Genomic DNA, 144179 nt, shown 5'->3' with positions numbered 1-144179 from the left:
CTGTCTGCATTAAACTACCAACTTGCAATAAAACCTGTCTGGAATTACCTGTCTGCATCCTTCTGTTCTGTGACAAATATATTTTAAAATGTCAATTATTTCCGTGATAAAAGCAGAATTTTCAGCATCATTACTCCAGTCTTCAGAAATCATTTTAATATGCTGTAACACATTTTGAACCTTGACCTTAAAATCTATCTTGGAGTGGGAATGAAAAATGCTGATTGATAACAGGAAGTACATGTGTCCTAGTGTCCTCATCTATAATGTCATTCATAAAGATTTTTTTAAAGATTCCATCTTGTGACTTTTATTCTTTCCAGGTCTACTGACCTTTTATCAACAATCCTTTTTTGTTCAATTAAATTGTTTCTAGAATAAGAACATCATGAAAGCGCATTTGCTCCCCAAAAGCCCCTGCACACTGAGTTTTTCCAAACCCAACGAAAAGAATAAATCTCATTCTTTCAGATGCTGAACATCAGCTGAAAACTGTCTCTCACACTCACACTAAAAGCTGTCAGTATTGGCCTCCATACTGTGCTGTGCTGCATCTGTCTTGTGTCTGTAACTCAGAGGTGAGTGGTGAAGGGGTTTGGCTGCGGGGAGCCTGTGCATCTATTTCTACCATTAAACTGGATTCAGGTGCTAATTTGCTGTCTGTCAGAACCAGCAAGAGAAATGAAGCCTCTCAGTCTGTGTCCCTGTCCTTTTAATCAGGGGTCTAGAGAAACTCACACTCTAAAGACATCCTCTGCCCACTGTAATAACAGATATGTCCCTTCATACAGTGATTTACCTCATTTGCAGGAAACTGTTCCCAATGAGTTCCCATAACATATTGCTCATTTGATTAACATTTGATTACACACACACACACACACACTTATATATATATATATATATATATATATATATATATATATATATATATATATATATATATATATATATAGTACTTTTAATAGTAAAATAGTCAAATTACATACATGATTTTATTGACATCTAAAAAATAAAATAAAAAATAACTTTCCATTCATGGAAGTTCTTTTAATGCCTGTGGTGAAGAAGCAAATTTGTCAAATGCTTTTCATTAAACTTCTACTGCTAAATACTAATCATATGTCGTCATTAGAGATTTTTTGAAAGGTCAAATTGTAAGCCTATTACAGTGGTGAAACTATCCTTAAAATCAAAACCTGCTGGTCTGGTCAAAGATATCTTGGCTGGTGTGAGTGGATATATGTAATATCTGGTCCATTCTTGTCAGATGATTGCAGTACCCTGATCGCTCAGTGCAGCTGTAGTTGCTGGCTATCATTGACAGATTAATCGACATTGAATGTTATGTCTCTGAGATATGAGTTCTCTGACTCAGTGAGGGCAGTTATAACTCTAATTAATTGTGACTTGAGTAAAGACAGATGTCAGTGAGGAGAACTGAAATGCTGACAGCTCTTCAATCTCGTAGTTCTGCCATAATATTGGTCCTTACAATTTGGCGAGACATGATGCAATAGCCAAACCTGTCCATCTCATCATGTGCAGATCAACAATTAAAATATAGTGATGGAATACAATAATACAAAAACTTAAATTCTGTCTTGAAACCTTATATTTGATAAGTTCCTATATTGTAAATTATATGAAAAAATATCTTCTTTTGGAGTCTGTTCATGGCAAATATTAATATATGCAGTTAATTGCAATTAAAAGTGGTTATAACAGAAAATTAACTGTGCTCTAAAGATAAATGGATGCAGTGCCATATCAACGAAACCATAAAGAGCAAACCAGTGGGTAACGATCAGTAAAAGTGGTTTCTGTGTTTTACCATGATAACTGATGGGTTTCCCACATGCTGGGGTTGACAAAGGGCTGAGAGGAGGGTTTACAGTCTAAAACCAGCAACTTAAGGCTGATTTATACTTCTATGTGTCAGTCTTCATCAGAATCAGAATCAGAAAGAGCCAAGCACTGAAGCAACCGTGTGCGGCGCCATCGAGTATATTTCATTTATACTTCTGCGTCGTTGTCTGCGTCGACGTACAGTACACATGCAAACCGCTAGTCTGCAGTGTCCACTGCATGTTGCTGGTTTAACCTGCAGAAAAAAAAACACAATAAGGAATTTAAAAAAAATAAATGAAATACAAACAGGTAGGTAAGGAATCACAATGTACGAATTGACAATGTATGGCAGGTATATTACAATGAGTAGTTATCAGTGTTGTGGGTTACAAAGTAACGCGTTAGAGTACTCTAATTACTTTTTTCCTGAAATGTGTAACTTAACGCGTTAGTTTTGTGTGTAAGTAATCAGTAACTTCGTTATTTTTAAAAAAAAAAAGTAATCCGTTATTTTAAGGAAAGGAAAATCCCGACTGCAGCCTGCTTTTTGTCAGACAGTAGGCCTAGGTCTACTGTGCCACCTCTGGATGTATCAGCGGAGCCGAAGCTCTGTGATCGTAAAGTCAATGGCTGTGATGCGTCTGTGCCCTGCGCCTGACCCTGTGTGTGTGTGTGGGTTTTTTTTTTTTTCGAACTCCCGGCAAGATGGCAGAGAGGACAGCGTTTGGTTTATGGAAGTACGCACATTATTTTTAATTTGTCAACGAAAAAGAAAAGAACATAACGTAAAATGCACACTCTGCGTTGGTGAAAAGCTTCTGTCGACCGCCAAAAATTCTACCTCAAATTTAACGCTACGTTTTAATCACTACTTTGAAGAGTAAATGTAAGAGGATTGTGTTAAAGCGAATTTAGGCTTGTGACTGTGAGTGACACTTTACTAATAATTAGTTCGGCTATTAAGCGATTTGTCATTTGCCTGTGTGGCAGTGATTTAATTTGGTTTGTTTGGGGGGGGGGGGGGGGGGGGGGGTTGGCTGTGTCTGTCATGTGTGAGCCGCTGCAAACGGCTTTTCATTTTTGGTAACGCATGAGTACTCTAATGCGTTACTTTTATGAATAGGTAATGCTGTATCATAACTGATTACTTTTAATTGATGGTAACGTTGTAACCTAACTAACTACTTTCCAAAGTAACTATACCCAACACTGGTAGTTATGCATGTACAGGTATATTATGTGCAAAAAAATTAAGTGTACGCTAAGTATGTGTGTTAGATAAATAATTGTATGTGTATATAAAGATAAATAGTGTAGTGTGTTCCACAGTTATTATCAGCTGTTCATAAGATGGATTGCCTGAGGGAAGAAACTGATCTTGTGTCTGGTTGTTCTGGTGTACAGAGCTCTGTAGCGTTGACCAGATGGCAACAGTTCAAAGAGGGAGTGTGCTGGATGTGAGGGGTCCAGAGTGGGGGTTGAGGGAGGGTTGAGGGAGGGTTGTACTGATGATTCACTCAGCAGTCCGGACTACCCTCTGTAGTCTTCTGAGGTCAGATTTAGAAGCTGAGCTGAACCAGACAGTTACTGAAGTGCAGAGGATGGATTCAATGATGGTGGAGTAGAACTGTTTCACCAGCTCCTGTGACAGGTTAAACTTTCTCAGCTGGCGAAGGAAGTACAACCTCTGCTGGGCCTTTTTCACAATGGAGTCAATGTGAATGTCCCACTTCAGGTCCTGAGAGAGAGTGATGCCCAGGAACCTGAATGACTCCACTGCAGTCACAGGGCTGTTCATGATGGTGAGTGGGGGGAGTGCAGGGTGGTTTCTCCTGAAGTCCACGATCATCTCCACTCTTTTGAGCGTGTTAAGCTCCAGGTTGTTAAGAGTGCACCAGACAGCCAGCTCTTTAACCTTCTGTCTGTAAGCAGACTCGTCACCATCCTGAATGAGGCCAATGAGTGTGGTGTCATCTGCAAACTTCAGGAGTATGACAGATGGGTCCTTAGACGTGCAATCATTAGTGCAAAGGTAGAAGAGCAGTGGGGGCAGAACGCAGCCCTGGGGAGCTCCGGTGCTGATTGTACGGGTGCTTGATGTGTATTTTCCTGAGTTAGTTTGGGCAGGAGGAGATTTGGGAGCAAAGACCAAGCTGAAGTCCACAAACAGGATCCTCACATAAGTGCTCAGTCTATCTAGGTGTTGCAGAACATAATGCAGTCCAATGTTTACTGCATCGTCCACAGACCTGTTTTGCTCTGTAGGCAAACTGAAGAGGATCCAGCAAGGGCCCAGTGATGTCCTTCAGGTTGGCCAGCACAAGTTTTTCAAAAGACTTCATTACCACAGACGTTAGCGCCACAGGCCTGTAGTAATTTAGTCCTGTAATTTTGGATTTTTTTGGGATGCGGATGATGGTGGAGAGTTTAAAGCATGAAGGGACTTCGCACAGCTCCAGCTCTTCTTCTTCGGCTTTTGCCGTGGTACTGCAGGTTACAAAAGCAACATGCATCTGGACACTGCAGACCAGTGGTTAGAGTGTGTACTGTACGTCAATGTGGACAACGGTGCAGAAGTATAAATGAAAACTGACGCGTAGTCTACAGCGTAAAGGCTACATCATAGGTCCGACACAGAAGTTTAAATCAGCCTTTACTGTACCACTAACCTCAACTAATGGATGACCCTGAGGAGAAAGAGAGTGAGAAGGTGATGTTGCTTTGACATTATTGGTTTTAGGACAGACTAAAGTTTGCTTTTTCTTAATAGCATAAACTCGGGTTAGGTTTTTGTGAACCATAGTACTGTTCATTATGAAAGAGTTCACTCTGGACATAATTCAGTCTGCTGCATATACTTCAGCATTATCAAGTCAAGTCACCTTTATTTGTATAGCACTTTATAAAATACTGGTTGTGTCCTAGCAGCTTTACAAAGTCAAAAAGGAAAATAGATGGTCAATGTTGCAAGAAGACAATAACAGTGTAATTTTTGAGTGAGTGTCTTGTCTGGTTCCTCTGCTATTGTCTTGATGGTTGTCGAGGTGACAAGGTCTTCGAAAGGGATCTGTCTTTAGGGCTCATCTAGTTGACATGGCCTCGCTGACATTCAGGGCTGTAGAGGTCATCTCTAGGTGTTGATTCACCATCTGGAATGGATATGGACTGAATTATAGAAATGTGTTAGCATGTTATGTGTAAACCAGGTTAAAATAAGAGGGGATTTTAATCTAGATTTTAACTGACAGAGTGTGTCTGCCTCCCGAACAACACTAGGCAGACTGTTCTAGAGCTTGTTCCACTCCTGCTCTCTGATATCAGAAACACCACTCCATGTCTGATGTATTTCAGTATGTTTGAAATACCACAGGTAACACCAATATGTTTGAAATACCACAGCTAACACCATGTTTCTTGATGATATCTCTCAAGGGAAACATGTAAAGTGTGAAAAGCAATGGTCCTAGTACTGAGCCTTGTGGCACACCATACTTGAGATTGATATGATATCTTGTCATTTACTGCTACAAACTGATGACACTCACAGAAGTAAGATTTGAACCATGATGTTGTGGTCTACTCTTTAGTGTAAAATGCAGCACTAAGAACCAGTAGCACTAATAGGGAAATACAACCACAATCAGATGATAAGAGGAGGTCATTTGTAAGGCTGATGAGAGCAGTCTCAGTACAATGATATCTAAATCCTGACTAGAAATCCTCAGAGATACCGTTTATCTCCAAAAAGGAACATAGCTGAGAGGATACTACCTTTTCTAGTATTTTTTTACAGAAATTTGATATTTTTCACTTTTTTCACTTTCATATTTGAGATTTTTCTGTAAATTACTAATTATCTAGAATCAAGGTGTGTGTGTGTGTGTGTGTGTGTGTGTGTGTGTGTGTGTTTTAATTAATGGCTTCATAACAGCCATTTTGAAGGTTTTATGGACATATCTTAAAGACATTGGATTAATTAATACTATTCAGAAGAGGACCTATGACTTCTGTAAGCACCACTTTTAATAGCTTAGATTGAATAGGGTCTAACATACACGATGTAGGTTTTGATGATTTGACGAGTTTATAAAATTATTCCTGTCCTATAGCAGAAACTTAGTGGAAATGTTCCTCAGGGGATCTATAGTGAATTATCTGATGTAATACTGTGGCTGACGGGTGCATGGTTATAATTTTATATCTAATTGTATCGATCTTGGAAGTAAAGTAGTTCATAAAGTCATTACTGCTGTGCTGTTGGGAAAACTCGGCGTCTCTTGATGTTTATTTTTTTGTTAATTTATCCACTGTATTGAATACATGCCTGGGGTTGTGTTTGTTCTCTTCTAAGATAGATGAAAAGTAAGTAGATCTAGCCATTTTTAGAGCTTTTCTATAAGTAGAAGTTCTTTCCAGTCATGCAATACAAAATACCTCCAGTTTTGTTTTCTTCCAACAGCACGCCATTTTTCTTTAAGGCGCAAGTGTGCTAGTTATTCCAATGTGTTGAACTGTTTTCTTTAATCTTCTTTAAGCGTAAAGGAGCAGTCGTATCTAAAGTTCTATTAAAGATAGATTTAATAGTTTCTGTTACATAGTCAAGTTTTTCTGAGCTATTGGATATGTTGAGGAATTGAGAAGAAAAGAAGAAATTCAGGAAGATTACTTACAGTATTTTTGGTAGAAGTGATGGTTCTACCATATTTGTAACAAAGAGTTGAATGTGCACCTTTAGCTATATGGAGTACACACAAGACTAGATAATGATCCAAGATGTCATCACTCTGCTGCAAAATTGTAATGTCATTATCAATATCAATTCCATGTGACAATACTACATCTAAAGTATGATTCCGACAATGAGTAGGCCCTGACATGTGTTGTCTAAACCAAATGGAGTTCAGAATATCTATAAATACTGATGCCAGTGCATTCTTTTCATTATCAAGATGGGTATTAAAATCACCACCAATTAAAATCTGATCTGCAGCCAATACAAACTAAGATACAAATAAGCAAGTTATTTGATAAAGTCTGTATGGTGCCCTGTATACAATAGGCAGTACAAACATCACAGGGTATTTATAATTAACAATTGTTTCTCTGGGTAATGTTATTTGAATCACCATTATTTCAGGGTGAGGGTGGCGCCATTTTCAAATTCGAATCATAACGAGCGCGGGCTTTGACTGTGACGATCGCGGTTTCTGAGAATGAAGATGAAGAGCTATTGATAAAGGGCTGAATTTGGAAAGGTTCCTTGCAAACATCTGCATTCTAAAGATATGGAGTACAGCAAACAAATAAAAATGGATGTGATTTGTAATTTTATGCTGTGCTTGTGTCTCTATGGTTGTATTGCCAGTCATTGGATATGAGAAAAATATTACTAAATGGTTAAACATTACATTACATTACAAACATTGTATTCATTTTAAAGTTTCAAAGTGTAGTCTCATTTAACATTATGTAAAATTATGTACAAATTCCCACAGCAATATGTTCCTTCCTAGGGCTCACCAGCAATACTGCTTCCGGAGAGTAGACAGGTAAGGATTCTTCACAGTACAGAATTTAAAAACTTGATTTAAAAGCTTACTTGTGGCAGTGGCTCATGTAGGTGGTCTACAAACCGGAAGGTTGGTGGTTCAATCCCCAGCTCCACCTGACCAAGTGTCGAGGTGTAATTGAGCAAGACACCTAACCCCAGCTGCTCCCGACGAGCTGGATGGCGCCTTGAACGGCTGACAATGCAGTCGGTGTGTGAATGGGTGAATGTGAGGCAAATTGTAAAGCGCTTTGGATGGCCATGTGGTCTGTTGAAAGTGCTATATAAATGCAGTCCATTTACTATTACTTCTTCAGTGATGCTGCATACTTCCAGACTCAGACGGCAAGTAGGGGGGTAAGAAGTCTTCTCAGTACAGGATACTTGGTGTCAGTGCACATGAGTGAGACAGTGGCTTAAAAGGTTACTTCTTCAGCGATGCTGCATACTTCCAGACTCGCAAACCGAGAGAGTGGTTTAAGAGGAGATCTCAGCGAAGCAGTATAGTACTCAGCTCAGACAACCCAAGAGAGGATAGCGCAATATACATCACCAGCTCAGCTGTATCACTCTTGGATTCTAATGGAGACCAGGTATCATAACTTTTCACAAACATGTAAGCAAGGGGTTGGGACCGCTACTCAGCAAAAGCACACCACACTCATGTTTGCCACAAATCCAAAGCAATGAATCAATGTGTAACAATAAGGCAAACGCACTGCAATTCACTCACATGGTAAGGCTGATCAGAGGCCTCAATCCGTTCCTTACACTCCTATGGGGGATATTCAATCCTCAATTCCTCTTCAGCACACTCTGAAACACATAGCTTCCCCAACAGTCAGATTTACATTCATTGTATCCTCTTCAAGCTTTTCGAATGTTTGAAAGATGAAATCAATTCACTTATATTTCTCTCTCCCTTCCCAGCGCAGATCCAATCGATAAATCAGTCCAGCAAATTCCCACAAGCAAACTTTGTTCCAGCAGACTTCAATGGGCGGCCTTCACCCCAACGAGGCTTCACCACAGCCCAGTACACTCCTAATGCAGACATCTTCAATAGGGAACCCTTTCCCCGGAGACTTCATCAGGAAACCTGCACACCCCCATAACTTCCCCGAGCAAGCTTGTGCCTGACTCTACTCCAAAATAAAACACAACTCCCTGAAACTTCTCTGATTAGCCCTTTTATCTTTGGCTTGTAAAGCAGGAAGCCTATGTGAACGCTGCTCCTCTCTCTTGCACCTGCAGTGCATTAGCGCTAATCAGGCTGGAACGATGTCTCTGCCACACCTGGAACCGTAGTGGGATGTGTCGCACACAAATCGTTCCCTCAGGAAAGTCGTGACTAGTCATGAAGGTTCTTCTTCTTCTTCTTCTTCTTCTTCTTCTTCTTCTTCTTCTTCTTCTATTTTTACTGGCGGTTGACAACTTGTTGTTGTATTACGGCCACCTCTGGACTGGAGTATACCCACCACTTATAGTATCTCTAAACTTTTAAATTATTTTTAAAAGCCCTGTACTCTGTAAAAAAGAAAACAAAATTTGACACATCTTATCAGAACTTCTATCTAAAATATTTCTGTAATTAAATATAATTTCATTAGCTTCTACTTGCTCAATAAACCTTTCCCTCTCATTCTTATATTTCTGACAATAAAACAATACATGCTCTACCGTTTCTGAGTTATTTCCAAGACAATATACTCACAGATACCATCACCATGCTTTTTCATTAAAAATAATGTACTGTTAAGTCTGGTGTGCCCAATCCTCAACCTGGACAACACCCCTTCTTCATGTCTAGTTCTACCTGACCCTGCAAGTCATGAAGGTTCCGCTCGCTGAGCGTTTTTGTCACCCGTGACATATGCATCCACACTTTACGTTAGATTATTTAAGTTTTTTTAGCTGCTAACACGTAAGTATTTGTACGTTTTACTGCTAGAAATATGTCAAAAAAACATAAGTAAAAGTACGTGTGGTAGAACCACATTTAACGTAAAAATACACACGTATTCTCATGAGATCACGTTAGACAGGACAATGGCAAATGATTTGCAGCTCCTTAGCACCAATGACAAACATCTAATCTTGTCAAATGTGTGGTAAGTACGGCTGCTCCATAATATAGAGTCATTGAAATACTTACACAATGATATAATTGTAAGAAAAATTATTGAAATATGTATCGTTTTATCCTTCCATGTCTTAGGCTATTAATTCCCTTTGGGGTTTCGGTAGTACACTTTATTTCCTTTCCGAACATGGAACAGGGATGCAGAGGATTGTGGTAGAGGGGGTGGGATGGGGCAATCACAAAGTCCTCTTAACCCTTATGGATTGTTCAAATTCACTACCGAGTTGTTCGTGGATGAAAACATCCACTCAATTAAACTGCTGTAAAAATGTATCAGATTCATATTTTTTTTTCAAATTCTTTTGCATAAATCTGTTAATCAACTTCAGTCCTGATTAAAACTACCAAATGTTTAAAAAAAATCCAAGAATTTAACTCTTTAATTGCCAAGTTCATAAATGATGTCACTGATTTGGGGGGAAAAAACACACAAAATGACTTATTTTCAATATAAAAGTAATTGTGGCTGGATTTTTTTTTACTTTTTACAACAGTCTTGGGCATGTCAAAGATTAGTAGCAACATTGGCTTTGATGCATTGTTAGTTTTTGTGCAGCATTAGATTTAAAAAAATTCTCCCTAATTAGTTGTTGGTGGCTGTTTTTGCCCCATTGACTTCCATTATAACAAAATTTTTTGATTGCAAAGCCATGACACCATATAATCATCCATTCTTGATTGTTTGTGGTTTTCCCTTTTGGGAAGAGGTAAAAATATATATTTTTACAGTTGATCACTAGGTGGGACCATTAACCCTTTAGATAGGCCTGTGCAAAAAAAAGGCTTAGTTTCTGGCTTGTATATGGAGTTATAAGGAGTATAACAGCAAATTATAGTATTTGTGTGTGTGTGAGATTCTTGATTGTTGGTGGTTTTCCCTGTTGGGAAGAGGTAACATTTGTTATTTTTACAGTTGATCTCTAGGTGGGACCATTAACCCTTTGGATAGGCCTGTGCAAAAAAAGCTTAGTTTCTGACTTGTATATGAAGCTATATGGAGTATAACAGCATATAATATTGTATGTGTATGTGTGTGTGTTTGAGAAAGAGAGAGACAGAGTGTGTGAGAGAGACCTTTGCGCACTTACCTTGATGTATTTCAGAAAATCAAAATGTACACCTCAGCTCTCAGAACTACATGGAGTAAACAAAAGTGTATTTATGCACCTGCTGCCTTTTAATGGTGGTGAAAGTATTCGGTTTTTAAGTGATGACGTAAGAAGCGCTGTTTCCGGTTCAGGCCTCAACTTGCTTCACTTGAGAATATGACCTCAGCAGCCGTTTATGAGCATTGTTTATTCATTTTGATAATTTAAGCTAAACGCTTTCAAACTTATGATATACACTACAGTCTCCGTGCTCACAATGTCCCAAACACAAATAATTTTTATATATTTTTTTTTATATTTATATTTTCATTGTCTGGCTATCTGGTACTTCGGTATGGAGTTAAAGGTTAAGATTATAACTTTTTTGCTAGTATTCTATCACATTGTGAGTTTATATTAGCACCTTTTGTTGTTTTCTCGTGGTAACTGATAGAGCGTTTGGAGACGGAAGCACTGCCACGTGACATCAGACCTAACAAGTGAATAGACTGAACAAAAGCAAAGTACATGGATTTAAACACTTGCATGGCATCGTGCTGGTCATTTAATGGTGAGAAGAGCAGCAAGCAACTTGTACCAAAGTTTTAGAAATGATTATGTAGTGTGACCCCTCCAGCGAGCTGCAGCTTATTTGAAGTTGGTATTGCATTTTGGTTCATAATACATTATGTTCATAAATTTAATGCAAAGTAGATTTTTTTACAGGATCTTAAGGTTTTAAACTGGCTTTACCATCAAGAAAAGATGAGCATTTCACATATAGGCCATCTGTACTTTTCACCTTCAAAAGGCAGCATGTGCATAAACACACTTCTTTTTTTATTGTTTACTCCATGTAGGTGCATATTTGGATTTTTTCCGGTACTGTACATCAAGGTAAGGGCACTAAGGTCTCTCTCACACCCTCTCTTTCTCTCTCTCTCTCTCTCTCTCTCTCACACACACACACACACACACACACACACACACACACACTATAATTTGCTATTATACTCCATATAACTCCATATACAAGCCAGAAACTAAGCCTTTTTTTGCACAGGCCTATCTAAAGGGTAAATGGTCCCACCTATTGATCAACTGTAAAAAAATAACAAATGTTACCTCTTCCCAACAGGGAGAACCACCAACAATCAAGAATCTCTCACACACACAAACACTATAATTTGCTGTTATACTCCATATAACTCCAAATACAAGCCAGAATCTAAGCCTTTTTTTGCACAGGCCTATCTAAAGGGTTAATGGTCCAACCTAGTGATCAACTGTAAAAATATATATTTTTTTACCTCTTCCCAAAAGGGAAAACCACAAACAATCAATAATGCATGATTATATGGTGTCATGGCTTTGCAATCAAAAAATGTCGTTATAATGGAAGTCAATGGGGCAAAAACAGCCACCAACAACTAATTAGGGAGAAACAATTTAAATCTAATGCTGTACAAAAACTAACAATGCATCAAAGCCAATTTTGTTTCTAATCTTTGACATGCCCAAGACTGTGATAAAAGGTAAAAAAATATCCAGTCCACAATCACTTTTTATATTGAAAATATGTAATTGTGTGTGGTTTTCTTTTCCCAAATCAGTGACATCATTTATGAACTTGGTAATTAAAAAGTTAAAATCTTGGAATTTTTTCAAACACTTGGTAGTTTTGATTAGGACTGAGGTTGATTAATAGATTTATGCAAAAAAAAAAAATGAAAAAAAAAAAAAATTATCTGATACATTTTTACAGCAGTTTAATTTAGTGGATGTTTTCATCCACGAACAACTCGAAAGGGTAGTGAATTTGCCCAGAGTGTACCGTTGAGTTTTAAAAAAAAAAATTCAAAGCATTTTCCCAAAATATGGGTCAAAATAAGATTTGTCACCAAAAATCATTCCATTAGCTCAAACACAGAGAAAGTTGTGGCCAAAATAAGACTCAACTTTACCCCCTAGTGGACGAAAACGTCCCCAACAATGCACAAGGGTTAACATTGTGATGTCTGTCAGCCATCGGCGATGGATGATGGCATCGTCTATTGGCCAAACCCTAATAGTACGCTTCCTGTTGCCAGCTGGTGATGCTATGACTATAACTAAATTTTCGACTGTAGATGATTTCGGACTAGGACTGTAATCAAACCTGTGACATTTGGTGCAGACTGGATATTGAATGTTTGAGATACAACAACTTCCTGTTTCATGGTGGTATTAGCATAGACTGGCACTTAGCTAAGTGTTGCTAGCATGTTTTAGCATGTTTATTACTTACTGGCATATTTTAATATGTTGCTAGGAGTCTAGAAGTTCATCTCAGTGTAAAATATATCACTTCCTCTTGCCAATAGGTGGCACTATAACTGAATATTGTTATGTAGATTTGTTTACGCCTTTTTTTTTTGTCAGTTTATCTGTCAGGTCGCCACGCACAGGATCTTCACATTTTAACCCAATAAAGTCCTTTAAATTAGATAGACTAAATGTGATGTTGATTGGATTTAAATGCTAGAAAGAGTTTGTTAAAGTCTGTATAAAGCAATGTTAAATGTGTTGAGAATTTGTCACACCACAGAAAAATGTGTTAACCATGCCCACTCGTGGGAAAGCTGCTGTTTTGTAAAGTGTTTTTAGAAATACATTTCTAACATTTATAATGTTTTTAGAATCATTCTCTGATTTGCCTTTACACAGCCTGTACAATGCCTGAAAATGAAATAATTCTAAATAGATAAATTCCTACTGGGTTTAGGATTCTGCTACTTAATCTATGAATAATCCCCTAAAACTCTCAACATGGTCCATAAATACATCAAGTTTTAACATAAGCTCAGTTCTTTCTCTCTTTGTCAAGTCTGTTGAGTTGAATGATGTCTTATGCTTCTGATATTTCAGAGATTCTGCACATACTGTATACCAGAGCCATTCATTTAAAACCAAACCATGCTGAACCTTTAGGAAAAGAAGAAGACATTTTAAAATAATCTTCTGTAATGTATAATTTAAAATGATCTCTCTCTTTAGTTGTTTGGTGTTGTGATTCCCAGTCTCTGAAGTACATACTATTCTCAGTCATAACTAATTCTTTTTTTCAGCACTAAGCAGCTGTGCAGCACAGTTTTTTAACTGGATTCATAAAATGCTTGGTTTTCTTTTTTCTTTTTTTATGTACAGGGAAGGCGAGAGATGTTGTCCGAGTTCATTAGCCATGTTTTGCTGCTAATGTACAGTCACGTCTTGTTTTGATTAAAACCAGCAGAATTTAACTTTGTTCACAGCCCAAAATGGTTCAAGGCTAAGGATGAGAATCGCCTTTGATTCAGCAGTAAAACAGGTTGATTTATTGCCCTGAGAGCAGATAGCAGGGAGGGCCAAGGCTCATTCACTACATTTATGACACGGATTGCAAAAATAACATTCTTCCAGTGCTCAGCCACAACATGGGACATAATTCATGGAGGACACAGACTCTGGGCTCTTGATAAATTGTCGACTGATCAGCACAAATACTACACAGGATAAAAAGACATACAATAACTTTGCCAGTTAAAGGCGGTGTCCGAATATCCACTTTCCAAACTGTTATATGTAGGGTCACGGGGATGCTGGAACCTATCCCAGCAACTTGAGCCATAGGCAGAAAAAACAACCTCCAACCATCCTACCCTGTCTTTTGTCTTTCAAAAAACACCCAGAGGAAACACCAACACTGATCATTGATCTGAGCCTATGCACTTGCTTTTTGAGTAAAAACCTGCATTTTTTGTGGATAATTTTGGTAAAATTCACTTTAAAACTTAGGTGAATAAGTTAAGACCAGTGAGGCCTATGATCAGTCACTCAATCAAGAAATACAAAACTTGTGCTAATTGAAAGAAAACAAGTTGACAGAAAGATTAAATCCAATATTTGGTGACAATATAGTAAAATGAAAGAATAACAAGCATTTTTTTATTTTTAATTTTTGAACAGGAACACCAAATTAGGTAAAGGATTTTCAGCACAGCACATGAAAAGAAATCTGACCCTCTTTTGTCAAAGGAACGTCTCATTAAATGATCAAGAATGAAAGAGTGATAACTAACTAAACGATTTCATCTTCATCTTTCATCTTCTCTCTGATACTTTAGATTTTCCAATAGTTATGTAATTAAATAAAGAAATCATCTTGTATGCTGCCCTAAAACATGTCAACATCTTCCGTTAGTCATGAAACTACATATTTTTAAGGGGGCATTTTCACACCTTTCAACTAAAATCAAACCATTCATTTACATGACAACAGCATTTTGGGGACCTGAAAATATAACCTTTTGAAAACAGGTTTTAAATTGTGATAAAAAAAACAAAACAAACAAGGGCATAGTTTCACCTTGAATAAACAATACAGTATTTTAAGTTGTTTTCATGGACCCACGTGTACAGGGAACGTTTTGAAAGTGTTGCTTTCTGTACACACACACACACACACACACACACAACACAAAAAAAAAAAAAAAAATTCATTGCCGTGTTAACATACCCTCAAACAAATATTTTCCTTACCATAAACCCCAATCCAAACCTTAGAACCCATATAATTAGAAAGAAATTATAGTTTCAAAACATTTTGTTCATATTCATATAATGTGATCACAGTTTTTCCTTTCTCTTGTCCTTTTCCTTTCTCTTGAGTGTTACAAGCTCTTGGTGCATGAAGAAGATCTGTAAAGTTGGAAATACTAAAGTATTAAATCCAAAGAGATATTCTTTATAAAAGTTAAGACTCTGCCTCGCCGCCCTAAAATGGCTCATTCAAACACGCCCCCACATCTCTACATCACGATGTGGAAATATTTGCGTAATGCCGCCCAAATGTTCACGCAAATAAAGAAGGGTAACACTTTAGAATAAGGTTCCATTAGTTAATGTTAGTTAACTACTTTCGTTAACATGAACTAAGCAAGAACAATCCTTCTACAGCATTTATAACCTTAGTTCATGTTAATTTCAACATTTACTAATGCATTATTTAAATCAAATGTTGTGCTTGTTAACATTAGTTAATGCACTGTGAATTACCATGAACTAACAATGAATAACTGTATTTTCATTAACTAACATTAACAAAGATGAATAAATACAGTAATAAATGTATTATTCATTGTTTGCTCATGTTAATTAATACATTAACTAACATTAACTAATGGAACCTTATTCTAAAGTGTTACCGATAGAAGGTATGCTTTCAGTAACCGCAGTTAGTGTTGAACTAGCCATGTCAGGGAGATGCTGTGTGTATCAAGGAGAAAGCAAAAGCTCTTTATTTTGCCTTCTGAAAGATGAATTTAGTAATCTTTAAGATTACTTACAACAAAACAGCAACACATTTTATGGATGACCGATTCGTTAACCTTGGAAAGGAGGTCATTCTGGCTGTGCTACGACAATCTGGCCCTTCTGAATCAGCTACTGGAAGTATGTTTTGTTATTTGTTTAAGTATTTGCCTGTTTTGACTGTTAAAATGCGAAGTGTTGCGATTCATGTGAGTGTGTGTGTGTGTGTGTGTGTGTGAGAGAGAGAGAGGGAGAGAGAGAGAGAGAGAGAGACGGTCACACAGTGGAGTCAGTTGTCTTAACCGTCTATGACTTGTGTTCTGCAAACACATACAATCTTCATCACTGTGTCTGTCACGTGACTCTGTTGCTCTTTCAGACTTGAACTGATGGTAAAACTAAGGACTTTATTAACTGTCTTACATTTATTTTGAAAGATGAAGCTCACGATTATGGAAAGGGGCGTTACATTTCCGATGAGTGCTTGTGGTGTTCGGCCAATCACAATGCACTGGGTCAGCTGGCCAATCAGAGAAGACTGTGCTTGTCAGAAGAAGGGACTTTGTAGAAAATGAAGCATTTGAGGGAGACGGGGCATAAAGGACCTACAATAATGTACTGTACAGTATTTAATTTTTTTTTTTTTTTTTTTTTTATTAAAGCATGTCAACATATTCTGTTACACCAAATACACAAAATAATGATCTTTAAAAAAACATCATATGACCCCTTTAATACCTAACAGAGATGTTGATCTAGGACAGTGGTTTTCTACTTGTGTGGTATTGCAGGTGGGCCGCCAATTACTATTAAAAATAAATAATAATATTGGTAATATATGTAAAAATATCATAACATAATAACCTCATTTCATATGTATAATTAATTAACAAAAAATAAATATTATACTGCAACTATGCTTCCACTATTCAAGCTCGCTGATCGGTTTAAGAATAAACCACCAATTTTTATTTTTGCTGCATATGCTACAGAACAACAAATTCAAACATGCATAAATGCCTGTCAGCCAGGTCAACAAAATGGCTGTCAACATGTTTCCTCCTGACTGCTTGCTCCGTTGACTGTCTACCCGCTGCCAAGCTCTGCCTGGATCTGGTTTTACCATTATTTTATGTTCATTGCCAGTTCATTATAGGGATATGCGATTAATAGAAATTGTCATAAAATCACGATTTGAGCGTGCATGATTTCTAAATCGCTTTATAGCACGATTTCCCACGACCCTGACCTCCAGCAGTGTGCTATCTGATCTAATCAGACTGCAACGCGCCTAACGCGAGAACAGAACAGACTGGGCATATGCCTACTGTACGTAACTCAAGGTTCATACACTCAGTCTGTAATGCGTCTTTTTCCGAGCCCATGTTAATGGACCAGAGCGTTCACACTACACGCGGTAAAAGGCTAGAAATAAAAACGTGCGGACATAATTAATATCTAGCACATGAGCATATAGAGAGAGTTGTGAGTGCACAGGACGCAGTTTAAGTGAGAGACACTTTTAAGTGCACGCACTCTTTCCAAGCGAGGTCAGTGTGTATCTGAGCACACGCGTCTGGTTCTGTGACAAGGCAAAGGAAATTTGCATGCAAACAGAGAGATTCTCTTTTGCGCATTATTTTAATGCGCTTTCACGTTACATGAATGCGCTTTCGCTGCTGCTTCTGCTCCGCATACACATTCTGCATACGCACTGCAATCGGAGTACATGTGAACCTGTATAATGTATAACAAATCTATTTCAACACCTGAGGCACCGCTACAATTAATGAGCTTTATGAACAATGCATGGCAAAAAAAAAAAAAAAGTCCCTGGACACGGGATTTATTTATTTATATCTTTTTTAAAGTAATCTAGAAATGTTGTCACACCTTTACTAAAGTGATTATTTTGACTTATGTCTGTTCTAGAGACGTTACAACTTTTTGATAAAGCTCTAATTGGCTTTCTTTTGGAAATATGTTTCAAATTCATCCTGAATGCATTTATGACTGTAAAGCATGTCGGTGTGTGTCAAAATTGTGATTAAAATCGAAATCGCAAAATTGATTTAATTTTTTTCATATCGCACAGTCCTAGTTCTTTCAATGAAGACAGTTAACTTACATTTATTAACCCAACAATAGCAGGGTCAGTACATTTTTTATTTTTTTTTGCAGTGGGCCGCGCAAACATAAGTGTTTGGTTGTGTGGGCCGCGAGTTGAAAAAGCTTGGGAACCACTGATCTAGGAACATGTGCGATTTGGCAAATCATAATCACTGGACAGCCAAATCATGAACCCAGCTACTGCACAATGAATGTTCCTCTTGAAGGTAAATAAAGGACCAATGGAGAACAGTGTGTACAGAACAGAGTGTGTTTGTTATATACGGAGAGACAGGCAGAATGTGAATGTGTGGGGTTCATTTCCTCTAAAACAGACGCGGTACAACATTTCATCATGGTTGAGATGGTCAGGCTCGTGGGATTATTTTTTGTTGGTTATCGCATCATCAGCACCTGCAGCACAGTGCTGAACATGCAGAATTAACCAGGGCGAGTGCGAGAGAGACCCTGGCTTTGTGTTCACAAGCAGACAGTTAAAGCTGCCTTAAGCATATTTTTGGAATACCATGCATAAAATGCTCCTAGTGCCTGACATATATCACTAAAATAGGTGTCTTGAGAAATCACACCTGGTCCTGTGACAGCACTGTGCTTTGTAAAAAAAAAAAATTAACAAAAAATTTTATCTGAGCGCATCTCCCACAAGTTAGCTAATCTTGCTATTACCATTTACTGCCACTTATTTCACACATTCAGGTTCGCTTACACTGGATTATCTCAAAATGTCTTTGGAGGTTTTTGGAGAGAGGACGTGTGGTTGAAACGATGGAGGGTCTAGTTTAGTGGCTAAGTCTGGTGAAAAAGTTAGCATGATGGCTAATGTTTCATACTACTGCTCAGCAAACTACCAAGCATTAAAAAAAAATCAGGGATTAAAATGAACAGATACTGCACTCCAGGAATCACTAACATATTTAAGAAGTCACAGCTATAATTTAAGAGTTGTGCAGGACAATGTCTTGAATGGAAACAGGAAGGAAAAAGTGAACCAAAAAAAAAAAAAAACACCCGAAAACAAACATATCTACATGGACCATGAAATAAAAACCTTTCTCTCTAAGGACTCCCACTTTGAGCCATGTGTTGGACGTGAAACATTCCAGGAGCGTTAAATGATTCCTGGAGGAAATCCAATCCCCACGCTTCTAGCAGACCTGCAGCGTGTAGTTTAGCCCTCCATTCACTGCTTTTCTCTGGTTCAAAGGTGTTTACCATGAAAACCTCCTGTGCCTTTTCCCACATCCTTTCCTACGTTACAGGTAAATGTCCATAATCGTTTGCGTCTTGGCGTGTGGCAGCAGAAAATCTTTGATGAATGAAGAAACCCCCTGTAAAGGCGACCAGGAAGAAGTTCTGAGGGGCCTTGATAATTCATCAAAGACACATCGATAGACCCTTCAATTCTTCACAGAAGGTCTCACGCACTTAACACACGACTGAGAGTCTGAACTTTTGACACACTCTTGGAGCAAAGGATGCTGGGACAGCCTCTGTGGCAGTTTGATGTGGCTGGTTCCTGAGCCACAGGCCATAAGGAGATTTGATTCAGACCGTGAATATTTCAAAATTGTCTTGTGACACAGACTCTGAGTATTCTCTGAGCGGTTTTTCATCTTAGTTCCATCTGTTAGTAGATGACAGTGACTAAATAGATGTGTATGTGCACCCACAGTGAGTAGAAAAGGTTATGTTGTCAGAATCATGCTAGCAGCTTTACACTGGGAGCCTTTGAGATGACATGAACATGACTGGCAGATGCTTGCTGAAGGGACACTCATCAAAACACACCAATGTCAATCAACACACTCTATTAGTTTTTTCTTTCAGGACACATTTTGTGTTCTGAAACCTTCATGTCCTTTTAAAGATGATTAAGTTCATATGAGATAGCTAGTAAATATATTTAAACAAATGTGCAGCATTTTAGGATAATGTCGTCACAAACCAATTATCTTGTGAAGCAGGGAGTGGCCGTGCTTCCAAAAAAATAAAAATAAAACCTACCGGGACATGGTATGCCTTATCGGTACCTTTGACATAATACGCTACACCAAAGGTAAGTATACTTAGATCAAGGGCATACAATCCGGCTCATTGCAGATTATAGCTCGAAACAGCCCCAGCACACTTGGAAGTTTTTACTAAGTCTGAAAACCTTAGTTACTTCAGTTCAGGTGTGGGATCTAATCTCTGCAAGACAGTGGCCCTCCAGGAACAGGTTTGGACACCCCTGACTTACATACTACCCCCATATGTGCATGCCATTTGATACAGAGTTGGTCCTGAATAAAACATCATGCTCCATTGAGATGGTTTTTCTCTAGATCTGTTTTTCATCACCGTACCTGGAGACACAAAAACAGATCACACAACTCTTCCTTATATAATGAACCCAGAGGGTTAAACACACTCAATTCAACTCATCAGCTTGTTATTGGAGAATACAAACTCTGAAATGAATGGGTCATATAAGGAAGACATCCAAGATCTGTACTGTTGATGTGACTCCAGGAATGGGGTCAGGAAAACCAGCTCAAGATGTTGGTACTTGAATGCAGGGATTGGCTCCTCTTCAGACACGAGGGCATCAGACACTGTGGTTGGGTGATGGGAACTGGCTTGCAGCCATTATTCCAGTTTCACTGCTCCAAGTTGCTTAATAGTGGTTGAAGTCTGGGCTTTGTGCAGGCCAATCAAGTAAGTAAGACTCAGTAAACCATTTCTATGTGGACAGGGGTTTGACACTGTACTGTTATATGGAATGATAATCCTAATGTGTTTTAGGGTTAGATTTGGCCTAGGGTAAGATTTAGGAAGTACAATAAGAATGTTGTTCCAGAATAAATAAGCATCCTGTTTGACAAAGTCAATCCTAATACATTTTACTGTAGATAGTTTGCAAAATATGATCAGATTCCAACCCTGATCTACCACACATAATTAGCTGGTTAAATGTGTTCGACTGCAAAAGTCTAAAGGATGAATACTGAGAGGATTGAAGTTGATCAAATGGCTTGGTAACACTTTAATTTGATGAACCCCTTTAGACATTCTGCTGACTGTAAGTACCTTTGCAACTACAGCTAACAGTCATAAGAATATTGGGAGACTGTCTGTTTAATATCTGCTAACACTTAATTTTGATGCTCCCCTGAAATACATTCTGCTGATTATGAGTTACTTTGCAAGTACGTCAACTTACCAACACTAAATATAATCCTAACAGTTTGCTAAAAGAGTTAGTCAATGTTTTGTTTGTGAAATTACTTGCAATTAATAGAATGCCTAAGGGGACCATCAAATTAGGTGGAACTGACATGCACAGCTGACAAATTGTCTCTATATTGTAATCATTATGATCACACCTGTAATGTGGCCAAACGATTTTAAGAACACTGGGGAATGGTTTCAGTTATGTTTGCACTTGGTTCGCAAAATATTCATTGTATTCTAATTTATCTCTGTGCATTCTAAAACAGACTCATCTGTTGTCAACGCATTGAAATGCATTCAAATTAATTTTTAACGTCAGGTGCTCTCCAGATTTCCTGGTCTTATTCTGATTTGGGTGGAAATGGTGTCAGGATTGAGTGTTTTTACAGAATGTGTTAAGGTTTATATAGATTGTCTGGCACCCTCTGGCCTTGTCCCGCACACATCGCTAACACACACCACTCACTAACGTGCTCATGAATGCAAGTGTTTGTTTTTAATTGGCTAGTTAGCTGAGAGACATGTCTTACCTGACTGCTTACCGCTGATACGTATCTCATTGCGATGAAGAGCCGGTGCAGCCTGTCAGGACTCAGGGCCTGACACACACAATTTGATGTGACACTTTGTCAGCAATTAGCCTAGATTTAGTGTCTTCATGTAGGCGCCCTGATGGGATTGTTAGGAAATGTCACTGACCTCTATTTTTTTTGGGAGCAAGCCACTGGTTTTCATGCGGTTTCCAGTGGGTGGAGTTTACAAATCAGTTGATAATCAAAAGACATTCCTTTCCAAATATGGGAAGATGAGAAAGTAAAATGACATCACTGGAAAATGTTGACATAAGAGAGCTCTGTTCTTCTTAAATAGATAGCGAATTGATGTTTACCTAACCATCAGACTAACTTCATTTTGAGGTATATCCGTTATGCTTGTGGATATGGAGGTAAAAGTTTGTGTCATGGTCATGTTTTTTTTTTTTTTTTTTTTACATTCGGTATTGTATGGGATGTATCGTTGTTTGAGAATGAGGCAGAATCCAGTATCCAGTGTCATTTTGACGCTTTGGCCTGGCTCTTCTGTGACACATCATTTGCACAAAGAAGTACAGTGTGTTTTCCATTTTTATTTTTCCTCTGATATAAATCAGGTGACATTTCAAAGCCATATTGTTTTCATCAGCTCCTGAAAACCTTCTGTGTCTGAATAGAGAATTCATAAAGTACAGGATGTTTGTCTCTTTTATTTTTATAGATGCTGTGTTGGTGTAACTGTGACAGTGGAGTATATATATATATATATATATATATATATATATATATATATATATATATATATATATATATAATCAGTACTGTACTGTAATGATGTGTATCACTGTTTCTCTCACTTTTCTTGGGGTCTTTGTGGATTTTTTTTTTTTATTGGGATATTTCATATTTTGACTTCATACAAAAAAACACTATTTTTTTCAAAAACTTTAAAAATCTGACAAAAAGGTACAAGACTGTGTACTTCATGGCTTTTATGAGGGAAAGAGATCAAATCTTTTTAAGCTCCATATGACAGAACTAAATTAAAATAAATAAGATAAATGCAGAAATGTTAAGTTGTTGACCTTCATATTTTACATTTATTATTATACAGTACACCTGGATCAACACCTATATTGATACTAATTTCTGACAAAACAATTCTCTCACTTTCAGCTCAAGCCAATGAGTGATTGTGTCCTTCTCCTTTATAGAAAGGTTTGTTATATTTTACAGACCCCTCAAATGCTGTTCCCCGTGTGTTACTGCCATTCATAAAAACACATGAAATCACCCATTTATACATTTATAGACAGCACAAGCTCTTTTCCGCAGTCCAGTGACACTCATAAACACAGACTGTCCCTCACTTTTACACTTTAACAGTGCAACCCAATCACTCGCAGCAGGATGCCAAGAACCACCTCACTCACATCCCAAAGACTCTGACAAATGGATGACATTTATGGTTTGAGTCTGGATCCAGCCCTTTAGGCAATTTATAGTATTATATACGTTATTGTAAAAAGTGGATAGCTTTGACTATATATTTTAATTGGATAAGTCTATTGCAAATGTACCTTTGAGCACATTTTTCCTTATTGCCAAATTAAACATCTTGTCAACCGTAAACAGTTCCCGTTTGGCCATCAAATTGTATTACTTGACAAATTTTAACAAAATAGCATTTGTTGGATTACTTTATAGAGCATTACATCGACCCGTTGCCTAAAAATGTAACTGTATTACAATTTAGGTGATTTTTTATGTTAAAGAAAAAAGCTTCTCGTTACAGAAGGCTTGTTTTTTAAGGACACAACCTTAACCAAGTTCAGTTAAGCATGCGTGCCAGAGCCTCTGTCTCAGTTTCACTGCACCTTACATGGAAAACTCTCTTTCTGTCTTAATCCATCAGACCTTACACGGACCCTTTATTTCGCATGTTGAACATTAACACATACGCACGCTGCATCCCTGAAAAGGAATGAGAATCATGAAAAGGTTCACACTACGGTCTACAGCTTCTGAAAGAAATGTGTGAGGCAAAAGAATCTGATAGGCTTCACATTACTTCACATTTTATTGTTTGTTGTTGTAACATTGTTTTTGTTTTTTTAAAGTTCACTTAGAATTCCTTTTTTTTCCCCAAGGCAGTTACTACTGCTTTACTATTGCTAGAGCATTGCAGCTCAGGATCTGGAACAATGAACATGAGCTGGGAACTATTTTCTTAGTTCTGGTTTGGATGTGACTCATGTGCTATGCATTGAGCGTAGCCAGTTAGCAGAAATGAAAATGTGTTATAGGTTGACAGGGATAAACGGGGAGTTAGATGATCAGCAAATGAAGCAAGCTCATTTAAAAGGAATGCATGGTTGCTATATATATATAAAAAAAAAGAAGTACTAATTTAATGACTAATAATTTCCTACTGCTAAATGCTTTAATTATTGGACCAAAACCCTCAGCATGTAATAACCTAAAACACTGTCTAACACTCGATGGCTGCTCTGTCAATTGTTCGTTAGCAGTTAGAAATATAGATGTGTTTCTAGCATTTTAAAACCTAACTTTTCCATCTTAAAAATATATCTTAATTATGACTTGTGCTCTCAATGTCAAATGCAGAAACATTAATCCATGTGTTAATGACTTCAAGGTTAGATTATTGTAATGCTTTATCGGGTGGTTGTTCTGCACGCTTGGTAAACAAACTACAGCTAGTCCAAAATGCAGCAGCAAGAGTTCTTACTAGAACCAGGAAGTATGACCATATTAGCCCGGTCCTGTCAACTCTGCGTCCCAGAGACAGGTCCCCTGCGAACCTCGCTACCTCGACGGCCATTGGCACAAGACCACAAGAACATGTTTCTTTCTGGAGCATCAGTGAATGTTTGAACCTTTTTTAGTAGTTGTGTTTAAGTCCATCAATTGTCTTCAGTGTGAAAAGATGGATCTCAAAATCATACAGTCAATGTTTGAATGGGTTTAAATATGCAAAAGATGCTGGAAAACTGAAGAATCTGCAGGAAATGAAGGATTTTCTGAGGAACAGAGCTCAGTTTAACTGTTCAGAACAAACAAGGGACTCATGCACAACCATCACAGAAAAAAAAAAAATACCGGCCGTAGATCATCCAGGTAACCACATACAGTATTAAGAACCAAGCATTACCCAAACTTTTGAAGGGGGTTATAAATTCAGCTATTGTTTTGTCTTGTGGACTGTATCTAAACATATTTTTTGTAAAAAAAAAATATATATATATATATATATTCCATTTATGTATGTGGCACATCACCACAGTAACATCAGATATGATCTGTAAGTGTGTTTTATCTTCTTGGTTCGTTCAGCAGATATGGAATAAATTATTCACCCTGAACTGATGATAGGTAGAAGACAAGAATATGAGATATGATAGGGGCGCATGGCATGATGCTCAGGTTTCTGTGGGTGGAAATCCCCGTTTCAAATCAAGCTCAATTTGTTGATGGTGGACTTGAACAAAACGGTCTTTAATCTCACTGCCTAAGATGACATTCAACGTTTGCCAAGATGCAGTCACAGTGCATGTCTATGATATATGCTAAACTTTAAGTATTTTTAACCATTGTTTACACAAATGTGGTCATTTATTGTTAAATGGGCCACACTTGGACAAAATATATGTGTGTGGTTATATGCATGCAACTACTGATTATTACTAAGTATAACATTTTTGTTTTGTCTTTTTTTACTTTTTTATTTTTATTTTTTTTATTCTTCACTGCATCCTTTATCCTCACATTAAACTCAAAAAGCATTTGCAGTATATTCCCATCAACTATTTTCAGTACTTCAGTATATCAATATATACATTCAGTATATCTACAGTATATAAAATATTTACATAATAACTACAATAGTGTTCTGTTATTTACTCCCCCCCCCTTGTTGTCACTTTAAATTATTTATTTTGCAACATATGCATTCTATAAAGTTATGTGTGCTGTATAACAACCCATTCATATCTTTGTGTCTGGTCATTCACTTAGCTTAGCTTATTTTCTTCACACACACACACACACACTCACTCACTCACTCACACACACACACACACACACACACACACACACACATATATATATATATATATATATATATATATATATATATATATATATATATATATATATATATGTATGTATATTGCCAATGCACTGTATCTATTACAAAATTAATTCAAACTAAATAAGGCTCAAGTTCCGTTTAAGTCATTATATTTATATATTAAGGATAAAATAAAGAACAGGTTCTCTGAAGTTGTTGCAGATGCAATCAGGTGCTTAAAACCGCTTGATGACAAAACCTGACAGAAAAGGAATAAATAAATAAACAAATGAATAAAGTTATTCAATTTCTGATGTGGTTCACTTCAAAACACTCAGTAGTCCAGCTCACCTTAATACCTATCCATCACTACACACAATATTCAAACTGGCGAAATGCCTCTTGCACAGATTTCGATGTGATTACTGTTCCTTTGCAAATCAAACAGCATACGAAAAAAAATTAAATAAAAGAAAGAAACAGGCTTCACCACATTCCGGCAGCATGCCTCACTCCGAGCAAACTTCACACACCTTCCTTTCACTGTTTCCAAACTGTTCTCTCTTTCCACGGTCAGCGCTCATGGAGTCGCACATGAAAGACCTCGCACATGAAGTCTTTAAAAGAGAGCTAATCTCCCAGTTCTTAAAACACGCTATGTTTATTTTTACAATCAGCAGCTGCACTTCCCCAGCGCTGCCAATTACGTGTGCTTGCATGCATGTGCGTGTGTGTGTGTGTGGAAAGTGTTCTGGAGTTGAAATTGAGAAGAAATGTAAGAACACATGATGGAGAAAAGAGAAAAAGAGGAATTAGATTTTTACATTTTCTCAGGCCTTCACAAAATCTGCAGTTTAGATGCTAAAAAGAAAACTCGATGTGCAAAACCAAACCACTGAGCAACGTTTGCAGTGCTAATATTTGAAGACATATTTAGTTTTAAAGCAAAAAAAAACAGCTAAATGAAGTCTTTACTGGTCATACCACGGTATTAAAAAAAAAAAAAAAAATACAAAGCCTGAACGAGTGGTGGCAAATATGAAACATTTCTATCTTTTGAGTTACTGGGACAAATGAGAACACAAAAAATATATTTGTTGTAGTCTCCAGTTCACCACTATAGATGTTTAACCAACTATAACAATGACAATGAAAAATGTTCCAGTGCCTAAATCCCCTCTAAGCCAAAACAGACCAGCTAACCAAGTTGTGCAGGCTGTGAGATCAACTAACCACCATCAGGAAATCACTGAAAAACCTTGTGAATCAGGGTGATTGTTCCAACGCTAATTCTTACTTATTTTACGAGGTGGCTAATTCATACGAATTCATACGACCTCACTCGTACGATTCGTCTTGACCCCAGTGATGGGTGGGCTTAGGGGCGGGGTTAGGTGTATGTGAATTTGTAAGTCAAATACATACGAATTGTCGAACTCTTACGATGCGTACGATTAAGCACAAATCGTATGAATTTGTACGAATGAGGTCTTACAAATTCATACTAGCCACCTGAAAAACACTTATGATTTGCCGTGAGATCAGGCTGATTGTTCTACAAAGGTCAGGAATCATGGACTCATGTGTGGAGTGAGAGACAGGGTTGAACTCCATGCCTCGTATTATGAGGTCCCACCCTGAAATGCGGCCTGACCCTTAAACTCTTCTGGGTTGACACCTGCTCAGCCGTCTACTTAACCCTCTATGAGTTCAACAGGGTTTTCCTGGCCTGCGTTCAGGGACTCCTTGAAGAACATCTGCAAGAATATTAAAGTTCATTAGTTCATTACATTTAAAGTTCAATTGCTCTTGGTCTACCTCCTCTCCCAAAATGTCACCAGTACAATATACAAGAGAAAATCTTTAACAAAATATTAACCATTGTAGTCACACTTCTGCCATTCAAATTGGAAAGTTTTATTCAAATGGAGCGGAGATAAAAAGTCATAGATGTATCTATAAAAACTCAATATGTCTGCACTGGAACATGAATATCGTCCCATCAGGCCATACTAGTTTTAGGCTGTCTACACTGAACGAGTCAAAGTCAAAGTTTCTAATCCATTTGTCCTGTTGTCCGAAGTATGCACAAGCAAGCAACACAATCTCATGGCAATTCGTAACTATTTTACATTTTGACCATTTGGTAGAAAATACAAATTAATTTGTACAATGTCATTTGTACATTTTTGTATGATCTGTTAAAATTGTATTGATTGTTATGTATAGGGGCGAGGTAATGGGTGGACTGCCATGCTTATTTCTTATTTCATATGATTCATAGATGAACTCACCACCTTGTAAAAGAGTTGAGTTTGCCCGTGATGTCGGACTGGCAGAAACAGAGCATCAGTTTACTATGGGTGCTCTGTTGCGTTACACCACATCCAGTGTAGACAGTTTTACTGAGCTCCACTCTCGTCCAGTGTAAAAACAGCGTCTGACTTGTTTAACAAGATTCTCCTCAAACTGTGATTATGATGGAACATTTAAAAACAGAATAAGACAATTTAAGTTATTGTCTGATATGCTACATGGAGAATGCAGTTCATACTTGCCTACTTGAAACTCTACAGAACACAACAACATAAAATCAAACTCACATTGCTAGAAACACGTGTGTTCACATATTTGAATAGAATGTGTTTCAGGTCTTATCATCCGTAAGACAAGGGACACCCCTCCTTTTATCTGTCCTGAATTTGTTCTCCTGTAATATTTTCTCATTTTCTACTCCCACCATCTCCTTATTCTCTCATTCTAGTAATGTTTTTATTGCTCTGCGGAACAACAGATGTAGTTTGATTATCTGTGCATTTGCATGTGTACTCTACATGATTCAGTTTGTGATAGATTGTAGTGCGTGTATGCATGTGTGAAGGAATATGTTGAGGATGCATGGATGCACACACTATATGCTGGAATTGATGTGTGTGTGTGTGTGTGATTAATGTGTGTTGTCCAGTATGAAGTGTCTGGGCTCTTTTAGGAGGTCAGTGGGTCAGTTTGAGATTCCAGCACGTTTATGGTTCACCAAAACAGATAACACAATCATCACACTGTTGTCACGGTCAAAACATTCACACTCACACACACAAACACTTCACACCTCATACATCACCATTACTCACCATGCCTTGGCAATGGGACTGTGATTATGAGAGTCACCTGTGTAAGTAGCATACACACAGTTTGATATGTTTGTAGCCATGTGGTTGCTTAATATGTGTTCATGTGTGTGTTAAACCTAGCTGTGTCCTGCAGCCAAATGAGCTGAAAATTGTGCAGGTGGCAATACTTTGAAAAACAATGTGTGTGTATGCAGTTGTAAATGATACAATCTGCCGAAACCAGCTATAATCTTTAATTCAATTTGATCAAACTGAAAATAATCTCTTTCTTCTTCACTCAGCTCACCTCTCCGCTTTCTTGTTCAATGTACCATGCTGGGTAAATCATCCACTGAGATTCTGAGATTACCAGTAGGACCACACAAACACAGCCACGCACACACACACGCACACACACATGTTTGCAGTTTAAATAAGACCAATTAGAAAACAACAGGTCTTCATTGGTCTCCTTACAAAAAGTATAGTTCATGTTTATTTTATTAAACAAACTTAAGGTCTATAAGGTCCAAGTATACTTTATCTACTAGTATAATAAAATGAATGTACTAGTAGTAGACTTGTTAATGTCTGCTTTAGTACTTCTTGGAACTGAAGTGGCCAACTTTTCGTTTATGAACATATTCTTATGTGTACTTTAAATATAATGGTAGAAGACTTCGAGTACACAACTATCTTTTAGTTTAAACTAAATATACTAATAGCATAGTTGAAGAAACTTGTTTTTGTATGGGTCAGCTTGTTTTATCTGAATTACTGTACTGACTGACCAATATATATTTTTTCTTCTTCTGGTGATCAGTATGGCTATACCGGTCTAAGTTGCTCTTTTCAACAGTGCACACACAGAAACACATGTTGGCTTGTGTTTTCAAAGACTGTTGACTCTTATTGAACAGTCTCCAGTCCTCCCCACTTTTCAAACACAATTAAGCCTGATCCATATAAACACGCCACGGATGGCCCAGTCCATCGCATCCACATGGTCCAATGTGCTTCTCATCTAGAACTAGCACATATCTCATTTCTATCTTTAAAACCTCCAGAAACCCCCTTAAATTTGCTAATAAATATTAGGGACCATGAACTGTGTTTGATAACTGTGAGTGCTTGTTTGCAGAGTTCGGTGTCTCTTTATCATGCACACAAAGGGTTTGGTTTAATAGTTGCATTTGGAAAATGAGCCACTATTAAATCCAATGAAGACCATTTAAGCAGCGCTAGCTATAAGCATGCATGTACGGCGAGTGGTAGCACTTGTTCACACAAACAAAAGCTCAAACAAACAGCTTGTCAGGTTTCTCGTTCTCTGCATTCTCCCCTTCATTGCTTCTTGAACACCGTTGAGACTTGGCAGAGATTGCAACCACATGTTCCCGTGGCCCTTCTAACCTCCCTACTCATGACTCCCTGTGTCTCCCAATGCCACACTTTTTGTAATCTTGGACTAAATTCATTTATATGTTGCGATAATTGTCCCCAATTTTTTTTTTTTTTTTTTAAGGAGACAGAGGCATTCAGGACATCTGGCAGACACATGTCCTGCATCCTTGAGGTGAGCTGTGCTTCCAAACGCTTATGAGATCGCAACTTTGTACCCAGCGGGAAATTTGTTCTTGCCCCCTTTGGGGCAAATCAGCGGCGAACATGGTTGATCTCTTTCAGTTGGGATGGTGACACTTTGACCCTTGTTAGATGATAAACATTGCATGAAACCATGGCCCTCTCAGATCTACTGTGTGCTTCCATTTCAGGAACGAGGGTTCAGGGATAACTCAACCTGCTGACCCTGATGGTGAAAGTTAGGCGCTAATACTCTCAGTGGGAATCGCAGAGTTTCTCCACAGGGAATAGGTGTCCTGCCCTCCATTCTTTTCAAACACAATTAGGCCTTATCCATCTAAACATGGCACACATGGTCCAGTCCATCCTGTCCACATGGTCCAGGTCTGTAGCTCTGGGAAAACACAAACTGTTGATCCTTGATGGAAAATATAAGGAGCTAATGGTGAAGTGTCAATGCATGGAATGGATGTCTGGACCTGCAGAGCAAGCTTGAGGAATGTACGGAAGCTCTCTGAATTTCCCTGTGTTATTATATATTCCTCATAAGACCAGCCACTGACATTGAGACAACCATTTTTGTAAGATCTGGCTCACACATTCTCCAATAAATAGGCAGAACAAGCGTGGACATGCAAAACATTGTCAATGTGATTTTTCAAGTTAACGTATAATTATGTGTGTGTACACCACAAACCCACCTACACGCACATTTACGACTACACATGATTCCGAAGCCGCTACGCAATCATTTATCAAGTCTGAATGAAAAGAAAGTAAATATGAAGAGCTAGAAAAACAAACATGCAAACTGGCCTCCTTTTCTGCTCTCTGACATGCGCTCAAATGCTAATAAAACACTCACTCACAGGTTTTCTGTGCTGCTGTGTGTGAGTGTTGTCTCACTCCTCTCTGAGTGGCTGTCAGGTACTGGGTTATTTTTCCTTCACTGATTCTCGTTCCCCATCTGCGAATTCCACTCCTGCATTACCTGCAGAGTTCTATCCTCCCCACTTATCTCTGCATCTCTCAGTAATTGCAGACATTAATAATTATTGGAGATTATGAATGGTTGGATGGATGCATGCATGTTGGATAGATTAATTAATGGAGATTGTGAATGAATAGGTGTATGGGTGTATTGATGAATGAATGAATGAATGAATGAATGAATGAATGAATGATATACCTGCTGTGTCTCTCTGATTTGTGAATGTGGCTCATTTGATGTCACAAAAAGGATCAAAGTCAAAATGTAGAGCACAATTTCACACACATCTCTCCTTTAAACCTCAGATCAGATCATTTTAGTCAGTCCCCTCTCACTCCTCAACCTGTTCCTTATGAAAATCAATCTGCCACATTAAAGAGAATTAAGATTAAGCTTCAAACCTGACAGTGTGTGTGCGCGCATGTGTGTGTGTGTGTGTGTGTGTGATCTTAAGGAAAACATTATTATTATTTTTTTATCCAAAGCACAACCCCAAACAACCCTGGTCTCTGTTCATCTCTGACTGCAAACAGGTGGGTGAATGAAAGCCAATAACTTTACACAAGATCTCTCAAGTTACCAGTTGTTTTTAAAAATGCTATGACATCAACATAAATTACATCTAGGAGACACAGGCCTCCCTGAGTAAAGCATCATGGGTACATGGGGCTACAGGAGCAACTGCAGCCCTTTGAAGATGAGAAAGTATTTTAAAAAATCTGTTAAACTAACACTAATCCTGAGCAAATGTACTCTTTAGTACTCGTCCCTGATGAATTACTGAAGGCTCGGGGCACACATAAAAAGAAGCAAAATAAAAACAGAGTGAAGCAATATATTCATTGTCTGCATATAAGTTATGACTTTTCAGCAGACTGTAGAGGAAGCCTCATAACTTAATTTGAAACATGCTTTTGTTACTGTTGAAAATAACATTCTTAGTGAGAAAGAAAATAAGGGTTGCTTGGAAATTATAAACCACTATTATAAATCATAGAAATATTTCCTTTTTCTCAAGAACAGAAATGTATGGTGCCACATTAATGCTGCCCACTCCAACAAAAGTGCAATGTAAACTGAGCATTAAAAAATACAAAACCTACATGATGACTGTAGTGTTAACCAGATCACTGCGGCAAAACTGCAGCCGAAGCGTGTCAGATTCTGCTTCCTGTGGTTCTGTATTTGGATAACGTACATTTTAAATGATGCACACTTAAAATCACTCTTTTGTGAAGGATGCTCATAAAGAAAACTCACAAATTACATCACTTCAGTATCTCACTTATAGCGACAAGGAGTGGCTGTCTTTGTGAGAAAATTAAAAGTAAAGAATTGGAAATACAGACAGAAAAGTAGAAAAGTTACAGAAAAGGAGACTTTAAGAGGACCCAGAGGCGAACCCTGTGGAACATCTTGACTCATACACATAAAATAAGAATTAATGTCACCTCTTTAGATTATATATTATATGTTTGTACAAATGTGCCTAATTTTTCTGGGATAAGTCAACCAATTAATATATAATATAAATGTGTTCCAATTTGACCAGATCCCAATGTCTATAGTCCAAAATTTGAATATGAACTCTAATAATATGCTCTTTAATAAGTCCCTTTTCAGAATCTTCCAAGGGTTGGTGTACAGTATATGCAAATTGTTATACCTCTATACTCTTACTGTATGTAACACTAGATTAATTCAAGTATTTTTTTTATCTCTCCTTACAATGTTAATACTTCAAAGAAACACAAGGGAGATTTCAATTAAGTCCCTTGAGCTAAGAAAGAGCAATTCTGAGCACTAATATTTCCTCTGAGTAAAGGAGAAAAAAGTTTCATTGAGCCACAGATGGATTTTGTGTGTGTGTGTGTGTGTGTGTGAGTGTTAGTAAATGTTTGTGTAAGTGTGTAGTGAGATCCTATCACACTAAACACTGCATGGCTCAATGGAGCAGTTCAGAAAGCAGATGAGCGGATGATAAAGGAAAAGTTTGAAGAAGTTCCTGTGTTTGAAAGAGATATATTCATTTCAATTCACATTTATTTGTATAGCGCTTTTTACAATACACATCGTTACAAAGCAACTTTACAGGAAATTATGTTTCTACAATATTTAGTAGTATCTTATAAGTGGTGACTGCCGGTTTGTGCATGTATGACAGGATTTTTAGAAAAATGTATACAAGACGTAGTCAGGCAGAAGATAAACATTATTAATATTATTAATAATTAATAATTAGCATATGATGCAGTCACACTTGTAGCAATATTTATTAGTTCTGTTTGTTGATTCAGGGTTAGCATCATCTGGGGTCCTCTGAGGGTCAGCATCATCTCTTCTCAGGTGTTCTGGATCCAGACTGGAGCTTGTGTAAACCCTAGTAACATCCCGTGGCAAAACATAGAAACAAATAGAGACATAATTTGCATAGCTGCTGATCCAACAAAGTAAAATTAATTAGTTTAACCCAAGCTAAAGAATAAGAATGTGGATTTGATGAGATGCAACTGCACTCAAAATTTAAGAGATTTAAACAGAGAGAGTGTGTCTGAACCCCGAACATTATCAGGAAGGCTATTCCAGAGTTTGGGAGCTTAAAGTGAAAAAGCTCTACCTCCTTTAGTGGACTTTGCTATCCTAGGAACTACCAAAAGCGTTTTTTGACCTCAGGGAGCATGATGGATTGTAACATGGTAGAAGGCTAGTTAGGTACGCAGGAGCTAATCAATTTAGGGCCTTATAGGTAAGTAATGACAATTTGTAACTGATACAGAACTTAATAGGTAGCCAGTGCAGAGACTGTAAAACTGGGGTAATATGATCATATTTTCTTGACCTGATTAGGACTCTGCATTTTGGATTGCCTGTAGCTTGATTATTGAAGAAGCAGGACAACCACCTAGAAGTGCATAACAATAGTCCAGTCTAGAGGTCATGAATGCATGAACTAGCTTTTCTGCATCAGAAACAGACAACATGTTTCGTTGCTTGGCAATGTTTCTAAGATGGAAGAATGCAGTTTTTGAAACATGGGAAATATGATTTTCAAAAGACAAATTGCTGTCTGATATAACACCCAGATTTTTGACTGTAGAGGAAGTAACAGTACATCTGTCTAGTTGAAAATTGTAATCTACAAGATTCTGTTTAGTGTTTTTTTTTGGTCCAATAATTAATATCTCTGTCTTATCCGAATTTAATTGGAGAAAATTATTGGTCTTCCAATCTTTTACATTTTTAACACTCTCTGTTAGCTTAGATAATTTAGAAGTTTCATCTGGTCTCGTTGAGATATATAGCTGAGTATCATCAGCATAACAGTGGAAACTAATCCTGTATTTTCTAATAATATCACCAATGGGCAACATGTATATTGAAAATAGAAGGGGACCTAGGACGGATCCTTGTGGCACTCCATATTTTACTGATGATAAATGAGATGACTCCCCATTTAAATAAACAAAATGGTAGCGATCGGACAGGTAGGACCTAAACCATCTTAGAGCCTGCCCTTGAATACCTGTAAAGTTTTGTAATTGATCTATGAGTATGTCATGATCTATGGTGTCGAACGCAGCACTAAGATCAAGTAAAACTAGAATGAGATGCAGCTTTGATCTGACCCAAGAAGCAGGTCATTTGATCTGCATACAGCTCATTTTTAACGCTCAAATATGCACATGAGTCCTATCTCTTTCCTTTTTTGGAATTGAATGCTATGCCATACTATTTTGAAAGCATGCAGTATGTACAAATGCAGTGGACAGTATCCATTATTTTTTTTTACAAAACTGAGATGACCTGAACATTTGCTTACAGTATTTAACAGAAAGCAATGCATGAGATACTTTATCCCACAATGAAATGTGCTGACCTAACTTTCCATTTAAAGTGTGATTGTTATTTTATTATTATTTTCTATTATTATAGTATTTATTTACAATTTGAATTAGCATTTATTTATTTTTAATTTGAAAGTTATGTAAAATTAACCATGGCCCTGTGAGTTAATTGTGAGTGGAGGCACTGTAGGGATCAGTTAAACCAACAATTCCCAAACTGGGATGCACAGACAGACCAGCAGGGGTGCGTGAGAGAATACTTTTGATGATCTGTTTGCATTTTTTTGAAAGGGCAAGTGAAAGAAAAATTTTACTTGCCCGGCTGAACAACTAATCTCATCTAATTAAAACATAAAACCAAATTAATTAACAAAAATAGTTCCAAACAAACTTAGCAGCAGAACTGTCTTGCATCTCTGACTAACAGACAGTGGTGTTTCATTATTGATCCATTTTTTTTAATTAATAATTTGACTCAATTATTCACTGGTCCATTCATAAAGACAGGCGCTTGCTTCATTCTTGAATGAATCGGCTTTCTGATTTTTTATTTTTATTTGAATCCCTCAATGACTTACTCATTAAGACATTCACTTGCTGCCACCTACTTGTGGATTACTTTCAAATTTAAATGTAACTTTTTTCTCTCTTTTTTTCCCAACTATTCCTATTTGTAAATATAATAATAATAATAATAATAATAATAATAATAATAATAATAATAATAATAATAATAATAATAAACTGATGTAAAATACCAAGCTCACAGCATTGGTTAAGCTGTTGTAATTCTGCAGTGTAAATGCATTCATGCTACATTTCAGCTTCTTTAAGCTGTCTGTGTAAATGCATCTTAATGCCACTTCAGCTGCGTCTGTTTCTTCAGCAGTGGAAAAAAATGTTTTGTTAATACGTATTTAATTTGATTTGCAACAGCCCTACAAATCTTATTATATTAAGTGAAATTATTAATACAATGTAAGAATTTGATATAAAAGATGACACATGCATTTAATAAGGTTAGAGGGAAACTTTTAAAGGCAAACATAAATAACTAAATAAATAAGACCTGGAAATCAATTCAAATAAATTTTAATATGCAGTAACTTTAGTCACATAAAATGTAATTTTCTGGCAAAAAATTGTGTCCACTGAAAATGCTGAGTGGCTAGTAAATTTGGAAAACCACTAGCACAGTGGCTGGTGAGCAAAAGAGTTAATGTCAAGCCCTGTATACAGTGAATACTTGTATTTATACTTATATTGCAGGTAAAAATGTGGTGTCTAACTGGAGTACGGTGGTGGTGGTGCTTGACCAGTGCCAAACACTAGAAAAGAGTTCATGCTGCAAAAAGTTTGGGAACCACTGAGTTAAACTAACCAGGGCTGGTATGGGATGGTGTGTTTGAGACTGCATACTACATACTGTAAACATATACAGTACAGACCGTCAGAGAGAATATAGTTTCTGCAACTGTAATTTGCAACATTTGCTCGTTTACATTTTGCTAAACTTTTTTTTTTTTTTCAGAATTGCGAAATATAACGTTTTGACTTCAGAATTGCATAACATAAACTCATGATTGTTAAAAAAAAAAATATATATATATATATATATATATCCTCCCTCAGCATTGGACTTAATAACTGGGCTTCCATTGTTTTCTTTTTTTATTATGTATTTTATTCCTGTGATCAAAGCTGAATTTTCAATCAATTCAATGCATCCTTGATGAATAAAAGGGTGTACCACATAATACGTACATACATCATTCTTTTTCTGTATCCTAACAAATTGGACTGACATGTTTTATCATCACAGGGTTAACAGAAAAAGAGAAGCATTGAGAGATGTTTCCGCTGGGTCAGAATTACCCTGTCCTTCCATGTGTTTGAGCAGATGCAGTTTATAAAGTGAGCTGTTTACTGTAGGCAAAGAGACAGCATCGTGTGTGTTTGTGTGAGTGTTTTTTGGCTCAACTCCAGGGGTGTAGCCTTGAGACAGACATGGACACAGAGTTCTAGCCCCACACCAGAGAAAGTGAGAAATGTGTGTGTGTGTGTGTCTGTGCAAATTCTGATGGCCACATTTGAATTGTGTTTTCCTGTCTGACAGATATGTGTTGTGGTCTATTAGGAAAGCACCAAATATGCATTGACACCAAGGCCATCGGTTTTGTTGAGTACGTGTGTGTCCACATGCATGTGTGTGGTCCAGGAGGTTCAGTGTGACTAATTGAGGGGTCTTAGACAAGTTTCCCATCTTTTCAGAAACACACATGTACACATACACGAGAGGGTATTATCTTTGAGTCCATGTGTTAAGGGGGAAGATGGTTATGCACAGTTATAACAAGACAGAGTAACAAAAAAAGTGGCTGTCTGTGTGAATTGTTTTTTTAATAAATGGAAGTACAGAAGGAGAAATGTGACAGAGAAATTTAGAATTTAAGAGAACCCAGGAGCTAACCCTGTGGAACACCTCACCTCAAATACATAAAATAAGAAATAACAACATATTTTCAGATTTTAAATGTCAATGGTTATTCCTGTATACTTGTTATGAATTACATACTTACTACATATTTAGGATTAAGGCTTGGTTTAGGATTAGTTGCATTTATTGATATATATATATATATATATATATATATATATATATATATATATATATATATATATATATATATATATATCAATATATATATATATATATATATATATATATATCAATATATATATATATATATCAATATATATATATATATATATATATATATATATATATATATATATTTTTTTTTTTTTTTTTTTTTTTTTTTTTTTGCCTCAATAAACTCCAGCCAATATGCTAGTCATATGCTTTCTAGTTAATAGTGAGAATTGGTCCTTAAAAGAAAGTGTTATCAATTATTATTATTATTGTTATTATTATAATTTATTTTTACACAAAGCTAATTGACTGCTTAAGGTAGCTAATGTGTTTTGTAGTAATTCCAAAGTCCATTTCATGTAATAGATGACCGTAATCAAGAAGATGATGAAGAAGAAAATCTTCATAACCCTTGAAACATATGAAACAAAATGTTAACACAAACACATTTTAGCTTATCCTTTCTGTTCAAATGTAATTGTTTATTTTGTTAGAATTTCATGTATTCTTTTTTACTCTATGAAAATACATGCCTTCCATTCATACTCCAACTGGGTTCTTTCACTGAAAAGCAGTTCCCATTTTTCTGTCAGCATTAGCCTACAGAGTGAGGACAGGTCAGTGTGTGTGTGTGTGTGTGTGTGTGAATGTGTGGGAGAGTGTGTGAAAGGCTATATGTTTATGCACGTGTGTGTCAAGTGCGAACAGGTTTGTGGTGGAGTGCTAATATATTTTGAGATGTTTGTGATGTGTGTACTGACAGACCTAAAGGTTTTTGAACCACACAGTTGTGTCTCTGTTTCTCCTTCTTGGCTTTACCAGATTTATATTACAAATTCAATCAACATGTTTCTATCATTTTCCCTCTTTTTGAATTCCCTTTTGATACTTTTAAAGACACACACGCACACGCAAACACACGCACACACAAACACACACACGCAAACTCACACTCACACACAAACACACACACATACACATACACACACACACACACACACACACACACACACACTTGGTCTTTCCTTATTGTGGAGAACTATTTTTGTAGGTTTAGGATAAACCGCCCTGCATTTGCTGGAGACAAACCAAAATGAGTGGAATTTAATGGCTGCTCTTTGGAGTTGGGAATGGGAATGGGAATGGGAATGGGAATGTCGGGCTTTCCAGCAACCACTAATAATTCTCATCAGAGTGGTGGGCTGGCCGCATGTCCTCACAGCCTCTCCATGCCTGCCTCATTCAGCTTCCTGACAAGGGTATGAGGGAGAAAACTCCAATATGCTTGGTTTTCTTTTGCAGAAGGATGAAAGCATGGAATTCTGACTCGGGGATTGTGTGCTTGGCCTGGCAAACCAAGTCATGAGAGATACAACATGAAAAATTCAAATAACTCACTCGAATATGCCTAGTTTATAAAAAAAAAAAAAAAAAAAAAAACGGTAATCAATCTTCCACCTCTTTATGAGACAAAAATGAGTAATAAGAAAACACAGATTTCCCTGATGGTTGGCTAGACACAGAGGCACTATAAAATCACAAAGCCATAGGAAAATATTAGGATAAATGTTTGCTCTGGCTTGATGTAGAACTGTGGAGAAAATACCTTTAGAATGGTTTGGATGAAGGACTCTAGCAGTGTGTGTTCTCGATGTCTCTGCTGATGTAATTGTCTTAGCAGACATGATTGAAGCAGTATTTTTGTTTGGAAAGATCTGAGGAGGACAACGTTGATGTGGAGGTAATAAAGAGACCTGAGAACTACAACTTTCATTCAGCTGTTACTGTATGTCTGATCACAGTCCCAGACACACACACAGTTCTACTGAGGAACATCTGTTTTGGAAACTGCAGCATATGTACTTATTGGTACGCATTTCGAGTCTCGCTAAAAAGTGCACCCAGGTACATTTATGAGATGAGATCAGGTAGCAGGGGCTTCAACTCTCAGTAAAGGCAGCACGCAAAATTCACTGCTATGCTCTCTTATTTAAACTACTGTCTCTTTGATGCAAACTCCCTCAATGCAAACACACATTAAACTCACTCTTTTCCTTAGATTCCAGAGCCACAGGCTTCAATCTGGACAGCCATACTTTACATTCCAAGGGTCAGGAAGGCATCCCACACTACCTGTTACTGTGGTGACGGCGGTCCCATCTGATTGGTCGGTTTGTGTGGTGAGAGGTTCATGATAATTCTGAAGTCAGGGTGGAGTCCAGAGGGGCACAGGAAACCAACAGACTCATAAAGAGAATAATTAGAAACACACAAATATACTCACTGTGATACTCTGTGTGTGACGTGGTGTTCTCCATCACCACTGACAAAATAAAAAATCTCAGGATGTTCTTGCAGTCTGCGGTCAGCGTGTGCCGTGGCTTTGGTCGTGAGCGATGGTTGACACGGACCAGGATGTTCTGTCACTCCTGTGGGGGTTGCTGTAGGAGGAACTCAAAGGGAACGCTGCCAGGCTTGGGGCGTTTAAAGGCATTTTGAGAAGGTTGAGGAGACAAGGAGAGATAAACGGAGGACATGAGATAGCGACAGAACCCACAGTTTGGAACAGATGCAGTAGATACTGATTCAGTAGCCTCACATATCACTTCAAAAACCTTCTCACACACACACACACACACACACACGTGCCCTCACAGCTATGCAGATGATGCTGAGGACTAAACTCTGTGATCGAGGACCAATAGAAAGGATGTGAGAGAAACAGTTCACACTCTGAAGTGGTTTGGAAATGGTAAACGGCCCATTGAAGGAATTTGAAGAGATTATTTCCCATATTTGAGGGCAACAGGTTCACCATCATTCTCAAGCACATCCAATTCACGACCATCGTCGTCCAACAGAGCCAGACTTTTGACTTCTGACTGAAAGTCTGGTCAACTTTGCAGCTTATTTAGGCCAAAAAACCATTAAGAGAGAGAAAAAAAACAACAACAACAACTGAGGAGGACAGAATTAGAAATAAACCAAAAAAAGTGAAAGGAAGAGAAATTGAAAGAGCAGAGCAATGTAGGATTGTGTGCAAAGAATATTTCACATTTCAGCCTATAGCTCTTTATTTCAGCCAACAAGACATGAGCCAGAGAGAAGACATGGTCAACCGGTCAACTATACAGCTATTTTGGTCAGAGAAATGCCCACTTGAACAGGAAACAATCATCTGACTGATGTTTAAAAATGACCAACCACACTTGTTTTAATGAAGATTTTTGGGTCGCAAATTCTGAAATTAACTTGTAACTTGTTAAAAAAAAAAATAGCTCAGCAGCCTCCGCTTAATGATTGTTCAGACAAAAGCAAAGAAACCAAAGCTTCCTGCAATTTCAGATCAATCCTGCTCAATGGTCAGCAGGAATTTTGCGCCACTCCTCTTAACAAAACTGTCTCAGCGCTGCAATATTCCTGGGATGTCTGGTGTGAATTGTTCTCTTGAGGTCACCCCAAACCATCTCAATCAGGTTGAGGTCTGGACTCTTGGGCTACTTAGAATGAGTATTTTCTTCTGTTTGAAGCTATTCTGTTGTTGAATTACTCCTATGCTTTAGGTGGTTGTCTGCTTGCATCACTCAATGTTTGTTCAGCTGTGACTGGCAGACAGATTTTTATCAAAATGTCTTGATGAACATGGGAATTTATTTTTCTGTCAACGATGGCAAGCTGTCCAGGCCTTTAAGGCAGCAAAGCAACCCAAACCATGATGGTTCTTCCAACATACTTCAGTCAGGAGTTGTGCTTGCGTGGTGCTGCTGTGTGTAACGTCTGTATTTCTGCTGTTCCTAAAGCGCCTCATGCTGTCAGAGAGTGAACTGCATCTTTATTCCTCAAGTCTGCTGCTTTGGTTGACTGAACTTTTACATAGCAAATGCGCAACCCTTTAACTGGTCGATGGAAAATAAGCTCATGTGCGTTCTAAATATCTAAGCCATTCTGATAATATATCTAGATTTATTCATGTAGTTTGAAGCGTCCAAGACAACAATACCATTACTGTTCATTACTGTTGTTACAGGAACAGAGAAGTGCGCTCAGGACGGCGCATGCACACTGGCTGGTCTAGCCTGAAAAAAGGCTTTTTTAAACACTATTGGAGCAAAAGAAACTACATTTATGAGACAGTTGTTGTCAGATTTCATTGCTGATTTCAAATATGAAATTTAATCGCAAGTTTGGGTAACAGTTTTAGAGAATTTGATGTTTCCCCATTCAAAGAGAGAGGAGCTGCACATGCATGCCTGAGAGGTGTTTCAAAGATGGCCGCTCAGAGTGACATGACTTGCCTTAAAGGGACTTTGTTATTACCAAGCATTACTGTCTGAAGCCTGACGGGGGGCCCTTGGTGGCCACAAGGCTTGATACAACAAATTACATCGCTTATTAGATTGGGCTGGCTCTGACTGTTCGCTATTAACTAGATGCTTATTAGAATGCATATTACTAGCATATAGGCTGTTTATTAGTACTTATAAGGCATGCATCAATGCCTTATTCTGCATGGCCATATTTTAGATCCCTTAATCCACCCCATACCTAAACCGTAACAACTAGACCTATCTTATTAACTATTAATACGCAGCAAATTCAAAGTTTATTGAGGGAAAAGTCTTAGTTAATAGTGAAAATGTGTTCCCTTATCAAAAACGACTATATCCATACTTATTTTCAAACTATTGATCCTACACAAGGAGTAAGAGTTTTGTTCCTAGAGTTCAGAAGCAGAATTTGTGAATTTGGCTCTGGATCTCTGACTAAATGAGTAATTTCTTTGCTATCAAACCCCACACAGAGGCTTTAATTATCCTATAACCAGTGGTAACCAGATTTAGTGAACAATCATTAACCAAGCATGTCTAATCAAGTATCAGAGCACATCCGATTCCTCCAACCATTTACCAAGAATCGAATGTTTATAATTAACTAAAAGAAAATGTGATCAGGGCAGGAGCACTGTCTTCTGTATCCCACAGAGAACTGCAACATCTCCTGCAGATGGACGGGGCAGGGTCGGGACAAATGTTTATTTAACAAAAACATAAACAACACACTGACCAGATTAGTGATATCAGTGATTAAATCGTTCACTTATCAAAACGAAATGCAAACTTAGATGTTAACACATCATGGTAATCTTTCAATCAAATACAAACCTCGTGTGAACCCGAACGCTGAAAATATAAAATGATAAATATTGGATAATACAGTTAAATGCAAATCAACAAACTTTACTCTCAACAAGGATGTAGAAAATTGGTACGCTATGTTCTTTGGTCACGCAACATCCCTTAACATTTCTGAAAAACATCCGAGATCTGATATTGACATACAAGAGGACAAACATGAACGGAGAAGTGAAATGGATCAATATGATGGCTATACTTTGCTCTGTACAATTGCACATTTTCATGCTTTCCTCCTATTTGGATTTGAACCCCCAGCCATGATTAAATACCATTTAATGAGTCCGATCAGTCTGATAAAGTGTTAAATGTCTGAAGGAAATAAAGCGGTTCTGTACATGTAGATAATGCAGATCTTTGGAATGAGCATGGACACTTATGCTTGTGAATTATGCTGTTGTTTGTACCCTGTGTATGTATGTGTTCTTTGTGTACTGGTTTTATATATGGCTTGAGTGGATGTGAATATGTTTGTGCATGACTGTCTATCCCTCTGTCTCTCCGTGGACGTTCTCCATGTGGACTTTGAGGTAGTCGTTGCGGGTGAACTTCTTGTGGCACAGGGAGCATTCAGCCATGGGTCTGTTGGGATTATGGGTCAGTTTGTGTCTGATCAACATCTTCTTCAAACTAAAGGACAGGTCACACACCTAGAAATACACAAACACACAAAGGATTAACAATAATTCAATGATAATAATAATTCAAAAACTGAAACTAACACTTAAACTATTGGTCAAAACATTTATTTTCGTAAACTGGAAAAAAAAATCACAATAAATGAAAAACTAAACGAAACTAACAACATTTACTGAAATAAAATGTTAATTAGCAAAATACCTAAAATATCATTGAGATATGAAATAAAGGCCACTGGAGTGAGCTGTTGGCTTAAACTAGTAATCATTCACCAAGAAACCATCCTGAAACCATTTAGCAACACGCTAACAAGCACTTCAGCCACTTCATAAGCAATGGCCTGGCAAACCTACACTGTGGCCGTGACTTTGGTAGGACAGGACATAATAAATTAGTCTAGTAGCCGTAAGAGGATTTATGTTACATAACCCATGAAAAAGATCCATGAGAGGATGGTTTTTATTTTGGCATTTCACATGTTGTGAAACAGCTTTGGTTTACAGACTTCATGCTGTTATGTTTCGTGTGTTAGTGTGACTTCATGCCCTGCGACCGCAAAGAGGATGTGAAGGCAATGCTCAATACATCCGAGTAGACACACAAACAACCAATAACTGAAGAAATAAAAACACAACCAAAGAACTGCAAGCCAGGGAGAAATCTTCTAAAGTTTGCCACATGCTATTGATCGAGACCTTAACACACACACACACACACACACAGACACACACACAGCAGAACCACTGGACACAACACTGCCAACAAAACAGACGCTCAAAAACAGCCAGTTAGCATAGTGAAGCCAAACCAAGCAGTAAATCGGATTGAGTTAAATCCTGCAGTCTGAGCAGAGGCTTGGTGCCACGACACACACACACACACACACACACACACACTCACTCGAATATGCATCACAAATGGCACACAACTCAATTTCACATGATAAATCAACTTGATCTCTCCAAGAAAACACAATATTCTTCATCTCCATGAAGAGACAGTGAGAGATATTGCAGCTGTCACTTTCTTCATAAAATGAATGTAATTTTTTATTTAAACAGCATGAAAAAGCACTTAATGCCGTGATAGACGACTTATTAGTTTCGGTCTCTCACTGTCACATGAAGTGCAGATTTTAATGGCTGTGGATGGAGATATGTTGGACATGTGATGGTAAAAACGCTGTTGCAGAGATGCTAAACTATTTATATGTATCCATTGCACGATAAAATAAAAAATCACTAAGCACAAAACTATAGACTACTCTGCAAAGTGAATCACAGCACAGCCTGTAGATTTCTGTTTCACGTTTTTTATTTTTATTTTTTTTTATTAAAAAAATATTTTTTGATCGTGTTCCAAAAAAAAAAAAAAATATCTTATGCTCACCAGTGCTGCACTTATTTGATTAAAATGCAGTCAAAACATTAATATTGTGAAATAATATTGCAATTTAAAAGTACACTTTTCTATGTGAATATATAGTCAAATGAAATTTCCTGATGCACAGCTGTATTTTCAGCATCATTCCTCCAGTCTTCAGTGTCACGTGATCTTCAGAAATCATAATAATATACTGATTTACTGCTCAAGAAACATCTTTTGAATGGTAGTGTATTTTGTGGGTGAACTGTTTTAACAACTGGGACATACAATGAATCAAAGTCTCATATTAGATTTCAGTCATACTGCACATCACAGCATGCAAGTGGATGCTTGTGCGCTCGCTATATTGGTTTTCACATGTTTTACGAGTCAGCTATTCTGACAAACAAAGGCTAACAAATCTTCACAGATTCTCATTGCTTGCATGGTCATGAACAGTGTTAAAAAAATCCAACCTTTTTTTCATTTTTATTTTTATTTTTGCCTTCTGGTGAGCACTTGCATTCATCTCAGGGCTCTCGGAGCAGTGTGAATGCTAAACACACCCAGATCCTCTCAGACGTCCACAGCACATGTGGTGCGGTTCACATGTAAAGCCCTTTGTGAACACAACATGCTCTGGTTTAATTCCATTACACAACAGCCCCTAAAAGACACCACACAAAGGTTGCGAGTTCAAGTTTCGGGGCGGCAGGAATTGTAGTTGGGGGAGTGAATGTACAGCGCTCTCTCCACCATCAATACCATGACTGAGGTGCTCTTGAGCAAGACACTGAACCCCAACTGCTCCCCGGGCTGCCCACTGCTCCAGGTGTGTGTGTGCACTTTGTATGGGTTAAACGCAGGGCACAAATTATGAGTAAGGGTCACCATACTTTGCTGAATATCAAATCACTTTTTTTTTTTTCGTCACTTTTCTTTAGTAAATCTAAAACACCATCACTCACAATCTAAAACAGAATAACAAGATCTGAGCCGATTTCTTAGGCCAAAAATGTGGCAATAAAAGGTTGAAGTGTTCAAATCCTCGTTTGGACACAAAATTATGTGTTCTTTAACTTCAACGGGAGCCGTGAAAGACAGGCATGACCACCCCACAGACCACTTAAAATGCAGTCATATACTAAAATAAAATGAATTTGGAGTATGGATAGTTTCTGGCACGCTGCACTTCAGAAATGCTGTGAATGAAAGAAGTCCCGGGATAATTTGCCATCATCAGTGGAAGCCGTTCTAACAACTGCCATCAGAGCGCCAGATTTCAGACCAGATCACTCCAGGTTTAAAAGACTTGTCAAGTCAAAAGCAGAGAGAGAAAAAAAAAATGGAGGAAACAGCCAATTTCATTCGCTTATGCTCATTAAAACAGTCAAAATAGAAAGACATGCTTGCAGTTTGCCATATAAATCAAATGAATAGAGGGGGAGTGTTTCTCATTTTCCTCAGCAAAGTGTGTGTGTGTGTGTGTGTGTGTGTGTGTGTGTGTGTGCGTGTGTGTGTTTAGATTCCTCAATAATCTCCTGAGGAGTGAGTTCACTGCTGGAAAAGTTGGAAGCTGCATATGTGTGAGTGTCTATCTTCATATAACGCTCTTGATTTACACAGGACCTAAGAGAGAACACTAATAAAGCATTAAATTGTAGGTCTGATGGTGAGGAACAGTAACAGCAATCCTCTCCTCAACATTATTTGAGGAATCAGTCACATCTGTAGCATAATTAAATCATTCTTTTTGAAGTGAGGTGTGTTTAAATTAATGTACGTGCTCACACTTACAATTCATCTGACAAGCGAATAAAAATATAAAACAGGCAGCTACTTAATACAAATATTTCTGGATTTCATTTTAATGGTTTAATTAAATGTTAAAAATGTAAAATCATGTCTAATCAATTTAATTAATAAAACTTGCAAAAACGGAAAAATTTAATGTGATTTATACAATAAATGAACCATATGAAATTTTTCTTTCTTTCTTTCTAGAGATACTGTGTTGTTTGTTCTATATAGTTTTTTCTAGATTTATGATTTAATGCACATTTATTATTTAAAAACAGTGGTAATCAAATTAAAGCATAAAGTATCATTTAATTCACATTTCAAAATGTAATCAAAAGAAAATGTAACAATTCCTGCACCTAAAAAACAAACAAACCTGGTGTTAGATGTCCCAGGCTTCAGGAAGTGCTAATCAGTTAGATCCTAGAACGCTTCTGTACAGTTCAGTCATGGCAGCCCTCCGAGTGATTATTATTTTATCCAGCATTTATTGTCGTGGGCATGAAATATACCGTATTTTTCGGACTATAAGTCACATTTATTTAGAACCAAGAACCAAGAGAAAACATTACCGTCTACAGCCAGAGAGGGCGCTCTATGTCTTCAGTGTAGACTACAGGAGAACTGAGCAGCATAGAGCGCCCTCTCACGGCTGGAGATGGTAATGTTTTCTCTTGGTTCATTTTTCTCGGTTCAGGTCAAATTAATTTTGATAAATAAGTCGCACCTGACTATAAGTCGCAGGACCAGCCAAACTATGAAAAAAAGTGGGACTTATAGTCCGGAAAATACGGTACATAAGCTTGATTTTGGCGGACGAGATCTTCTACGCTGCTGCTGCTGAGCAAATACAATTATTTGTTCAGCTTAGCTAAAAAAAAACAAAGGAAGCCTGCTGCAAGAAATGCATAACCCCCAGCAAATCCCTACAGGTGGAGCTGGGGAGGAGGAGGGATAATATAAGCTTTCATAATCGTGCAACGTGCCGAACACAGGCTAGGATACAATGTATATGGATGTGGATTAGGACATACTTCTGATTGGCTGATCATGACTGAACTATATATTTATAGTATCAAACTCTTTCTAATTTCTACTGGCCTACACTTATAGTTTGAATGTGACAAAGATGAGAATAAATGAATAAGACTGTTAACTAACACATTCATTCATGTATGTAAGTATGTTCTGAATTGAATCTGAATATTATTGTTATGAATTCCTTTGGCCTTCTGATATGGTGACAGCCCTGCTGATGAATGCCCTTATGAATAATGCTCAGTAAGACCAGGAGTCAAAACTTTGAATTGCACTGGTTATTATCATTATCGCTCATGAGTCACAGTGACCCGGTTCTTGTGTCATTCTCAGTGATCTGGCCTCAGTGGTTAACAGCTCACTGCAGGGGAAGATTATCAATGAAGAATGACTTCACTCTGGTCTGTCGTACACACAACACTGTCACATGACTTCAGAAGACACGGGATTCTGATTCATATGAACCACGTTTATTGTGCTTTTTTTATGGTACCTCTTTGTATCTTGAAAGCTCCTGTCGTCTTTCAATGTAAATGCAAGGAAACAAGTGACAGGTGTGTTATTCACACAGGAAAGACATGAAAGTGAGTAAATGATGACTTCGTAGGTGTCCCTCTAAGAAAGTAAACGCTGAATGAAGTTTGAACACTAATCAAAGCCCTGATTTGCTGGACCGTGTGTGTGTCCTAGGAGCTGGAGACTATGACGCGGGATTCACCGATGGACACAAACATCTCTTCAGGGACAGTGAGAAGATAGAGAGGAGTTCAAAGCTGATTGTGTGTGTCTTAAGGCGCTGAAGGGTCAGAGATGGGTCAGTTTGCACAGGGCGGTTTGGTCCTTGTGTCCGCCTGGCAGGACATCTTTCCACTGCGGCTTTGACACCACAGTAAAAGCCTCACACACACACACACAGACTCATGCAGACACAGCGTGAGTGTGTGCTGGTGTATGTGCCGCGAGGGCATTCTGGTTCGAGGTCTGATGCGCGTCACGGTGCTGATTATGTGGACTCTGCGTGGGCCGCAGGGTTAAACTCAAGACCGGCTTTAGCTCTTCCAGCGGTCTTAGACTAAACCCCTGCTGAACGTCACACACTACCCACAAGCCACCTCTCTCTCTGCTCTTCCACTGGGATGTGGCTGCGGTGCGTCAAGAGCGGTTGTGTGATAGTCAGCCAGTATCAGACATAAAAAGAGCCTGTGCTTGTGTGTTAGAATGCGGTCTGCGTGTGTAACTCACGTCGCACTGGAAGGGCTTCTCTCCGGTGTGTGTGCGCATGTGTTCATCCAGGCCACGCTTCTGACTGAAGGCCTTGTTGCACTCGCTGCATTTATACGGCTTTTCCTGAAAGAGAGAGAGAGAGAGACAGTGAACACAGGAAAATCAGGTAATATTCGGACTTTCCTAATTAGGATCTGAAGGCGTGCGAGTGTGTAATAGTGAGTTCTGCTGGAGGGATTGACTGCAGTTATTGTGATTTTGAAGAGACTAATGAAGAGCTGATAGATTCAGAAAGAGAGTATAATTCCTCAGGCATGAACATGCATCTAGAAACTAGAGATCCTCATTATACACACAAACACACAGACACACACACCAAAGATGGTCTGGGATAAACAAAAGAAATGCCTTTCATGTGTTACACACCTGGAACTCATTTTACATGGACACACGCATACATTTACTTACATAAGAGACTGAAAACACACAGCACTGCTGTCACACCACAGAAAACATGCATACATGCTGAATTAAACACACCTGGAACACACACTTTTGACACACCAACCCATTTTAATCACTTAATAATTTATAATAATAATAATAATAATAATAATATACTCACAAATGTGGTGACCATTTGTGCAATGCATCATGATTATTTTTATTTTTTTATAAATAAACTTTAAATCTGTTTAAAATATACATTTTTTGTAAGATAAAAGTGTATATACTGTAATTTTATATAAATATTTACTTTATGCATGAACCATTTTTAAAGGACAATTCTAACTGAAGCTAAGAAGTGTGTGACATAGGAAGAGAGGATCCTGGGAAATGCAGCAGGGCAAGGTGTGGTTACATTACACAGGATATGCAAGGTGCTGTGGATCAAGTGTTTGTGTTTTTCATGGACAGATGTAATCAGTATGGGCCTGGGCCAGCGTGGACACGTGTGTTTGACAAAATGAGACAAAAAGATTAAGTGTAAGACGAGACTTCTGGCGTTTGTAGAGCAAAATACATCCAGCGTGTAGCTGTGAGACTCCATCACTGAATCAGATCAGCAGTAAAACTGTCAGCTGGGACCATGAGCAAAACAACCCCCACAAAATATGTAAAGGTCAAAAATCATGCACTACAAATACATTAGCACAGATGGGCAATAGTGAATGGCCCATAATGCTTTGCAGCTTTGTCAGTATACCAATGCACCTTCATCAGTCTGTTTTTAAAAGCATGCATCCTTCGCAGCCTGTAAAAAAAAACAAAAAAACAAACAAAAAAAAAACAGATAAAAATCAGACTAACGTTTAGGATGAGTTTGAAAAAGTAGGTTTTCAAAAATCTAAATGTAGGACAGGAAGTTTGGTCGATTATGGCAACATTGCTATCGATGTTCTCGGCATGTTCATCAAGACCAGATAAATGACAATAGGCAAAACAGTAACACTTTAGAATAAGGTTCCATTAGTTAATGTTAGTTAATGTATTAATTAACATGAACAAACAATGAATAATACATTTATTACTGTATTTATTCATCTTCGTTAATGTTAGTTAATGAAAATACAGTTATTCATTGTTAGTTCATGGTAATTCACAGTGCATTAACTAATGTTAACAAGCACAACTTTTGATTTAAATAATGCATTAGTAAATGTTGAAATTAACATAAACTAAGATTATAAATGCTGTAGAAGGATTGTTCTTGCTTAGTTCATGTTAACGAAAGTAGTTAACTAACATTAACTAATGGAACCTTATTCTAAAGTGTTACCGGCAAAACTAATCGATAGCTATTGGCATCTTTTGAAAATGTATTATGATTTTTGACCACAAGGTGGCACTGCCCAAAAACTTTTTTAGTATGTTCAGTGCCTCAGACACATAACAAATTTTCGTGATGATACGCCAATGCATTTGTAAAATATATCATTTTACAACAACATTTTAAATATTAAATAAAAATTAAATTGTTCAACTCAGTATGTCGCCTTCAATCAAAAAAAAAAAATGTTCAGAAGTTATACAAAAAATAAATAAATAACCATAACCTCTAGTGCGGCACTGTGCTGAAACTGTTCAGGTACCCTTGAGTCATAATTATTTTAACATACACCAAGTATACTTCAGCTGTCAGTGTGCCGCAACGGTACACACACTGTCCACTGGATGCAATCATGTGTCTGCTGATATCCACGCACACCATCCACATGCAGCCCAATTATTGTGACTGCTTAGACAATCCCCGTGAGGTGAATGTTGAGACCGAGCAAGTCAAGTAGGTGATACTGGGCATGTGTCGCGCTCGTCCTTTCGCGCTCATTCATGGTTGAACACTTTGAAAGCAGCTGAGCAAGAGACGGAATGGAACAAGGAAAGTGAAGTATACCTGGGCCTTAAAGGGTTAGTTCACCCAAAAATGAAAATTAGCCCATAAATGACTCACTCTCAAGTCATCCTACAGTAGGTGTATAAGACTTAGTTACAATACTAAGAGTTATATAAAAAAAATGTCTTTGATCTTTCAAGCTGTTTCACGGCACTCAGCGGGTGTTGCAGTGCATCAGTCCAAAAGAAAAAGTGCCCATCCTTGATAAAATAAAGTGTCCCACATGGCTCCGGGGGGTGAGCAAAGGCCTACTGTAGTGAATCGATGTTTTCACGAGCCTCACCGACGCATGCGCAGTGCTGACCCTATAAGTCATCAGCCCAGAACTGATTCAGTGTACTGTACAACTTTTTGCGCAAGCTACATTAAAGTGATTATGGATATTTTTTCTTAGAAAAATGCATCAATTCGCTACAGAAGGCCCTTGTCCCCCCACAGCCGTGTAAGACACTTTTTATTATGAATGGACGCTTTTTATTTTACTTCTTTTGGACTGATACCTTTCAACATCTGATAATAGTAATGATAGAGCTTTAAAAGAGCTTTTTTTTTATATATAACTCCGATTCGTCTGAAAGAAGAAAGTCATATACACCTAGGATGACTTGAGGGTGAGTCATTTATGGACTAATTTTCATTTTGGTGTGAACTAATCATTTAAAGATTTGCAGGTAGAAGAAAAAAACTAATGATTACAAGAGATGTTTATGCATCTTTGGTGCCTGGTGTTGAGAGCTTCAGACTGAGACAGTCTGGGAACCTTGGTGGCTTTGAATGGCCAAGGGCCGCCCAAGTGGCCAACAGATAGAGCAACAAATCATATGTTTGTGCCGTGTCATGTTTAGGGGTGTGGAAATGTCCCCCCAATAACAGACCAGTGTGTAAAACTCTTGGACGTAATTCAGAGTATCTGTACCGCAAACTTTACATATTTCACATACTTTTGAAAATCTAGTGTTCAGTTGATCCTGGTGAGTGCTCAATGTCACAGTTGTAAACACGAAGGATTTCTTCTTCCATGATGGGGTTTGGCATCACAGCATCTTTTGTTTGCAGCCAAAACATTAAAGAACGAAACACACTTCTCCCGGAAATCCTGTATAATTCAACCAATTCGATGACGAATTCGAAACTCCTGAAGTGTTTCCAGTTTTGTGTGACGTATGCATCAGATTTTCAGCCACTGGTCTGTGGGTGTGACGACTGAGGCTGAGAATACCAATTAAATATCTAGCTCTGTCGATTCAGTATTTCTGCCACACTGCTGTTGAAAAGCAGTGCAGGAGATATTAGCATCAGAGTCAGTTTCATAAGCAAAAATTCCATTTGCTTTCTCCATAGGGGAATTGATTTTTAATGATAACTTGTAAAGCTTTAATACTGTGAGCTCTGAGGTTGTTAATCAATGCTATTTGCTATTATTAAAGTTGTCCGTTTACATTATTTATTGTGAAAAACTACATCACCCATGATTCTCCAAAACTTCCACCAATAAGAGTTTTACATTTCTCCATTGTTTTTGATTATGCAATTCACAGTGTATCACAAAACTGTAGTTTTCTCCCACTGTTTTGTCTCAAATTAACTTTTTTAATGTTGTTTACCTCATAGCTGGTTGGTTTGGTTCATGGCTTGTAACTCTAACAAACACATTTTGTAAATCTTTATGAGACAAATGAATGGAAAAAAATACTTCCGAAACAAGGATGCTGAAAAAAAAGGAATCTGATGCATTCTACGCTCTAAAAAAAATATATTTTTTATTTTAATTTTTTAATGGCATCTATGGTTCCATGTACTGAAGATACTTTAACATCCATGGAAACTTTCCATTCCACTTTATAGTGTAAAAAGGTTCTACATATTATTAAAATATCCTTCAAAAAAAGAAAAAAAAGAAAAAAAAAGATATTGTTCTATGAAAGATTCTTTGAAGAACCCAAAATGGTTTCTTTTAATGGCAATCTGCAAAACCCCATTTTATTTTTAAGTGTATAACGAACCTCATTTGCACAGAAAGGCATGTTTTTCACAGAAAAGACTGGTGATTTCTTTTGAGTGCACATGGTGCATCACTGTTTTAGCATGAGTGAAAGCAGTATTAGAGTCAGCTGGAGGGTTTTGTGCTGAAATACAGTCCTATAAAGTGGACAACTCTTTAGTGAGGCCCAAACAGAAAGAAATATCTTTCACGTAAGAGGATTAGCACAGCTCTGTCACTGCTTGTTCTCATTTCTGCATCACCAATGCTCTATTTTCACTTGATGTCTTAATGGCTGTGTTTCTGTTGCGTGTCAGTCCACAGCTCATTCGTAATGCTGCAGAACTGCAGGATCACGCTCCAAATTTGGCAAAGAGTTCCAATGATGTACTGCATCTGTTCTGATTTCTTAGGTTTTCGCTGATGTTCCCACTCTATCTGTGCAACAAATATGACGGACACTGCTATTCTAAACAACTGGGGAAAAGACGGGAGAAGAGAGGAAATGATGTCACAACAAACACCCATGTCATCCATCATCGGAGAACAGCTATCCAAAAAAATGTTTCATTTCTTTCTATTTAGCTGATTTCATTAAGAGTCTCAACTAGCTCCCACTAAGCGCTAGTTGATAAAAAAAAAATAAAGAAATAAAAAAAAATCATTACATGTCTGGTTTCAGGTAAATGTTGATGACCCCAATGACTCACATCCCTGCTGGGTTAATGATAATACAACCTCTGTGGATAATAAATAGTGTCAATGCCAAATGGCCTTTTTGGCACGTTTTTCCATCTTTCCATTGGCTTGCTGTGACCCTGAAGTAAAAAGTCAAAAACGAAATGTTTAAAAACTCTTACATCTGTTAAATGGGTGGTGTAATCTGGTCTTAATCATGTTTCTGTAGCTGCTTTTATGTCACATACATGGCCACGTCTGGACACGCACACACACACTTAACGGTGTTTTAGGCAGTAGGCTTTTTAGGCCGATGTTGAAGAAAGTGTATTGCTTGTGTTTTGTCCTGCGATGAGGAGACATTCCTAATGGCCCGCTTCAGCAGAAGTTAAAAACATCTGATGTATAGACACTTGAAAAACACACAACTACACAACTAATCAGGAGTAAAGGTGACATAAAGATATAGAGAAAACTCATAGATCCTAGAATATATGTTTTTTAGTGTAAAATAGAAATCTCTCCACTTCAGTTGTCTTTCAAATGCAAGTTACAGACGACCAGTACAGTCATTTTGACATGCTGAAAACACGGTTAATGAGACACAGTGCTGCATTTCATAGCCAAGTTTGTGTGACTTTCACATACACAGAAGCAGAGCAATGCAATGGCAATGGGAAAAACAAAAGAGATGGGAAGGTGGACGTACAGTATCCATAAATAAATGTGTGCTCATATGAGTGTAGTCTTACCCGGGTGTGTGTGCGTATGTGCATTTTAAGGCCGTCGTTCTTGCTGAAGGCCTTGTCACAGTACGGGCACTGGTACGGTCGCTCACCTGAAGACAGACAAACACAAACAAACATTAGACTGTCAGACAATAAATATATATTCTCAAATGGAACAGTTTATTCATCTTTTTTAAATATAAAAAAAAAAAAAATGTTACATGTTTCTTAACACATTTGAGGCATTAGGTTCATATGTGACCCTGGAGCACAAAACCAGTCTTTAGTCGCTGGGGTATATTTTTAGCTATAGCCAAAAAAAAAAAAAAACATTGTATGGGTCAAGATGATTGATTTTTCTTCATCAAAAATCATTAGGATATTATTTGAAGATCATGTTCCATGAAGATATTTTGTAAATGTCCTACTAGAAATATATCAAAATTAATTTTTGATTTGTAATATGCTTTGTTAAGAATTCATTTGGTCAAATGTAAAGGCAATTTTCTAGGGATGCACGATCATAATTTTTCATGGCCGATTCGGATACCGTTTTTTTACAAGCAAACTGGCTGATTCCGATACCGATTTCGACTTTTTTTTTTTTTTTACGTAACAAACAAGAAAGAAGGAAAGTGTGCATAAACAAGATGTTTATTTGGTATTTAATAGGCCAAACTGGCTTTTGGATATTGAAAACATTAACGGTAACCATCTGAAATTAACGGCAGTAACTGCGCAGTAAGTCGCCTACATTCAATACAAACACACATGGTACAGACATCAGCATTTAGCTTTTGTTTTTGAATTGGGTTGAAACTACATAGACCTGGACTTAAATAAAAGATTAACTGTAACCATGTGAAATTAAAGGCAATAACTGCATAGTTCTACAGTCCAACACAATCAACACACATTCAATAAGATGTTTCTTAATCAACATTCAGTATTTGTTTTAGTTGTTAAATTTGGTTATAAATTAAAAATAAAAAAAGCTTTACTAGTGAAATAAAAAAGTATGTTATATAAATGATTCCAAAATGTTAAAATCAAATAATGTTGGTGCGAATAAAACAAAGATGCAAAGTGTTTCATTCATCAAAAAAAAAAAAGCAAAAAAGAAAAGGGTAATGATTCACATCTATATTTTTTTAACTTGAGCAAATACTTATTTATAAGACCAAAAACCGGCCGATTGTGTATATATATATATATATATATATATATATATATATATATATATATATATATATATATATATATATATATATATATATATATATTATAATAAATGTAATGTAAATTTTATAATTCCATCATTAACAACATGGTGCAGCTGTTTGGTTTCTTTTCGTATCAGGGGTCAATGAGCTTGCTGCTCAACATTCAAATACTCAGCTAGTGCTTGCTGTAGCAGTAACAGTGCGCTTCAGAATCTCTCCACTTCCCCAGCTCCACCTGTATAGATCTGCTATGGGGTGTTTCCATGTATGTTATTATATGGGGATTATTTCATATATATAATATGTGCAGCAGCAGTATTTCCTACATGCTCACAGCAGCATGCCTGTGGATGTATTGGCCGTAGCAGGTTTCTGAACTTGATCTGCAGCAGCAGCAGCATAGCAGATCAATTCAACTAAGACCGAACACATTAACACTGCCATGCATATTACCAGGCTAAACTCTCCAAGAGTTGTCATTTAGCTCCATTTCTCCACATTTTTGTTGTGATTGCATGTAGTAGATTCAGCAAAGTTTTGGTCATGTTGTTAACTTAGAGATCTTAAAATTTGGAATATAATACATGATACAGCAGACTTTATAGAGTTATTAATTAATGCCTGGAGATGAAGAAAAACATTTTACTTCATGGTATATTTAGCGTGCTGGATTACAGAAACATGCTGTGAGAGCACCAAGCAGAGTGCTTTTCTAGCAAGCAGAATTTTCTAGAAAGCAGAGTCCATTATTTTGACGGCAAAAAAAAAAAAAGACAATTCAGTTACTTGGTTCAATTGTCAAAGCTATGAGCAAGACTCGTAAACAAAGACTGTGATGTGGCATGTTTATTTGTGAGCTGTTTTTAGTAACTGAGATACATTTAAATCATTGTTCAAGTTGTTGGTTTTGAAGTAAGGCCACTGATCCCCATCTGAGCAGCAGTGCCAGGACTGTTTAAATGGAAAATGAACGCTCTAATTGGTGATCAAGGCACATTATGGCTTCATCATCACTCCTAAGGTTCTACACCACTGGAATCAAAGCTTGGAAAGACTGGAATCTTCCGCCTCTTTGGATCAAGAATATTTTGATGCCAGGCACAATCCGGCTTTGGAACAGAGAACCTGGCAGAGAACTTCGGAATCTGCATAATATTAAAGGCTCCAATATGCTGTGGGATTCAACGCAGAAAGTAACTGTGTCATACACAGAACTTGAAAAATAAGATGTATTTGGTGACTTATCTTAGATGTATCTGATGCTGCACCTAAAGGCTGGATATCTTTTGTAAAAAAATTTTTTTAGCATAAATGCCTTTTTTAGCCCAAGATCAAGTATACCTTGACTGGATACATCAATACGGCTGCATACTGATATTTCAATCAGATATGTATATATGCAAACGGAGCAGGCTTTAATCTTTATGAATGTGAATATCAGAGATGGGACCAAGTCACACATGTGCAAGTCTCAAGTAAGTCTCAAGTCTTAACCTTCAAGTCTCAAGTAAGTCCCAAGTATTTTTTTCTTGGGCAAGTCAAGTCAAGTCAAGTCACAAGCTATGTCAAGTCAAGTCCAAGTCAAGTCACCTTAATATTGTTATTTTACCTGCAGAATCTGATCTTAATAAAGTTAAAAGACAAGATATCAGTAACTGTCAGTAAATTAAAATAATTTGGATTTGCATTGTAAATACTCATGTTCAGTAAAATACATCATGGAATCAAACAAAATTGTAACTTCCTAAAATTATTTATTTTTCACTTCTGCCAACAGTGTTTGAAATGTTTTACATTTTTAACATTGAGTCCATAAAACTAAACATCCAACAGACTCCTCTCTGAACACCTCTCTCTCTCTCTCTCTCTCTCAAACACAGTTTACATACAACATTAAACTGTTACATTTCTCCTCTCTCTCTCTCTCTCTCTCTCTCTCTCTCTCACACACACACAAACACACACACTCTCTCTCTCTCTCAGAGTATAGAATATAAATATGACGTATTTTCAGTTGTTTCATACTTTTTTGTTATGTACAGTACAGACCAAAAGTTTGGACACACCTTCTCATTCAAAGAGTTTTCTTTATTTTCATGACTATGAAAATTGTAGATTCACACTGAAGGCATCAAAACTATGAATTAACACATGTGGAATTATATATGGAATTATATACATAACAAAAAAGTGTGAAACAACTGAAAATATGTCATATTCTAGGTTCTTTAAAGTAGCCACTTTTTGCTTTGATTACTGCTTTGCACACTCTTGGCATTCTCTTGATGAGCTTCAAGAGGTAGTCACCTGAAATGTTCTTCCAACAGTCTTGAAGGAGTTCACCGAGAGATGCTTAGCACTTGTTGGCCCTTTTGCCTTCTGTCTGTGGTCCAGATCACCCCTAAACCATCTCGATTGGGTTCAGGTTCGGTGACTGTGGAGGCCAGGTCATCTGGCGCAGCACCCCATCACTCTCCTTCTTGCTCAAATAGCCCTTGATGCTTTCAGTGTGACTCTACAATAGTCAATAGTCATGAAAAGAAAACTCTTTGAATGAGAAGGTGTGTCCAAACTTTTGGTCTGTACTGTACATAACAAAAAACAGTACATAACAAAAAACTTAAAATACGTCATATTTCTATTCTGTACTGTATATATATATATATATGTGCACTTCTCATGATTGGGTAATCGCGGCAGCTACATTAGTTTTTCTGATTAATTGTTTTGCTCTATGAGAAAGACAAGGTAACAAAATGTTCGGGGCTTATGCCCCCTTAGCCCAGCCCTTTCAATGCGTTTTTTTGACGGCCTGCTAGCGGATCATTAGGGGCCGTTCACATCACGTCTTTTGCGCGCGCAAGTTCGTTATTTCCAATGTATGCGCACGGTATGCGCGCTCATAATGGAAGCAACACGCGCGTGTCGCACCGCATCGAGTTAAAAACAATCTAAACTTTTCAGAATGCCGCAAGCGCACCGCAGGTCATATGACAATAACTAACCAATCAGCTTCATCCTTTCCCGTATCAACGTTGAAAGCTCAGCTAAGATGAAGGAACAGCTGTTCATAGCTGTATATGGATTGCCATTTTGAAACGAATTTAGTAGCAGAGCTACTGCGAGCGATTTTTAGTGCTGCAAATCCATTTATACTTTGCTGAAAATTCATTGAGAGAGAGCGTGTCATGGATGCTTAGCAACGACAGACGCCCCAGGAGCACTTCTGTCCGAGCGCTGTGGAAAGAAGGAGAAAGCGGCGCGACTAGCGTTTTCCACGCGTTTTTAGGCGCGAACTATTGAAGACAAAAGCGATGACCCTCGGTACCTCTCAGGCTGACATGTTGATGTGATGTGATATCTGATTTAAGTGGGCATGGTGTGTGTAAGGTAGAGAGGGCATGACTGATGATAGTGTCCTGATCCAGTCACGACGCTATTCTCAGCCTGCGCTCCAGCTGAGTAATCAACTTTATTTAAAAAATAATTTATATATTTTATATTCAAACTGAAAACATGATGTGATTAACACTCAAGTCATTCAAGTCATCGTGTCTCAAGTCAAGTCAAGTCCCGAGTCTTTAACTTCCAAGTCCGAGTCAAGTCTCAAGTCCTAAAAATAGCGACTCGAGTCGACTCGAGTCCAAGTCACCAAGTCACAAGTCCCCATGTCTGGTGAATATATATATGATTTGACTCACAGAGGGTCTAGACATACGCTGTTCGATCTTTTATTACACCAAGTTTGGAATAATGTGTACACAAGCAATCTAAAATATAAAAGAGGATTTCCAAATCAGTACTTTGTGTGTCTTCAGATTATCAGTTTTTCTCTTTAGAAAAGTAAAACCAAACACACAGGTTTTTGTGTCTCTATCTCCTCCGGCTTAAGCCGAATCCTACCGATGATGGAAAGCCAATCCCTGCCGCGATCCGCGAGCCAGCGCAATACCGAGCAACTCAGTGGAGGATCGCCCCAGGTGGAGTGCCTAAGCAGTCAGACCGGGTGTGAGAACCGGCTACAGAGCCTCAGACGGTGTGAGTGCAGAGAGCTGCTACACCCACTGCATCACGGCTGAGGGTGAGAGGAGTATGGAACGGTGTTGGTGCCAAAACAGGGAGGGGGATCTAAAAGACTGGGAGTCTGAACTGGAGATCGATCTGACCCCTCTCCTCTCTCTGTCATCTCCGCTAGACTATTTGCCCAATCTTCACAGTACTTTAGACTCCGATGGAAACGCAGAAAACCACAGGTCTGGGGAGAAAATAGTTCCTGGGAATAAAGTTCCAGGTACAATTGTTACGGGTTATTTCATTTGAAACGCTGCAATATAGAGCTGTGTAATCAGAAAGTTTATATTTTGTGATGACAGAAAACTGTTGTGTTGTGCACCTTTCGACCAAGCAGATAATAAATACACTGTGCATTATTTACTCCATATTGTAGTCTGACAGACTTAATTCTAAAATCAAGACTACGCAGTCTACAAATCAAGTTTTGCATGATTTCAGCAAAATAATTTCCCTGCATAAGAAACAAAGCTCTGTATAATTGGAAGTCACTGGCACAGCTTCTGATGCTCTGGCATGTTGCTTAGGAATTATTAAGATAGTTTCGGAAAATATGTAAAATATCAGGCACAAAAAAACATGAGATCCAGCCATCACCAGCAGGAAGTGCAGATAAATCCAGGCACGTGAAACAAAGCTCTTTTCTCATTATGGGCCTTTATGGGCTAATGAAATAAGGGTTTTCTGGATAGAGAATGGCTCCCTTCGGAATAAGTAATGAGCCTGGCAATTGGGGCAGCCCCACAGAGAAACGTGAAATGGCAAAACATAACTTAATAAAACATTGCCTTCAGAGAGATGCCAACTGCTGTGTTCCCGTGTGTGTCGTGATTGTGCAACAATCCCTTTCTAATTTGCTTTCGCCTTCTTTTTAATGCGGTCTCTCGAGGGAATAACTGTTGGATTCAAAAAGAAGTATGTACAGTAGATTAATTAGATAAACAAAGAGGTTGGCGAGGAGAACATATTTGCTGCCCTTTGAATAATAAGGTTAATTAGCTCAGCTTCAAGGAGAATGCACATGTAAGATGTTCATTAAACATGAGACAGCTCTCCAAATGAATCTGCCGAGATGTTACTAATGATCTGTTATGGTGCTGATTTGATGGTGACAAGTTTCCCTCATACTTCCAAAATCTGGATGCAATGCAGCACTCCGCATAGTCCACCAAGCACAGTTCTTCGTAATGGAAAAATGATGCTTTCCACATCCTTCAAAGCATTTCTATAAATGGTTTTAGGACAACACGCACATACAAGAAAATCTTGAAACTGGTCTTCACCAGCTGCATGTTAATACCACATCTCACATCCCCATCTATCTCTTAAGATGAAGTGGTTTACTCTTTTTTTTTTTGGTTTTGGTCTGCATTCGGGTGTGTATTTATGCCTTTAAGAAACATCCTCACCCTGTAAAGCTATTTATCACCACTGCATCCATTGAAGTAAAGTTGATGTGTCTTGCATGGCTTGATGAACTTTCATGAAGCAGTATCGGTTTAAAGGTCAGCGTATTGACAAACAAGTCAATGTACTTCACAGATGTTCTTGGTTACATCAGAAGGAGATCCATCATAATAAGTAGGGTACTGGGTTAGAGCCTGTCTTAGAACATTAGAAGAGGGATCCAGTGAGATAGTGTTCAGTCTGGGCCCTGGGTCGAGGGATTTGAGCATCTGTCAAGTCTGTAAAACAGGGATTAGCTCAGGACAAAAAGAGCCTGTGCTCTCATGAGCAGATGGAATTGAGGAAGACCATTCCTGACTGAAATGATGCCACTTCTTCCACAGTCTTAAGGGCTGGTCAAACTAGACTTTAAACATGCAAAATTATTTCGGACGCCGCTGCGAATAAGGGCGGGTGCAAGATAAAATGGTCTCTCCTCAATTATTACAACATGGATTAATATGTGCTTGTAATGTGTTTTTGCAACGGCGTCGAAAGTGTCTTATTTGTACTCTCTGTATCTCTCTATATATAAATATATACACCCCAAGCAATAAAAAAATATAAAACGTCCTCATTCAAATGTATCATCTGTTCCTGTTTCCACTGACACTGCGAACCATGCAGCTTCTTTTTTTATTTTATTTTTATAATCTTGTAAATATCAATTATATAAAATAGGACGCTGCGCTAAAGCTAAAGTTATATAGCGCTTCCTTCATGTTTGAATTTCTGTACAGAGAGGTCACACAGTGACGTATCGATCTTCTACTGGTTCCATATCTTCACGTGATGCGAATTCTCAGGTCAGAGTTCACCAAACTTGAACTTTGGAACGCAGCGAAATGCGCAATTTTTCTCATGAGCTTGCGTTTCCGGTCTGACGCATTCGCATGCATATAAATGGAAGTCAATGGAACGAAAAGTGCAGTGTGACCGCGCCATTATGCAATATAATGTTATAATAGGAGTCTCCGATATGGGGCAAATCTTTCCCTTAGGATGTTGGATTACACTGATGTAAGAGCAGCGTATAGCTCCACTAAATAGTGCACAGGGCTGTCCATACAGTACAGGTTCTTGCAGCTCAGGTTTTTAAGAACTTTCATTCTGTTTAATTTGCGGTCTAGTTGTTTTTTTTAATTCTGTCGATCATAAAAGATCGGGAAAGTTCCCCACTTCACTCATGTTCAAGTTGGTCATGCAGATCTGCACTGACCAACAGAATAGCATGCTAGGTTTAAAAGTGACTTTTTTATTCTCTATATGCTATTCACAACAGACAACAGGTCTTTTTTGAAATGTCACTAATATGAACGGTTTTGCTCCCATTTCTTTTATACTCTATGTACAATGTTTTTTTTTTTTTTATTAGTATTTCTTTATTTATTCTTGGCTGGAATTATGATTTTTGTACTTTCCCTATACATAAATAAATAAACTGTGTGTGTGTGTGTATATATATATATATATTCCTGTAAGTGCTCCAAAGGTGTGTACTGCCACTATTAAAAGTGACCTGACTGCCAGATGACATATCACACACAAAAGGAATACCTTGTTGTGGCTGTGAACTGATGCATTTTTTTTTTTTTTATTTCAGCTGCTAACTGATTTAGCATGTGTTGTAATGCGACACCGACTTTGTGTGACCCGAGTGTCTCTGCTCTCTCTCCGGATCCCCGTCAGTCCCCTGTGGCCCCAGACACCCCTGTCTGCTAATCGATCCGTTTGGCACCCCCTCGTGTGAGAGTGAGTGTGTCTGGTGAACAGATGGTTGTCCCTGTCACATGCTGAGCATTGTGCTGCTGTTACAGGGAGATCTTTGTACCTGTAACTCAGGGCCTTCAGTATGAAAGCCATTAGTCCAGTCCATTACACACTCCATCCTGGCTTCCTCTTACTAATTCCAACATTCAAAGCAGCTTAACACATTCATACACACACAGACAGTAAATGTAGGCCCGAATGCAGCTGGGTATGGACCGGCAGACTGGAATAGTGCAGTAATACAATATTGATCGATTTTGAGCAATAACTGATTAACTCTGATCAGTCACAGACACACTCAATCATTTCACTCTTGACCTAGTGATTACTGACCGACCTCCACAACTAATTTTGTGGCTGCCACACAGGCTTAAACGTTACCATGTATGTGCTGTGTTCAGTACATGTACACACACGCAGAGATGTGTAAGGACAGTCGACTAGTGGGGTCATTTTTGGCTGAAGGTGATTTTGCTTAATTAGCGAAAGTTTTCACATGATAACAGTATGAAGGCTGTTCATTTAGCAAAAACATTCAGTTTCATATGCGATTTGTCTGTTCAGACCAATGTGAATTTTTTTTTAAATAAAAATATATAGCAGGCAGGCAGGCTAAATTCAAATTCTAATTTACTCTCTGAAAGCGGGTGGCACTTATTAAAAAAAAATAATAATAAGGACTAGATAAAACAACACGAAGCAACAAAATGTACAGTAACAACAGAAACTGTTCTGGATTCTTACGCTATTCACTATCAATGCAAAATAGTCTGACAGTGTTTGTGAGCATCTCCAAGTTGCTATAGCAGTGGCTTTGAGCATGTGACCAGAAGCGTAAATCTTATTGGTTGGCCAGCTTTTTCTGCAGTGACAAGAAAAAAAGATCAGAAAAACACACACACAAAAAGAATCTGTCGCACTCATGGGAATCGAATATCTGTGCCCATCTGAACAGATGTGTTGACAGCTGTTCATTCAAAAGGAAAAGTTTATTGCAACAAACTGTCATTTTGTGAACAAAAAGAAAAAGCACTATGCAAGTCAACGGGGAACAGCAACTGAAGGTGAACTATCTATGAACTATATATATATATATATATATTAGGGGTGTAACGGTTCACAAAAGTCACGGTTTGGTTCGATACGATACACTGATGTCACGGTTCGGTTCGGTACGTTTTAGATACCGCAAAATGTAAAAACATCTCAACTTTTCAGAATGCCGCAAGTGCACCGCGGGTCATGTGACAAGAACTAACCAATCAGCTTCATCCTTTCCCGTAACAACGTTGAAAGCTCAGCCAAGATGAAGGAACAGCTGATCATAGTTGTATATGGATTGCAATTTTGAAATAAATTTAGTAGCAGAGCTACTGCAAGCGAATTTTAGTGCTGCAAATCCATTTATCCTTTGCTGAAATTTCCGCGTCTTCATGGAGAGAGCACGTCATGGTTGCTTAGCAAAGACAGACGCCTCAGGAGCACTTCTGCCCGAGCGCTTTGGAAAGAAGGAGAAAGACGCGCCTAGCGTTTTCCACGCGTTTTTAGGCGCGATATGTGAATGGCCCCTACGGCGCTCGCTCACTCAGCACGCGCTGAAGGCTCGTTGCAAAATGTCCAGAACCAGATCAGAAATAGAAGATCCTCCAATAACCAACAGGTTTGGTGTTTGGGTGCACTTTGGATTCCCTGTAAGCTATAACGGTGATGATAGAATGAATGGTAAATAGTAATGTCTCATATCCGCGGCTATAACGTAAATGAAGCCTGCCGATCGCTGCGGTGATGTCTTTTGTCCTGTTTGAATCCGTTGGAAATGTTTGCCTAAATGCTGCAGGGATAGTTTGTTGCGTGTATGTTTCTCCTTTTTTTCGTCTTTTCCCAGATACTGACACACTAAGGTGATGTCAGTGTAAATGAGTTGATGTTTCAAGTATTCCCGCTGGTGTTTTTTTGTTTTTTATTTTTTTGTATTCCCGCTGGTGTCATGTAGCAGATGCGACATACCGTTGTTGTTTTTATCCACCACTCTCTTGCCATCACCATGGCTTACAGGGAATCCAAACTGAACCCAAACACCAGACCTGTTGGTTATTGGAGGATCTTCCATTTCTGGTCTGTTAAACGAATTGGCCACCGCGTACCGTGCATGAACTGCTCGCTCACTCAGCAAGTACTGAGTGAGCGAGCACCTGACTGAGTAGCCTAACATAAACATACGTTTTTTTCTTCTTCGGGAGTTACATGGGCGTTGCCTGTTACGTCGTTTGGGTTATTGGGCAACCTTGTTGAACGCATATCATTATATTTCACTTTTTTTTTCAAATATAATTAATTAGTCCAACTAGTTCGGAACATAATGCGTACCGCATACCGAACCGAAAGCCTCGTACCGAACGGTTCAATACGAATATGCGTATCGTTACACCCCTAATATATATATATATATATATATATATATATATATATATATATATATATATATATATATATATATATATATATACAGTACAGACCGAAAGTTTGGACACACCTTCTCATTCAAAGAGTTTTCTTTATTGTCATGACTATGAAAATTGTATATATATGAAATAAACATTTGAAATATATCAGTCTGTATGCAATGAATGCATATAATATAGAAGTTTCACTTTTTGAATGGAATTAGTGAAATAACTCAACTTTTTGATGATATTCTAATTATATGACCAGCACCTGTATACATACGTGTGTGTGTGTGTGTGTGTGTGTGTGTATATATATATATATATATATATATATATATATATATATATATATATATATATATATATATATAAATAATTAAATTAAAGGAAAATGTGAAAGAGAACAAATGCATGGGTTGGGATTGACCATCATTTTGTTCTAGCATGAAAAACACTGGCCGCCCCTAATTCAAACAACCCTCCAACTAATCAGCATTGAAAAAGCGTTGTTTTGCATAGTCCTAATTTCACTGCTGTCATCAAATCAGTCAACAGTGGCAGATACAGTAACTGTGATTTTATTTTTTTCCCCAAACACATATTGAATCTGAATTCATTCAAGTGGAAAAAGCTGCTCTTCTTCTGTTGTTTGGATCCAGCCGCAGGCCGTTCAGTAGAGATGTTTATATCACACACATACATCATTTTACTGGACTGGATGGGTTTCACTTTCCAGATGTGGACGGACAGTTTGTGTGTGTGTGTGTGTGTGTGTGTGTGTGTGTGTGTGTGTGTGTGTGTGTGTGTAAGTGTGCACTGTTAGACTACTGTGAGAACACAAGCTCCTGCAGCGAGAACATCCCAAAGAATTACCCATCACTACACACACATACGCGCGTGCCTCAGCTTCCTTTAGCATTACAAGATATATGTGCAGGACTTCCTACAGCTGTGCTGTTACATTTCATGCTATCCTTCCACATCTGAGCACCATAAACATGTCACTCCAGCCCTGAGATATTACCACTTTGCATCCTCAAGGTTTAATAGTGGTTTATTGCACCACATTTTTGCAGCAAATACTTGTTTGGTAACACTTTAGTCTAGGGACCAACTCTCACTATTAACTAGTTGCTTAGTAGCATGCATATTTTATTTTATTAAGTTTTGTTTCCACCACCAGTCCATTACCCAGGAACTAGGGACTTTGGACTGGTAACCCATGTGTTTCCACAGCAGGAACCAGGATCTAAAAAAAGTTCTGGGTAAAAACTTGCCCCTCAGAAAGTCAAGATAGTACTTTTTCAATAGTCCCGAACTTTCGTGGACAGGACTTGGGTGCTGAGGAGGCTGATTATTTGAGTACACACCGCGTTGTAATTTCAACCACCATTTATTCTGATAATTTTCAAAATATGACTGTTTTTGTGTCATGAAATGTAGTTTTAAAAGTATTTCAGGATGTAGTTGTTTAAAACTCAAATCTGTGGTTTATTTATAAAGACAGCGCCTGTTTAAAAATGTTGTTACACCAATTTCGGAAACGACCAGCTCCACGCGATCAGCGGTAGCTCAGTGCTCATATTTACCGATGAGAGCAGTCTAGACTCGACTCGGCTAGTCCTTCTGACCTTTGCTGCTGGCTTCGATCACTTTTTAGTTGTAAAACATAAAATATAATTTGTAATATAATTCTGCTGTTTGCAGACTTAACGGACTTGTGTCATCCTGTCCACGTGAGTCGAACTTGCAAAGTCTGAACTACAGAGGATGCAAGTCTGAAATGTGCGTACTTTGTATTGAGAAACGTGCGCAGACCTATGTCCCCAGACTATTTGCCTAATCTTCACAGTACTTTAGACCGCGGTGGAAAGCTACAGGTCTGGGCGGAAAAGTTCTTGTGAAAAAAAAGTTCCTGGTACAAATCGTCCCCTTGGAATTATAAGGTTCTATCTGACATTTTTGTCAAAACTGAGTTATTCACATATTCTTATTCTATGTCAACGTATTTACATTATGTGATATATTTTTTTAATGCTGTGTACATTATCTGACTTTTACCTAAAACAAACAATAAGGTTTTATCTACACAGTCGAATGGAACACAATAACTTTGAAGCTCAATAACTCAAAACTACTCGGAATACAGATAGAACCTTATGATTTCAAGTGGATTAAATGTTCTGGGTAATTTCAGTGGAGTACTTAGTAGTACTTACAAAGCTCATATTAGTGTCTTATTCTAAATGACCATATTAAAGATCCCTTAATCCTACACATAACTAAACATAACAACTGCCTTACTATTAATAAGCAGCAAATTAGGCGTTTATTGAGGCAAAAGTCATAGGCAAATAGTTATTAGTTAGTTAATAGTGAGAATTGGTTCCCAAACTAAAGTATGACCTTAGACATTGAAACTCTTTCAAAGAAGTTGCATCACTAAATGAATCACTTCATAGCTTCATGACTATGGTTATTAAACCATTTATCAATCAATTAACTGGCCATAACATTTCATTTCACCACTTATGACAACAGTCATGACTAGCCAGTTTTCAACAATGGATCCTATTGTAGTTAAGCAACACTTCACCGTTAGTTTTAAGTGAGATTTAGAGCTTAGCTTATTTACAAATCAGTCACTTATAGCCATTTCTGCATACGACTTTCCACACAACATTGACAAAATGATCGGAAATTGTGTTTAAACTTTGTGGTCAGAATTTCCATCTGTCTAGAAGTAGTAAGCACTGACTACTTTATGGACATCTGTCTTACAATGTGGAATATGTTGTGTGACTAAAGCAACAGTAACTAAGAAATACCTTTCATTTCACGCCATGAACCTTGCAATCTCTGACAAATCCAGGGATCAGTTTTTCCTGAGAAACACACATTCTAAGACCAGTATCCTGTAAACACGACTTTGTTTTCCAGTGGAATGATTCGAACCTGTGCACGGTGCATCATGACCAACGGGAACTATGTAAAGCCAGGCCATTAAACTGGAATCAGACTGGATTTAAAGCAATCTATTATCATTATTGTGTGCAAAATCCATCAGTTGGTCTTTGAGCAGCGCTGAGTGGAGTGTGGATGCCCAAACTCCTGCTTTTTTAAATAGACTGTAATCCAACTGTATTGGTGTAGTACCACCCTGACTCTGCTCTATGAAACAAAAGTGAATGAAACAGACTTCTGGTAGAAAAGAAATGTGGATAAGGAAAACATGATGCTTTCATCAAGTTATTTATTTAAGTCTACAGCATAGGTCTTCAATCCTGCTCTTGGGGACCCACTGGCCTGAAGAGTTTAGCTACAACCCTAATCAAACACACCTGAAGCAGTTAATCAAGGTCTTCAAGATTACAGTTCAGGTGTGCTGAAGCAGGTTAGATGTAAAATGGGTTCTATGCATGGGATGTATAGCCTATGTACATCCAGTGAAATCTCAGGCTGCTTAAAAGCTTCCGGTCTATATTTAACCACAGCGGGAGTGCATTACCAGCTGCAATCTTTTGTCAGTGAATGCTGAGAATAAACCACTGATCTTCAATAGAGAACTGGATTGCTCATGACTTCATGAAAGTGAAGCCGCCACGCCGCCATATTGGTAATCCCTAGTATTCCCATACATTACATTGAATTAATAGGAAATCATACGAATTTAATGAGTAAACATCACCTAACAAGTCAGAGATTTTTAAATATGAAGTAGCTGTGTACATTAGTACAATGCAAACACCCTAGGCATGTAAATTGTTATTTTTTAAATTTTCCCTACTTACTAAAAAGTTACATTCATTACAGAAGCAACATCATGAACATGATAAACATCCGACGGACACGACCTCGACATACATATAACAAATGACAAAGTGCTCATTCTGAAATCTGAAGAAAGATTAATGCTTTGTGTACACATACACCTTTATTTGCCTTGTACAGTTATTCATTGTTTATATAATTTTGTTATAGTGTTTTTATCCGTACAGTACAGTAGGTGCTAAATGAAAATGATTCAAAAATGATTTTGTTAACAGCATTCATTTTGAAGCAGGTTTTGATTTAAATGGTGGTTTAATTAATTATTCATTTAGCATACAACGTTTTACATGGAAATGGTATTTGCACAATCTTGGAAAAACATAAAAACTAACCCCGTCTGACTGATTTGCTTCAGATCGGGTGATTTTAGGTCAGTGTTTTAGCTGTGACTCAATGGTGCTCTCTACCAGTAACGATTAGTAAGATGGCGGATCGAACACTTCTGGTGGCTTCACTGCCTGTTGTCAGTTTAGAAAGCGATGAGTGATCCAGTCATATATAGATCAATGGTATAAACTAATATTTATACATTTTATTGTTAGAATATAACATGAAGTATACCACAGTAATTTAATAAAAAACTTATTTAATGAACAGTTCAATAAAGTTTAAACATCTATGAGGGAGGTTTGTCCCGTTTTGTGAGGCTTCCCAAAGGTTTTTCACACTTCTCCCCTGGATGAAGAAACTCGCAGTAATTGGTTCTACATGAAGTAAGATCTAACCCTTATGATCCCATGCACACTGTATGACTATTGTGAACAGGGTCACTGTGGTTGCCGTTTATTTAAAAACCTCCTCTGTGGGTCTGGGCAATATGGGTTAACGAGTTAATAAATGATTCAACTAATAGAATAAATGAAGAAATAAATAAATAAGTACTTGCATTTCAGTACATTTCAACCATGCATTTTTTAAATAACCTTCAGGTTCAGTGTAGCCAAGCTAAGTTGCATTGTTATTAGATTCAGTGGTGTGTATTCATTTAAAAAAAAAAAAAAAAAAAAAAAAAAATCACATCCAGTCTAGATTTGTGATGTACAACCAATGGCCTTTCGGAGACATATTGGACCTGCATCCCACAACATTGGTCTTGTGACCAGAGCGAGGACAGATACAATGAGGAGTGAAATCGGAATTATAAGCAATGCAATGGTAAATATTGATATTGTATAGTTTTGTCGATGTTATTTATTTCTTACAGCAGCTGGAATAATTAAAATTGTCATTCTAGATTAACATAAACATAAACATATTAAATAGTTTTTGTGGTTAAAATAAAAACAAAATTTCGATGACAATTAAAGATTCATATGAAATCTACAGATAACGCTGATACACACTACTACACATATGTTGATGTTGTTAGCATTAAAAGTTTGAGAACAAAGTATAACAACAATTATAATTTGCAAGGTTTGACATGATCTGAACTAACTTTGCAATCGTTAGATATAATCAGCGCACTTTAATAAAATAACTTTTTTTTTTTTTCTCAGTTGGTAAGAACAAATCTGGCATTTATGGGAAACTCCTTATTTTGTGCATAATTCTGAAATACAGTAGTGATGGGATTTATGGCTCTTTGAGGGGATCCGGATCTATGAATTTCTTTGAAAAACAGCTTTTACTACAGACAATTCCACACCAGAACATTGTTATTGCACAAGAACATTTTGATTAACATTTTTAAATATTTGAAAAATATTTAAAGTAGATAAAATTAGAATAAATAAAATGGAAATGTCCACATACTATTACTACTTTGAAGGATGCGTGCACAACTAATAACTAATATCATCACGTTATAAAGGGTTGGCCTGCGCTGGGTGCGCCCCTCCCCCATAACTGTTCTGTCTCGCGGAGGAACTCATTTGTGTGCATCTGTGGGAAACACGCATAGGAAAAAAGAACGACAGAAAGAAGGACTACCCTCCAGCCGCGACTCGGCTCCCATCGGTCATGTTAATGAGCCGTTCAAAAGAATCGGTTCGTTCGCGAACGTCACAACTCTAAAGTACAGTGAATATCCACACCAGTGTGCTGACTGACAGCCACACATACATCTCAAAACAATAGATTCAATAGAGCCGGGCCGATGCACAACCCACAAGAAAAAGAGCATCGCTTGATTTAAATATAAGGCTCAGAGATTCTTTATCCCTGAAAGTCCAGTCTGATGTTGAAACTTTGGTTTAACAATGATTCCTTAGATGGTTACCTTTTTTAATGACCCACTCTATCAGTGATGTTTCTCATTGGTTTACACTAATTATTTATGTACTTGCTCAATAATCCATCCTCTGTTGGGGTTATGATTGATAAAATAAATCAATAATAATAATAATAATAATAATAATTATTATTATTATTATTATTATTATTATTATTATTATTATTATTATTGTTAATTGAAATAAAACTGCAATAAAGTATAATTATTAGATGAGAAATTTTGCTTTGGCTAAAAACTGAAATATGCTGAAACGCTAAAGTCACTCAAAATTACAATTGGAAACTGAAATGAAAATCTTAAATTTAAATAGTAAATACACACAGCAAAAATTACTTCATTATTAATAACAATTAAGCTAAAATAAAAAATAAAATGCTTATTCAAAATATTTAAAAAATTCTAATAGTTTATAATAATACTAAAATAACACTGCTCTGTATTGCATTTTCTGTACTGCAGCTTTCAATTGGTTTAATAACTTAACATCTGCCAGATTTGAATATTACTACAGTAGTGAATCTGAATTAAACAACTCTTTCCAAAGAGAGTTTTAGGAAATCTACATCCAAATCCATCCTTAAATGGCACGCTACATTCAGGGCTACATTCAGACCAAACAGGACGTAGTTCTGTGGAAACGTTTCTAGTTAATCTTAGAGAGGGTGTTCAGATCATGGATAATGTTTGGTGTCACTTTCACCTACGTCCCTCAATAGTATGTGCACTGACTTCATGGCTGAACTACTTTCACTGATGAGGGCACTAGACTAATGTGGCTTGATCTGTCCTGGAGGCAAACACATAGGCTTTTCCACACACACACACACACACACACACACTCACACACCTTATGCATCGCGGCGGTACAATGGCTCTTTTCAGTTTCGTGTAAATGAGATGTAAACCAAGGGAACTTTAGCCTCTTCCAGACCTTGACACCTCACATGATGTCATTCAGCCCTTCACATTCCGTAAGTGTTTCCTTCAGGTCCTCCTGCATTGCTCCGACCAATGGCACCACACTAACCCAGCAGAGTGTGCAAACCAAGACTAATGAATACATGTAAACAGAACATCCATTCACGCCGGAGTCCTGTGATCTGTTTGGACAGTGTTTTTAGTTCGACCTTTAAGGAGAAACACCCATTCCGTCTTAAAACAGCCCTGTCTCTATGCACTTTGACGTTCCGTACTGCATCTTAAGGATGTGACACACCATGCCGAAGGTCGGTGTTTTCAAGACGCAAAAGACGCATTATTTAGTAATCATCTTAAAACACTCAGAATTCATCATGTGAAAACTGTTTTAAAATCAGACATTGTGTTTTGATAATGGAAATAATACTTTAAATCATTTTAGGGGGTCATCTGCCTAGTGCACAGTGTCACGTGTTATTACAAAATTTACTACAATATTTTATAATAAAAAAATAATATTATTATCTTGACAAACCATATCGTTTGATAGGGCTATGTCTCAAGGTTTCATATTTGATGACAATTTTGTGATTAAGCAATATTGTGACAGAAATGTAGAAATTTTTTGGTTGTCACCCAGTGGTTATTTGTGGTATAGCACCAAAACAATTTCACCTTAACCTCGATTTGTGGAAATTAACTTAGTTTTAGATTCCAATATATATATATATAAAATGATTTAGTATTACTGAATCAACCTAAATATATTGAGTTATATCAACAAAACTCTTTTGGTGGGGGTTAAATCAGGTAAAAATGGCTCCTCAGAAGTCCTCAGAAGACTTTAAATATAAGAAACGAGTCATATGGATATTTTTTATGGGGCTTATACATAAGCTAATGAGAATACAATTATTCATAGTGCTGTTCAGTGGTACAGTTTTTGTGTTATTAAATGGAAATGAGGTGAGGGTGTATGTTTTTAAAGGTGGCTTTTGTATACCGCGCTGGCTAAAGAGCGAAATGCCATGTGGCGCCAGAGGATGACATCATCAGCACGTTGAGTTCAGCGAAGGTGAATTTGCATTATTCTCCAAAAGTCAGACGTGGCGTGAGCTGTTCTGTGCCCTGTCAGTCCAAACCCGGCATTACCAAATAAACAGCCTTGATCACACGTATAGCATATTCAGCGCTGTCTGAAAAGGAGGCGCTTTCACCACAGAAATTAAAAAGAGCTTAAAACACAGCTTTTTGGAAGTTAATGGGCGGGTGCAATGAACATTTTGTGTTTAGTTGAGCTTAAGTGCGGATCTGAGAAACAGATGGTGGGGTTTATGATCAGGTTTAGATGTTTTAATTAGGTATGATTTCATTTATAGGAAGTACTGGGTTGAGTTTAACTTTGGCAAAAAAAAACTGTGAATCAAGCTTCTAATCAAGCAGGTAAACCAAACAAACCATCTTGAGATTACCCCTTTGAACCAGAGGAGAGGCTGTCAGTGTGGGTTTAACCCCATCGAGGAGAGGTGAGCTGGGGGAAGGTCAGAGGGGTTTCCTGCTAGATCTATAGCTTGATCATTCAACACATATAATGGAATTAAGTCTTTTAAACTACACAAACTAAATCTATCAAAAAACTAAATAAAAAAAAAAAAAATGGGCTGGGGACTCGATTCTATCCATCACTTGTTGAATGGATGAATCAAGATTTATTTTATTATTATTATTTTATCCAAATTATCCAGTTAACAATTTTTTATTTTTTTTATTTTTTTTGTGGGGGGGGGGGGGGTGACTCAATACACTGGTCTCCAGCTGTATACTGAATTATTATTATTATTATTATTATTATTATTATTATTATTATTATTATTATTATTATTATTATTATTATTATTATTACTTCTGGTCAAGACCAGGTAGACAAAGATACCCCACAACACTGAAGTTTCTCAGCATGCATCGCTTTACAAAAAGAAGAGCAAATAATACTAGTGTAGTTGAAAAACTGAAAGTCAGATTTACAGGCAGCAGAGGTCAGGGGTCACAATGCAGGATGCCTACAAAGAGTGTTTCTTTCTTTCTTTCAGGCGCAACTCTCACTCTCGTCGTGTCCACTGCATTCCAGCACACACATAGTGTTTTTACTCCACTGGGCATGTGTTGGCCTTGATGAACTATGTGTGTATGCATGTGTGGGCTAGGGGTTAGAAAACAAGTCCTTATATATATGTGTGTGCGTGTGTGTGTGCGTGTGTGTGTGTGTGTGTGTGTGTGCTGTTATGGCAGCACACTGGAATGTTAAGCTCTCCACTATAAAGGCTCTTTAATGATCATGCTCTCTGTCACCATGTCCATGCAGAGATGTTCAAAAAGAGAAAGAACGAGACAGAGAAACATGCCAAATGGGTTTTTTTTCTTGAATGCATTGTCTGTATTCATGCCATGAAGTAAGCATCTAAAGTATTGCTAAAGTATCTCTGTGAGTTTTATCCAGCCTCTGGGGATCGATAAGTTCAGGACAGATGATGAGAGGACAGAATACAGTGTTCGTGTGGATGAGGAGGTCCTGACCTGTGTGGCTGCGGATGTGCACTCTCAGTGTGCCGTTACTGGCAAACTTCTGACCGCAGTACGGACAGATCTTCTCCTTCTCTCCTGTATGGGTCTAAGAGAGAGAAACACAGTACAACAGAGTGTTAACATCTGAGAACGATATTAGACTGGGGCACTTCAACAGCTCCCTTGTTGGGGTGGGGGGGATCATTACTCTTACTCACATTGTGTTTTTCTCATGCAAAGATGCCTTATGACTTTAAAAGACATAAAATAAAGTGAGTACATGGGTCACTTTTTTGGTGTTTTCCTCTTTTTTCCCCATTTAATTTAACAGCCATGGCCACTATAAGTGTTATATGTAGACCATGTGAAGACCTGTGAGCATGTGATTTATCATTATTATAATTATTGTTTTTAATGAAGTCAAAGTAGTTTAAAAAGACAATTAATATATTTTAAACTGGTACAACCCGTGTAAAAAAAATGAGATTATTTTCATATTTATTCATGTAAATTCATTCCGACCTTTATTCATAGCGTTGACATGAGCACTATTTTTAAAGTTTAAAGAAAAGGTATGAATCATATCATTTTTGGGCCGTATTCCCATAGATCTGCTGTAAACAGGTCTTATCTTTGAGCGCTGGAGAGAATAGCTGCACCAGCTCCTCCACCTCCAGCTATTTTCTCCATCTCTTTATCTTTTTCCTCTTTTCCTCCCTTCTCCGTCTCACTTCCTTTCCCGCCTCTTATCTCTCCCCTCCCATCTCAACTCCCCTTCCTCCATCTCTTCCTCTTTTCAGTCCCACATCACTCACTCATAAAGTGCAGAGAGACAGTTTAAAACAACATTACTCTTTCTGTCAAATCCTTTAAAATGCTTGTGTGATGTTGTATAAAAACCTGTACACACACACACACACAGACGCTCACATATGTCCACCAGATGAGTCTGTGTAGCATTAGATTGGGATGTGTTTGTGTCACAGAGCTGGACACGGCACTTAACATTACGGAAAACACTTCAACAGTCCTATTTTTGACTGTAGTATGACTGAAATGTCTTTGATTATTACACAGCTTCCTGCAATGCTTCATTCTGATTGGCCAATCGTAGCATTTTGCAGTAAAATAATTGTAATATACCGTACTAGTTTCATAGCTTTCATATCTTTTTCGTATCTTGCTTTTAAATCATTTAATAATTAATTAAAAGCAAATTAAATAAATATTTGTATTTATCATGGATATTGATCAGATTAAATTGTTCAAAAGTGACAAGTCATTGCAATAAAGATTCCTGTTTCAAACTAATGCTGTTCTATTCATCATAAATCCTGAAGAAAAAAGAAAAATAAGGACTAATATGAGGCAGAGCATTAAAGAATATCTCTAAAATTCAAGATATGGGGCAAAACGCCCTTTTGAGATCATGTCTAATATTTACATCACATAGTCAAGAAACATCACACGAGCTTAAGGCTGAATGATTAGAGTTATAGTTCACCCAACCAAAAATGCTAATTCTGTCATCATTTACTCACATGGTCCAAAAGAGTATAATACATTTTACCAAACAAATGATTTCTTGCTGAACTTACTTTTTGTAATCTCTGTTGGATGCTTTGCACAACAATGACTTTAAATGATCTTTTCAGAGTAATTTCTCCAAATTTGATGTGCGATTAATTAGATTAATTATTCATCACATCATGTAATTAATTTGATTAAAAATTGTAATCACTGAATGCTGAAAATACAGCTTTACATTTAATAAATACATTTAAATTTTACAATTTATTCAAATAGAAAAGTTATTTTAAATTGTTATTTTAAATGTATTTTTTTTTTAAATTACAGTATTTTATCAAATAAATGCAGTGTGAATAAGAGACATATATATGCATACACACACACACACACACACACACATATATTATATATTATATATTATTATGTGATAATCAGGCCAGCTGACTTGTGTATATTATACTTTGCGTAAACCTCTTAGGTGGTGAGAACAGTCACACACATGAGCGTATATAAAAGAGCTTTTGGCTTAAAATGTCAAGTAAAGCCCAGAATCCCTCTATCATGACTCTGTGTGTGTCAAACTGAGGAATAGTTCACCCAAAGCTTCACTCCCATTCATTCTCTGTGAGGAAAAGCAGATATTCTATAACGTGGTCTTTCATAGGGGTCCTGAAATAACACGAGAATCAATAAATGATTGCAATTTCATTTTTGGATCACTATTCTTTTATATTGCACTGTAAAATAAGTGAAATATGTTTAGCTTTGCTTTTTGTGTTTAAATATGTTCCCCACCCGTGTGTTCTTGGTCATGCTCGAATGAAAGTCCTTCCCATTGGCAAGACTGTTGTTACGATTGTTTAAAAGATTATGAAAACTGATCTTTTGAATAATATGCACTGATGAATCGTACACACAGAGATCACATTAAAATAAAGCAGCAAAATCTGCATCTGGAAATCTTTTGCCCTCACACAACATCTGTATTGTGTGGATTCCTATTAAAATGGCTAGACTCCCCAAACAATGGTAGATGTGATCACACCTTTACAGCCTTGGTTGACTGGAGAAAGCATTATTCTGGATAGAGGACTCGATTTTTAGATGGAAGCAATGATTTGAAGTTAAAAACGTCTTCACAATGGATTACAAACAGTTTTTTACTTCACGATACATTAACTGCTGGACTGGAGTGGTGTGGATTATTGTGATGTTTTTATCAGCTGTTTGGACTCTCATTCTGACGGCACCCATTCACTGCAGTGGATCCATTGATGAGCAAGTGATAGCATGCTACATTTCTCCTCTATGTTTAAGATGGACTGAGGGTGAGTAAATTGTCAACTAATTTACATTTTTGCTTTCTTTAATAAACAAACGCAAAGGGTAGAGCATATGTAGAAAGTCATGAACACATGGAGAACAAGTCCTTTGAAAACCACTTTCTGTAGAATTTAAAACTTTTTTTTTTTTTTTTTTTTTATAATGTGCACTGATGAATTGTGCACAGTAAGGGACATTTATTCAAAATAGGGTCGATTTTGATTTCATGATCACAATAGCTACTGTTTAAGAGTATCATATCAGTGATGGGGTCTCTGAAATACGGCTGGGCCTCTATTCTCTTCACTCTGTCAAAAAGTAATTGAATATGATACATTTTCTTTACTCTTGTGCCAGCAGCAGGTCACATTTCAGTCCTGTCTGAAATTAGATAACACAATGTCAAATTCAGCCCATGCTATCTCAACTGTAATCACATACGCGGCGTTAAACTTGTATAGGAGTTTGGTGTCACTGTGCGCTGTTCACATTAAGTGCTTTAACTGAAGTATGAATCGGAGATGAAATTGAATATGAAGTTGATGACATGTGAATACAATCATCCTCTGTGTGGATGGGGCAATAAATCATAATCGAGCTGTGCTCCGTTATGATTGGAGAGTTATACAATGTGCAGAATATACAAGATATAAGATGATTGTGGAATTCAGTTTCACCGTGCGTGAGAAAACACATACTGGAAACATTACTGGGCTGGATTATATGTGAGCTAACTTCGGCTGAAAAAATAAATATAGGTTTTACAACTTATATTAGAAAAGAGCAAAACTGTTTTTTATATTGAAATTGTTCCATAAAGCATAAACATTAAGCGAATTTCACAAACTGTAATTTTTCACCCCAATATGTAAGTGGAGGCATCTTGATTGCTCTGCTCAGATTGTACATTATGCTTATTTCATAGCTGCTTGGAAAATAAATGAGTTATTATATTATGTGAAAAATCAAAAAAGATATGTTAAACTAGCTCAGCTATGTTATAAACAGGTGGTCTTTAAAGACAGGATGTCACGATTAACCAATCAGGATTGTAAAATTAAATTAAATTAAATTAAATAACAGATTATTATTATTTATTTTTTTACATTTAATTTCTGGACCAACTATACAAAAATGTGAGCACGCAAACTCATGCCCAGATCAAAATGAAATCTGATTTGAGGGGAATATCTGGAACTGATTTAAATGTTTTAAAATGCTGCACAGAGCTGACAGTATTCAGGTGCAGTTTGGTTTAAATTCTTAGTCAAATAGTATAATTGTCTATTGTCAATAATGTAATGATATATGAAGCACAACTCAAACACAAGTCACTTTCAAACCAAGCAGCTTTTTGACTAGAGTTTCAAAATGTCAAAGCCTTCTGCAGAGAGTCAGCTTATGATACAAATATGAAAAGTGTTTTGACACACACGAGATATTGGATTTTACTCCGTACCAAACGTCTCTGGTTCTGAACTCACCTTCTTGTGGCTCTTGAGCACAGATGGCGTGACGAAAGCCTTCTCACACAGGTCACACTTGTACTTCTTGTGGCCATCGTGTACAACCTGAATGTGCACGTTGAGTGTGTCCTTGCGCTTGAAGGTGGCGTCACACTGGTCGCACTTAAACGTTCTCTCACCTGGATGGAGAAGAGCAGAAGAGGCACATGATTGCAGGCACAGCACCAACGGTGATTCAAGCATCACACCTGGACTCCCTGTGAGACGCCGAACTTTAGAAGAACGGTCACAGACATTGTCCCACATTTAAGAGCGCAGCTTAACAGGGACTCGCTTTATGTCCAAACCCTCTTTGCTGCCCTGAGAGTCAAAAAAATGGTCCCATTATCTTTAATTATCTTCAGAAGAAAGGGGTGTCAGCCCTCTTTTTCCTGTTGTTTTGGAAGATGGAGAGTTTAAAGAGCAGTGATAAAAGATCAGGTTAAATGTTTGTCTCTCAGAAGAGGTCACTATTCTTTTCAGAAGATGGGAGTCTGTTGATCTTCTTCAAATCCCACAAAATCGTACACCAAAAAACCTAAATATGTGCTGTGAAAACCTCTATGGCTGCTCAAACAATGCCTTCTGTAACAAACACGCAGAGGCTGTGCCAAAACTCTAGTTCTGCTCTATAAATGGCTGAATCGAGTCCAACACGTCACCACATCTAATCACCAGCAGAACAGACTGAACGCAGGGTTATAAAAACCTGGACTAAGAACAGAGTCTGTAAATGAATGAGCACGCAGGAGGCTATACCAGCCTTGTCATCACATGAGATCTTAATCTTCCTTCTTTTCCATACCAGTGAATCTCTTTATTCTTGAGGTGGTTTTGCTGGTATTTGGACACATTTCAGAGCCCATTAGGTGGTGTGCTGTCTTCTTGTAAGGAACTGGGTATGCCGTTCTGTATAGATGGATAGCTCCTGGTACAGAGCAGCTACGACCACCAACAGCATTCTGCATCAAGACATTTCTGGCAGCTGGTCCAAGATCTCACTCCACATCAGATATGTCCCCATGTCTCTCTGAGCAGCATTTCTCTCCACATCACTTCATTAACTGGACTGCTGTATGTAACATGGGTAGAGTTGAGTCAGATCTAAATGTGAGTTTGCAGTCCGTTGTGGTTTGTATTCACCATCATTACTCTGCCCTGCTGATGGAACCGACTGAAACAGATGAATATATCATAAGCACTATTCGGACGGGACTAGTTTTCTAAAGAACGTTTGAGTATTGATTCTTACCACCTGACGTCTGTGATTTTCATGTACCAATTCGGACGGGACTAACATCTCTGTGTTTATTACAGAGGTGGGAGGGTCTGATTTGTGCATCTGGCCGTATGCGTGCATTGCATTCATTAGATTCGATTAGTTGATCTGTACAGCTTAGCTAAAAGTCTATAAGATGCTACGCAAAAAGGCCCTCATGAAGACCTAAACTATAAACACACACACGTTTGTTTTTGTGAAAAGTGTGTTCATCCCATAGGTGTAATGGTTTTTATTCTGTACAAACTGTATATTCTATGGCCCTTCACCAACCCTACACCTAACCCTAACCCTCACAGGAAACTGTGCATTTTTACTTTCTCAAAAAAACTCATTCTGTATGATTTATAAGTGTTTTGAAAAATGGGGACATGGGTTATGTCCTCATAAGTCACCCTTTCCTTGTAATACCTGTGTCATACCCATTCCATTATACAGAGTTGTCCTGTCACAAAAACACGCCCACACACACACACACACACACAATGGGTGTTTGTGAAATGTTTGTAGAAGACTCACCCTACTGAGCCACTCAGGCCTTTTAAAAACGATAATGTGTGTTTAGTAGATAAGTCACAAAAACAGCTTTATTTCATAACCAAATATTGACACAGATGGATCAGATTATGTCACAGTGGGCTGTAAGTGATCACACACACACACACACACACACACACACACACACACACACACACACTGTAAAAACAGCACAGATCAGAGTTACCACACACAAATCTAAACCCACACAACACTTTGTTTCTTTCTGCCTAACCCCGGCCTACAGATACATGAAAGAGTGTGTGTGTGTGTGTGTGTGTGTGTGTGTGAGAGAGAGAGAGAGAGAGAGAGAGAGAGTCTCTGGGGAGGACAGCAGGAAATTCCTCTAGCTCAATAATCTCCGTGTGATCAGTCTAGACTGGGCAAAGCAGCGCTGAGGTCCCTCCGGCCCGGACCAGTCGGCTCCGTGAGCCCCTGCACCCGCAGACACAGAGCCCAGGGTTCAGGGGGCGCTGGGGGCCGATGGAGAGGCGCGTGTCTGTCTGGACCCGGTTTGATTTGAGTGTCAGGATACTCTGAGCTGCTCACATTTACTCACGAGTAACGGCACAAACACAGAGCACTCGTGCAGCATGTGTGTTTGGAGCGTTGTGTCTGATACACACACACACACACTTACTGGTATGAATGAGGAGGTGGCGCTGTAAGGAGAACGGGGTGCGGAACAGGGCCTTACACTCCTCACACTGGAAGGGCCTCTCCTCCGAATGAGTCTGCAGACAGAAAAACAGCTCAGAGAAGTGTTTTCTTATAAGATGAATAAACTTCTGTAATGTGACATATATCAGAGGCTTGTTGAGGTTGGTTTTACTTCAGACTTCAGGTTTTCTTTGGTGGACAATATTGACTCGGGTTGTATTAACCACAAATGAACCACGCAGAACCCCCGAGAAACCACCGGGCAAAGACCTAGAACAGCGGTTCTCAAACCAGTGGCCAGTAAATGTGGCTATAGGGGAACGCTGAAATCTTAGAATGAAAATAGGTTTTTTTTCTGTCTTCATTCACTCACCCTCGCATTGCTCCAAACCTATAAGACTTTCATTCATTTTCAAAGCACAAATTACGATTTGTAAGATCAGAAACTGGCAGATTTTGGCCCCTCCATTGTAGTTGTACAAGCAAAGTGGCATTCGTATTTAGTTCAAAACCAAAAAAATGTAGTGAATGTTAAGTTTCCTTGGTCAAATCAGCAGAAAGCAAAAGAGTTTTCATATTTACTTTCTAAAGGAAAGACTGAAGTCATTTGTTAAGCAAGCAAATATTATCCTTCTAGATCTGAACGTTGATTTCTGTGCTCTTTTCTTTATTTCACACACTCTCTGTTCAGAGCTGTGTGGGGTTTTGGGGTTAATGCCATCTGCAGGGTGTAAAGGTCAGGGGTCACACGGGGTCATTGCTGGTCATGGTTAGGCTGAAGGTTTTGATTAGGCTCCACAGTGGCTGATTGGGCTCCAGATCGCCATTAAGATAAGATGACAGCAGTTTATTTGGTCAAAAATCTGTCAGTCTCTCTGTCCATCCAACCATCTTTCTTTCCTTTGAAACTGGAACAAACGAAGGCCTCTCAAGACATCAAGAACACACACACACACACACTGATCAGTACCTTTTTGTGGTTCTTGTAGACGTTGCGGTGGGCGAACTCCTTCCAGCACAGCTTACACTTGTACGGTTTATCCTCACTGTGGATGATCTTGTGAGCCGTGGCCTGATCCAGACGCTTGAAGCTCCGGCTGCAGATGTCACAGGTGTACGGACGCTTTTCTACACACACGTCACAAATAACTAACCAACACCATCTCAGTATACCCATTTTTATGGTTGGAATTATTTGTATGTGAGTGCATGTTCTTTACCAGAGTGTGTGATCATGTGTCGCTTCAACTGATTCGTGGAGATGAACTTTTTATCGCAGTCAGTACAGTCAAATATCTCATGAACCTGAAAATACACCAAACATCATAAGACGCAAGTACAAAAATGACAAAATACTGTAAAGCTGAAAAAGGAATTTTCTGGTATTGTTGAATCACGCTAATGTCGCTTCAAACATGTATTACTTTCTTTCTTTTGTGAAACACAGAGGAAGGTATTTCAAATAAAGCTAGTAACCCACCAATTTTGGTTACCATTAAAGTCCATTGTATGGAGAAATTAAAACATTGAGGCATTTCTCAAAAAAAAAAAAAAAAAACGAATTTGAAATAACATGAGGATCCTTTAAGAAAAACAACTTTTTCAAACGGCGAACTTTCAGTGTCACCAATTGTGTTTAGTAACCACAAAGTACAACAAACGGACAACCCAGACCAGAATCGAATGCTCAGTATATGAACGTAATGACCAGAACACATCTGAGGTCTTTTATTGGACCGTCGAGGGTGATTGTTGAACTCTTGGGTGGGATTTAGTTGCCTGTTCTTGGTGTGTGACCTTGAAAATAATCCTTAAGCCAATTCACAAAGGACAACACACACAGACAGATGGAAATGTAATTAAACGTCTGATCGGTTTTGAGTAACACAAGTCAGCTAATAAATGTTCACATTTCAGTTCATCTGTTCATTTCAGTCCGACTTCTCACAGGGAATCAGGACGTACAAATTACTGTGAACTCTCTCCAGTCAGTTTCTGTTGAAAACTGCAAACGTGCCATAATAAAACTGTCATATATTCTCTGCTACTTCATCCAGTATGATGAAAACAACACGCCACATGTGTCACAGTGCTTGATGTAAAACCAATGTTGAAATACTTTGAAACACTATATTCCTGAGCTACACGCTTCTAATAATTTAGTTTAACTACTTTAAATTCTTAGAAGTTTGAAGCTTCTAACTCTTTTGAAACATAGTTGGCTACACTACGAACTACTAACATAGAGTTGCCACCTATACTGAAGCCATTTAAAGAGGCATGAACACTACTGAGTTATAGCTCAATTTAACTAAATCGTTTTCGAAACTCTAAGAATGAGCTGATTCAGTAGTGTTACAGCATTCTAGGAGTGTGTGCTATTATTTTCTTGTTTCATACTAACTACTTCTACTAATATCGAACAGGTTGTTTCTGGAAAAGCTGTGATCCTTGAAATTGCTTTCTGAGAGTTACTGTAATTCTAGTGCAATTAGTAGCACTGTATAAAAAAGTGTGGTTTTACACAAAGTAATCCTCCAATTAAACACTAACTGAAGTTTTATATGACAAAACTGTGCCCTAACTATAAATCTGATGGATTTTTCCAGTGCCCTCTTTGCAGCGATGGTTCCTTCTAATTTGGTTTCGTTAAAATGTTAAGATGTCAAGTAAATATTATGTTTAAACATCATCTGTGAGAGCGTCTAAAAAAACGTACACAGGGCAGGGAGGGGTAAGATATGTCAGTGGATAAGTGGTATCAAGATGCACCTGGACTCTTCATAACCTGGACTCTTCATAATATTTGTATTTTATTTTAATCAAACCTGAGATTTCTGTGCCTCCATTGAAAGTCCTCTACACCAAAACTTGAATGCTTTAAGAAGTTAATGAAGACATTGTAAAAAGTCTTCTTAAGATACATGATCACTTTATATGATGAACAAATTGAATGTATGCTATTACTCACACGTAAACATTAATCAACACACATAAATAGAGCACATCAAATACGATAAACACAAGCTCAACTGTGCTTGTGTGTTTTTAATGAACTTTTTGAATCATCAAAGTTGTGGTTTAATGGACTTTCAGTGGAGCTGCAGATATCGCTAAGTTTTCGTTAAAAATATCTTGAAAAATATTTGTTCATTTTTTCAAATATGAACATATGTCTTATGGGTTTGGGACAACATGAGGGTGAATAAATAACAGAAGTTTCATTTTTGGGTGAACTGTTCTTTTACATAAAAACTGGCACATCTTACCCCACTCTTCTCTACTGTGAATATATCTGAATTTGTAAAGTCATTTAATTAAAAAAAATGCCGCTCTATCAATGCTCTGAAAGTCATTTCTAAGATCTTCTCTAAATGTCTTGAAGTACTGAGAACAAAGCCACAAGCTCCATTCACAGCTCTAATGACTTAGTTATCTGGGAAATGCTTGGCACTTGTAATATTCTCATGCCAGTTTATAAACGTATAGAGAAACTTTCTGCATGTGGAAGAGAAGCTTTTAAGTCCCCACTTTCACAAAGCAAATTATATTAGCAGGCTTTCCAAACGACACGGCTGGTATGATGGTCTGCAGTCAGATGGACACGGTCTGGTGCAAAAAAGGAAGGCTGGACATCTATTACAAAGACAAAGATGGAGAGGGATGGAAAATCAGGAAAAAGCCCCATGACCAAACTGTGTGTTTGCATAACGAGCAGCCCAGGAAATGAAGTAAGGCCACAGAGATTGAAACTTAAATTCATCATGATGTGGGGGAGTTTTTGTTAGACCTGATGCTAAAACTCTTTCATCGATGAGTTCAGAAAGTACACGTGCTATGTATGCATTACTTACCAAAAATGATAATAGATCAGCTTCCCACTAAATAAACTTTCTTTTGACAGAATAAAGGTCATACTAAATGGATAGATAATATTCAACCAACTATAACTAAAGGTGCTGGTTATATAATTAGAATATCATCAAAAAGTTCATTTCTTTCACTAATTCCATTAAAAAAGTGAAACGTATATATTATATTCATTCATTACACACAGACTGATATGTTTCAAATGTTTATTTCTTTTAATTTTGATGATTATAACTGACAACTATGGAAAATCCTAAATAAAGTATCTCAGAAAATTAGAATATTGTGAAAAGGTTCGATATTGAGGACACCTGGTGCCACACTCTAATTAGCTGATTAACTCAAAACTCTCAGTCTAGTTCTGTAGGCTACACAATCATGGGGGAGACTTGACAGTTGTCAAGTGGTCAAAAGACAACCATTTGGCACCTTCCACAAGGAGGGCAAGACACAAAAGGTCATTGCAAAAGAGGCTGGGTGTTCACAGAGCTCTGTGTCCAAGCACATTAATAGAGAGGTGGAGGGAAGGAAAAGATGTGGTAGAAACAATTGTACAAGCAATAGGGATAACTGCACCCTGGAGAGGATTGTGAAACAAAACCCATTAAAAAATGTGGGGGAGATTCACAAAGAGTGGACTGCAGCTGGAGTCAGTGCTTCAAGAACCACTACACACAGACGTCTGCAAGACATGTGTTTGAGCTTCGCATTCCTTGTGTCAAGCCACTATTGAACAACACACAGCGTCAGAAGCGTCTCGCTTCAAAAAGAACTGGACTGCTGCTGAGTGGTCCAAAGTTATGTTCTCTGATGAAAGTAAATTTTGCATTTCCTTTGGAAATCAGGGTCCCAGAGTCTGGAGGAAGAGAGGAGAGGCACAATCCACGTTGCTTGAGGTCCAGTGTAAAGTTTCCACAGTCAGTGATGGTTTGGGGTGCCATGTTATCTGCTGGTGTTGGTCGACTCTGTTTTCTGAGGTCCAAGGTCAACGCAGCAATATACCAGGAAGTTTTAAAACACTTCATTCTTCCTGCTGCTGACCAACTTTATGGAGACGCAGATTTCATTTTCCAACAGGACTTGGCACCTGCACACAGTGCCAAGCTACCAGTACCTGGTTTAAGGACCATGGTATCCCTGTTCTTAATTAGCCAGCAAACTCATGACCTTAACCCATAGAAAATCTGTGGGGTATTGTGAAGAGGAAGATGCAATATGTAGAAGAGCTGAAGTCCACTATCAGAGCAACCTGGTCTCTCATAACACCTGAGCAGTGCCACAGACTGATCGACTCCATGCCACGCCGCATTGCTGCAGTCATTCAGGCAAAAGGAGCCCCAACTGAGTATTGAGTGCTGTACATGCTCATACTTTTCATGTTCATACTTTTCAGTAGGCCAACATTTCTAAAAATCCTTTCTTTGTATTGCAAAAGTTTTTTTTGTATAGCATTTCCGAACAATCAGAAATGTCCACCACAGCAGCAAACGCAGATGATTCTCTTCCAGGTGAAGCCTAATCTGGACAGCTGTGACTGGAAAGACGCGCTCTCAGAACAGCTGCGCTGATAACCGCTGAGGAGTGAACACTGACAGGAGGAAGTGCCTGTTTTACGTCAAGTTTAGGCAAAGAGGGTGATGATAGCATTCTTCAGGCCAAAACAGAGCCGGATGTTGGTTTGGTGGAGCAATGGGAACATTCCAATCATGAGAACATTAAACCTGCATTGTGGTTCTTCACCTACCTCCTTCAGTCAGAAAATCATATGACCTTCATTTGTCACTTTCAACTCGTTCTGCCAAGGTTTAGCATTGCGGTTTCACTGAAAAGAATCTAAAACGTGGAATATATATTGAAAAGGACGCCCACACACTCTAACCATGAATCTTCCCAGGAATAAATGGACCATTAACAGACTTTTGTGGTGATTTGGAGATGATGATGAAGCTATTTGTTTGATATTCCTCTGTTTTTTTGTAGAGGAACCCTGACGCCAGCAGGAAGGTCGGGCCGTCTGGACTCCCCAACTCTTAAATTTCACAAGGGCCACGGGGATGAGTTGTGAAACAAAAGACCACTTTTCTGTACACACTCACACCAGTGGAAAACCTTACAACATCAACATGAAGCCCATCTCCAGCTAAGAGACAGAGAGAGATGGACGGCATACAAGAGCCAAGCAGAGTCTAAGATGGCTACATTTCTTATTTTTGTCCAGCTTTTCAAAAACAATGAAACAGACTAGGGCAGAATTACATATATGGATCAGACAGCAGCCAAAGAGAGGGAAAAACGAAGGTGAGAACTTAAGCGAGATACGAAAGATGAGGTCCTAAATGGTGAACTTGATGTGGATTTTTGCTCTTGTGATCTTCATCTGTGACACTTTCTGACTTTATAACAAGAAATATGTCCATTATAAAGTCAGAATTGTGAAATATGAACTCGCAATTTATAGGTCTTTTTTTTATCCTCAGAATTAGACTTATACAGTATATATCTACATTTTGAGAAAATAAGAATTGTGAGATATAAACTCAATTGTGAGGGGAAAAAGTCAGAACTGTCAGTTTTGACAGTACTGGCATTTTCATACTTTTACTTGAAAATATAGTTCTGTTTAATGTAAATAAATGTATACAGAAACAGATTTATAAATGTGTTTTGTTTGCTAATGTCAGCAGCAGTATTATCCCGTCACAATTAGCAAGCTGTAAACCCATTTTATATTTTCAAGAACCAAGTCAAGTCTGGTGGACTGGTGGACAGGATGTCAAATCATAACCAGCCTGCAAGATGGAGAACTGCATGGTGCAAATTGTGTTGAGTGCTAGATTTTTCCAAATGTTTATTCCATTACCTGATTTGCGTTATTCCTTTAGTGCTAAAAGTGCGGACTAAAAGTATGGAGCACTGCAAGCGCTGAGTGTGTCATTTGAGACAGGGCCAGAAAAAGGACAGAGGAATAGATGGCATGACAGAGGAGACAGATTAAAGCCAAAATAGATGAAGTGAAAGGTAAGAAATATGAAGAGATGAACCGGATGAACGATAAGAGGAGATTTATGGAGAGATGATCTGACCTTGCGGTGTTCCTGCAGGTTGAGTGAGGATGAGCACTTCTTATTACAGATGGTGCATACCAACTTCCTGCGAGCACTCCCTACACACACACACACACACACACACACAGGTCATACATCACATGAGCAGCAGGACACATCCTGATGGCATGAGGAGCTGCTAATGGAGACACTGCATTAGTTCCAAGTAAACATCAGGAAGTCCTTACATGAAGCAGTTCCTGGTTTAGCATGAAGTACAACACCAAGACGAAAACATCTATATTTAAAAGGGGTGAAAGGTCAGCTAAGACGTATTTCCCGTATAAAAGGAAGATATAATATCCCTCAATAACTCAATAACAATCCCTTAAAGCACTGGCTTATTGAAAAGAATTTCAAAGGTCATATTCTACACTTTATTTGGTAATACACTTTAATCTTAGTCGAGGTTTCTTGCAGCAAAAAACAGTCCGAATTTAGTGTTTTAGTTTTGTTCACTTGTTTGTTTTTGGTAGTGTGTCCTTAAAATTTCAATATGTAAATGAACTCTCTGGTGAGTGGTTAATTTCAGCATATTGTTGAAACCTGAAGGCATAGTTCACCGAAAAATAAATATTATGAAAAAAAAATTCACACTCCAAACCTGCATGATTTTCTATCTTACAGTATGTTGAACAGAAGATACTGGTAACCAAATATTTGCTTCTAGCCATGTACTTCTATGGCTACCAGCAACTACTTGATTACCAAAATTCTTCAAAATACCTTGGGCCCTATCATACACCCAATGCGACGCAAGGCGCAGCGCAAATGTGTTTGCTAGTTTCAGTCCGGTGCCGTTCACATTTTCCCGGGCATGGGCATGCTGGTCTAAAAAAGAGGCGTGTTCAGACGCATTGCTATTTTAAGGAGCTGAAAATAGACTGCTAATTTGCTAATTAATTGAACAATCGTACACACACATATATATTAAAGGTACAATTTGTAAGATATTTGCAGTACAATATCCAAAAACCACTAGACTAGTGTCATATATTTTGTCCAGCTGTTTACTAACAATATCTCTAATGTTTTCAAGTACCATATTTTCCAGACTATAAATCACACTTTTTTATAGTTTGGCTGGTCCTGCGACTTATAGTGAGGTGCGACTTATTTATCAAAATTAATTTGACATAAACCAAGAGACATGAACCAAGAGAAAACATTACCGTCTCCAGCCGCGAGAGGGCGCTCTATGCTGCTCAGTGCTCTTGTACTCTACACTGAAGACATATAGCGCCCTCTTGTGGCTGTAGACGGTAATGTTTTCACTTGGTTCTTGGTTCTATATGTTTTTTTTCCTCATCATGACGTATTTTTGGACTGATGCGACTTATACTCAGTTGCTACTTATAGTCCGAAAAATACGGTACTTGTAAATTAAGAGAAAATTCCCATTCCAAACAGTGATGTTAGTTACCATTTGTTACCACCTTTACTGACATAGAAACCACATTACAAAAATGTCATGGACAAATGCGGAAGTAGTGTCTAGTGTCCAGCAAACCACTAGTTTGCTTCAAGCAGTCCATTATTTACTTCTTTTTTTCTTCTTTTTCTTCTATTTATGGAACATAATTACTGTTTACCGTCTGCCACTGGTTCTGTCAACAAGGACAGCTCCCGTAAACGTAAGCGTCCGGGCCAATTAAATGAACCAAGAAGAGAAAGGAAGAAGAGTTTGGGAGAAGAGGAGAGAAAGAGCGAGGATTAATATCGATGTTGCATTTTCTAGATGAAGAGAGCTTCGCGACAAACTTCAACTAGAAAGAGATGCCGATCTCGCTTGTGTTTTACTCGACAGGTGAGTTGTTTTTATTCCTATCTTTACAGAAAACTTATGCTATTATAACAAACAACAAGATTAGTATTATGGGGCATACACGCCAAACGCAGGGCATCGCGTCTCTGGACCCACGCGAGGACGCGTCTGATCGGTAGTCTGATCACGTCTTTGCATCCGTTAAATCCATGATTTATCTTTCCATCTGATTGAATGACCGTGATTGAATGAGTGTGATTAAATGATGACAGATTTTCATTTTATTATTTTCTCTTTAACAGGTATAAAACAGTCAACACAGCAAATGTACGTTCAAAGTTTAAAAACATAAAACCAGTTTAAAGTCTGCATGGGTTTTGAGAATATTGTAACATCCAGAGTGCTTAAAATCTTCTTGGATTGTCTTTAATTCTAAATAATTAGATACATAATTATTTATCTAAATAACTTCACAGTCAGAAATCTTTTAGATAAATAACATAAAATGCATAGCAAACTATAATTGTAAATAAAATAACTTTACTGCAAACAAATAAGTTGTTGGCATGAAAAGTGTAGAAAGATTTGTTAATTATAATCCAAGATATCTTGTTTTGTACCATTTATCTTCATTTTAAGTTGTTTCAAGTTATGAAAAGTGTCGTGATCCAGAGCTGATATTCACAGCCCAGAAAAGCACAGAACAGAATCATGAAAAAGAGGTTTGGTTGGACTAGGCAGAGAGATTGCACGTTGTAATGTTTACATCTAAATAGTATGTCAAAGCTTTATCCTCTTCTCCATGTCCACTTTAAAGACCTTACCATAGCAAAACACACATTATTTATTTATATAGCTGTAAGCACTTCCACAAGCGCTCAGTTAATCGTTTAGCTTACTGTTTGGATTAATTTGCAAATGACTTATTTACTTACATGTGGCTAAACGGCCCAATTATAATTACTGACAATAACATTCTGATACATGCTTTCATCGGCTGATTAGGGGTCTTTGACTCGTTTTCTCAGATGTGTGCGCTTCTGGCAGAGAGACAGACGTGTTGAGGGTCTGGTGAAAAGATGAGTGTAGAGAGGGAGGGAGCGCTTAGCGTTTATCTGACAGACCGAGAGGATGAAGAGCGGCTCAGAAATGAAGAGATTAATGAAGATGTTAAACAGCTGCTGATTAGACTCTCATTACAGACGGGTGATATCTCTCTCACGTGTTTGTGTGTGTGTGTGTGTGTGTGTGACACCACCAACCTGTGTGGACGTTGCCTTTGTGTTTCTTCAAGGCGTCTTTACTCCTGAATCTTTTCCCACAGCTCTCAACCTTACAGATGAACCGACCGTCTCCTTTACACACCTCTTTATGCTGCTCAAAACTGCACACACAAACACTCAATTTTAACCTAAAATCACCAGAAAATGCTTCTTTAATGTGGCACGCTTCGAAGGGAAACAGGAGTAGTGGGCATTGCACATGAGAATGGAAACGGCTCGAGACTGATGTACCTGGACTCTGAACAGAAGGTGCTGTGACACAGGACACACTGATGAGCTTTTGAAGGGTCTCCTGATGAAGCGGAGCTCTCTGTACAGTGAAGAACACTGCAAATCAACAGGACAACATCAGCATTAATACGTGAGACACTGATGAGCTGTGTACTGTGTGTGTGTGTGTGTGTGTGTGTGTTACTGACTGGCGCTGCAGGGCCTGTTTGACAGGAAACTCTTTTCCGCAGGAGTGACATTTGAACTCTTTGTCCTCTGTACTTCCTCTCTGATGAAGGCTCTGAAGATGTTCAGCTAACACTTCTTCACTGGGGAAGCTGCTCTCACACAGCAGACACGGGTAATCTTCCTTCTTAATCACCAGCTCTACACACACACACACACACACATTATAAACCAGAGATGTTAGTTTTGCACTGGCTTATGTAATGCTGCCATATTTATCATACAACATAATACAACAACACAGTATGTTGTGTGAATCGGAGGAAGTGTGATTATGGATTATGGATGCCTTGATTGATTTGTTTCTTACAGATACACAGCTTTTCACTTTACAAGACATTAACTGATGGACTGGAGTGGTGTGGATTATTGTGATGTTTTTATCAGCTCTTTGACTCTCATTCTGACGGCACCCATTCACTGCAGAGCATCTATTGGTGAGCAAGTGATGCAATGCTACAATTCTCCAAATCTGATGAAGAAACAAACTCATCTACATCTTGAATGGCCTGAGAATGAGTATATTTTCATCAAATTGTCATTTCTGGGTGAACTATCCCTTTAAGTGTGTGATAATGGATATGAAGAACCGCGTTTCACTGCTGCTTTTTGACACAATTATGACTACATGGCCATTAAACTACAACAAAAAACATAAACTGTGCATTTATTCATAACAAATGATCACTACTACTATTGTAATTATTTATGCCCATTTTATTTATTCCTAATTATAGTGATCTAGATGGTTATCTGTAGAACAATTCACTCATTTCTGTGTAAATGATTCATAGAAAGACCCTTAACATGCATACCTGTTTCTGCACCGAGGTGTTTGCTCTCTTTACTGCTCCCATCTTCATCTTTGATGTCCTGGTCTTCCTCCAGGTCCTCCTCTTCCTCCTCCATATCACTGTCCAGGTAGCCAATCAGAAGCTCTGTATCCGTCTCGATGTCATCAACAGCCAGATAGAAAATATTCTCCCCGTCCTGTTCACAGAAACAGTGTCAGCAACATAATGCACATTAAATTGATCAAAAGTGTCAGGAAAGTTTTTGCATTGCTAGAAGAGATTTCTGTTTATGCTTTCTTTTCCTCAAAGAATCCTGCAAAAAGGAATATCACCGTTTCGACAAAAATATGAAGGAACTGTTTTCATCATTGATAATAATCAGAAATGTTTCTTGAGCAGTGAATCAGTATATTAGACACTGAAGACTGGAGCAAAGATGCTGAAAATACATTTTTTTGATCAAATAAATGCAGTCCTGTTGAACAGAAGAGGCTGCTTTCAAAAACCTTTACAAAACTTACAGACCAGAAACTTTTCAATGATAGTGTATATAAGGTGTGAGCCATAATAAACAGAAATGTAAGCTCTTGGTATCAGTCAGATTTCTATATCACACTAAATTGATGATTACTGCATATAGAAAGAATGATCTTCCATTTGTGTGTGTATGTGTGTGTGTGTGTGTGTGTGTGTGTGTGTGTGTGTTATAACTGAATTAGACGTTGAAAAGCAAGCAGGTGTTGTCTGACACTGAACAGACAACACAACAGTGATCTGCTGGGAGACGCAATCAAACCTTTACACGAGGGGAAGCGTAAGATCAGCAGCGCTTCCTGATTAAGGTCAAAGGCCAAACACTTGAACCCCTGTTTAATGACTTTATCGGACCTTCAATGCCTAAAGGTCATGTGGAAATAAGCACCTTTGCTGTACATTATGTTAAAAACACAGGGAGATGGTGAGAGAGATGTCATGTGTGACGAAACACAGACTCGGTTCTCTTGATGGCCATCAGACCGCCAACATTTCAAACTGAGACCAGTTCACAGACACACTGCAGTGCAAAGTCTGCATCCGTCCATGAGAGAAAAAGAATTCAATTTACTATTAAACTGTAATGATTAATAATGCATAGTCGGTAAAGTATTATAGTAGTACATTGTCAATTTAGTTTATTGAGAAAAACATAAGACAACATGTTGCAGATACAAAATCTTGATATTTTGGGAACACACTGGACTTCCCTTAATCATATTTTAAATCACAATTTCTGCTTCTCTAGATAAATTAAGTTTAATCAAACAGTATGCTGGAGTTTAGCCATATCTTCTGAGATAATGAAAGTGACTGTAAAAATGACAGCAATTTCAGCAGAAAAAGACTGCTGCTGTTGAAATTGTACTCTTTTTTTAAATTCCTGGGATTAATTGGAAATATTAAATATGAATTGCAATTATCTTAAATAAAATTTGTTATTTCACTTTTTTTCACTTATTTCAGCTTTGAATGGAAGATTCTTTGTACCAGTTTTAATAAGGTAGAGAGTGTGTTAATGTAAATGATAAATAAACCAGTAAACTAGATGAGATCAAATAAACAAGACATCAAGTTAATATTCCCTTGACTGGCGCTTACGTGAAATTATGAAGACATTTCTCAAGACAACAACTTTGATTAATATTCACGTTTATAAAGTAATCATTTAAATAATGATCAGTTTTAATATTTATTCATTTAACCATTACCATAAGCAACCCTAGGAACACATCTAGCATGCAGAAGCATACTGCACATTTACATTCGGTCTTTGTTGTGACTGACTCTATAGTGAACCCTTGCTAGCTATGTTAAGCACAAAGATATGTTTTTAGGTGTTGAGATGAGCTGTGAAATCATTCTGCAATCACAGTATTATTCACATTATTTTATCTGAATCTCAAGGTGCTACAGGTGCATTAATACTGACTGTGAGAAGGGCACTGAAGGTTGCCAGCTCACTGCATTATTGGTCACTACTCAGCTGCCATATCCAGCTCATGTGACCTCAATGTGTACGCCCACATGTCCCTGTGTGTATGTTTTATTCGTCTAAGGCTCATTACACTTCTCTTATCTCCACACTCTTTGGTGTTTTCAGATCTCTGGCTCTGCAAAAGCACATCAACACCGCCAGACATAACAAACTGCTCACTCCATCTCATTCCCTCTGCTTTCTGCCTCCGTTTCAAAGCTGCTCTTATACTCCGTGGCTCTGAACCAAAACCTAATGAGTTGCCTACGTAAAATGTTCAATTCGTATTAGTATGTTTAATATATATATATAGAGCCTTTCCCAAGCTCAAGGACGCTTCACAATGAGAGTAGCAGAAAAACAATAACTGCATACTGTTTATAATCAATTAAATGGACAATGGACATTTGCCAAGTCAAAGACATGTGCGATTGCAGTTGCAGATCACAGTAGTAGTACAAACAGCCAAATACAAGCAGAGAACCAGAACAGTTTAAGAAAATACATAATGTTACAGGTAGTATTGGTTAAATGGGTAGGTTTTGAGTTTAGAATTAAATTAAGGTACAAAACAGTGATTGTGGCCATCTCCACCATGGTTGATTACGCTGTTTTTATTCAAGGAAGTGACACAAAAAACATCCCACGAGTAATCTAGAGTGCGTGACGCGGTGCGCATATGTGAACACACCATTAGAGTCAAACCTTACTTACACTTATTGTAGGTTGATGCAGACTTCTTGTCTATACAGTGTTCCAAATCAGTCCCTCAAATTAAGCTGTTAAGAAGGCAGCTGCCAATGTATTCAGGACCTAGCAACGATGTGTATCTGAGAGAATGTAAAGAGATCTCTGTGGTTATCAGGCTGTAGCATCGGGTCATACCTGAATGGCGGCCAGGTTCTTCTGCTCCTGTGAAGGGGCCTGATGAACGAAGCGAAGCCAGTTAGCATGGCGAGGATTACTAGCGTCTAGGATATAGAGCACGTCACCTTTATTCCCTCGAACCTGCAGAAGTGCACATATCCAAAGGTTACAAGCCATTCAATCAGAATCCATCCGACAATGTTGCACTTTAAAGCTGCTTCTCAACAACCACTAAACAGTCATTGAAAGAGTGTCCAATGAACAGTTTAAAGCTTCATCCAAATATCATGCAAGATGCTTTCATGAATTACATAGCTTACAGGTGGGACCCAAAATTACACATTCATAACCTCTTCTCCGTTACACATAGATGAAGTTCAATGGTATCAATAACTGTCATAAGCTTGCAGTGGAACATGATTTCAATGAGACTCCATGTACATTAAAGCAGATTAAAAAGCATAATAAATTAAAGCATAATAGTGTTGTCATATTTTTTATATCATTTTATTAACTAAAATACTCCAAAATGCACAAAGAGTCAAGTATAATACAAACCCGTATCAAATGTTTAAACTGAGAAAATGTATAATTCTAAGGGGAAAATAAGTTGATTTTAAATTTCATGGCATCAGCACATCTCAAAAAAGTTGGGACAAGGCCATGTTTACCACTGTGTGGCATCCTCTCTTCTTTTTATAACAGTCTGCAAACGTCCGGGGACTGAGGAGACAAGTTGCTCAAGTTTAGGAATAGAAATGTTGTTCCATTCTTGTCTAATACAGGCTTCTAGTTGCTCAACTGTCTTAGGTCTTTGTTGCATTTTCCTCTTTAAGATGCTCCAAATGTTTTCTATGGTTGAAAGATCTGGTCTACAGACTGGTCATTTCAGTACCCGGATCCGTCTTCTACACAGCCATGATGTTGTAATTGATGCAGTATGTGGTCTGGCATTGTCATGTTGGAAAATGCAAGGTCTTTCCTGAAAGAGACGACATCTGGATGGAATCATATGTTGTTCTAGAACTTGGATATACATTTCAGCATTAATGGTGCCTTTCCAGATGTGTAAGCCGCCCATGCCACACGCACTCCTGTAACCCCATACCATCAGAGATGCAGGCTTCTGAACTGAGCGCTGAAAACACCTTGGGTTGTCCTTGTCCTCTTTAGTCTGGATGAAATGGCATCCCAGTTTTCAAAAAGAACTTCAAATTTTGATTCGTCTGACCACAGAACAGTTTTCAACTTTTCCACGGTCCATTTTAAATGAGCCTTGGCCCAGAGAAAACGCCTACGCTTCTGGATCATGTTTAGATATGGCTTCTCTTTTGACCTATAGAGTTTTAGCCGGCAACGGTGAATGGCACGGTGGATTGTGTTCACAGACAATGTTTTCTGGAAGTATTCCTGAGCCCATGTTGTGATTTCCATTACAGTAGCATTCCTGTATGTGATGCAGTGCCATCTAAGGTCCCGAAGATCACGGGCATCCAGTGTGGATTTCCGGCCTTGCCCCTTACGCACAGAGTTTGTTCCAGATTCTCTGAATCTTTGGATGATATTATGCACTGTAGATGATGATAGACTTCAAACTCAGCATTGGGGGAATTGGTGATCCTCTGCCCATCTTGACTTCTGAGAGACACTGCCACGCTGAGAGGCTCTTTTATACCCAATCATGTTGCCAATTTACCTAATAAATTGCATATTGGTCCTCCAGCTGTTCCTTATATGTGCATTTAACTTTTCCGGCCTCTTTTTGCTACCTGTCCCAACTTTTTTGGAAAGTGTAGCTCTCATGAAATCCAAAATCAGCCAATATTTGGCATGACTTTTCAAAATGTCTCACTTTCAACATTTGATATGCTATCCTTCTTTTTTTACTCTCAATTCGTACAGTGTCCCAACTTTTTTGGAATCAGGTTTGTAGATTAATACATTTTAATCTGCCATTTATCAGCCATAACCCAATCAGAATTTTAATAATGGATCCCTACTTACAGTATTATGCAAGTATAATTACATACTTTGTTGATACAAACAGGTTGGCAAGACTATCCGGTGACAATGTATTTCAATGTACAGTCTTGTTCAAAATAATAGCAGTACAATGTGACTAACCAGAATAATCAAGGTTTTTCGTATATTTTTTTATTGCTACGTGGCAAACAAGTTACCAGTAGGTTCAGTAGATTCTCAGAAAACAAATGAGACCCAGCATTCATGATATGCACGCTCTTAAGGCTGTGCAATTGGGCAATTAGTTGAATTAGTTGAAAGGGGTGTGTTCAAAAAAATAGCAGTGTGGCATTCAATCACTGAGGTCATCAATTTTGTGAAGAAACAGGTGTGAATCAGGTGGCCCCTATTTAAGGATGAAGCCAACACTTGTTGAACATGCATTTGAAAGCTGAGGAAAATGGGTCGTTCAAGACATTGTTCAGAAGAACAGCGTACTTTGATTAAAAAGTTGATTAGAGAGGGGAAAACCTATAAAGAGGTGCAAAAAATGATAGGCTGTTCAGCTAAAATGATCTCCAATGCCTTAAAATGGAGAGCAAAACCAGAGAGACGTGGAAGAAAACGGAAGACAACCATCAAAATGGATAGAAGAATAACCAGAATGGCAAAGGCTCAGCCAATGATCACCTCCAGGATGATCAAAGACAGTCTGGAGTTACCTGTAAGTACTGTGACAGTTAGAAGACGTCTGTGTGAAGCTAATCTATTTTCAAGAATCCCCCGCAAAGTCCCTCTGTTAAAAAAAAGGCATGTGCAGAAGAGGTTACAATTTGCCAAAGAACACATCAACTGGCCTAAAGAGAAATGGAGGAACATTTTGTGGACTGATGAGAGTAAAATTGTTCTTTTTGGGTCCAAGGGCCACAGGCAGTTTGTGAGACGACCCCCAAACTCTGAATTCAAGCCACAGTACACAGTGAAGACAGTGAAGCATGGAGGTGCAAGCATCATGATATGGGCATGTTTCTCCTACTATGGTGTTGGGCCTATTTATCGCATACCAGGGATCATGGATCAGTTTGCATATGTTAAAATACTTGAAGAGGTCATGTTGCCCTATGCTGAAGAGGACATGCCCTTGAAATGGTTGTTTCAACAAGACAATGACCCAAAACACACTAGTAAACGGGCAAAGTCTTGGTTCCAAACCAACAAAATTAATGTTATGGAGTGGCCAGCCCAATCTCCAGACCTTAATCCAATTGAGAACTTGTGGGGTGATATCAAAAATGCTGTTTCTGAAGCAAAACCAAGAAATGTGAATGAATTGTGGAATGTTGTTAAAGAATCATGGAGTGGAATAACAGCTGAGAGGTGCCACAAGTTGGTTGACTCCATGCCACACAGATGTCAAGCAGTTTTAAAAAACTGTGGTCATACAACTAAATATTAGTTTAGTGATTCACAGGATTGCTAAATCCCAGAAAAAAAAATGTTTGTACAAAATAGTTTTGAGTTTGTACAGTCAAAGGTAGACACTGCTATTTTTTTGAACACACCCCTTTCAACTAATTGCCCAATTGCACAGCCTTAAGAGCGTGCATATCATGAATGCTGGGTCTTGTTTGTTTTCTGACAATCTACTGAACCTACTGGTAACTTGTTTGCCACGTAGCAATAAAAAATATACTAAAAACCTTGATTATTCTGGTTAGTCACATTGTACTGCTATTATTTTGAACAAGACTGTACTTACACAGCAGTTTTCAAGCACTTTTTACTAACAAATTTACTTACACAATAATATTACACCAGAGAGTACCAGTTACTCATTCTTAACTTACTGAAATGCAGACTAATCAAGACTTATTCTGACTAATCTTGAAAGGTACATTCCCTGAAATTGCCCGCATCACAACACACATGCAGGATGAAAGAGCGGCATAGTGAAAGATGGATGATTTATCACAATAATTATATGCACAAGTGTGTATTTTAAGATTTAAACTCACTATACTTTAGGCAGAATAGTGTCATCAGGGCAGGCAGATCAAGAAAATCACAAGTCGAATGTGGCTGAATCCGACCTGGTCTGCATTATAATTACAACTTTAATGCCACCGAAAATATACCCAAATCTTTTTTCATCAAAAGACATTTGATGGGATATTAGATACGGCGTGCACTGGGAGACATGTCTGAGATGGGAGAGTCATGTCTCGTCCAATTAATGGTTGCCTGGAGATGAGCAGTGATGCGTTTGTCTGAACAACAGGGGCAGCAACTTCTCCAAGATGGTTAAAATTCAGTCAGTCACAGAGATACAAACTGACGGAATCAAAACTGAAATCCATTTTTGGCAGTCTCTGCAAAGACATCACTTTTAGTTTTAAGCATTGTCTGAACAAAGCTCTAACCCCAGGTATTAAACTTTGGTGTGTAACTAACCCCGCACTGTTTGTGCTAGACAGGCATGAATGAAACTGAAAATCATGTGACTTGTTGAGAGGTGTTTTTGTCTGGTGAACAACAAAACAGGCAAATAAAAGTCCAATAAACTTACAATGAATGACAGAATTAAGCCAAATCACCCTTGTGAGGAGAAGCAAACTTTAGCAGGGCTTTAAAAAGAGTACTTATTACAGAAATTATTTACTTTACCAGAATATAATGAACTGCAAAATGAGCGTAATATTTCATACACTAACTGCAAATTACTGGAAATTAATAATAGTTTAAATTTATATTAAATGTTGGCTGATCTTCATCAGAATTTTGATCAAAATCTTTTCAAAATTAAGTATATTGTCTTTGAAATATGGTAAAAGTGCACTTATGTATTAATAAAATAAACTTTAAGTCACTTAAGTGGTCTTTAATTCATTTAATATTATATTAAATTAAAGTCTTTTAAACATATAGAGGGATAGTTATATTTAAAGGGATAGTTCATGCAAAAATTAACGGTTGAATTCTGTAAAATTTATGGGAACTTTTCAGAGTTTTTTTGTTGTTGTTTGTTTGTTGTTGTTTTTTTAACTTGCTGAAATTTGAAAGTCTTGCTTTTGGAAAGTTTGCTAAAATTTGCCAGAAATCTTCTAATCCTGTAAGACTAGGGTGGCCATTCGTGCCATTTTCACAGGAGACGTCCTGGCCAGGATTTCTGTATTGCCTAAAATATCCACGTTTTGGCTTTGTTGGCGCTGCACAGACCAATGGCTTCTTGTGCTTTTGAATCGCTCTCACATTACTTTGATGTCATACACCGATCAGTCAGCTCAATGCTGCTTTCCAGTCCGACACTAAAATGTACACGTATTTGCATTGCTTTGATCGCTCTCTGTAGATCCCACCTTCTCACGCACCACGATTGGTCGATTTACGTACAAAGTCTGCAGGTTATTGGTCAAATTATCATTACCGTCATTAAGTATGTAAATAGGAAACCAAAGCCAAAACCTGGATATTTTAGGCAATAATGAAATCCTGGCCAGGACGTGTCCTGCGAAAATGGCACAAATGGCCACCCTATGTAAGACTTTCGTTCATCTTCAGAACATTCATATGTAAACATTGATTGGCAAACATAAACAGTAGTTTATTTTTATGTTTATGTTCGCTTAACATGCAAGAACAAACCTCACAGGTTCTTACAGAAGCTCAAACATAACACACAAGAATGAACCTCATAACTAATGTGTGCATCGATAAATGTTTATATGTGAATAAATTCAATTTGTTCATCATATAAAGTGATCAGTCTCTCACAGAGACAGAATCCTCTAGCTCAGGGGTCGGTAACCCACAGCACGTGTGCCAACAGTGGCACGCAGAGGGATAATCGCTGGCACTCGAGCGCTAGGAAAAACTGCATACTGATGTACATTTTTAGGTAATAACTGCTGCACATACTAGGCTCTTCAGATCAAAGCCTCAGCAGTCTAACAGTGCTCGCCAATGTCAGATTTACTGAGATGGCCAATCAAATCAAAGTAGGCAGAGTTCACTATTCACAGAAGCAGAGTGCGATTCTGCGCGAAGCATCAGTGTAACGTTAAAGAAAGCGAGGTAAGATGAAGCTGCAAATCATTTAACAGTCAACTTTTAATGATACGTTTTACGATAGAAATGTTAAATGGCCGACAGCTATATCCAGTGATGAAAACTACTCAAAAAAATCTCAAATATGGCTATTTAGAGAGAGTGAGATAGAGAGAGGGGTGTGTAAATTGTCTGCTTCTGTCTCTCTCTACAAACAATGAAGCTGAGTTTAGTTACTTAAAAAAACCACATTATTTTACCCCCTTAGTTGCTGAGCAATATAATGTAGCGATTCAGTATAGATTAATGAAAGTCGCGTGGCAGCTCATGATCTCAGATCTGTGTTCGAGTGGTGTGTGTGTGTGTGTGTGCATGCGCATCAATTAAAGCAGTGCATTAATAACAGTGATTAAAACTGCGTATTGGCCTTGTCACACACACACATACAGTGGTGTCAAGTACTAGTCACACTGTATATCTGTTATTCAAGAAACTTGAAAAGTTTAAAAAACTATTTATGAAAAAATCTTCAGAAACTATTTTCATGGAAATCAAATAGGCCTATGGACCTTTTTCACATATTTTCTGGTTTCTCGGCAGTGGAAGTCGAATTAAAGAGCATCGAATGGGAGATTACCACAAATATATTTTTTGCATTCCCATTTACTCAAATAGCAAAGGAAAAACTCCACGATTGTGTTTTCATGACTTTCAATAAAAGGAAAAAAATTTGAGAGAGACTGATAACAGCAGTCAGAAGAGAGAATGATGTCAAATTTATCGTCCCTCCCATAGACGCTGCATTAGAAACACCCTCGCATTAGCGTTAACTGTTTTTTTTTGTTTGGATGCAAAGCTGATATAATACAAACAATAATGTTATAAATGTGCACACATTTATAAAAAAAAAAATAAAAATGAAATACTTTTAAGGATTTCCGATGCTGATAAATGTTAAACACGTCATCATGTGAATAAGGTCCATTGTTTTTATAGTATTATTTAAAAAATGTGTATGCACTATACAGCATGCATTTATAAAAAGGGTGGGTGGGTGTGTTTGCACAGTGGTTAACCCTTTATGATTTTCTCTTCTTAAAAACATTAATGTTGTAAAGTCATAAAATAGTCAAGATATAAACTGGCATTTTAAAAATGCTTGATAAGATATGCGTTGCCTCTGAAGTGCTCCAAAGTGATACAAACTCAAAAAACGTATCGCAAACATTAAAGGGTAAAGCAACGGAATGATTGTTGAGTCTAGTCACCCACCTCCCACATCAGTCGTGGATCCATGCTTTCATCCAAGTCACTCAGCATCCGCTTTTCACCTGCAAATGGACCAAACTTCTCACCCTGTGAAGAAAGAGTAAGTTTATTTGTGTGTGATTCGGCTTTGATGTCATATTCAGCAGTTTCTGTGTGCTATCTGAACATGATCAAGGAAAGTCTCTGTCAGATCTTTAAGAGTCTATGGGTAGATTCTCCATTCCCACACATTTAGAGAGATGTCAAGTAGTGCTGTGGGCGGTTTGAAAAAAAAAATCTGTATCATAATTTTTATTTTGTTTAGGATTGTGGCAGTTTCAGTTTATCACAATTTTTCCTTGACTGGGCCTTCATATGAAACGGAATGCATGAAACACGTTGCATTTTAATCACGTTCCAAAGAAATATGCTAGCATGAGCAGTTTTTCATTTAAATTAGACTGTATAATTTCACATTTTGAAGCAAACAGAACTGTCTGACTTAAGCTTTGTGAAACTATACTATATAAAACACATCTGAATGAAACAAAAACAGCAGACGGACTGAATGAGACGCAGATTCACTCTCGAACAGCAGCTGGCACTTATGGAACAGCAGTGATACAGCGTTTCCTTGGTTAACATTGTAAATAAAGCAGTGCTGCGCTTATAAACACTACTTTAATATCTATTATATGATATTAAGATGAAAAAAAAATACCATCTAAACTTTTCTGAATACAGTCAGTTCGCCTCAGAGGTACATTCATATAAAGCCCCAATCCCAAATCAGTGTTTAGGATTGTCATCCACTTTTTCGCATTGTGAGAACCATTTTCACATAATGAGATCCTCCTGTCCACCCTCATGAAGATGGGCATCTCAGAAACTGCACTAAGCAGTTCAAGCCTTACCTCACAGGTAGGTCTTTCAGGGTGTTTTTGAGGTCTAAGTTTTCCAAATAACAACTTCTTGCTACTGGGGTTCCTCAGGGCTCAGTGCTTGGACCACTTCTCTACTAAATCTGCATGGCATCATTAGGTTCTGTCATTCAGAAACATGGATTTTCTATTCTATCTGTTTCCTTTTTATTTATTATATTATTTAAAATAGGGTTGCACGATATTGGGAAAAAATTACATTGCGATATTTTATTTTTCTGCGATATATACTGCGATATGAAATCTAATCTAAGTTTTTCTTACAAAGAAAAATGGGGTGAGCACACTTACATTCTCATTTTAAATTATTTAAACATCAACACCATCGTGTCAATTGATTAATATGAGCGAAGGAGAGAGAGCAAGACAGCACTCATGTTGTTTGAAGACGGTGAGTGTGCGGCTGGGGCTCGCTCGCTCTCTCTCTCACGCTCTCTCTCTCTCTCTCTCTCTCTCTCTCTCTCTCTCTCTCTCTCTCTCTCTCTCTCTCTCTCTCTCTCTCTCTCTCTCGCACGCTCTCTCTCCCTCTCTCTCTCTCTCGAGCTCTCTCTGGCCCATACACTTAATGAATAACGATCAACTACAACAGCCTACATCGCACATTCTGCGATGTGACTATCGTGGATTCGTACATCGCAATATCGATGCTTAAACGACACATCGTACAGCCCTAATTTAAAAGCCCTTGCTATGTGTACTGCGTTAAGCTAACTGAGACTTGTTATAGCACTTGTATATCATTGCTCTTTTGTTGATTTTGATTGCTTCCACTGTCCTCATTTGTAAGTCGCTTTGGATAAAAGTGTCTGCTAAATTACTAAATGTAATTTAATGTAATGTAATATAATGTAATGTAATGTAATATCAAGCCTCTGCAACTGATCCAGAATACAGCCGCGAGAATAGACTTCAACAACCCAAAGAAAGTCCACGTCACACCTTTCTTGATCAATTTGCACAGACTGTCAATAGCGGCTTGCATAAAATTGATGTTTGCTTACAAGACTACTATGGGTGCTGCACTAATATACCTAAACTTACTAGTTCAGACTTATGTGCCATCCTGAAGCCTGTGTTCTGCTAGAGTAAGACACCTCATGGTGACAAAATTATTATAAATTGTGATTCTGTTTTAAGAAATATTAACGTGTAAATATTTCAATATTTGTACAAGTATGCACACTTTTGGACTCTAAGCTCTAATGGAGCAACTGTATTTCAGCACCCCAGGTTGCCAAGTTGGCGGAAAACACAGCATATTTCATTGAATTCATTGTCAAGTACACTTGTTCCTGTTGGTGTTGTCAATCTGGCAACCTGCGTGTGCGTCAAGTCTGAAGAGGAGGGGCCGGGTGAAAAAAGCCCTCTCCAATGTTTTGAATTTGTCAATCCTTCAACAGTTAACTCTCAATTCACAATACTCATACCGCAATTCACAATCATACCGGCAGCAATTCACAATCATACCGGCAGCAATTCACAATCATACTGGCAGCAATTCACAATCATACCGGCAGCAATTCACAATCATACTGGCAGCAATTCACAATCATACCGGCAGCAATTCACAATCATACTGGCAGCAATTCACAATCATACCGGCAGCAATTCACAATCATACCGGCAGCAATTCACAATCATACCGGCAGCAATTCACAATCATACTGGCAGCAATTCACAATCATACCGGCAGCAATTCACAATCATACTGGCAGCAATTCACAATCATACCGGCAGCAATTCACAATCATACTGGCAGCAATTCACAATCATACCGGCAGCAATTCACAATCATACCGGCAGCAATTCACAATCATACCGGCAGCAATTCACAATCATACCGGCAGCAATTCACAATCATACCGGCAGCAATTCACAATCATACCGGCAGCAATTCACAATCATACCGGTTGCGTAATTCAAACCGGTTTACCGTTTGAACCAGTATTTAGCCCAGCACTAATGTCAAGTCTCAGACATGTTAAGATACAGTTTCAAACCATGCAATGTATAAAATGGTCTGAACTCTCCAGATGACATTTCCTAAGGCTTGTGCAGATGTTGTGAATGCTTTCGGCGATTTGAGCCAATTAAGATCCGATGAACAGAAAAACCAAGACAAGCATAGAGAGTGAAACAGGAGGAACTAGGTTGAATCCTATCATGAAAAAAAAATTAATTATATACACTGCAAATAATAATAATAATAATAAATATTTTAATTAGAATATTATTTTTGGAGTATGTTTGACAAGAAAATGCTTTTTCAGGCGTTTAATGTGTTTATAATTTAATGTTTCTTTGTAAATAATTGTAAAATTTGCTAAAGACTTCTTAATGATTTTTTTTTGTTCAATATATTTCATATTTCCTATAATTTCCATACATAAATTGCAATTGTAGTGTATTTCAAATCTTAGTAATTGTAGTCTTAAATTATACTGATAATATTGATTGAATTAAATGCCACTTAAGTGTATTGAAGTACGTTCATGACTACATCTCTTACATTTAAGTTCACTTTTAAAAGGTTTTACATTAAAGTAAACTTTAAATCATTATGGTTTAATAATATTTTGTCATGCTTTAATGAAGGTTAATTCCAATTAATTAGGTCAAAAAACATTATTGAGTTAAACTAGTTGCATTTAATATAAATGTAAACTTTAACACGTTTTCATTTAATTGTAAATAACATGCATTGAAGTGTCTGAAATCATTACATTTAGTTTGTCCTTAAGTAAATTATTGTAAAGTACAGTATTTCCATAATTATATATAATTACACATATAAAAAATTTACTTATTATGGAAATACTATACAATATATAAGAACCAACTAGATAGATAGATAGATAGATAGATAGATAGATAGATAGATAGATAGATAGATAGATAGATAGATAGATAGATAGATAGATAGATAGATAGATAGATAGATAGATAGATAGATGCAGTGTAATGTCAATATATTTCCAGTAGCTGCATATTATGACGGAAAGGTTTTTTTTTTCTTTCTTTTTTTTTACTCGGAAATGGTATTTGGCATGATGGATTTTTGGCGGAAACGATGGTTACCATGGTGATTGTTTGTAAGGGACGTGGCAGGCAGCACACGTAAGCACATACACAGAGGAATGCAACTACAAACAGGCGCCTAAACTTAATTTACTATGTGCAGAGTAAAAACAGTAGGCTGAAAAAAAGAAGCGTTTTATTACTGCACTTCGCATGCTTTAGCTTTCAAGCCGAGAGTTTGTTTTCTATGCACGAACCTTTTTGACTGCTCTGGCAGTGTACAGCCCCATCCCGTCCTGAACTTTGGAGGACTTCAGCACGAATCTGTCCGGGACATACATGCCCAACATTCTCATTACTTCAGAAAAACGCCTTTCTTAACAACAAAACAGACGAAACGCGCTCGGAAACACAAGTTACGAGCTGCTTTAATATTCTCTGCTCGCTGTGTTTAGAAATCTCAGTCCAGTCTGGTCTTCCATGTTATTTTCTGTCTGTACAGGAGACTGGCTCTGCGTTCCGATTGGCTGTTGGCCGTACAGGGAACGCGTTTCTGCGCTCTGATTGGTTGAAAGTTTCTGAAACTCCACGTTAGTGGCAGTAACGGATTTGCTTTCTGCAATCTGATTGGTGGAAAGTTTGTTGCCGTGAGCTACATATTTTACTTTGCCGGGATTATTGGGCAAATTACACTATATTATTCTAGAAAAACGAAATTGAACAAAAATTACGCATACTACGAATAATATCGACAAAAATAATAATCGTGTAACTAATAATAATACAGTACATTACATTATTATGATTTATTTTTTTAATTTTTTATATATATATTAAGATTTGTGGGGGAAAACAGTTTTTGTGACAAAGGGGGAGCACTAAGGGCCTCTGTTATATTGTTATATGCATTGGGGGGACATCCCATAACAAAATCGCCTCAGACCCTATTAATGTAAGTGATGGTCCAGAGATAAACATATAACAGCATTAATTCAACAACAATTTACATCTGACAAACACAGCTAATGCACCTCAGCATCAACATTAGCCTCTAGTCTGTCTGTGTGGTCCCTGTTTTATGTACCGTACACGTTGTGTTTTTAATAAACTATTTGATTTAATGCTTTATAAACAATCTGGTTGTACAACCAGACACATCAAATAAAGGATGCATGTGAATATAAGTTGCCCTTAAAGTCAGCATGAAATCAAAATGGACTTTATTTACTTTACTAGAGCACATTGCTAGTCTTGATGCAAACAATAATTCAGTGCAAGTTAATCAGCTGAAACTTGTTTTGAAATTTGTTTGTCTTTGTAATCTTTAATCGAAATCTTTAACTTTTACTTCCGCTCTGGAATGGCATTCCATTTCTGATGACATCAGTTTGACGGCTTGGGCAGAATATCCTTAAACACATCCCTCTAACCATTAGACTGATATGAGAGAGAGAGAGAGAGAGAGAGAGAGACGAGGAGCGCAAATATAAAATCATGCCCTCTATTCATTATTCCGTTTCAGATGGAAATATGTCACTACACTGAAATAAAGTCGGCAGCAACATCTGGTTCGCATGGACTTTAACAATCCCAGCTCAGTGTTTGTGACCCTGTATTAGGATTTATGCTGAGAACATCTGAGGAAAATGCCTACATATTAGTTTTTAAAGTGTACATATTAGAACCAAATAGGTACAAATATTTACCTTTTGAAAAGGTAGCACCCCAGTGACAGCTGTTTTTTTTTTTTCTGAGGGCGTATAGATCCATAATTTCCTGCAGAAAAGCTATTCGTTAGCATTTATGGCAGCTAATCTGTAGTAATACTTGGTAAACACGTGGTTTATTTATTGTGTAGAATATGGTTAGACTATTGCTACTTTTAAATGGGAACCATCAGTAGGGAAACATGCTTTTTGTATAGCTACTGCATCCCAAAAAATAATTTTGAGGCCATCAGTATGATAAATGAATGTGCATATGCATATTTATATTATTCTCTTTTGAGGAAACAGAACAAAAATAATGTGAAAGAAATGATTAAAGAAACCTGCAAGGTCAATAAATAAATAAATAACAATTTCTTCCACATTTGGATGTTTTTGAACGAAGCTGAATGGAAAGTCTAATATGAAGGGCCATCAAACTCATCAATACATCCTTCCCCAACTTCCTATTTCAATAGGAAATACATCAACAAATAGAAATTAGAAACAGTCTTTTTCATGGGGTCTTTGAGAGGTTACTGAACGCATTGAAGAGATGAAGAGTATTTGGAGTGACAGAAGTTGTGAGAGTGATCTCTGTGTGGCCCATCTTCTTCCGTCCCCAGACGGAATGGATGGAGAGTTGCATCGATTAGGACTGAGTGACCCTTGACCTGACCCTACACACACCTCCACTTGAGCATCAACTTTTACTCTCTCAGCTAGAGTCACTGATCACATGTTGACCACACACACACAAAACACACCCAAACACACACGCATTTGAACTAAACAGCTCAACAGTGTGTGTAATAGCCACATGACATCAGTTTAAATCCCAGATCAGCAAAGCCATGATTTGCTACTAGCTATTGTTAGGCAGCGGCAGCTGGTATTGGGGGAAGGACATGCTCTTCCTAAAGAGTACTGATTGCACCAAAATAAATATTGATTAACAAAGTGATTCATATGTTGTCTGTTTTCCCACAATAAGGAAAGTTTATGGGTTTAAATCACAAGCTTTTGCTTTTATATCTGCCTTTTGGAGTTTTACAGATCCTGGTCAATTGCTATTGTATGAAAAATAGTAGCCTCGACATTCTTAAAAACAAGTAATATGGGTTTGGAATGATAAAAGGGTTACACAATTTTATTTTGGGTGAACTATTTCTTTAAAATCGAACTGGAAAAACTCACACACCTATAGAGTTCACTGGTGTTTTAAGCTGAAGTGAACTCTAGTGGCAGCAAACCACCAACTGAATGATTACTCATTTATGATTACGGGGCAGATTGTCAATTAATAAATACTTATTTTTGCACAATTCCTTGCAAAATACTGACTTTATGACTTTTACCGTGGTGCATGATTTGAAAACTATTACATTTTATCATTTGTATCAAACAGCCAGTTTATATGGCATTTTTGACATAGTAAACTTGCTTGGTAGCAGCATTTCATTCAATGCAATTCAGGATTAGAAAGCACAAAGAAAACAGGCTTAAATGGCAAGCTGCTTCAGGAAATACATTTGTATCTTGTTTGCTTTTGTTTAAACTGTCAGTTAGGTTTAGCATAAGGTGAAGAGTAGGAGCGACATCATTTTCAAACATGAATGGCATGATAGGTACAACAATATTGCCAGATTCATATTGATCTGTTTTGGATATAACTAAACAATGTTTTAAGTTTTAATGTGTCGCAAAAATGCAAGTAGCACCCTCATATATTGCAGAAATGTCACCACAAGCATGTAGTGTGTTGCTTCAAGTACTTTAGTCATTGCCATGGATCCACAGTAATTCATCCTAACTTTAGCTAGATGATAATGTTGTCCAAAATGAAGTACTTCTGCATCTCTTTCTGACTCCACAACCAGTCAGACTGAGGATGCTACCAGATCCTAACAGAAGTACAGACCACCGAGTTCCTCCAAAAAACATTCCTCAGGGTCTCTATTTCTTTGTGCAAATATTTTCTCTGCAGACAAACCTCATTTTGGCAGTTCACACAACCGCATTCATGGAGGATTTTCCCCAGCGTTTTACCATAGTTCAGAAACACTTCTTAAAACTTGATACTGAGCCATCTTTTCAAACTTGAGGTGTCTCCATCATCCAAACCAACATCGTAATGAATGCTGTTTCTGGCCTGTCCTGCACTGCTGACGTTACTGTGTTTGACTTTGTCAAGCCCCCGCTGCTTCTTGAGGGCCATCAGGATGGGAAGCGTTGATAGAGAGTGAGAGAGATCACAGTGAAGATAGAGCGTGAGAAAACCACTGCCACTAACAACAGACATCTGATGAAGGACAACACAGACACCAGACCACCCTTTATGAGGGCGTAACAAAACCCTGTCTCCATTTATTCAGACAGAGACAGTAATAGCAAGTATAAACTGTGTAAAGTAAAGTGCAAAACCCTTTATTTTAAGGTGGCATATACACTGTGTTTCCAAAAGTTGGTTTTTCCAGTGTTTCCGTAGAAGAACCATTTTTGGTTTCCCAAAGAACCTTTCAGTGAACAGCTCTTAAAATAACCTCTTTTTTTTTTTCTTTGATTAAAGAACATTATAATAATCTCAAGAACCTTTTCCATTATAGATTTTCCAAATATTATGTGCAATAGAAAGGTATTATGGCTGTTAGAAGTTCTTCACAGAACCACTAATGTAAATAAAAAAACAATTATTGTGACTTGTCTAGAAGTTAATGTCCCTTTCCATGTCACATCTAGTCACATGACACATGGAAGTCAATGGTGTTTGAGATCACTGACTACAGATCTGACACATAATGTGGCAGTACATCAATAAACTCCTGTGGCAGCAGACTTTCTGGATCTGGATCTAATTGGAAACTCGATTTTTAAGAGTTATAGCTACGTACATTGACTTACCTTGAAATATTATTTATGATACCCAGAAATCAAGTCAGCTTAAAGCCATTAGGAACCACCCTACCTCCAAAAAGAGACCCTGGGAAGCGTTTTGTGAAGTAACCACCAAACTAGCAGTATTTATTGTGCTGTCATGATGATGAAGCACTTTAGAGGGAGGTTTTTGATCCTTGTGAGGAGGTCTTTGGGGACAGATGGTCTGACCTCAGAGGAGCTGCCAGGACTGCCGTTGGTGAGACCTTGCTATCAGTATTTCTGTCTTATGAGCACTATCACACACAAGTGTCATAAACAGAGTTTGTATGTGGATGTTGAGTGAATATGTGTGTGTGTGAAAGAGTTACATCTGAAACCTTCTTCACAAACTATCTTCAGAAGTGTCACAGAGTTCTAAGGAACTGGGACACAAGTCATGCGTATATATGCATTCATTCATACAGACACACACACACACACGCTGAAAATCAGATAAGAGCAGAGCTAAAAGCTGAAACCCATCACTCTGAGATGTGGCTTCCATCGCTCTATATTTATTTCATTCCCTGTTTTCACTGGCTGTATATCTCTCACTCTCCCCCCTCTCCTTTTATAGTTCATGGAGAGTCGTCGGCCAGCATGAAACCATTTACTCTGTATATTTGAGTATTTTCCTCTTTTACGACACCAGTGTGAACTGCTTTTACAGAGAGAAGACCTGTTTTGGTTGTGCTGTTATCATCTGACTTACTCCGAGTGAGTGTTGGCAGCAAAATACAGCAACCGTGGCTTATAAGAATTCCAGAATAGAGGATATAACAAGGGAAATGAATTGTGTGTGTGTGTGTGTGTGTGTGTGTGAGAGAGAGGGGGGGGGGGGGGGCGCGATGGAGGAAAAGATACGTGTTTGAATGAAAAACATAAGCTCTGTTGTAAAGTCTAATAAGCTGTCCAATTTGATAGCATTCTAAAGTATCATGGATGTGCAACCAATGCCAAGACTGTTCAATATGCAGTATGTTTAACTGCCTGTTAATTAAGACCCCTTCTTTGGAGAAATACTAAAGCAGCATAAGACATAACAAATTTAGGTCATAAACACATTGTGGGAACATTGTTTCAAATGTCTTTGTTTTCACCCATAATATAACATTTTAAAGTTTTTTTTCTTCTATTGTTCTAATTGTACATTAAAATATCCAGTTTTCTTGTTCCTAAAATATTTCTAACAATTTCTACTAATTTAATTTTTTACCCAAAATATGACATTCTAAAAAGGTTTTCTTTCAACATTATCAGAGTATTCACCAACATCATAAGAAGGTTCCAGGAATGTTGTTCAAAGAACGTTTCTGCAACCCTATGAGAATGTATATCAAATATTAATGTTCCACAGATATTAATGTTACACAGATAGCTACCAAACAGATCATAACACAAGTTCAGGGTAGATATTGCTGAACTGACCAAGCATTAACATCTGTCTTTATATACACGTGTATGTTCACATTGTGGCCGAGATTGAATAGTATGCTATATGTTTCTGTGTTTCTGGGATGTTTAGCAACATCCTAATGTCAAACTCTTTTAACGTCTCTGGTGTGGTTTATGTGAGGACGTCTCCCATGTGCATCACTTTTTTGGTGATGCAGGGTAGCTACCAATCTAGTGTACTAAATCAGTCAATTATAAGGGGTTATTTCAGTATGGACTCTATCTTTAGAAGGCAAATGGCTATACAGACAGTAGTGAACAAGACCACTCAGTTGAGGTTGGTTTGGTTTGGTTTGGTTTGGTTTGGTTTAGAAAAGAAAAGAAAAGAAAAGAAAAGAAAAGAAAAGAAAAGATAAAAGAAACATGTGAACATGTGAATGCTTAGGCCACCTCTTCTTTTGATTGTCTTGGGATCCAGGGAATTTTGGTTTTATTAAAAACACATTCACTCTCCAAATGACCATCTTTCTGTGAGTTTGCACACACAGTCCCTGCTGACTGTTCTCATTAGCCATGGCCATCCATGCCATTCCCAAACCATTGCCTCAAGAATTCCCAATCCATTCCTGCACCATTCCGATTACACTTCCTCATTATAGAAGGCCGACAATGAGGCTAATTTAAAACAGACGAGGTTCTGCCATGTCTGCAGTGATTGACAGGGTGTGAAGGGGACTCAAACCCAACTCCTCAGGTCAGTGTGAAATAAAGTTTGGTTTAAGCATTGTGCAAAAGAATCAACCCTATATTTGTGTGTACAAGTGATTGTGAAAGAGAGAGATTAACAGTGAGAAAGAGAATGGGAATATACTTTTCTGTGCGAATACATTATATGCACATGCAGGCAACACTCTATTTTACAGTCCTGTTCCGTGTGTGCAAACTATGTAGTTATTATAGGAGTTAGAATAATTGCATGGGTAATAACTAGATACTAAACCTGAACCTAACCCTAACCCTAACTGTAACCCATGTAGTTACCATATCATACACAGTACTTTCCTCGTATAATACACTTTAAATACATAATAAATAAAGTGTTACCCACACATATATCTAATTTGACACAGTTGTGTCCTTTTAAAACAAGTTTTTAATTAAATGATTATTTTACCCAGTTTAACAACTTATAAATTATGGCTGTGTGCAGATAGTACAATTACTTACTAGTGTGAAACAGAATGTGTCATGCAGGAATAAGAAATAGCAGTAGTATGCTACACTGTTGTCACAAAACTGTGTGCATGTTTAATAAAGTAAGTGACACTGAGTTAGCATCTTAGAAATATAAACTTATTTTGCATTTTATGTTTATCACATGAAAATTTCTTAAATCTAAGCAGTCTTATCAAATAAACAAGAAAGACATTGCGGCTTACATTGTGCATTGCATTGTGGGATATTTCATGCCTCTGTTGTAAACTGCAATTTTTGGCAAATGTAATAAATCATTTGAGTATTCTTGACATGCATTACTATGATTCATGTGAAAGATAACTTACTTCATATCTATTATATAACTATATATCATCCTGATAGAGAAACACAGAACCGCTGAGATTACAGATGTCTATATTTAGTGTTTTATGTACATGAATATTGGCAGAAAAAAATCTGTACATGTGACACAGAGATGAGACACATTTACACACACCAGATTCACAAACTGAGATTATACACACACAAACCTGACAGTGGGGAAACGCTTCAACAACGTTTACTTTCATACAGATTTAAAACACATTTTATCACTAATAACTGTTGTCATAACAAAAAAATAATAGCAGTTAAAAAAATAAAACATTAAGAAAGTATGAAATAATTTAAAAAAGTCTTCTAAACCATGTTTTTAATACAGGGCAGGAGAGCGGAGAGAAGGAGTCCTGGAGTTACTTCTACGATGACTGGCGTAAAACCAAAACGAATGCACAAACTGAACGTAGACAATAAGACAGACAAATGGTGCATGTAGTGGCAAAAAGAGAACTGCAACTCCTCCAAACTCCAATTTCCATGGCATTGAGGATGCAGTACAGGGACTCTTTGCGTAGCAACAGCGATGGCACCCCCTGAGAACAAACCTTCAGGTGCCTTAGGTCGCCTGAGAGCGCCAGACTCGACTCGGTAATGTAAACATAAATAAAAAGGTTGATATCTCACTCTACAGGCAGTTCAGTAACCGCAACACATGCAGCGTTAGCATTAGCAATGTGCGCAAGTAGTCAGTCTGCAAAACTCTCCTTAGTAGAATATCACTTCGAGTTAAATAAACTTCTTTTTTTCTCATTATATATATAATATATTTACTTCTGTGCAGAGTCTGTGCTTCGGAGTCTTTGTTTTTTAACAGTACTTTCTTGTTTTGACCAGTTTGCTCTGGTACTTGACTGAGTGTCCGCTGTGTCCCACCACATAAACATCCAGGAGGTAGGTCTTTCCCGCCTCGAGGCCTGTTATGGTCTCTGTAGTGACTGCCTTCTGCAGGTTGGCGCTGTTAAAGTACTTGCAAAGCACTTTCTCAGACTTGCGACGGCTCTCTGGTCCAGCGCACTGGTTCTGCTCTCGGCGGCGATGCTCTTCGCCGTAACTTTCGGAAACTTCACGTCTGTAAACACAATATTTGTTGCGCTCCTGTGTGCCAAGCCAAGCAACAGTGACGGAAAAACAGGTACGCAACTTATCGAAAGCCTTGATGCGGGTATCCTCAGGTAGGGCAGGGAAAGGTTGCTTGCCTCCGGCATGTGTGCTGGCCAGTACTTTCAAAGTGGAGGCACCCTTGCGGGACCCTCTCAGACGAAACAGGTACTTGGCTTTGGGCTTTCCTCTGAGCTGGAACTGACGGACACCTTCCACATTCTGAGAGAGAACAAGCTTCCCATCACGCCGCACCTGAACTTGCACTGCGTCCAGACAGGCATGGACAAACAGCGTGACGCGCTGGTGAGAGGAGACCGGGGCAAAGCGAAGGAATTTGCTGCCTTTCCTCTTAATGAAGACATCGGTTACTTTCCCATCCTTGAGCTCCACTGTCTTCTGCTTGGCTTCTTCCTTAGTGCGGGCGAAAGTGCCCACGTATGCAGTACTCATGTTGGTGCCTGTGTTGACGGCGAACACATCAAAGTAATATTGTGTGTCTGGCTTTAGGTCCGTCACGGTAAAAATATTCTTGTTGCCAATGCAGATCTTCTGTATGTCTGCCACTTTGGGCTTGGGGATATATGTGCGACTCATCTTGTTGCTCAGAGCTCTGTTGGTGGTGAGGGAACGATCCTTGAAAACATTCTCAGATGGGACAAAACCAAAATGAGCAAAGTCAAAGAGGCTGAAATCCCGACCAGGTTTTGGAGCAATCATGAAGGCATCATCTAAGCTCATCTTGGCCTCAGCTGCACATAAGCTCTTGAAGTTGTGCTCCTTGTTAATAACCACACAGTAATGGACCGGCTGGCCCATGGTGGAGCCAGTAGGACTGGGCTTCCAGGCCAGCGTGACAGTAGTACGACCCAGTGCGGTAACATCAACCCTGGGGTCGTAAGGCAGTTCCGGGTATGGCTGGTCGGACTGGGGAGTTGTGGTAGAGTAAATCTTGAAGTTGCTGTCCTTTTCAGTGGAGATGATTTCCAGCTGGTACAAGCCCGAAGGGGAGCTAGTGGAGATGAACGACTCAACGTCATTTCCCTTGTAAGTAAAGAGTTCGGTCCCCTCATTGGCCGTGGCCTGCTGTTTCTGCTGCTCTAGAGGTTCTGGCTCACCTGGGACACAAAAGACACAGAGAGATTCACAAAATTAGACCTTGGGAAACAAGCACAAAAAAAAGATGATGGGGAAATGAGGGTCTCCACAGAACAAACCACAAACATCAAAAACAAGGCCCATACTGTGTGGGAAAACTGCTTGGTGCTGTTTGGAGATGCACATTTTGAATGATGACTTGTTTAAACCGCACACAAACACAAGCCACATAAATTGGTGAACAAATGGATGTGGACACTTAAGCTCTCTCTGAACATCAATGACTGAGACATTTAACATTAACTGCCACATAATGACGCATTTCCCTCACCACTACAAAAAACGAATCTAGTTGTTTACTTTCCGCTTCCTCCCCATACCCCAATTTACACCACTGGAAAAAAGAAGTAGCAATTTCCATCTTAACGGAAAGAGCATCGTTTAATGTGTTAATCCTTGTGAGGTCACTGGGTGCTACCTGCTCCGGTGGACATTAGCCACTCGTCTGCTGGCGACTCTGTTTTGTACAGTATCCAAACAACCCTGCACATCAGAGGGTGACTTTCACTATGCCTTCCAAGGGAACACCAAGCTACACAGAGACGCCTTGTGGCTTCACTGTTCCTTGAGTTTTTTTCCAAGCCCTCTCCGTTCAGCTGGGCAAGAAAACATAATATTGTGTTTGACAACTAGAGAACTAAATGAACACGCGTTGCACTCACAGACCGTCTCCCAGTGGATATATTCCACAAAATAATGGGAAAAGATTTGTGTGTGAGTATTTATTTACTGTGACTGCTGTATCACAATAAAAAAGTACAAATTAAAGATTCTTGTTTGCATTTCATTTATAATGTAGTACTGCAATTAACCAGATAAAAAGTGTATTGCACAGAAGTAGCTCAAGAGATTAAATGGAGTTCTGACTCACAGTACGTTTGCAATATCCACTTTGACTCAGATGTATCTCCATTTTTTAAGAGAAATAAATTATTGTGTGTCAACTATTGTCTCACTTGGGTCTAAGTATTTATGTAGCTTAAACACTGGCAACACCAAGGTCATGGGTTTTATTCCAACTGAATATTTGCATAGATATAAATGCATAGAGCCCTAAAACAGGTGAATACTGTAGCAAAATTTGAGGCATTGTTTAGCACTTTTCTGAATCTCTAGAGCAGTGGTTCTTAATCCTGGTCCTTTGGACCCCCCACTCTGCACATTTCTTATGTCTCACTTATCTAACAAACTCTGTTCAGACCATGGAGCTGATGATTAAGTGTCTTAAATAAGGGAGTCAAGCTAAATTTTAACTAGTGAAATATTGAAGAGATTGAAAATGTTCTTTCCTATGGTCCGGTCCCACTAGAATGTGTGTGTGTATGTGTGTTTGAGGTATTGCAGCTGCGATTGACTGAATGTGTATGAGCAAGGAAATGAGTCTGAAGGCGGATATCATCAACTGTGACTGATTTGTCTTTCAGGATCTTCCAATCACTGCCAAGTCAAGCCGTAGCTGGATGATCATTACACAGTGTGTTTTGTAAAAAATAAAAAAAATCTACATCCTTTGCATAAAAAGCAACTGCACAGCAGTGAATGATGGGAGTCTGCTTTTCATCAGCCATGACAACCGTATTGGGCCACAGACTGAGAAGACGGAGGTAACCCAGGGCCTGGGAGTCATTACAGCACAAGAAGACAGAGATGATCAGAGAAGCGTGTCGTCTCACAGGGAGACAATGGTGTCTTCATGTAAGCTCTCACATGGACATGTTCTGCACACACTTCGAGAAAGCAGCTTCTGCTCGATTTCAGTCCTATACATTAGTCTTCAAAGACACGTCCAGATGCACTTTAACTGAAACCGCATGCATGTGTATGGAGTGAAATACAAGGGTGTTTTGTAGAATTTTATTGATTTCTCTTTTAGGAAACTGTCCAGATGGAAAAAGAGTGATGTTGAGAGAGGGTAATGGGAAAAGGAGAAGAAACGAGAAAAGTACAAGGAGGGAGGGCAAAAAAGAGGAGAGAGTACAGCTAAAAGGGAGAAGAAGAGTAAAAGCAAGAATTTAGCTTTTAAGACGAAAGCTGGTCACAACCTTTTTCTTTACACACATGCACAGAGTTGATGTGAAGTGGGAGGAATCCTACGGATGTGTGATTGAAAGCATGTCTAGGTCAAATTTCACTATAAAGTTTTCTATTTTGGGTTCACCTGTACATGTCCTTGACAGGGTTTATGAGATTCACCCCTATGTATCCTTATACAAGATTCACTCCATTTGACTTTTTTCATTCTTACTTTCAGGCTTTTACGTCTGTAGACATTCAGATGTAGTCCATCAGCACACCAAGCGTGGTAACACTGGGCCCAAATTCACACATCACAAACACACACTGACGCACTAACAGGGCTAATGATTGACCACAGTGGAAAACACTGACCCACACTGGACATGCTCCACAGTACTTCACAGAAACACATGTTTACCTTGAGCACTGCTGCTTTTCAAATGAATATAGTTATTATTTTTTCCCAAAGAGGCATCTGTAGGACATTCATTTTGACTTTTTTTTTAATCAGTTTAAGAGCTTGCAAACACTAAGGCCTATCACACCCCAGGAACCTTTTTATAGTACCAGAAGTAATTGTGTAACTACCCACTTTGGCGCGTTTTTGCACCGGAGGAACTGGGTTTGATATTAGTACTGCCTTTTTCGAGAAACAAATTAGCTCGACTCTGGAGCAGGGTCTAACCAGCACAACTGGTACTAACCGTGACCTAAGTAGAGACTGATTGGCCAGACGCATTCGAAAACACCCTCACCCGGCATGATTTAAAACACCAAGTAATATACTGTAAACATTGTGTCAACTTATTTCGCAAGCATGATGAACAGTGCTAGATTGACAGGCGCTGAAGTGCAGGGTAGCACTGCCAGTTGTCGTTAGAGATTCTTAGTCCTTTCTGTTCTTTCAATCGCTTTACGTAAACGTCAACATTACATCTCCATTATTGTGAAACCCAGGAGACACAACAAAAACACTCATCCTCATGTCGTTAATGGCTGCGTTTACATGGACCCTTCTAATCCGATCATAATAGGACTAGAAGCACAGCCAGAATAAAAATGTCACATGTTAACAATTGAATTGGCTTGATCCGACTAAAATTTCAATTGGACTGTAAGAGGTGGTTTATCCCTTTTGTAATCTGAGCAAGAGGACATGTAAACACTTGATCGGATTGAAAACCAAAACTGGAAAGTACTGCGCATGCGCAGTGATGTAGAAATAGCGTAATGACGTATGACGCGCGGAACGAGGTGTTCTTCCTGGTGAATAAAGTGTCAGAAGTAAGTGTCCTGTCATTATAAATCTCCCCTTTCACTCAGCGTATGTGAAGTGGAACAGGACCACGTCCCACCAGACCTCGTTTAAGACTCTCATCAACAGACGTCTAGTTTGGGCTGCGGGAAGAGGCACTTTTACTCCTTTTTTTTTTTTTGCTAAAGTAAAGTTAAGCAGCACAACAGTTCATGTAGTGGTCGCCACCTAATTAGGACCCGAAGTAGATAAATATAATGTGTGCTTTGTAAAACTGCAGCGGAAACTCTGTATATTCAGGCAATGTGCGCATGTCAAAAGAGTAAATCCGATCAGAAGCTTGTGACATGTAAATGCGCACATCAACCCGATCCCTTTATTTAGCATTCATGTAAACACTAAGTTCGGATTCGTCTATCAGAATGAATTCATTCCGATGGAAGCAAAAAGTGTCCATGTAAACGCACCTAATGTTGTTCTTCTTTGTTAACGTTGTTGTTGAACGCCGTGCACAAATGACATCGCTGTCGACTGGCTTACGTCACGTCCTAGTACACAGCTGTCGGTGCGAATGCAAACCTTTAAATGATACTGGGAAAATTTTCCCAGTACTTTAGTACTGTACGTTTAGATCTGGAACTAAAGCAGTGCAAAAGGCCCTACTAATACTCTGTTTTTAAAACGTAGTTGTCTGTTCCCTACATAGGCAGCATCCTAACTGAAATGCAACCTCATAATGCAAACAGTGATCCTCAGACAATAATGTTATTGATTCAGTTCAAGTTTTATTTAAGCCTACTGTAATATATAATTCTCTCACCTAATTAGCTTCATCTATCATCTTTAATCCTTTCAGTTTATTTTAAATGTGTTCATCTATGTTTGAAATGATTCCTAATTTAGGAATGACTTCCTTCCTAATCAAGTTTAATCCTTTGGAAATACATGGAAGGAGATACCAATGTCTTCTTTAATCATTAAGCACTACTGAATAGCTATGGAAGATGTTTTGTTGTTCCTCAGATCTAAGATCAGTTTTTCTAATAATAGTTTAGAACGTTTACATGGGAAACAAGTTTTAAATTACTGCAGAGTTGCAACATCGATCGGGAGATTTAATTCGGATACCTGATCCTTCTCCGCTGCGGTCCTCCGGGAGCTCCTGCAACGTCAATCTCCACTCGAGAGGAGCATCGCAAGGCGTCAGCATCACCAACAGAGGAGTGTTGTCTTCCTCCACCACAAAATAGTACCTGCAAGAGTGAGGAAAGTTAGCATGCACTGAAATCATACGGGAAATTAAACCTGACTCAGTGTATGTTGTATAGCAGATGTGCTCTTTGTCGCACTCAGATGCACTCTTTTAGCATACAATAGTTACATAACAAGGTGTATAACAATACTTTCCACATTAGTCCCTAAGTATAAAACTGCCATTTTAGCAAGGTTATGCATAATGGTGTTGCTAATTTAGTCCGCCTGACTGCAGTCATATTTCGCCTTTAAAAGTACTTGAGATATATTAAAACCTGTCCCAAGACACAATATACTGAAATTAGAACTAGTTGGCCTTTCAGAGACCGCTACAGAATTAGGACCATATTCCCCAAACACAGTGCTGCTACGTTAGCCTTGCTGTCTCGACACATTTCCGCTAGCTTTGTTTGCGTTTTTAGCTCTGTGTTGCCACTGAGTTAGCATACTTTTGACAATGCATTGCACATGGGAGATGTCTTATAAAAGCCCCACCAAACACAGCTAGTGTATTTCAGCTGCTTATTATTTCTAATGCTATCTGCGAACTGAAATATTAGCCTGCTAAGTGCAAGAATAGACTGAATACTGCCTACTATTTCTTTTAAAAATAGTGTGTGAAACAGAAAGCATTATGGGATTATTTACAATTCAATTAACATTGGCTACATTAACACATTACGTATGAATGATATCCACACTGAAAAAAAAGAGAATATTTGTAAACAATCTTCACTTAAAAATTGCTAGTAAATTTCACAACTTATTACAAAGAATTGGCAGGTAACACAATAAATGCAACATTAAATTTGTAAAAACTGAAATTGTATTTTATTTTATATATACTACAATAATTTAGGTTTTTTGGCTCTTATGGCAGTTTATAACTATTTTCCATCATATTATAAATATTATTTTGTACAGAACAATATTTTCCCCCACAAAAACCACATCATACTAATTTATGCAAAATCATAATCTCATAATTATATATATATATATATATATATATATATATATATATATATATATATATATATATTGTTTTTTTTTTTTTTCAGTGAGATTGGGTCAGTACATTTATAGGAAAATAAAACTAATCTAAAAATGTCATAAAAAAATCTAAAACTGTAATAAAAAAAAAAAAAATCTAAAACTGTAATAAAATAAAATAAATCTAAAACTGTAATAAAATAAATAATAAATGATCTTTTGATGTAAAATAATAATAAAAAAATAATAAAAAATAATAATGACAATTAATCAAATTTAAAAAAATGAAAAATCATGGTGGACATGTTCAAGATCATTTTATCATACTAGAAATTGAAGGTCAAGTTGAGCACATTGCATGATGGGTTACTGCACATTGTGGTCTGTTGTACAGGTAAATGTGTTTAGATATTGCACAAAACTTATACTTATTTTACCTAATTTTATTAAAATGACTGAATACTGCAACATTAATATTAGCATGCCAAACATCATTCCAAACATAGCCTGAGCTTCTGTGAGCAGAAACGCCTTCCAACTCCACAGTCTGTAAAATAATTACAAAGACTTCAGTGTAATCAGCTATATTTGAGAGTACTGCAGTTCATTAGCAGGACACGACATTTACAGGATCACTGGCATGGACATCAAACGAGAAACAGGGAGATTTGTTGTTACTATAAAGTGTTTATAATTGCGAATACCTCAGCATTGGGTCATCTGCGGTATGTAAGTTCTGATGAATTCATCCAGGATTCTCTGCTAAAATAACCCTGAAGCCTTTTGCTAAGACCTGGCATGTGGTTCAGTTTGCCGGACGTGCTGAACGTCCATTGGAGTGCAACTGCTACTCAAAACAATGCTTCATCAAACACACACTAGCATGCAGTTGCTTGCATCTCATTCATAATGCATGTCTCATCCGCATCTGATGCATTATGGCTATGATAGATGCCATATTTCTTCTTCCCACACACAAAGACACATCCAAACGCACATGATTATAACCCTTCCATCCAAATTGGTTTATATGAAGGAAATATTTTTAAACATATGCCTATCATCTATATTTCTAAATCTAAACTCAATTTGAGGAGATATGGGGACATCACAAAATATAAATAAATACATTTATAATAGTTTGTATATTTATATATATATATATATATATATATATATATATATATATATATATATATATATATATATATACTGTATCTGGTAAAAAAAAAAATATTTCTGTGGTGTATGAATTCACCTTTTTGGTGTATCTCTGAACAGGTATCCGCTGATCTCGGCTCCATCTGGCAAGACAGAAGAGTCCTGAAACTGAGCTTTATCCCTGATCTGCATCTGAAAGAGGCCTTCATCACGTGTGGGCAGTTTCTGTCCCATCACCCCCAAGACCAGCATCACCAAACCACAAGATCCACACATCCACCTCATCCTAAAGAGTGAGAGAGAGAGAGAGAGAGAGAGAGAGAGAGAGAGAGAGAGAGAGAGAGAGAGAGAGAGAGAGAGAGAGAGATTGACAGTGATTGAACAGGAGAATGAAATGTCATTCTTAAAAACCATTCATTAAAACTATATTAGCACACAACATCAAAAGCTACTCACTAAACATGTTGGGGGAGGGGCATAGAGGAGAGCATTTGATTGGACGGAAATCTGTTTAGTGTAGGATGAGTCATCGATGTGAATTTTTTATATAGAAGACTTCAAAGCTAACACGCATTACCAAATTAATTTAAGAGCAAATTGAGGACAGTTAAACTATCAATAGCTACCAACGACTGTTTGAAAACTCTAATGGAAGTTAAATCATTACATGATGTCCTTATTCTAAAAGAAAAACAAATTGTTCTTAACATTTAGCTAAATGTCTGAATTGCACCATCACACTACAACAAACAAATCAAACTACAGCAGATCTGGGACGATGAATTCAACTGAATGTCCTCACTGACCACCTTTGAAGTTCTGCTGCTTTTTTAACTCAAGAAGCGGCCCAGCTTGGGGAAAGACGGGGATGTGGCGGTCCATCCTGCACGCAAACATTCAAAGGACTCATGAGAACATCCAGGCACTCAGACACTCACAGATGCACACATCTGCTCACTGAAGACACACACACACACACACACACACAAACGCGTCCGCTCACTAATCACTGTGAAGAGTGTCTGAGCTCACAGTACAAAAATATCCATGTCTGGCTGGTGTTAAACACCTGCTTATAACTATTCACAGATTTTCTTTCTCACCAATCTTCTGCATCTGTCCGGGGCACTTTTCATAACAATTTCACGTAAATGACAAACTGAATGTTTTTTTTTTTTTTTTTTATTATTATTTACACTTTGTTAAAATGTTGTAAACAAGTCTTTAGAACAGATATAAAACTGTAGACATAAAATACCATTCAAAGGTCTGAAGTCAATAAGATTTTTTTTTTTTTTTTTTTTTTTTGAAAGAGGTTTATTATTTGCTCACTTACTTTAATAATAAAAAAACACACTAGAAACAGTAGTATTGGAAAATATTATTACAATTTAAAATAGATGTTTTCAATGTGAATATCTGTTCAAATTTCGGCATCATTCCTGCAGTCTTCAGTGTCACATGATCTTCAGAAATCATCCCAATTTGCTGATTTGGTGCTCAAGAAACATTATTATTATTATCAATGTTGAAAACAGTTGTGCTGCTTCATATTTTTTTAACATTACACATATCTTAACTGGAATTTTTGATTTTTCAAATTAATGCATTCTTGCTGAATAAAAGTATTCATTTAAAAAATTTAAAAAAGCCTTGATGTGGAATGTACTTCAGGTAAAAGAATCTGGTCACATTTAGTGCCTAACTAGACTTTTTTTTCCATTGGAAACTGCACAAATGTGTTAGAATGAGCGAAGTCTAACTCTATCCTGTGCTGTATTAGACCGCGATGGGGCGGTTTAGGAAGAGCTGAACTGGGATGAGTCTGGCTGTGTTGGGCCACACTCTAGGCTGGATTCGGCGTTGCAGGGATATCCTCTTTCTATTGATTTGGTGCCATTGATTGGAGCTGAAGGCAAAGCCCAAACTCCCTGATATAATCAGGCTAATGATGGCAAATTAGAGCGCTACTCCACTGTCATTAACAGCAAGTGAGTGCTTGTCCTCTTTATGACCTCTTCAGAAATCCCTCCCCTCCTGCTGCCTTTATTCCCACTTTTCTTGACCTCTTTCACTCAGATAGTGCTCTCTCTTTTTCCTCTTCCGCTTTTATCTATTGTTTCTTGTTCTTTTACATGCTTTCCTCTTGCCTTTTAAATGTTGCACATAATCACCCAGCCACACCCCCACCCCCCTTAAATCTGGGCTTTTCACTTGGGTCAGTCACAAAATATACTTAACTGCATTTGGACACAAAGCACTAGCTGCTTTTATCAACATTACGTTTCCTCTCCTCTATCTCCAACAACAAGACAACACTGCTTTCTCTTGTGCTTTGATTGCATAATATGATATTTTCATCTTGTATTGTTAAATATGTATATGGGGATGTGGATATACTTATGATTGGATACTTTAAGGACACATTTCAGAGACTTTTGGTACAGACCCAAGTCCGTCCAAACTCGGGTGCACAACAACAGTTTGCTTGAAAATGTGGTCTGAGGCTCTTAGGAGTATGTGAAATTCTGAATGGTTTGCAGGAAAGCAATCCATCTTAATTCACAGTCATGAACTTTTATAAATGATATACAAGGATATCTTCTAGTCCAGGTCATTGATTTAACATAAGATCTTCTTGTAGAAATCCAGATGATACGTTTGTGTCCATGGGAGATCTTTGAACTGAATAGGGAAAATGAATGCATTGAAGGTGATTGTCACTGTGTGGGAATTGAAAGAGCTTGTATGTGTCCGGGCAGACATCATCAACAGATTATATTTGGGTATGAATTATAACACTGTATGTCTTTGGATGTGGCTGTAGAGAACATTTGCCTCAAATTCCAATTTTTTAAACGAGGAGAGAAAGCAAAGAAACACAGGAACATGGATTTCCTCTCCAACTCAGTCAGGTTTGGATGCCGTTGTGTTTCCCATAACAGAAAGGGTTCTCGTCCTAAAATAAAACTTCAAAACAAAGCCCCATCTGGAACAAATAAAAGCTAATGTTTAATTAGAGCTGGGAGAATGTCTGATCGCAATTTGGGGAAGGATAATTTGAAGGCAGAGTCAGCCGCAATCGTGTCAACTTTGTTTTGCTCCTATTCATTTTTTTTTTTTTTCCTCTATTCATTTGTTTTTACCAATTATTTTTTCTGTGACGGAAACGGGTTCATTCGGGTCCTGGATCACTTATGGACCATGTACAAGTCTGAGATGTGTGATGAACTGAACACTTGAAGTGGTTTCGGGAGAGAGTGTGTTGCGGGGAGGTCGTAGAGTCAAGTTCATAATGTTAAACAGCTTAAACTCTTTGAACGAAACATGCCGTAATGTTAGAATTATCATCCTCAAAATCCTCCAAATCACTTCACGTGCAAGTAAAACGACAATGCTTTGGTGCTATTTAAACAGTTTACTCTTTAAGTAATTCACCTTGTTTTAACTTCCTTGATTATCGTTCTATCTAAAAGCAGTTCGAGATAATTCTGCAAAAACGAATGCAATAGGCCTACGGGAATCTTGTGTCAGGTGTTTCAGAAACATCTGGCTGCATTCCACTCTGGATAACAATTCGTCTAATTATCTCTCGAGATGTTAGATGTTCATCCTAATCAGATAAAATAGCCATTCATCTCCACCGAGAGTCTAGAAGCTTTAGGTCTGACTGATGAATCAGCAATGAGGAGCAGATGATGCTATGATTCAGTCAGTCAAATAATAGACTGATTAATTGCCACAAGAAGTGTTCACGTTCAGTTCACCAAGGTGAGACGGGGACTGACAGGCTCAGCAAGGGAAACACACACTCACACACACACAGACAGATGAGTAGCACATGTATGGTGCATGAAAAGCAGCACTACTGACAGGGTGAAAACACACATCGCACCAGAGCAGCTACCACCTGTCAATCAAACTGCAGCTGCCCGGGCCACAAACAGCAGAGAGCCATCATTACCGCACTAACCTGTGTGGAGGTGTCACTTCTGTCTCACTCGCGATTTAAACATATATGACTGCATATTCACACACACACACACACAGCTTCCATACTGACTCTCCTCTCTGTGGAGCTCAGTGTCACATATGTGAACTCTCCTATATCACTCCAGAGGGGCAAAAGCCTTCACTTCCACAGAGATAAGGGAAACATTTCAGATTCTGTTTCAACAGAGGCACAACGCCCTGAAACTGGAGAATGGGTGAGTTTCCCTCAGCTTCTGTCAGCGCTTCCAGAAACCTCTGAGCAGACATTTACTGTGGGCTTCGTCCCCTGGGCTCCTCACGGCTTTGCCATGCATGCATACAGAGCCAGAGCTGGAAAGAAGCGGGAAAAGAAACCACCACCCAACACAATGGGGACAATGTTGGATTTTGTAGAGCAGTTTTATTCTGTGCAACTTTGACAAGTCTGTGGTTAGTCCATCTATTCTGACAATCGGTGTCTTGCTGCACTAATAAGCCTAGCCACGCAATATTATTTCTTTGGTATAACCACTTAAATATGATATTCATAAATCAATTTTAAAACCACATACAATTGAAATCTCCAGTTTTTCATCATTTGCGACATGTCCAATCCTGTTCCAGGAGGGCCACTATCCCACAGAGTTTGGCTCCTGTTCTAATAAAAGACATCTTAACCAGTAAATCAAGGTCTTTAGGATTCCTAGAAACTCCCAGGTTGTATCAAAAAGCACCCGTTATACCCTCAACATCCTTGTTGATCCTGGAACAAAATTCCAATCAACCAATCAGAATTGAGATATAACTTTTCAGAAGATATCTGTTTTAGGCTTACAATCAGAGTTGGGTGCTTCTACACCCTTGTTAATCTGCTGTTATTTCCCACTGATTTTAGCAATAAATTATGGGTAGGGTGAGGTTTAGGGGCAGGGATTGGGTTAAGTCTATATTTTTGGACAATAATGTTGATCTAAGATCATCAGAAGATGTTGATCTAGGAACATGTCTTACTTGGCAAAATCACGCGACCGCCACTGGTAGTGGTGTCTGCAAACACAGTGGACATTATTGGCTGCAGTCATTCGATTCCATTATGGACCTAAATAATGAATGTAAAACCAATGTACACTTTGACGAGTAGCTAGAGAAAAACCATGCACTGAGAGCATCACACGAATGAATTACCTCATCTTGCCAGAAGATGCTGTCTGCAGCATTACCAGAGCACTCAGTGTCTAAATTCATTCGTTTGTTTTCATTCGCTCATTCAATGGACACTATCAGAAAAGTGGTTCCCAACCATGTTCCTGGAGCCCACCGCCAAAACTGCACATTCAGGTCTGGCAGTCTGTACTAATGAGCTGATGAGTAGAATCAGGTGTTTTTGATCATGAAGACATGCTAAATTTGCAGAGTTGGGGGCCTCCAGGACCATGGTCGGGAACCAGTGTATTAGAAGAGTACTGTAGGGAAGAGTGAATGAAAGTACATCACAGGGCTCTTCAACTCTAGGGCCAGTGTCTTGCTGAGTTTAGCTCTAACCCTAATCAAACACCAAAAAAAGGAGCTAATCACAAATTACTTACAAATTAGAGACAGGTGTGTTAAATAAGGGTTAAAACCAAAGTCTGCAGGGCACTGGCCCTCCAGGAATGGAGTTGAAGAGACCTGGTATAGGGGGCAATTTCAGGTACAGCCACAGGCAAGTGTGTTGGGTTAGCTTAGAGCTAAACCCTTTAGCAGCATTGGGCATGCATGGCAGTATCAGCTGTGTCTCATCTGTACTCATGATGTGCTATCTGGTATTGAATAGTGCATGAGTGTGCAAGCGAACAGCCACTGTGCATCCTTCTCATCTCAAATGTCTTGATTTCTTAGAAATGAGATCAGCACTTTAAAGCTGAGGTGCTTGACATTGACTTTGGCTGTGTCTTTTTGCCGATCCTGAGCTGCACTGCTGCAGCCAAATGGCACAATAACTAATTGTTAAAAGCCAGTTTTGAGAGCTGAGGTCCAGCACTCCACTGTGGACATTTGGCTGTCCGCTCTTTGTTTACTTTGGCAAGGACCCAGAACAGCGTTTGTTGAATAAAATCTTTGAAGAAATGTGTGCATTTGAGACACATTTGCTCACGTAGCTGCACACGGAGTAGCTGTGAAGTGTAACGTCTCCAAGCGATTTTAAGATTATTTTTACACATCCCATTCGAGCCTCTAGCTATCCTCACACAGGTCTTTATCTCACGACTCCCAATTAGTACCACATCAGGGAATGTTCTTCAGCAGCTGTGCTAGAGTATAAGGGCCACTTTCTCCAAGTGCCACACAAAAACAGACCATTGAATGGGAAGGCCTCTGACTGATGTTCACTTCATTTCTGTGTTTGTCAGAAGAATTTGACATCTCACGAATATTCTCAGACTCGAGGGACAATTTGTCCTCCCCTCCCCACCCCACCCATATGAGCATATCTAAGGAAGTGCACAAACGGGCATGCTGGGAAATAAAGAGGTCACTGGCATTTATTTATCATCTACCTACCGAGACTGAAAATGATCTTATGTGAATGGCGTCGTTCGCATGTTTCGCTGACAGGACGCACTGAATGAACCGTCTCAAACTGAATTCGAGCTTTGAAGCTCCGTGGACAAACAGATATGGAAATGAAAGAGCAGGAGGTCACAAAAAGTTCGAAAAGCTGCGATTAAATCCCTGGTTCTCCTTAACAGGACATGACACACAGTCACGTCAGACCCCACAAAGACCAGCGTGAGGACGACTGTATCTCCGCATCGGACTGTCACTCCGTCAGACACACAAATAGCTATTGCAACAGTGGAGGAATTCTTTCGCTGCCAGAGTTTTCATATGCTAATATGGGTTTAGATACGCTATGCACCAGAGACCTTCCCGTTCTTAGACTTTTGTTCCTGTTTCATTCTTTCCGAGAGAGGACGGGAGGCAGTGCAGCTTGGCCTCGCCGCTAAATACAGTTATTCAAATTCCCTCATTCTGAGTCTGCCTTTCATTACGTCTCCCAGCCCAGAGGAAAGTATCGCTCTCACCAGGAACCACATCAGGTAGCCAGCAATCCACTTCCTAGTTGTTTGTGTCTGATAGGAGACTAATCCTCGCAATCTCATCGGAGAGATTAAAAAATACACACAATTTACTATTCAAATTCAAAAAGAAAAGGATGCAAATGGGACTGAGATCTCGCTGCATGCTGCGGATGGGAAGCTGATGTGAAATGTCAAGCGGTGACATGCATTTCATGACATCACAAATAATGATTATTCCTGCAGTTTTTTATGGGTTTACATCACGACAAACTGAGTATCTGTACGTTTTAAAATTAAAAACACTGCAGGACCATTTAAGTGAACTGCAAAAGTTGATTAAGAAAGAATTTGTAATATAATGTGTTTGATTTATTTGTTGCACTTTTCAGGCTGTCAGTGCCAACAACTAAATATTCATCATAAGTAGCCTGCACTTCTTATTGTGTTTTATTCAGTAGCCTGACTCCTGAAACAATGCGAATTATGGTTGTTTGGATATTGGGGAAGGAAATGTAGAAATCAGACCACTTAAAAAAATTAAATGAGCATTTCAATCCAAAATACACTTTCCATTATTCATTCATAAACTGTAAACTGTAAAAAAACAAAACAAACGCAGACTAAGTTGTTCCTGTCAACCATTAATTTCTCTAAACAGCAAAAGGACATCTCATTTTGTAAATCATGGGCCATGATTTAATTTCTTGCAGGTGCTTTTATGCGTTAGTACTGTTTGGAGAAGTTCCTAGCAAACAGACATTTAAAGAAAAACTCCCTCTGTGCCTTTGCCCTCAGCGGAGACAGAGACATCTAACTCTATGAAAGACTGAATAACAGACGCACAATTGAGAGGGCGAGGACGAGCTGTGATGAATTGCGTCTGGCGGATGGGAGCGCATGGGAACCGCGTCTCCAACACAATGTGCAGAAACTCCCATCGCACCTCCTCTGAGATCCAGACGAGCACTAAAGGAGCCTGCGAGCTCGGGCTTGAAATCTTTCACTTCCCGGAGTTTGCAGACCGCAGAAGCCCTCGCTCTTGTTCTGGCAGAGGGTTCAAAGAGCGCGGGGAGTCCCGAGTCCCGCTCCGTTCCCCGCCACTGCAGAAGTGATTCAACTCTTTCATGAGGCTTGAAGGCATTTCGGAAATGCAAATACAGGTACACCTGAGCAATGTCTCAACATAGTGCAAATGATCCTGAGAGAACTGAAACGCATCTCCTCCTGCGTGCGATTGTTGTGAACGGGAAACTAAAGCCTATCAAGAAATACCTAAAACATCTCAATTTTATGTTAAGTTCCTTACCTTGCTCTTTAAGGTTAAATCACTCCAGTGTCGTGGTAGAAAGGATGTGTTTGTTGACTTCCAGCAGAGCAAACACAGAGGCTGTGACAGATGGAAATGCAGGGAAAAGGAAGATGTTAGAGAAAGTGTGCTGAAGTTGTTCCTGCTAGATTCCTTCAGTCGGACCCGGCTCTGCTCGCGGCTCTCACTGGGTCTCTCCCGTCCCAAAGCTGGCTTCTAGTCTAAGTGGGTATCCTGAGTTGTTCTCGTCTGTAGAGACTGAGTGAAGTGAGAGTCAGACTGCTGTGAAGTGTCTCTCTCTGAAGACCAGCCCACTCTTCTGCCACAGCGCACGAGCACACGCTCCTACACGAGTCTACAGTCACCCGGCTTCAGGGGCAGCGCGAGACATAATAATAATAATAATAATAATAATAATAATAATAATAATAATAATAATAATAATAATAATAATAATAATAATAATAATAATAATTAAGGATAGGCTACATTTTAATTCAAAGTTAATTTTCTTAAATATATAGGCCTAGTTATAAATAAAGAAAACTTTTCAATCAACTGGATATGTATATAATTGTGAGTATCAAGTTATAAATATTTAAAAACATCCATTTACAAATCTGACCAGGCCTATATACATCCAAATATTTTATAGTGGTACACTGAATAGGCCTATCTATTTGTCACGAAAGTAGTAACAGTTAAATACAGTATAAATTAAATATAAATCTGAAGCAGAACTGTAGAATGTGTAGCTTATATTGTATATGGTAAAATTGTGTATAAATATTGTGACTCTAAATATATATTTTAGAATGCAAATATATTTTTTAAACTTTTAAAATGGTTTTAGAAATGCTGATTGTCCTTTTTTTTTTTTTTTTTTTTTTTTTTTTTTGCTTTGCAAACTATAATTTGGTTGCTCTCAAATTGGTAAAATTGCATTTGGCTCCTGACAATAATTGGTAATAAATATCGAAAGACTGCAGAAAAAAAAAAAAAAAAGTAAAATTGTGGCTATATAGGTATTGTGCATCAAAACCTAGTGATCTTCCTTCCTAGATAGCATTTCTGGGCATCATATCTCTGGTCAAAAGTATTAAAGGAATGTGAATGTAATTATGATCATAACTGAAACCAATCCTAATGACATCAAATATCAAATACAAATCATAACCTGCTGAAAAAACTGAAATGCCTATTTTTAAATTATTTTTTTTCTCTGAAAATCAGTTCGTGTAGTAAGCCCTTTGGCTGCATCCAAATGATTTAATGCATCTGAAAAGCACCAGGTAGCTCACTAACCGTCTCCGTCAAGCCTCCCAAGGCCTGCTGAAGTCTGAAGTGTTTTTGTTTCTTCACACACAGGATAGTTTACAGCAGGGCATCTGTCTCTCGTTCTGCAGGTAGTCACGCAACTCCTGAAGACTTCATCAAAGAGCTGTGTCACGCTGAAAAAAAGTCCCACGATGCTTCCCGTCCTTCTTTTTGTACTTGCAGTATTTGCAAACTTGAATAGCCTGTGATTACCAACACACACGCAACTGTGGGGTTTGTTTGAAGAGCGCAGGCATGGTTTGTTTCTTTTGTTGGGCTGTTTACAGCGGGCCATTCTCTCCGCTGCTGTCTCTATGAACCGCATCCACTGGAGGTGTGAAGAGAGGCTTTCACCAGGGGAAGTCAATATTTATGAAAGATAACAGCAGAGATGAATGCTCATTTATGACTGAATGAGTGTCTGAAAGCTTCACTCAGATGGAACGAGAGCATCTCATCTCTTCATGGCCCTCAGATTAGATTAGATTAGAGTATTTTTTGCTAAATCTTGTTTTAAACTCATACAGCGTGACAAGATGAGCAGTTCATGTTGTTTTCAGAAGATAATATTTGACTTTGGCCTAGCGTGAGAGCTGTTTCAGACTAGTGTTAGTGAGTGTCAGTGCGATATCACCATCTAGTGGTTTTGGAGCTTTTCTAGTGAGACACACTTGATTTTGTCGAGTTTGACTTCATATGTGAAGTCCAAATGTTCAGAGAGGTGAATTAAAATGATTTACATATGGGGTCAAGTTGAACCCAGCAAAAACATGCCCATGATCATTCACTTGTAATGTGCTTCAAATGTTCAAAATATATATAAAAGTAAAAGAAAACTGTACTTGCAGATAATATTGTAATGTTAAATATATAACCCACTTAAGTGTAAAGAGAGTTTGTTTAATTACTGTTTTAACACACTTAAGAGGTTAAGTACACATTTATTTTAAAAGTACATCTTAAATTGCTTTAATTATGTTTCTTTGTGCTTTTATTTTGAGGTTTAGTCCAACTCGCTGAAAGCGAATGTAAATTCAATATTTTTAACTAGTGAATTATTTGATATTTAAATAAAGTATTTTAAATGTACTTAACAACAGCTAAGGCAACGTCTAATACAAAATTCACTTCAAAGATAATAGAAATAATTATGAAATTACACAAAAAATTGATTTGTAAGTCCTACTCAAGCGGGTTAAAAAACACCCTTAAAACCAACTAACTTCATTTAATATACATTTACACTTACATTTTCTTTAAAATAACATGCAGTTAAGTGCAGGGCAATGTTTCCTTTAATCCTAAAACACAATGCAATGTGTAATTAAAGTAAAGATGATGAAGTAGCACTGACATGATAGTTCAGCATTAAATACTTGTAGGTGTTTTAGTTATTAAAATCACCTCTAGGTCTTTCAGAGTCTGAACAGAACATGAATAATAAACATTATCCCATTAATCTCCATGTTAAGGCTTGTACTGTACATATCAACGGACAACCATTAAACCGAATCAGTCTGCGCAGTTGTCCTTGTGTGTGCTCTGATATCTGTTCAACTGTAGATCTGAGGACATTGCAGGAAGACACTCTGGATCTCAACAGTAAGTGGAAGAAGATTCATGACGCAAAGTTAGAAGGCAGAGATGCTGGAGACGGAAAACAGAGACATGCTGAAGAGAGTGTTATAGCACACACACACACACGGAGTCTAATAACGAAGCGTTTCTCTAGCTCTGGAATGCTGGTCTTGAATGAGATGTTACACACACACACACAAACACACACACACACACACACACACACACATTCTAGTCATTAACCTCATATACACTTTCACCATGACAACCTATGGTAAACAGTTCTGGATGTTTACTGTTTCCTTTCCCTGTTCTGACTGACACAATGCATGACCTCTGACCTCACCCTCACTTTGCAAACCACTTTGCAAACCAGGTTGTTACCTACCTTAACTCACAGGAATACGTCCTGATATTACAGGGTTAATTACTCGAGGAGAGTGTGTGTGTGATGCATGAACTACAATGGAAACATCATTTACCAAATCAATTCTTAGCTGAAAAAAGTCATGTGACCTTGCCACAACAAATCATGTTGTTTTGGGGATATTCAGATTTTTTTACATAAAAGTAATTCACAAGTTGTATGGAAACATAATGATAGAGAGTTGGACCAGTAAGAAACTAGTGGCCTCCCACGACATCCTAGCAATGGCATAATAACATGCTACGAACTCAACTTGAACATGCTAGCAATCGCATGCAGAGCAATGCCTCAGCCAGCACCCAGAACACCCGAGCAAAAACACAAACAAACAAGCCCAGACCAGACCAGAAAAAGTAACATAAAAGTAAAGTAACACATTACTTTCCATAAAAGAGTAACGCAATATTGTAATGCATTACTTTTAAGAGTAACTTTCCCCACACTGGACATGATACTCTATGAACTCAAACACTTCATTCCTCTCTTTGTTGATAGAAATGGACCGTTTCCAAAATTAGCCTCTCCCTCCCAAACTAAAGAGAAACACTGAGTCCCAATTCGCATACTATCCGTCCTAAATAGTATGCAAAACTAGAATTAGTACGTCCCAAATCGTAGTATGTTGAAAAGAGTATTCCAAAGATACCCGGATGGTCTACTATTTCCGGTTAGAATTCGAAGTGCAGATCAATGCACACTCTAAGTGCTAATATTGCCCACAACCCATTGCGTACGGGAGGGAGGAGCTTTGCGATGGCTTTGCGATGATGTAAACATGGCAGCCGGATGCAGCAGCGGAGATGCGCCCTCAGCTTTTAAGTGTAAGAATTCAAATGTTTAACCCTAATTAAAGTTATATTTTATTTCGTTACACACATTGCACATGAACGTCAGAACCAGTCGCCTCACAAACGACCTGCGTTTGGTTCTACGACGACGCAGCCCTGCTTCCTCACTCCTCAACTTGGTAGAAGAACACATAGTAAAATGTATTGTGAAAAAAAAAACGATGAGAAAAAATGATGGGAATAGTAAATAAAATTTTATTGGACATAAAGAATAATTGAAACGTTAACAGTTGTGGTGTGCGTAACTAGGCAACCACGTTGTCGTTCACGTTGCATGACGTCATCGAAGTATGTCCCAGAGCGTGCATACTCTTTTGCTACACACTCAAAAGTATGTACTTTTTTTGTGAGGTCGTAGTATAAGTAGGCGAATTGGGACTCAGCGAAAGAGAAGGAAAGAGGCAGAGCGGGAGTTCAAGTGGAAGAAGAAGAAGCCTCGATTGGATCCAGATGCGACTACGATGGCTTACTCTGTGTCATTATCCAATCAGAGCAGAGTTTGATCTCATTATCCAATCAGACAGCTGCGTGTCTGTGATGCCTGCTCTCTGCAGGGAGTGCTGATTTAAACATGAATGAAGCTCTCGGTCTCTGTGATTTATTACACACACACTCATGTGAAGCGTTATTGATCAAGTGTGTGTGATAATGGCAATTTATTTTCCTGTATCGGATAACATAAGTATTAGAGCCTTAGACATCATTCCCATAAGCGACTGATCATCAAAAATATCTGGAACCCCCGTCGTGTAAACAGATTAAATACAGTTTGAATGTTTTCTCAGATGTCCTCTTTGTCAACTGTTTTGTGAATCACACAAAATAGTTGTATTTTTCATCTTTGCATTTGAATATGATTGATTGTCGGTATTGAATGAATTATTGAGGTTACTATTATATTTGAGAATGCTGACTCACTGGTTCACGAGGTTCACTGGTGTTTGGAGCAGAGCGTGGTCTCTCTGCCTGTTTTCAAAGGACTCTGTGTTTCACAAAAACAGATGTGTGTGTGAAAGGGCGTAACACACTACAATCAACTGAACGTCTGCTAAATACACACATCTGCACATCTGCAGAAAAGAGTAAACATCTCTTACGTGACAGTTTACAGACGGTAAACAATCAGGAACTCTGTCTGTGGGAAAAGACTGAGAAAGACTAGGGCATTATGCAGAAAAACACTTGCCATATACATTTATATACAAAATTGTATATACACGTGCCACATAAGTTGCATAGTAGGAAAGAGGAAAGAAAATGCTAAAACAAATGAAAGAAACTGTTTTTGTAAATTGGCTTGTGCTTTCAGTAATGACTTTACAATGAAAATCTATGGGACTTTGTGTCAGAGATTCTCCTAAAAAAATACACACTATGTTGCTGACACTGTCTGTAGATGTTTTTAATGTAAGTGTGTGTCTAAAATGTTGACAACACATCTTTTCAACAAAGACTTGAACAATAAGCTCTTCCTGATGTTTACACCAGGAGGAAGAGCACATACAAACGGGCCACTTTTACCTGTTAATCAGAACAAGCTGGACCTCAGCAGCATGATTGGGACCAGCTTGGTGTTGTGTGAGTTAGACAGGACTGGATCGCCCTCTAGTGCCAGTCTCCCTCTCCCTCACAGTCTCCATCTCCCTCTGTGAGAAATTTTTCCATACTTCTAACAATTTTCCTAAACTCCTGACGCACCAACACACCTACAACACCCAATTGGAAAGAATAATAGAATAGAATAAAGCATTAACACAATACACTTATGCGTACCATAACACTGCAAACATGTCTCAAAATCAAATGATTATTCCAAAAAATAAACACATGTTCTCTTCCAAAGGAACATTTAGTTCATCATAACATAATGTCCTAAAAACACTAACATCAGATGCAATTACAGAAACTGCATTATTTTATATGCCTGCCCTCATACAATAGACCGTATATTGTATTGATTATAGATTGTGTTTTGCACTGCTGATTCTATTGAAGCCTCTCTACATCTTTGGTTTAGTAAATGCATGCATTTTGTTTCTTTTGCAGCAGAAATTCAATACACAAATCGAACGACCCACGCGTCTCAGAGTATCTTTACAGAAGGCTCGGTTTAGACAAGAACAGACAAGACAGAACTGGGAAAAGGGCATTATTGCAAGATAACAAAAATGAATTTTAGCTGCCATTCATTATGCAAAAGTACTAAATATACAAACAGAAAAATCCACATAATTTTGGCCACATGTTAATTCTCTGTCAAGGCATCTTGGGAAGAATCTTTTGGCATGCCTTATCCATCCCTGCAGTGTTCAGCTGTGATGTCTTGGCAAGCAGAATCCACTGCTTCCAGGAAGGACATGTGGTCCTGTGGATGATGGTCAAAACCTTCCTTCTCCAGGCTGAGAGAAACTCCTCAGTGGGGTTGAGGAAAGGGGAGTAAGATGCATCAGTCCAGGCTTTTGACTGTCACTTCCTGTTTGTTGCTGTTGAGTTTGGTTCTCCTTCAAGGTAATTCTTTATCTAATATTATTTAATCTCAAAATACATTTTAAACACCATCATTTCTGTTTCTATTTTGATTTCCAGAGTTCACTACTAGCTTGCAGCCCATTAGCATCACCAGTGTGGTTGATGCTAATTGCTTACCCTCTGTTCACACTGTTTGTCATTGTTTTCCTCACTGTTTGCTTGCTCTAATGGCAGACATGTGTCTACCTCTGAGTGCAGATGAGGACACGTTCAAGCTGTGGTCAAGGCCGTGGAGAAGCTAAATGAATGGTTATTGTCATGGTGCAAAGGACAGAAACTGCTCTTTGTTAATAACTGGAATCTTTTCTGGGAGCAAGCAAGGCTTTTTAGTGCTGACGGCTGCACCCCAGCAGAGTCAGAGCAGAAGTCCTGTCGGACAACATCTCCAGTGGACTGTAGCACAGAGCCGGGTTTATATTCACATTTTATGATGTTTTATTTTATAAGAGTTAAAATAGTTTTAAAAGACATATTTGCTTTTGCAAGAGATACTTCATGATTTGCATGTTTTGTGGTTTGAGCCATAGTTTCAGAAACTGTGTCAGCAATTTTCAAAACAGGTCATGTTTTCAAGTAGCATTTTAAATAGAACAACATCTACATTTACATAAACAGTGTAATCAACTTACCTAATTAAAAAAATATATTCAGCATAATTGGACATAATCAAGCATATTATTGACTATGTCTGTTCAGCATATAGACTAGAGCAGGAATAGGTAACATCGAGGGCCGCTGTCCTGTAGAGTTCAGCTCCGACCCTTATCAAACACACCTGAACAAGCTCATCAGTGTCTTCAGGATTAATAATGCTGCAGGCAGGGTTTGAGTTAAACTCTGCAGGACAGCTGCCCTCCAGGACCCACCGATGCCTGGACTTCTGTAACTTGAATATTGTAGTGATCCGTTTTCACAAATAGAGGGAGACAAAACACAGTTGTTGTTGTTGTTGTTGTTTAGCTCCAGCAATCGGCTGGAAAACAGCACGTGACTGAAACAACATTGAAAGGATTCTGGATAAATGGTAAAAAAAAAAAAAAAAAAAGATGTATTATTATAATATTATACGGAGTGCACAGCTAATTAGCTTCATAATGGACACTAATAATATTTAATATATGGTCAAAGAGAAAACATTTCTGTGAATTCTGACCTTTAAAAAAACCTTTCATGTGTTTAAAAAAAAATTACACATAACGTTAGTTGAATTTATGAACAGATGGAATGTGTTTGTAAAAGAAACATTGCAGGAGTGTGTGTGTGTGTGTGTGTTTGTGTGTGTGTGTGTGTGTGTGTGTGTGTCCAGTATTCCCTACGTGATTGGGACCAAATGTCCCCACTAGTACAGTAATAGTCGTACATTTTTACATTGTGAGAACATTTTTGGGTCCCATGCATGAGGAAGTTGATTAATCATACAGAATTAAGCTGATAATATATATATAATTCCTGTAGTTTTGTATGAGGGGTAGGTTTAGGGTAAATACAGATTGTACAGTAGAATACCCATTATATCTAGAGAATAAACACATAGAGATAGGAATATCAGTGTGTGTGTGTGTGTGTGTGTGTTCATAAGGGCCAATTGTCTCCACATGTATGGTCAATTTTGACCTTGAACTTTGACCTTATGTTAACATCTTTTATTTATTTTGGTCCCCATGAGGGAAAGTGGCCCACAATTCCTAGCGATGTGTCTGTGTGTGTGCAGAGGTTTGGATTCAGAGGAGCTCTGTTCTCATTCCACCCAGTTTCACATATTAATAATGGAAGAACCTCTTTCCCAGCACACACACACACACACACACACACACACACACACGCACACACACACACACACACACACTCCCATTGTCTCTATAATGCTAATGTAACTGTGCTAGTGTCCATATCTGTCTGTGTTGATGCATAATTAACTGTTTGAAGCTTGAGTTACTCGATACATTATTGAGAGGCAGGTGACAGTTTCCGTTGCCTGTACAGTGACCAAAAGAAAGCAGATTCATTCCTAAATAAATAAATAAACGAATAAATAAATAAATTCCTCCCACCTGCAGCCTGCTCGTTTACTCAGATAGAAAAATATGTAAAAACTCAGTCACAATGGCAGACATTGAAAGAACATTGATCACATCATTTCTAGATTTCTCATTTCCAAAAATCAGTTTCAGTAGCAGACCAATATTTATAAGTGTTATATTTCATTTCATGAGGTTTGCAACTCATTCAATGCTGCATATATATGTGTGTGTGTGTGTGTGTGTGTGTGTGTGTGTGTGTGTGTGTGTGTGTGTGTGTGTGTGTGTGTGTGTGTGTATGTGTGTGTGTGTGCGTGTGTGTATACAGTTATGGTCAAAATTTTACTTACACTTTGCAGTAATGCAAAATTGTAAGAGGGATAATATGTAATGCATAATGTTATTAACTTTATGAATTTGAAGATCAGGGTAAATTGAACTTATTTTGTCTTCTGGGAAACATGTAAGTATCTTCTGTAGCTTCTGAAGGGCAATACTAAATTATATATATATATTATATATATAATTATGTATATATGTGTGTGTGTGTGTGTGTGTGTGTGTGTGTATATAATTTTTAATTTAAATTTTAAGGCGAGACACTGCAGGTGAATAGGGCAAAAAAAAAAAACTAATAGTTATCACCATACTTACCCAGTTGATTGATTACATTGATTATTACAAACATTTTTTGTATTACAAGTTTTCAAAAATGTTATGTTTAACTATGCAAATGAGGCATTATTTAATGAAATATGTGCTAATTTGCATAAATGTCTAGTACAAAAATCTGAACACTAGATGAAGTCAGTTTCAAAATTTTTGTTTACATTTTTTTGACATATTAGAGACAAATGTTTTTACAGAGGGAATTCTGGTTATCTTTTTTTGTCACTCCATAATTCAGAAAATACTTTGAACAGCCAGAAAACAATATTTTTGCCTGCAGTGTCTCACCTTAATTTAATTTAATCTTCATTGTGTTCAAATGTTTACACCTCTTAATGCATGTTGTTTTCTTTTCTTCTGGAGCATCAGTGAATGTTTGAACCTGATGTAATAGTTGTGTTTGATTCCCTCAGTTCTCCTCAGTGTGAAAAGATGGATCTCAAAATCATACAGTCACTGCTGGAAAGGGTTCAAATATGCAAAAGATGCTGGAAAACCAAAGCATGTGTGGGAGCTGAGGGATTTATCAGAAGAACAGCAGGCAGTTCAACTGTTCAGGACAAACAAGGAACTCATGAACAACTATCACAAATATATGCAAAGTCTGTAGAAAATCATGTAGTAGCAGGTTTGTGATTTGTGTGTTCAGTTTAAATCAGCTGAGCTTCAAAACAAAACCAAATCGGGATCATTTCACTTACTGATATCCACTGTTTATGAGAAAAAGAGAAAAAAATAAACCTAACGCTGCTGTCTTCTCCCCGAGCTTCTGTTGAGCATCTCAGAGACAAAGAGATGTTTTTTTGTTTGTGTTTTTCCCCTGCATTATCTGTTCTTTATTTAATAAAACCACAATACCTCTCTCTCTCTGCACCTGCCTAGCTCCCAGAATGCATCTGGAGCTGTAGACACCTGTCACTACTGACCTCTGACCTCCAGCTGGAGCTCTGCGGTCACAAACACACGGCTTTGAATTAGCTTTGGAGTTATTGTCAAGATATAGTTAATATTTAGCACCAAAGCTGGTTTCCATTCAGAATCAAATTGTTTTGGTTATAAATAGTAAAAAAAGGGTGTGTTTATATTTGTGAGAGGTGTTTTAGGACATGTAACCTTTGTCTTTCACAAATCTTGCCTGCTTCCACTATTAATAAACCTTGAGTATTTGTTATCATGTCATCATTTTCTCATGTCCATTCTCTCCTCTGTAAAACACAATAGGAGATGTTTTGAAGAATGTTCACACTGCTCTTAGGTTTGTCTGACGAATTTACTGAAAACGTTCCCTTCGGCTGTAGGTCTCAAATTTAATTTGTGCAATTTCAATGTAAGTAAATTTCTATATAATCGTTCCGAAAACCAATAGTGTTTGGTGTAAGAAAGTGGTTTGGAAGTGTGTGTAGATGTAAAAGTCTGGATTGTGTTTAGGGCATGCTATCCCTTTAAATGCTCCGTCTGAAGCAGATGATTGTGTTGTTTGTTGTGTAAGTGGTAGATAATGGTTTGTATGTGTGCTGTATAAACAGGTGTCCAGTGGCCCCAGCACATGTCATGTGTCAAACACACTTATCAGATCTGCTCTGGAAACAAAGGCCCTATCACACTCAGTCAACACATGTGAGACGACTAGCACCATAGCAGGATAAGTCCAGAGCAGTAAGGGTGGCAGTGGTTATGATGCTGATGGTGAGTAAGACAGTTATCGGTCATCTTAGCTGGAGTCATTTGCATCATAGCAGTGTGGATGTACTCTTGAAAATAACGAATCTGTCATCATTAATCACCGGCGTATCATTCTAAACCTGAATGACTTAACTGATGATTACATTGTATTCATTACACTACTGTTTACAATTTCTTTACGGTCACTTTTGATCATTTTAATGCATCCTTGCCGAATACAAATATGAATTTCTTTACATTTCTGATATATATATATATATATATATAGAAACTGACCCGCAACATTTGACCATTAGGGTATTTGTATATTTTAATCCATACAAAGAAAGTGTAAATAAACCTTCATAATAGTGGTCCAATCCATATGATTT

At 38.0% G+C, this 144179-nt stretch overlaps 2 protein-coding genes across 2 annotated transcripts; both read right to left on the bottom strand.

Annotated features, from left to right (window-relative positions):
- Positions 1–43124: 43124 nt before the first annotated feature.
- On the bottom strand, positions 43125–108380 carry LOC127944152 (PR domain zinc finger protein 5). The gene is made up of 16 exons (XM_052539959.1): positions 108109–108380; positions 103917–104000; positions 96657–96779; positions 93782–93956; positions 92930–93107; positions 92742–92837; positions 92490–92611; positions 89442–89521; positions 83709–83793; positions 83459–83616; positions 82469–82562; positions 79992–80152; positions 75667–75760; positions 55175–55260; positions 49387–49491; positions 43125–43952 (listed from the first exon to the last, which is right to left on the bottom strand). The coding sequence occupies exons 1-16, from the start codon at positions 108205–108207 to the stop codon at positions 43788–43790; spliced, it is 1905 nt and encodes a 634-aa protein (XP_052395919.1). The 5' UTR covers positions 108208–108380; the 3' UTR covers positions 43125–43787.
- Positions 108381–115483: 7103 nt separating this feature from the next.
- On the bottom strand, positions 115484–133049 carry LOC127944244 (protein NDNF). The gene is made up of 4 exons (XM_052540114.1): positions 132740–133049; positions 124497–124685; positions 122120–122244; positions 115484–117680 (listed from the first exon to the last, which is right to left on the bottom strand). The coding sequence occupies exons 2-4, from the start codon at positions 124682–124684 to the stop codon at positions 116272–116274; spliced, it is 1722 nt and encodes a 573-aa protein (XP_052396074.1). The 5' UTR covers position 124685; positions 132740–133049; the 3' UTR covers positions 115484–116271.
- Positions 133050–144179: the final 11130 nt, after the last annotated feature.

This window comes from Carassius gibelio, chromosome A23 (assembly GCF_023724105.1).
Source record: "Carassius gibelio isolate Cgi1373 ecotype wild population from Czech Republic chromosome A23, carGib1.2-hapl.c, whole genome shotgun sequence".
Classification (NCBI taxonomy): Eukaryota; Metazoa; Chordata; class Actinopteri; order Cypriniformes; family Cyprinidae; genus Carassius; species Carassius gibelio.
The sequence above is the reverse complement of the archived record's forward strand: the minus strand, read 5'-3'. Positions and strand labels throughout refer to the sequence as shown.

What these genes read in the sequence shown, in the direction of transcription:
- LOC127944152 (XM_052539959.1), bottom strand. Translation starts at nt 108,207, where the DNA reads ATGAGAATGTTGGGCATGTATGTCCCGGACAGATTCGTGCTGAAGTCC. An exon ending in ACACATGATCACACACTCTG is followed by an intron (nt 83,617 to 83,708) that starts GTAAAGAACATG and finishes ACGTGTGTGTAG; the next exon opens with AAAAGCGTCCGTACACCTGT. An exon ending in GCACATCCGCAGCCACACAG is followed by an intron (nt 55,261 to 75,666) that starts GTCAGGACCTCC and finishes GTCTGTCTTCAG; the next exon opens with GTGAGCGACCGTACCAGTGC.
- LOC127944244 (XM_052540114.1), bottom strand. Translation starts at nt 124,684, where the DNA reads ATGAGGTGGATGTGTGGATCTTGTGGTTTGGTGATGCTGGTCTTGGGG. An exon ending in TTCAGAGATACACCAAAAAG is followed by an intron (nt 122,245 to 124,496) that starts GTGAATTCATAC and finishes TCACTCTTGCAG; the next exon opens with GTACTATTTTGTGGTGGAGG. An exon ending in CCGCAGCGGAGAAGGATCAG is followed by an intron (nt 117,681 to 122,119) that starts GTATCCGAATTA and finishes TTTGTGTCCCAG; the next exon opens with GTGAGCCAGAACCTCTAGAG.